Source organism: Podarcis bocagei (genome assembly GCF_964188305.1).
Source record: "Podarcis bocagei genome assembly, chromosome: 7".
Classification (NCBI taxonomy): Eukaryota; Metazoa; Chordata; class Lepidosauria; order Squamata; family Lacertidae; genus Podarcis; species Podarcis bocagei.
Window position 1 is genome coordinate 22,204,450 of NC_138132.1, and position 144,179 is coordinate 22,348,628.

At 47.3% G+C, this 144,179-nt stretch overlaps 1 protein-coding gene across 1 annotated transcript; it reads left to right on the forward strand.

Moving 5' to 3' along the window:
• Window positions 1-1,753: 1,753 nt before the first annotated feature.
• Window positions 1,754-118,831, forward strand: FOXO6 (forkhead box O6). Its single transcript, XM_081201961.1, has 2 exons — window positions 1,754-3,352; window positions 117,180-118,831. The coding sequence occupies exons 1-2, from the start codon at window positions 2,879-2,881 to the stop codon at window positions 118,632-118,634; spliced, it is 1,929 nt and encodes a 642-aa protein (XP_081058087.1). The 5' UTR covers window positions 1,754-2,878; the 3' UTR covers window positions 118,635-118,831.
• Window positions 118,832-144,179: the final 25,348 nt, after the last annotated feature.

Genomic DNA, 144,179 nt, shown 5'->3' on the forward strand with positions numbered 1-144,179 from the left:
GAAATGAGAATAGGATCTGGAATTTCTGCTGAGCGAGGAGCGCAAACCGGGATCAGGGTCGGAGAAGATGAATAGGGGCTCGAGGAAGAGACATATTTTAGAGGGTGCGACTTGGGGGAGTGGGCGTAGCCTCAGCCTAGGTGCCTTATTGTTCTTTGGAAGTTTGCAAGGGGGCTGGACGAGGATCCTGTAGCAAAGGGGGCGGGGCGTTGCGCGAAAGCGAATGGGCGTGGCCTAGCTGGAGGCTGCCCGGCCTGTGAGCTTCGTTGCCCCGGGTTACCCGCGGGTAAATCAAGAAGCGCCGTACGTCACGCGAGGGAGGGTCCCTCCGCCCGCCAAACCCGCCTTTCCCTGCCCCTTTTAGAACGCCGGCTGGGAACGAGCCAATGGGGAGAGCTCTGGGGTTTGGGCTTGTGCCGCGTCCCTTCCAATCAGGAGGCGGCACTCGGGTCAGGTCAGTGTAACAATCTGGAATGAGAGGAAAAAAGCACACAACCCAAAACACCCGACTAACCAACCACAGGAGGGGGAGGAAGGCGGGCGGGAGGGAAGGAGCTGGGCTGGGGCTTCCCCTGAACTTGCGGGGGGCGGGGGAGGAAGCACCGCTGGGTACGTGCGCCGCGCGAAGGGTTTAATCGCCTTGCTGCGGTGGGGCGCGTGGAAGATAAGGGTTCCACAGCGCCTGGTGCTTCTGAAAAAACGCGGAAAGTGCTTGGAGAGGCGTAGAAGCGCCGAAAGGGGTTAATGAACCCTTTTGAATAAGTGGGGCGAACTAGCATGCGGAGGGGCAGCCCAGCGCTGCAAAGGTGTCTGCGAAGTCCGGGAGAGGAAAGGTGCGGACAGGCTGCCCGTGCCCAGGTAGCGAAGCGCTGAGCAGGGCCGGCCCTACTGTTAGACGAATTGAAGTGACAGCCTCAGCCAGCTGATAGGTTAGGGCAACCTAAAACAAACAACAACAACAGTACATGTACTGCCAAGGTAGTGGCAGGGAAAGAAGGCGGCAGCCCCACCTGTCTTAGGGTGATCTGATAGGGCAGCAAATAATAATAGTAATAATAATAAGTAAATAAATAATTGTAAATGTATCGCCAGGGTGGTGGGGAACGGAGAGGTGCTTGTGGGACTTTCTACCTCGGGGACCAAACTCACCCGACCAGCCATGATTGCTCTAATTTGGTTGGGGAGGATGGGGATGGGGATGGGGATGGGGAGACACCATTTGTGCCTCTGGCGGTAAAATGCCGTGAGGAGGCCCCGAGCAGGGGAAGGGAAGCCCGGAGGAGGTTCAGAAATGCCAGCACTCCTACTTGTGAGAAGTGTGGCGCGCCCGAGAGAGAGACCTTCGGCGGGACGTGCTGCGGTGGCGGGGCAGGAGCGGGCAAGGCGAAGTCCTGAGCGGGCCTGAGCGCTGCCAAGGTGCCGTCGGTCGGTGGCGTCGCCCCCCGCCCTGCAGCTCGCGCGACGGCAGCGAAGGGGGAAGCCCGGCGCCCGCTCGTGTTGTGATCATGTGGTTTGGCTGGAGCGTCCAGACTTGTGCAGCCGGGCAGAGAGCCGACGAGACTCTGCGTGCAGCCAGCCAGGCGGGAAGGCAAGGCAAGCCCGGCTGGCGCGCTCCTCCTCCTCCTCTCGTGTAAGGTGCTGCCCGAGGCCCCGCCCTCTTCCCCCCTCCGCTCGCCGGCCCGGCCCCTCCTCCTCCTCCTCCCTCCCCGCCCACCCCCTCCCTGAGGTGCAGCCGGCTCGCCTGGCGGGCTCTCCCTCTCTCTCTCACTGTGTGTGGGTCTGTGTGCGAGCGCGCGCGTGTGTGTCAGTCGCTCTTCGCTCGCGGGGCTGGGTGACGAGAGGGCAGCGAGGCAGAGAGTGGCGGCCGCCGCTGCCGCCGCCGTTTCCTCCTCCTCCTCCTCAGCATGTTGCCATCCCGCCGGGTCCCCAGAGAGAGGCGGCGCCCGCTCGGGGCGGCACGAGCGCAGCAGGAGAAGGAGAAGCAGCAGAAGCAGCGGCAGGAGGACGAGGTGACCGACAAGGCGGAGACGGCGGCGAGCAGAGGGGGCTGCCGCGCCGAGGGCAGCAGCAGCAGGTGCTAGGTGTGTGGAAGAGCGCGAGAGAAGCGCGCGTGCGCTACCTGCCTGGCCGCCGGGTGAGCAGCCCAGCCTCTGCCTCAGGTGCGTGCCGGCGGCGTGGAGAGCGCGAGAAGAGAGGAGGGCGATCATGCCAGCGCCAGCCGCGCGTCTCCATCGCCACCTCCGGGCCCTTTAGCGCCGGGTTCCCGCTGCGCCTGGACGCTCTTCCTGGGATTAATTCGCTCCTCGCTGGAGCCCGGAGGAACTGAACTCGCCTGGACTCAAGCGAGGGGCCTTGGAGGCTCCGCATCGCCCGAGGAAGCCCTTCTCCCTCGAAAGCGCACGCCGCTCCTCCTGCGCCCGGCGCGCTCCTCCTGCTCATCTGTTGCTTGAACGGGCGGCCCCCTCCCTGCTCTGTCTCTCGCTCGCCGGGCTTGATGGAGGAAGCAGCCGCCTTCGCCGCTCCTTGCCCTTCCAGCTGAACCTCCCTTGCGCTGGACTCGAGCCTCTCTCTCTCGCCTTCCTCCCCCCCTTCCCCGCCACCGCTCCCCCGACGCACCTTCCTCCCCAAACCCTGCGAGGCAGCGTCTCCATATCCCGCCCCCCTCGCTCGTTCTCCCCCCCCTTCTCTCGCTCGTTCTCCCCGACCCACTTTGGTGCGATGCTGCTGCCTTGGACCTTCGCTTCCTAAAAGCGCCGTTTGCTGTTGCGATCCTTCTGTTGGAAATTTACAAAGGAGACTCTCCCCCCCCCACCGGGATAAAGGAAAAAAGGGGGGGAAGGAAAGAAAAGGCGGCTTCTGGGGGGGGAGGGGGAGGAACATGGATGAGAAGCTGCAAGCGCATCAGGTTGACATCGACCCGGATTTTGAACCCCAGAGCCGGCCTCGCTCCTGCACCTGGCCGCTGCCTCACCCCGACTTCCCGGGAGAAGAGGACGATGGAGCCGCGGCTGCCGGCGCTGGTGGTGGTGGTGGCGGCGGTGGAGGAGGCGGCGGCTCCAAGCACCCCTTGGCCGGCGGAACGGAAGGCGCCGAGAACGCCGGAGTGGCGTCGGAGCGCGGCAAAGCCGCCCCGGCGCTGCCTTCGCTGGGCGCGGACGTTGGACAGCTCCGCAAGGCGAAGACCTCGCGGCGCAACGCCTGGGGCAACCTCTCTTACGCGGATCTCATCACCAAAGCGATCGAGAGCTCCCCGGAGAAGCGGCTCACCCTCTCGCAGATCTACGACTGGATGGTCAGATACGTCCCTTATTTTAAGGATAAAGGAGACAGCAACAGTTCGGCTGGTTGGAAGGTACCCGAGCGATTCTCCACCTCCTTCACCCTGCGCCTCTCGCTTCCCTCGGCAGAAACTAGAGCCCTAGTTTTCAAGAGGCGCTGGTGGAAGTTTCACTAGTGCTGAGCCTACTTGGGTTGATGTAGTAGACTCTTAATGGGGGTCTAGTTGCCCGGTAGCAGCCTTAAACCACCCCTGTGTTGCAGGGAAGGTTAATTAAAGGGTGTTAAAATGGTGGTGTATTTTCCACCACCATCACCCACGTTTTTTGTTTGTTTTTAAACTCAGCACATTCTTACCTGGAAAGTGGTGGTTTTAACCAGAGTTAGTGATTAGGGAAGGAGTGGTGGTGAAGACTTGGGAGTGAAAGTCTGTGTAGCTTTGTTTGCAGGCGCACGAAATCCTGTAGCAAGAGGGGCAGAGCTGGAAGGGGAAGGAGCCGGCCAAGTTTCCTGAGGGTCTACCCGAGGCCACTCCAGCCTTTTGCAGCTTTGATCAGGAGAGCAGCTCTGGTGTCTTCTAGAATTGAGGGAAGAGAAGTTGCTCTTGCAGCCTTCTCAGAGCTAGCTTGGAGAAGAGGAGCTCTTCTCTGTTGATTATATTAGTGGAGTGGACCTGAGATATTTCCCTCTCTTTTTGCATTGGTGCTTGGAGAGATTATCATGCACTAGCTGCCTGGTCCACCTACCATATTTCCTTCACACCCCCTGACCCCAAGCCCCAGAAGCATCAACAAAGGGGCCAGGTGAACACCCTTCCTCCCCCTCCTCTTAAGTTGCAGTTAAGTTGCAGCTGCCTGTCTGGTAGTAAGACTTTGGAGGGCGGGGGCAAGGTAGAAATAGAGCTGAGGTTGGTAAAAGTGGCTTTGTACTTTACATCTGATGGCATTGATTGAGATGCCAGTTGGGGAAAGGACATGCCAGTCTTTCTCCTCCAGTTTGGGTGCTGGGGTATGTGGGGTTAGCTGCTTGTGATTTTTGTAAGGTCTCTCTCCCCCCTCCCCACTCCCATGGAATGCAGTGTAGATTGCAGGAGCAGTTTATAATACAAAAAAAGGCCTGGAGAACTGATTTCCTCGGCTAATTTGCCACATGCGATGCCATTGGTGGGCAGGGCCATTGGGCAAGTGTTACTGAACTCTGGATGTGTGACCATTTTGAGGTCTTGGGCTTCGTAAAACTGGAAGTGCGATCAAACTGTCTACATGTGTTAGCTGTAAACTCTGCCTGTCTTTGGCGCTCCATACATTGCCCACGTCTCCTTATTGAGTCAAAGTAAGATTTGGTGTATTTGTGTGTGTTTTTTAAAGCTTTTGTTTGCTTTTGAGGTCTTGGATGAAATGGCAAATTTTGCAGAATGTGCTGCATCGTTTGTGTGTGTGCTTTTTTGAGAATCCTAAACATCTGGTAGGCTGTCTGCCCACAAGCAAGTGTTCCCTTGAAGGAGGGCTTGAAAAGGCTCTCCTGCACATGTGGACTAACAAGCAATTAACCCTTGTGGCACTGAGTTGGTGGGGCAGAGTGGTTTTCCATTCTCATATATCTGTTGGTCTCTCAACAGACACACGCCCCTCTGGCATTGGCTGTACTGGCTAAGCTCCCAGGCTGTTGCCTTTGGATTGTTAAATATTTCTGTCAGGAGTAATCGATTCCCCTCTTATTGTGATTTAGTGTAGAGGTGTGTTGCACTCCCTGAGCTTACAAGGAAAGTGTCTCTCTCTGTGTATGGTGTGAGAAGTCTACTTTTTCACTTCAGTGTGAGAGCCATCCTGCTATAGCCCAGCAGAAAATGGGGTGCATCCAAAGTGATGTTGCTTGCACACACCTTGCACCCATGTTGGTGACCACACCTGGAAGGGACAGAAAAGCGTAGGTAATGTGGGAACCAGAAGGGGCCGATTTAAAAGAGAGGCAGTTCCAATTGATTTTCTTTCCGCTTTCCAGCCACCCTATAATAAACAATGTGTTAATTCAGGAAAGGTCCACTCCATCATTTGGGCTGGTGTTATGAGCATTATTGAAGCTCTGTGCATCTGCACCACACCTGGATTTGACCTCCTCTGTGTTCCGTTTACTTGTGAGTAGCTGAAGAGAAGACTTGTTTTAGGCGCTCAAGCACCTTGAGACATCAGACCATAAGGAAAGCCCTGCTGGATCAGACCAAGGGTCCACCAAGTCACAGGAACATATACCAGGTGGAGGTTATTTGTTCGTGGGCGATGAAATGGCTCTCCTTCTATCCACCTCCTCTCCCTTGGGGCTATTTTAGTACTGACTCTTTTATGATGCATAGGTAACCAGGTCTCATGAATAGATTGGTACTTGCAAGAGAAGCATATGGGGAAGCCTTGGTAATTTGGGCTGTACAGCTGGATGGAGTCTGGTTGGGCGTACTTATACTAACCCTGGTGTCCTGGTGCAGGATGGATGTATATGGTAGCAGATGGGACAAAGTTCCACCCAAACTGACAGGAAGAGAGAACTGCATCCAAGGAACAGTCCAAGACACTTGTCTGTGGTCTCTTCCAACTCTATGATTCTATGATTCTTGTTCTGCTTCATTTAGTTATTTAAACAAGGGAGAATAAATCTGATGTGTGAAGAGTAGTAGCTACATCAGCCAAAGGTCATAGCTCTAGAAAGCTGAGAAAGGCGAAGGGCCATAGCTCAGTGGTGGGGCACATACTTTGAATGCTAAAGGTCCCTGTGTCAATCCGCTGGCACCTCCAGATAGGGCTGGGAAGGACTCCTTGTATGAAATCCTGGCTACCTACTCCCAGTTAGCATTGACAATACTGAGCTAGATCAGTGTGGATGGTCCTGACTTAGACAGACCAATGATCTTACTTGGTATAAGGCAGCTTCGTTTGTTCCTATGAAAGTACTCCATTTTTGGAGAAGTGTTCGAAAGTGCCCTGGTTGGGGTGCCAATTTCTTTGAGTTAAATGTTTTGTTTTGCTCTAGTCACAATGGTGCCAAGGTTATTGGGAAAGAGCTGTGGTTTCATAGTAAGGACTGAATGCTGAAGTTCCAAGGACCTTTTCCTGGAACCTCCAGGTAACAATGGGGGGGAAATCCCTTTCTGAAACACTGGAGAGCTGCTGCCAGTTAGTGTAGGCAGACCAGCTTTCAGCCTCCAAACATTGCCTATCTCTTAACTCCTGTCAGCCCCAGCCATCATGACAAGTGGCCAGGGATGCTGGGAGCTGCAGTCCAAAATGTTTGAAGGCATCTGCTCAGGTAAGGTTGGTGTAGAGAGTACTGTGAGGGAGGCTCTATGAATAGGCTTCGTTTATCGCAGCTTCCCATGTTCCACATGATACTGCATGGGAGAAGACTTTGTGATGCTTGTGCCATCATAGCTTTCCAGAGCTTTCCAGATGTATACCTTGAATTCATTCCTGAAGAAGTGTATTAGACTCTGAGAAATCAAGACATGAATACTCTGTGGGTAGAGAGATTTTCCATCCACATCAATACTATGATTCTTCTTCCAACATAGCTTCTCCCCTCTCCACCGCTGGCCTCCTGGGGAAACTGAAGCAAAGGTATGCCTGCCAACAAAAAATCAGACTGGCTGGCTGATTAGATGGTTGACAGAAGCTTGCTCATGTTTGAAGGGCAGGGAGTTAGGGGATACAGTAGAGGCTGGTCCATTAGGCCAAATGGGGTGCTGCCCCACCAACTTCAGCCTATCCTCAGTCAGCCCCCAACTGCCTTCTTAGTTCCATCCATTCCAGCGGGTGGCACTGGCTGTCACCTTCACCTTTTTTTTGTCTCCACATTGCCCTTGTAGAATGCAGCAGAGAGGAGGATGGGGGCAAAGCTAGGATTAGTTGACTGTGGCCCCACCTTCTTTTGGCCTCTCTTCCTCCTGCCCCATCAGTTTCAAAGGTTACCAGACAATGGACCAGCTTGTTCAGAAAACCCTGGATGTTCTAGAGCAGGAATGGGGAGGGAACTCATGGTTCTCCACACTTCACTGGGCTCCATTAGCCTCGGCCAGCATGCCTAATGGTCAGGGAATCCTAATGATGGGATTTGTAGTCTATCAACATATGGAGGACCAGAGACTCTCCACCCCTAGAGCAATATTGATAAAAATGGGAATATGCTGATCGTTGAGAGACCTCTATGGGCTGTGGAAGCAGCATACTGGCCATTTAAAGGATTGATAGGACTTCATTTTCCCATTAGGTATCCCATGCTAGTTCTGCTCAAAACAGACCCATTGAAAATAATGGATGTGGCTAACTTAGATATGTTAAATTAAATTTGTCTACGCTTGAATGTAACTGAGTAGGATACAACCCAATGGCATGAAACATCTCCTTTGTAGGAGATGAAAGTGTAGATATATCAAATGAATAAAAATGACCAGCAAAGAAGGAAACTAATGCAACCTAGTTTGGTGTTAGCAGTTGGCAATGTTGGGCGTCTGCCAAGGCTCATACCCCAGCAGCAGGGCTGGCCCCTTCTGCCGCTGCCTTTGCCATTACCAGTGGGATGCCCCCCTCTTTCTTTCCCTTCCTCACTCTCTGCCTTCACAGTATTGGCTGGTGCTGAGAGTATGAGCTGATGCCACCTCATTTGCTCCTTCCTAGCCAGTGCTGGGTGCAGGAGTTGCCACTGGCCACTATATTCTGATTGGCCCTGGCTGGAAGGGGCAGGGGTGCAACTGGCTGTGGGAGGCAGTAGCTTGCATGCTTAGCACTCATTGATGGTGGGAAGGGAGGAGAGAGAAGCTGCAGCAATCCAGGAGGAGAAGGAGATGGCAGGAGCTGCACATAGGGTGCAGGGCACAGGGGACTTGCTACCAGCCTCTTGCTTGGTGCGGGTGCTGGTACGGTGATAAGTCAGACCTGGAATAATCTGTACAAATACACCAGTGTGGAGTTGTGGCTAGAGTTGTGGACCAGAACCTGAAATACCAGGGTTCAAATCTCCACTAGTTCAAGGGGATTGATATTGCGCCAGTCACAGTCTCTTAGACTAACCTACCTCACAGGGTTGTTGTGAGGATAAAATGGGGAGGGGGAGAAACAGGTGTGCCACTTTTCAGAGGTGCAATAATAAATTAATCTGAAAGCGAAAGATTTCTTGCAGCTCTGTGCGTTAAAGATGGCTTCTCCTTGTAATCAGTGAATGGCACTTGTTTTCTTGTTAGTTCTTAAGTTATCTCACTGAAAGAGAAACAATCCCCTTCCCTTTAAGGAATCTCAGAAAGGCACCTTCCTTCAATGTTAGCAAGATAATTAAGGGGATAATTAATTAGCTGGTGGGTCCTGCTCTACAGTATAAGGCAGTGAGGTTGCACTTAAGGCTGCTGAACTGTGGATACAATAACTCCTAAAGACACTCTTTGCCAGCCTGGTGCCCTCCAGATATTTTGGTCTACACTGACTGTGCTCGCGGGGGCTGATGGGAGTTGTAGTTTGAAAACAACTGGAGGGTACCAGGTTGGCGGACACCACTGAAAGAGCTGGAAGTCCTTGAGGGGTATTGGAGCATCTTTCCGATTTTTTTTTTTTAAATGCTAGTTCTGTTTCGTTTGTTGCTGTGTGGGATTACAGTGGTACCTCGGGTTAAGTACTTAATTTGTTCTGGAGGTCCGTTCTTAACCTGAAACTGTTCTTAACCTGAAGCACCACTTTAGCTAGTGGGGCCTCCTGCTGCCGCTGCACCTCCGCCACACTATTTCTGTTCTCATCCTGAAGCAAAGTTCTTAACCTGAGGTACTATTTCTGGGTTAGTGGAGTCTGTAACCTAAAGCGTATGTAACCTGAAGCGTCTGTAACCCGAGGTACTACTGTATTAGTCTTGGCTACTGAAAGGAAAGTTCAGCCCTGGCTGACTGTTAGTTTTTTGTTTTGTATGTCGTGCTCACATAGAAAATACTCCATCCCTGGTTTTCAGTTCATAATATGAAGCCCCAGATTGGAGCCTTGCACCTGCAGCCCTGGTCCCTGAACTCTGTCGTGTCCGTCTCTGTAATTTTTAATTTTTTTTTGTTCCCAATCTACATCTCTGCAACCTGCCACTCCCTTCTGTTAGAGCCACTTTCCTTGGATTAAATTTCTCTTCCCTTGCTGTGCATTGCCAGAGTTGCAGAGAGAGGCGTTCCTCATCCCTGTGGAGAACCTGATACAGGGGGCACCGCTCATCAGTCTTGCGTTCACAATACTATTTCGCTTTCTTAAAAGGCCCGTACGTAGGAGAGGGAGTTGTTCATAGTCTTTATGTCTGAGGTTCAGAAGCATTGCAACTGTAGACAGTTTCAACTCTCTCCTCTTTCTCTCTGCTGGGATGGTGGGGGTGTTTCTGGCAGCGGGTCTTCATCTTTAATTGCCTCCTCCTTAGCCTAGTCTGTCACCCACAGAGAGGGCTCAGTAGCTGAGAATTCCAGATCATTTCCCCATGTTGTGGAGAGGGAAGGGAAGGGGAGTTGCTCCCCTACCCCATGAGTCAGTCCTTTTTTAAAAGGTGGGATTAGACGCTTAGATTTAAAACTTCCAGCTGGCCTCTCCATCCTCTCTCCTAAAGTGAACAGAGAACTTCAGCTCCTGTGCACCATTTAACAAACGCCCTAGCACAGGCATAGGCAAACTCGGTCCTCCAGATGTTTTTGGATTGGAACTCCCATCATCCCTGACCACTGGTCCTGTTAGCTAGGGATGATGGGAGTAGCAGTCCCGAAACATCTGGAGGCCTATAGCATCTCCCCGTTCCACACCTTGCAGTTAACACAGATTTATTGGCCACTGGGGTATATTGTCTATGCTTTTGAAATGAATTGTTGGCAGGAAAGGGAGCTCTACCCAAAGCTTGGAAAGGGCCAAAAGGGGAGCATAGAGCATGAGACTCTTAATCTCAGGGTTGTGGGTTTGAGCCCCACATTGGGCAAAAGATTCCTGCATTGCAGAGGGTTGGATTAGATGATCGTGGTGGTCCCTTCCAACTCTACCATTTTGTGATTCCACTTTTAAGTCATGGCATTACTGCAAAGAATCTTGCAGACAGTCGTTTGTTAAGAGTGCCGAGAGTTGTTAGGAGACGCCTATTCTCCTCGCAGAGCTACAGTTCCCAGAGTTCCCAAGGAACAAGGATTAACTGTTAAACCACTCTGAGAATTGTAGCTCTGGGAGAGGAATAGGGGGTCTCCTAATGAGACCTTTAACAAACTACAGCCCCCAGAATTCTTTGGGAGAAGCTGTGGCATGGTACTGCTTTAAATGTGCAGCGCAGATGGGGCCCTTGGTGTGCTGACCTGTTTTCGTTATAGCCTGGTTGCAACCCAGCATTGCGTCATAATTAGGTTTGAAACAAGGGCTGCTTGCAGCCCTTACACCTGTCCCTGCGTGGGAAGAGTTGCTTTGTGGCTTCTGTGGGGGAGGGGGAAAAAACTGGTTAGTACAAAGTCCTGCCATAAGTGAACCAAGATGGACCCCAGTGGCGTAGCGTGGGTTGTCAGCACCCGGGGCAAGGCAAGTAATTCGCGCCCCCTAACCCGTGGATTTGCGCCCCCTAACCCTAACCCCCAGATGTTGCGGCCGGCCCCCCCTGCACCCCCCACGCTACGCCACTGATGGACCCGTAGTGTCAGCTGCAGGCCCGATGGGGTAGGAGATGGTAGAAGGAACATGTACCGAAGCAGCCACAGGATTTGTAAAGCGACCATTGGGTTTGTCCAACCCCCGTCCCCAATTTCCTATAGAGCCTTTATCCCATACCTGAAGGGTTGGGTTTGCTTATTAGTTTGATATGGACTTCCGCAGGGAACCAGTATGGCAGGCATCCCCAAACTCAGTCCTCCATCTGTTTTGGGACTACAATTCCCATCATCCCTGACCACTGGCCCTGTTAGCTAGGGATGATGGGAGTCGTAGTCCCAAAACAGCTGGAGGGCCGAGTTTGGGGGTGCCTGCAGTATGGTGTAATGGTTATAGCATGGGACTAAGACTGGGAAGATGCCCTGTTCAAATCCATGCCCATGCGCAGCCATGTAGCAGAATGTGGGACTTTGATCTGTTTTTATCTCGTAGAGTTGTTGTGAGAATGAGGTGGTGGTGGGGATGCATGCTGCTATACACTTCTTGAAGAAAAGGTGATACCAATCAGTAATAAATCTCTGAAGCTATGCAGGTCTGGTCCTGACCAGTAGCCCCCTCCCCTTCCTCCAAATGCCATTCTGAGCTTAATGGATAGGATAAAACATCACAAACACAAACTCCAAAGCATAGGTGAATTTATTGTTTCTGTCTACTGGGCAGTGCAGGGTGCTTCCAGACCGTCACTGTTATCGGGATACACTGATAAATTCAGGTTATCCAGTAAGTGTTGATTTGACACCCTCACTCAACACACCTACTCCCTTTCCACCACTTACCAAAATAGGACTTTTCTAAATAAGGAAAGTGAGGAGGAAAATGCACTGGTAAGTGTGATAGAACAATTGCTTTACAGAACATTGTCTCACCTTCTTGCAAACAAATGGACAATAAGCACCTGGTGTGGTGTAGCCAACCCACAAACTTTGCGCACACAAATGCTCAATCAAGTGGTCACCAGAAGGGACCAAAGGCTCTGGCAGTTTTTTTTAAAAAAGTGCCATCTCTTTCTTAATCAGAGCAATCTTGCTGAAGCAGTGAGTTTGTGGGTTGCAGCCTACACGATTAGTCCAGAGCTTGTAGACCTTGGCGTCAGCAGTCCTCCTCCTTCAGCTTTTGGCCTTCTTCTTTTGTGACTGTAAAGCTTTACTAGCAGGAAGTCCTCTCCGGTTTGCAGTTCTGGGTCGCAGGCAGCCTGAGGTTTTCCGCACGCCACTGTCCCCTGCTGTGGGTCTTGGCGCTGCTATGCTGCACACGTGTGCCAGTAGTGCTTGCTGTTTACCAATGCTGCACGGAAGGCCCCATTGACTGACAGTTCTGCTTAATTAGGGAGTTGTTATTTTATCAATTCCAAAGCGCTTGAAGTTTTATGCTCCAGCTCACACGTTCCACTTGTTAATGGGAAACCAACACCCTCTGTCAAAGAAGCAGCGGCTCTGATGCATTTTAAGGTGCTGTTTGTGCCACTTTGACATCCAAAGTATAACAATAAAGCTATCAGCTGGTGGATGTCTGCTTGATGTAGGTCTGACAGTGCCAAAAACCTTAATCTCCAAGCCTTCCCACTTTTCTTTCTTTCTGTACTTCTTAGGGCTGCTCCTTTGTGGCATGGATATAAACTAGCTGGGTGGCCTTGGTGCTTTAAGCTGGGGAGTGTCCTGTCTAGGGCTGGGGGAGGACCCATTACTCACCTACGGTTGTGCCCAGCCTATCTCTTTACCATGGCTTATAATTATTGCTGCAACATCCTTGACTAACCAGCAGTACTTCCTCTTGCTATTGAGCAAGACCAGGCATAGGCAAACTCGGTCCTCCAGATTTTTGGGACTACAATTCCCATCATCCCCGACCACTGGTCCTGTTAGCTAGGGATCATGGGAGTTGTAGTCCCAAAACAGCTGGAGGGCCGAGTTTGCCTATGCCTGAGCAAGACCATATGGAGGGACTGTAGCTCAGCAGTAGAGCACCTGCCTTGCATGCAGAAGCTACTAGGTTTGATTCCTGGCACCTCCAATTAAAAGGCTCTGGTACCAGTTATTGAGAAGGACTCTCCGCATGTGACTGCTAGTCTAGTGTAGACAATACTGGGCAAGACGGACAATAGTCCAACCTGATGTAAATTAACTTCTGGTGTTCATGTGACCCTGTAATAGGAACATTCACAAGAAGCGAGTTGGCTACTTCTATACTGTTGGGCACCAGGTTGAAATGGGCTGTCTTTTTATCTCCTTCGTTCCTTTTGTCCCTTGCATCAGAGCAAAGGAGCATGGGCAGCCGGTAATCTGTTGCTTTCAGAAAGAAAATAAGCACACAAAACCATGAATCATGGGGAACATTATGCATCGTGTGGACAAAAAGAGCAGTAGCTGCTGGTGGTGCAATTCAGGGGCAATTTACTTGTGGGGAAGAAACGTACCTATGGACTGTACAAGCAACTGGGCAGCAATGCCCCCCCATGCTAGGTAGGGATGCCACAAGATAAATAACAGCTTTTGCAGAATAGAAAACTGCCCCATGACAGTTTAAAAGACACACAGTTTGGCTGTGGGTTAAGCTTTTGTGGGTTAGGCCAGCTTTCACCAATGTATACTTCTTCAAGGTTTGCAAGTATTGGGACTAATTCCTGTGCCTACAGCGTGTGGAGCACTACAGGAATGCCCCACCCCCCGCCAAGCCTTCTCTTGCAGTAGTCATGATTGCAATGCTACTGCAGTGTGTTGAAAGTGGACAAGCTTCTGGAAGCGCTTTTGTATGGGGCTTAAAGCTGTTCTTGCTTCATTCACTTTGTCATTTGGCCAGAAGGATAAATTCACATTACAAATACCCTTTCTCCACTTTCTCGTCTGTGTGAATAACGATCCGATGGTCACTTAAATGGTGTAAAGGAGGCTCAGCAGCGCAACCTTATTCATGTTTATTGGAAACAAGCCTTGCTGTTTCCAGTGGGGATTGCTCCTAGGTAAGTGTGCATTGGATTGCAGCCCACAGCCAATCTAGATGCCTCACTGGTGCAATCGGATCTCAGCAGTCGGTCCTTCTGTGGGGTTTACTCTGGAGTAAAAATGCATAGAATTGCAGAGAAGGAAGGGAGGCTAGTGACTCATCCTGCTAGCCATTTCCTCCTCTCTGTTCCCACCACTGTTCCTTAAGAGAATAAGCAAGCTTAGAAATACCACATTGCCCATCACATAAGTAGACCAAAGACCCATCTAGTCCAGCATCTTGTTCTTACCATGGCCAACCAGGTGCCCGTGGGAATCCTGCAAGCAGAACCTTTGCACAACAGCGCTCTCCCCACTTGTGATTTTCAGCAACTTGTATTCAGAGATATGCTTCCTCCAAGAGTGGAGGTAGACCGTAGTCTTTTCCTCTATGAATTTGTTAATTCTCCTTTAAAGCCATCCAGGTTGGTAGTCATAACTAAATCTTGTGGGGGAGAATTCCACAGTTTACACCCCTAGTTCTACAAAGAAGTTCTTTTGGGTGCTTGTCTTTTTAAACTTATCTCCCATATGTACTGCTGTGGTCCTGGCTCTCCTAACCTCCATTAGAGGAAATATCACACAGGCATCAGAAGGGAAGGCGGATGTTCTCCTCTTTGCATTCTTGAAAGCAGCGTAAGGGCCTTTGTCCTCTGTCTGCTTCATCTCTCAAAAGTGTATGTAGGCTGTGTACAAAAAATCAAAGCGCATGACTTTCCCCAAGGAATCCTGGGAATTGCAGTTAAAGGGTGCTAGAATTTTAGCTCAGTGAGGTGTAAACTGCACTTCCCAGTATTCTTTGTAGGGTGGGAGGGAGAATCATGTGCTTAAAATGTACAGTGTACCTGAATATATATGTTGAGTTTCATTGAGTGCCAGATCTCGGAGCTGTACCAGCACTTGCATCTCCTCTAAGCTCCTCTTAAGATAAGCCAGTTACTGCCATTCTTCTTAAAAGTATAGACTGTTCCAAAGCCAAAGCTCTCAATGCAGTTAACAAACATGAAGCAGTATTGTTATGAAACAGGAACATAGGCAGCTGCCTTATGTGGAATCAGACCATCTAGCTAAGTACTGTCTACTACACTAACTGGAAGCAGCTCTCCAGAGTTTGAGGCAGGCGCCTTTCCCAGCCTTGTGTGGAGACACCTGGGATTGAACCTGGAACCTTTTGCATTCAGTGAAGATGCTGTATCACTGAGCTATGGCTTTCCCCCAGTCCTATCAAACCAGAGTTGGGCGAGTGCTAAAGATTCACCAGGCAATAGCACCCAAGCCTAGCTCGTGTAAATTGCTTTGAAAAGGAGTTCTGTATGCCAGCTGCTAAATCTATACATAAAGAGAGGCAGGCAGGCAGATCTGGTTTTCCCTGGGCAGGGAAAGTAAGGTTTCTTATCTACCAGTTGAAAGTCTCAGTAAGATTGCTTTCATAGCTGTTTCTCCAAGGTACAGAAGTTCAAGCTTCTGTTGATGCATATGAACTCAGTGTGCTATCAGCAGGTTTCCTATTCTTAACCTAGATCAAGGTCAACGGCACTTTGCATTGTGCCAGGAAAGTAAGTGGTAGCCAGTGCAGATCTCTAAGCACAGGTTTGTACAGCCAGCTGCAATCATGAGTCTAGCCACCTCTGGACCAGGAGATTCTTAATCTCGGGGTTGTGTGGGTTCAAAACCCACCTTGGGCAAATAGATTCCTGCCTTGCAGAGGGTGGGGCTTGATGACCCTCGTGTTCCCTTCCAACTCTACAATGCTATGATGCTATGCTATGCTGTGATTCTATGAACCTGTAATTCCTGAACAGTCTTTCAGAGCATCCCCACATAGGATGTGTTACAGTAGTCTAATCTACTTGTGTTGGTGTGTATCACAGATGCAAGGACTGTCCCCAAGTTTGAAAGTGACAATTGGACTGTGTGAAGAAGGAGACTGTGGCACTCAGTGGGCTAAGACTTTGTTCACACATGCAATTGCCTTTACTTCCACAGTCGTTAGTTACTTGCACGAACCAGTGTGTCACCCAAGGCTGAAAAAAATCTTAGATGGAATTTCCATTTCTGTTAATATCACCAGAAGGGATGCTTTCAGTGGAGCCCGTTCACACATTCAGCTGAGAATCGTTAAGGAATCTGTGAAGCGACTGAATTACCGTATTTTTCGCTCTATAAGACGCACCAGACCACAAGACGCACCTAGTTTTTGGAGGAGGAAAACAAGAAAAAAAATATTCTGAATCTCAGAAGCCAGAACAGCAAGAGGGATCGCTGCGCAGTGAAAGCAGCAGTCCCTCTTGCTGTTCTGGCTTCTGTGATAGCTGCGCAGCCTGCATTCGCTCCATAAGACGCACATTTCCCCTTACTTTTTAGGAGGGAAAAAGTGAGTCTTATAGAGCAAAAAATACGGTATATTCATGTGGGAACTGGGCTTATAGGGTTCAGAGGCCTCAGAAGAGAGGGCTGCTTGTATCAGCAACTCACTCACACATCGAAAGGATGTTCCTTTGCCTTCCGGCATGAGCTTGAAATATGCATGCATATGGATAATAAATTTGTCTTTTTGCAGTGCTTGTTCCTTGCTGATAAGCCAGGGCTTCCTTGCAGCTCTTGCACACCTTGGCTGGACCTTGTTTATCAGAGAAACCCAGTATTTGCTACCACTCAGTGGGATGATGGAGTGAATTCTTTCATGCACGGTGGTAGAACTCGGCAGGGAGGAAGATGGAGACAAAACTAGAATTAGTTAGCTTTCCCTGCCATTGGCTCTGGCTTTACTTACTGTTTGGGCTCCCTGCCTTTTGCCCTTCCAGTCCAAATGTGCCTCAGCCACCACTGATTCTACTCCCCTCCTTTTATCCTCATGTGTGGCTGGTCCGGCTGAGGGATTAGTGACTGGCTGAAGATCATCTGGTAAGTTTTGTGTCTGAGCGGAGGTTTGAACCTGAGTCTCCCCAGCAATAGCCCTAACCACTAGGCCATACTAGTTCTCAGCATGTAAATACATTGGGGAAAGGTTTTGACCACTGGCACTCATCCTAGAATGCAATCATTGGAGCAGGGCAATCGGGAATGTTTGGAGGCAGACAGAAAGCAGAGGAAGGGCATGAAGGATTTCAGAGCATCCATTTGCACCAGAAGTGCCTTGCTTGCATCATTTTTTTTAATTCCACTCTTCCCCATTTTGGACTGCAACTCCCATCAGCCCCAGCTAGCAGGGGGGAGGCAGTTTTACTGTACTGTGCATTGCATGCTGTACTATACATTGTACAGAGCACGGTGCTGATAACACCAAGGTCATGGGCTCGATCCCCGTACAGGACAGCTGCACATTCCTGCATTGCAGGGGGTTGGACTGGATGATCCTCAGGGGTCCCTTCCAACTCTAGAACTCTATGATACCATTATGAGAAAAAGCAAGGTAAAAACCTTCTAAATAAACTGAAGGGAGGGAGGAACTATCAGCACACCTGTCTTTTTGGGGGGGAGGGGGCATGGTGAATTGTAATAGAAACTGTATTTTTTTTGTTTTTGTTCAGGGGTCTCCTCTGCAACAGCATTTTGGGCAGGAATATTTGGCTCAACTGGGGGGGGGAATGGCATTCTTCTTTCTTCCTCTCCTCCGTTAGGTTCTCATCCTCTTACCTCCCCCCCCCTTTTCACCTTTCTGGAATTGCTTTTCATGCAGTGCTAACTGCTGAAGTAACACAAACCTGCTAAATGGTCCAGCTTTATGATAGCATAAAAATGATACTACAGCAGTGAGTAGAGTTTTATTAAACCCCAGGGACCGGCTGCAAATGAACAGCTTGCTCTGCTCTTCACTTTATTTATTTATTTAATAACTGCTGGAATATAAACTACATCTGAGATGTTGTGGACTAGGAGCACTCTCAAGTCACAGCGCTATCTGTCCCACCCCCCAAATGCTCTCTCTCTCTTTCTTTCTCTTTGGCTTGTTCTTTCCACAGAAGCTCAGCACGGGTGTCGGGTCCTTAGACTGGAGAATGGCGTTCTTGGCATTTGGGATACTACTTGGAACTATTTCACACTGTCTCACAGACACACCTAAGTCAGATTTCATTCAGTGACAAATCTGGGCAGGTAGAGGTGAGAAGATGCCAAGTCCTGCCTGGTTTGAACATCGGGCAGTTTCTCTTCACTCTGGTGGTGGTAGTCTTTTTTCCTTTCCTCTTGTTGGCCCTTGTGAGCCTTTTACTGACAGTAAAGGTAAAGGGACCCCTGACCATTAGGTCCAGTTGCAGGCGACTCTGGGGTTGCAGCGCTCATCTCGCTTTACTGGCCGAGGGAGCCGGCGTACAGCTTTCCGGGTCGTGTGGCCAGCATGGCAAACCAGAGCAGCACAGGGAAATGCCGTTTACCTTCCCGCCAGAGCAGTACCTATTTATCTACTTGCACTTTGACGTGCTTTCGAACTGCTAGGTTGGCAGGAGCAAGGGCTGAACAACAGGAGCTCACCCTGTCGTGGGATTCGAACCGCCGACCTTCTGATTGGCAAGCCCTAGGCTCTGTGGTTTAACCCACAGCGCCTCCCGCATCCCATTTACTGACATTAGGCTCTGCTAATGATTTATAGTGAGTCTCCATTGCTTAGTGCCAGCAGGGGAGAGTGAAGAAATGCTCACACAGGGCATGGATGATAGGGAGTGCTCAACTCCTTCACGTGTCATAAATTCCAGGAAACAAGAAGTCAGATGTCATGAAACTGGAATTGGGCTATCCCCCCTTTTCCAACTGGAAAAGATCTCACAAATTGTGACTGCTGAAGCTTATGCTCAGTTGGCTTCTGAGGTGGAGTTGTTTTAATTTTTGTTTTATTTTAAAAGGGTGATTTCTCCCCAGTTTATGCATTAACCAGGGAGCTGTGTCTCACAGGACTGCATGACTCCAGAAATCAGAGTTGGAAGAAAGGCATGAAATAGGCATCAATAATCTCATGCTGATTGGAATACAGGAAGCTCTTTATACCAAGTCAGAGCATTGGTCCATTTACACCCAGTAACGTAGATGTTGACTGGCAGTGATTCTCTGGGGGTTTCACCAGGATGGCCATGTGCCCTACTTAGGGTTGGGGAAGAAATTTGTGTCAGTTTGCATTTAAAGGAGAACTTACCGGTACCTCATCCACACGTTCCGAATCTAGATGTGAACCGAAACATAGCCCCCCATTTGAAATTTGCACTTCTCAGAAAATTCTCCAGCCATGTGTTTTTTATATGTAATGTAAATATAATATTTGTGTAAAGGGTGCATGCAAATAACAATAAAAATGCCATATATTGTGCAAAATTGCTTGCAGACATGTACATTAGGGGGGAAATTTCCTGATGAATTTTCCTGAGAACCTTTATTTTATTTTATTAAATGCAAACTGATGTGGAAATGTGGAGAGCTGAATTTAGGATTAGAAAAAGGAGAAACAGAGTGTCAGGGGTTTAGGTGCAGAGGCACGGGCAAGGGAGGAAACAGAGAGCGAAGGGGAGGAGACAGAGGAAAGGATGAGTGATGACGACGACCCGAGATCTCCCAGTCTTTCCAGTGAATCAGAGGATTCACAGAAAGGAGCACCAGTGGCCAGGGCAAGGGGGGAATCTAGAGAGGCACCCCAGGAAGATAGAGCCAGAGGAGACTCAGGGGGGAGCAGCTGGAAATCGGGACCAGCGTCACCGCCAGGAAGCAGGGAAGAGGAAAGGAGCCAGGGGGGAAGCGCTGGCAGCTCACCACAGGAGGGAGGGCAGGAGTCAGGAGTGGCCACACCTCCATCGGGGAGCGAAGAAACGGTTAAGAGGAAAGTGGAAGGTTGGGCGCGCGCGCCAAGTTCAAATGCAGAGGAAGGCGGCGCAGTGAGCAGCCCCGAAAGGGAACCAGGTCCTAAAGCCCGGCGCAAGGAGGCAGAAGGGTCCGGGTCAGCGTCAGAAGAATCCCGGAAGGAAGAAGCCCCGGGGGGTAGAGGGACCCAGAGGAGGACAGTCAGGAGGAAAAGGTGGAGCAAGGCTAGGATATTAAGTTGGTGCGCACGGGGCGGAGACTCAGACGGAGCCTCGCCGATCTAGCTAGTAGACGTAGAGTTGCAGACAGCAGCGTGAGAATGGAAACTGTAATTCAATAAAGACTTTTACTTAATGACCGCTGGCTAGCGTGATCCTCTGTGAGCTAGGATCTTGAAGCAGCTCTGACACAGAGACAAACAAAAATGGACAGATTTGCTCATCTCTGGTCCTATTTTCAGAGTCAAGTCCCCTATTGGAAGGGCTTTCTGGAGACAAATCTTTTCTTTAAGGGCTGTCAGCCCAAGTCTGGTTTAAAGATAAAGAACTATAAGGAGGAAGAGCAGCAGGAGCCTTGAAGTCATTGCCCAGGTTATTGGTTGCAACCTTTCGCACAGTGGTGAGATGCAGGCAGTCACTTATACATTGTCTCCCCCCCCCCAAAAAAAGAGGATGCAGATCTGCATGTTTCTTTAAAAAAATATGTTGACTTATATTTATTATTTATTTAAACAATTTTTACACATCCTCACTACAATAATCTCTAAGTGGTTTACAAAGGTACATTATAGCAGAAATAAAAATTGGTTAAAATTCTAACATTGGCCATCAAATAAAATGCCTGCTGGAATAAAAAGAAGTCTTCAGCAGGGAGAGGGAGCCTGCCTGATCTCAACAAGAAAAGAGTTCCATAAAAATTGGGCCCACGACACTAAACATATGGCTCCTGGTGGATTTGACCCGTGCATCTGAGTCATGGGGGAACCACTCACAGCACAGACTTTTGAGCACTGGAGTTATGTGCCGGCAATAGCCTGTTCCCACCAACAGTCTAGCCACAGTGTTATATGTGCAGATTTATTTATGATTTATTTCATAAAATTTAAATACCGCTTGGTTGTAAGAGTTTCCTGCTTGGCAGGGGGTTGGACTCGATGGCCCTTGTGGTCTCTTCCAACTCTATGATTCTATGATTCTAAGAGAACGTCAAAGAGATTTGCAAATTTAGACAATGTTTACTGTAAGTAGAACTGCAATTGCATCTCACCATTGTAGAGAAGTGTAAGCCCTGGTGCTTGCTTAGCCAGCTGCTGTCTAGGCGCTCCCTGCTGATGGGCAACTTCAAGGCCTCTCTCATTACCCCTTCATATATATATATGTATTTAATCATTAAAACTGGACTTGGACCAGGCAGCCCTAAGAGCATTCCTGCTATTGTTCACCCCTTGCAAGCAGTTAGTTTTCACTGTCATCCTGTCTCTGAGCATCTTAATACAATCCATCTTCAAATGTGTGGTCCACCTCATCATTTCCTTCTCACAACAATGCTGTGATTGCTTACGCTGAGTTTGTGTGTATGTGTGCATGTGATTGGACCAAGGCCACCCAGTGAAGTTCCTGTCCAAGTGAGGATTTGAACCCAGATCTCACCAGCTTAAAAGTGTCTAGCTGTTAAATTTCGCTGGGAGGAGCGGCTTGCTGGGTGGAGTGGAGATGCTTTGCTAGATTCCTAGTAGCTGGGTTGCTGTTGCTTGCATTCACACCATGCTACCTTGTCCCATCTTCTCCTGGTAACAACAACAACAACAACAACAACAACAACAACAACAACAACAACAACAACAACAACAACAACAATGCCACCAATCTGGCTGGGTTTCCCCAGCAACTCAGTGCAGGCTTCCAGCAAAATATAAAAACACAATAAAACATCAAACATTGCAGCTTTGTGGGCTGCACACCACTTGACTGCCATTGCATTTAAGATGCAAAAGCTGTCCCCCATGGAGGGCTTTCTGGACTTCCTTGCCAAACCTGTCACTCATCTGCAGTGAAACAGATGTCCATCTTGCTCAGTATTGTCTACACTGACTGGCAGCAGCCCTCAAGGGTTTCAGGCAAGATTCTCTCCCAGGCCGACCTGGAGATGCCGGGATTTGAACCTGGGACCTTCTGCACGCAAGGCATATTCTCTGCCACTGAGCCATGGTCCTTCCCCTCTCACTTGTGGGCCCCATCCCTTTTTATTAGCCAGTTGGTTTATGTCCCCTCTCCCTATATACCCTGAACTTTTCTTCTGCCGTGGAAGTTACCTGCATGCTACAGCTGAGGTGAAAGGCAGTTTAGGTTATGGAAGGACACTTGGAGCCGTTTTGCCCATGTGCCGCTGAAGCTCATTTTGGACAGCATCTGTTCATTATTACGTGCAGCCTTGGCAGCTCGCCAGCAAGGAGAACTGAAAGCAAGGCACAAAGATTGCTTTCACCCACTGGAGGGGAAATGGCTGAGGGGAGGAGGGTGAGGAAGACCGAGGGTAGTGGGATTGGAAGTGGAGTGAGAGGCAAGTGGTGGGAGGGAGGGGGGAAAGACCAGCATTCAATATTTATAGCTCAGCGAGGCTGTGAGTCCCCCGCCAGGATCAGAGGGACGCATTTGCCAGGTGCTCCCCAGGCACAACAGAGGCATTTATCAATCCCCCGAGAAGGGAAAACCCGGATTTCTAGAACAGTGTGTGTACATTTCTATGAAAAAGGGAGAGGCTGCAACCGATGCCTCACCTACAGAAAAAAAAGGAGAGGGGGAAAGCCTTTTGCTTCTTCTGCAAATGGGGTCTGTTGCTCACAAACAGCCAAGTGATGGGTAGTATTTTCACCAGAACAACTCTTACTCCCCACCCCATAGCTTGCAGCCCCCTGTGATTCCCCCCATCTTTTTTGCCAGTCATCTTTTCCATTCCACAACCCACCCTGACACACTTGTGACGGATACAGGAAGACTTCATCTGTATCGGATCTGCAAATTGCACAGGGTGGGTTATCCCTTCAGGCTACCAGCCCACCCCCTGGATCAGTGTGGGAGCAGCCTTCCCCACCAGCCTTGGCTCTGAGCAGTCAAGGGGGTGTCCTATGAGGGTGAGCAGCGGCCTTTCTTAAGTCAGCTCCAGAGCTGCTTTGAGTGGGGATCCCGGCTCAGTGGTGGATAAACCCCATGCTTTGCATGCAGACAACCTCAAATCCAATCTCCAGGAGCAGGTGATGGGAAAGGCTTCTCCTGCCAGAGAACTGCTGCCAGTCAGAGTGGATGGTACTGGGCTGGCTGAACAACTAGTCTGATTAGATAAAAGGCAGCTTCCTGCATTGTGGGGGAATAATGTGTTTCCCAGTGGAGGCTGTTCCATTAGAGCAAAGGGGCACTCTGCTGCCAGCTTCAGTCTGCTCTCACCCAGCCAACAAATGCCTGCCTTCTTAACTTCCATACAGTCCAAGGGGTGGCACAGTCTTTAGAGATTTCACGTCCTCCTCTTTGCTTTCTGTGTGATCATTGTAAAACTCAGCAGGGAGAGGAATGGGGACAAAAGTAGAATTTGTTGGCTCTGCCTGTCACTGGCTGTGGCTCTACTCACTGTTGGGCTCCCTGCCTTCTGCCCTGCCAGTTCCAACGGGCACCAGCTACCCCTTGTGCCGCCACTCCTTCCCCCTCCTGTCTCTCTCCCGACAACTAGGAACCAGGTTTGGAGAGGATGGAATGGTGCTGAGCATTGACTCCTTCTTCACCCCAAGCACAGCACAATGGGTGGGGTGCATTCATTCTGTGTCCTCGGTGCCTGTGCTCAGTTTGAGGAAAGGCAGGTAAGTACAGCCAGGTTTAGGGCAGGAGGCCCTGGTCAGGACTTGCGCTCTTAACTGAGATAATGCCTCTGTAAGAGGTGGGTAGAATGAGATGTTTAATATGCAAAGCAGGGGATTAACCCATTTCCCCCATTGTGAATGCAACTGTCGTTGGAAAATAGGGAATCCCGACTCTGGATGTGAATACTATGCTGTTGACACAAAGAACAGGGTTTGTCCATATTTCCTGCTTTTGCACATCTCATAAATGTCCGAAGCAGATCTGTGCGCACACAGTGCTTTGTACATTAAGAATTGGTGTGAATACAGGAATTACGACTTGCTCACTGGCTCCTCAGTTGGTGCATACTGTTAATGTATGCAAGCGAAGTAGATAATGCTTATGGGGCAGTAGCTAACCAGGGTTAATTATACCAGGTGAGGTTTAAGGCAGAGCTTTCCAAACTTTTCATGTTGGTGGTGACACTTTGTAGACATGCATCATTTCCCGACACAGTAAATCAGTTTTATTAGCAAACCGGAGGTTAAACTAAACCCTTTTCAGCCCTAGGAGGAGTGCGGGGAGCATTCGCACAACACACCTACACACTGCAGCTGACGCACCAGGGTGTCGCGACACACAGTTTGGAAAGCTCTGGTTTAAGGGTATGATGCTTTGTACGTAGAACTTTCCTGTTTCCCAGTCTTCAGTATATTCCCCCACCCACCCAGCCTTGTATGGCTTGGAGTTCCCTAGAATGCCCACTTTTCCTTTTCCTCTTCCTGGGCTAGTGATTCCTATTTCATTCTGTATTAGCAACCTGAAACATTTCCAGCACAATTCTGTATGTGTTTACTTGGAAGCAGTGGAGGCTGGTCCATTAGGGCAAATGGCTAGAGCTCCATTGACTGGGAATTCCAAAGTGTAGGTGCTGCCACACTAAAATATCAATTTCGTGCAAGCACATTATGGGTATTACATGGAACATGTGACAGTGCCAATTCCACAGTTGCCAGCGGTTGAGTGGGCATACATGGGGTATGGCAATCTCACAGGTAAAATGGCCCCAAGTTGTTCAGTTCCTTATATACTAATAGCAACACCTTCAACTTGGCAACCACTGCAGATCTCCGAGCACAGGTATTATTTACTGAAATGGTCTCGCTCCCATAAGAAATGACAGAGATATGTGACCCAAACAAAAACTGTTGCATGAGGATAACATCCTAGCTCTTCCCAAGTGGGTTTGGGATAAATGAAGAGAACTGGACAACATATGGAGAACATACCACCCCATTTTAAGGGAATTTGTGTCCTGTATTCCAGAAGCAGACATTCTGTAGACCGTAATGGTGGATGTTTATTTTGGAACACCTAGCTGCATCTCATCTGTTTGTGCAGGTATTCATCTTGGCAAAGTGTGTGCCTTGCTATATTTGAAATTTTGATTTTTGCCACATTAGTTTCCAAGCAGATTAGAGCCTGCCTGACTCAGGAAAGGACTGAGAGCCATGAGTAGCTCAGCTATTCTCCTGCCTCAGGAGCTCCTGTTAGTCAGTCCCTGAGGGTTGAAGTGCCGTTGTCTGTTTTTACCTGGCTGTCTTCACAGCACAGGGGGGAAGCAGCAGAGGTGGGCAGATGGATGGGTAAGGGGATTTGCCGGAGACAGCCTGGCTCCTGCTCAGAACCCTCCATTGCACAGTGGGGAAACCTCCTGAGGAATCCCCAAGCTGGCTAGCTAGCTTCTGGTTGCACCCTTGAGCATTATTGACGGCGGGGGGGGGGATTACACCGCAATACGGCAGTAAGGAGCTTTCTTGGGACGTTAACCTCAGATTTTGTTACATGCTGCCTACGGCAGGAGCACAGAGCCATTGTAGGCAAAACTGAGCAGAAGCACGGAAGCTGCTTTTTCATGGTTAGGGTGGCAGTGAACACCATATATATGTGACCAACGTTTTGGAGGAGAGACAGCTTAACTTTGTCAGGGCTTCTTCACCATATTGATGGCATTTGGTCATACCGATGAGCCAAGGCTGTTGGCTTAATAAACCATAACGTGCTTGGGCTGCAGCATGCAACCCACTTCTCCTCTCGCCTCCTAGTGCAAGCAGGCAAGCAAATCAGGAAGGAGATAGCTGAATGCTGCACCTGCTGCTCATGTGATGAAATCTGGGGTGGTATCCTGGCACATAGTGCTTTCCCGCTGTTTGAAATGTAGTGCAACATTGTTATTTATTACATTTACATACCAGGTTTTTGTTGTGGTTGCTGCACCACACTGTTGACTCAGGTTAAGATTGTGGCCTACTAAGACCCCAAGATCCTTTTCAAATGCACTATGGGCAATCCAGGTGTCCCCCATCTTATACCTGTGCTGCTGGTTCTTCTTGCCTGAGTTCAGAACCTTACATTTGTCCCTGTTGAAATTCGCTTTGTTATTTTTTGGCCCAGTTCTTCAATCTATTAAGGTCATCTTGAATCCCGATTCTGTCTTCCGCTACCCCTCCCAGTTTGGTGTCATCTGCAAATTTGATGAGCATCCCTTCAATTCCTCCATGCATTTATAAAGTCTTTGAACAACAAGCCCAGGACAGAACCCCACGGCACCCCACTTGTCACTCTACCCCCCCAGGATGACAAGGAAGTGAGCACTCTTTGGGTTTGGCCAGTCAGCCAGCTGCAGCTTCCTGCGTTGCTATGACAACATTAAGCAAGATGGACCAATAGTCTGATCTGGCATCAGGCAGCTTCTTACGCACCTTAGAAGGGAGTGGATGTATGGAGTGGGGGAAATGCCCCAGCTGCTTCCTTGGTCAGCCCCACAGGAGCAAGGACAGAAATGATTTCTCTGCTTCCAATGATCTGAGCTGAAAACGGGAAGGTCAGCAGGGTGGGAGGGGCGGGGCACAGATATGGTGGTGGGGAGAGATGGAGTGGTGGGGGGAGGGCAGTGAACTTCTGAACCTAAAGTCTGGAGATCAGTTCATTACCTTAACACGAGTTAAAAATAAATGTCTCATCTCTTTAAATGAGCCTGTCTGCAATTACGGCTTGGCATGTCTGCTTCAGAGCGTCCTGAGTGCTGGCATCGCTCCAGGTGGCAGGCGGCTTCTAAGAACCCTCTCTCTCTCTATTTTTGAAAAACAAAACAAAACAAATCAAAGGTGTCTGCTCAGCTTCTCTGTCTCCATCTCCCTCTGCTTTGCAAGCTTCCCGAGACACTGAGAGTTCTTCAAACGGTGCCTTGAGATCACCACAACCCGTCTAATACCACTGCACAACACAAAAACGTTCCTTTTTTTCCTCCTTAGACCCCTGGAGTGGCTCAGATTACTGCATCCCTCCAAGGGGAAAGGACTAAGGGTAGAGCACTGGCAGCCATCTTTAGCACTATTAAGACTATTCCCCTAGGGTTCCTCCAGACTGGTGAGTCCCCCCTGCCGCCCCTGGTGCAATTCTGCAACATCATTGACACAATAACTGTGCATCTGTGATGGATTGATACTGGTCTGTCCACACACCATTCTGCTTTATTGTTTTTTCTGTGGTACTTCCCCAGTGTTGAGGCATTATTTTTATTTTGTTTTATTCGTTTGTTAAATTTACATGCCGCCCTTCATCACAATATCTCAGGGTGGTTCACAGAATAAAAATGCAAGATAAAAACACATGTAAATTATTGCCATCTGGAGGGGCTTTCTTGCTCTAAGGGAGACGGTGAAGCAAAACAAAACCTTGGAATATTTGCAGCATAAAAAGTTACGGGATTTCAGCAAGAAGTTACAGGGCGTGCACTGATTGGATGTCCACCCCAAAACTTCTGCAGATGCTAAATACTGATATGGAAATGGAATCTAGTATAACCACCTCAATGCCATCATGAATGTACCATGAAAAGGATATAGGCCACTGTCTTTTACTCTGAGTAGACCTGTTGGAATGAATGGCCATAACTAGGCAAGGCACGTTGATTTTAGTGGATCTGCTCTTGAGCGAAAGTTACCTGAATACAATTCAGTGTCTGGAGAGGGCCCTCTAGTTTAAAGCAGCGGAGAAAATGTTCTGGCATATCCAATCCACTTGAGAACAAGTGGATTACATTAAATAGTAATACCATGCAGGTTTGTGTTTGAACGTAGCCAGGTTGGGGTTGTTTTTTTTGTGGTGGTGGTGGGGCTTACCACCCCAGCAGTACTGTAACATGACAAGCTGCACCTGCTGAAAATTTATCTTCTGTACAGTTACTATAAGAATGCCATAAGGGCCCTGCTGGTTCAGGGAAGAGGTCCATCTGGTCCAGCATTCTGTTCTTAACAGTGGCCAAGCTGATGCCTATGGGAACCCAAGCACCTTTTACCCATTGCATCTGGTCACATGAAAGGACAAGGGTAAGATGGAGAAGGCATTGCAGGTTGTTGTCCACCAGGGTCAACTTTAGAGAGTGGCAAGGTTGGGCATTGGCTGAGTCAAGCAGAAGGACCATTGCCCTAACAGTTCTACCATGAAATATCTGAGAAGATCAAATGCAGCCAAAGCATATTGTCACATGCATGTTTCGCCTTGTTCATGATGCAGGGTGGGTGGGCGGGCTCTGATGGTGCTGTACATGAGGACCCCAACATCCTGGAGACAGCAGTTTTGCCCATGCATGCTGGTGGTATGTAGGCATGGGTTTAGATCTGTCTACTTTTCAGTCATAATACTCAGGGTGGCCTCTGATAACTCTGATGGCCACTAACTTAGGTTGCCTCTAAATGAATCATATATCAAGCAATTGTCCTCTTCTTGTGCGCATGTGTTTTACAGTAATTTGGCTAGAGGTTATGCAGTAAAGCAGCTGGAGGAAGAGAGGTGTACAGAGATCAGAGAATGAACTGTAAGTGGAGGGCTGTCCTCTTTGCCACCCTTTGGACCTCCTAGGAAACTCATTAAACCAAGCATGGTGTAGCTTGGAACTGCATGTGTGAGAAGCGGCTGAATGAGACACGGTTGTAGGCAGGCAGAGGAAGCTCCAGCGACCTTGGTGTCTGTCCATACAAGCAAGCCTAGCGTGAGACGCTGTTGTGATACCAGCAGGTTCCAGGAACTGCCTTTGTTGTCAGAATTTGGGGGTGATCTGTGGGTTTGTTTGGTCCTTGGGTGAGAGCCAGGGTCAATGCAGAGAGTCCTGGGCAAGAGCCAGGAGGCTAAGAGATGTTACGTGGGGAGTTGTGTCGAAAGGGGATGGACATGCTATCTGTATATATTTATCAGTAATTTGTAGCAATGGTTTCATTGTGTATTTTTGTGACTTTAGTTTTTCATTTTCTGCACACAGCTTAGAGATATCTTTGTGTACGGAGCAGTATAGACAGTGTTGTTACCCTGCACTATCCACTGTTCTTGCTGCAAAAACTCCATTTTTTGGAGTGTTGCACAGGAATGAAATTTAGCTGTTGCTAGTTAGCAGAATGCACTCACTTTCTTTGCAGTGGGTTATGGAGGTGCACTCCTACTGCACGGAATACATGTACAGGCATCTAAAAGTGCCCTTAGATGGGTTTGCAGCATTACATGGACGATAAGTTTCGATGGCTACACATCATGACGGCTAAATTCTACCTCCAGGATCAAAGCCAGCATACCTCTGGGGCTTATGAGTGGGGGACTGCTGTTGTGCTCATGCCACACTTGTGGGTTTTTCAGAGGCATCTGGCTGGGAAGCAGAAAGCTGGAGTAGGTACACCTTTGGCCCAATCTTGAAATATGTCAGGCTCTAGGCAGACCGCTTAATGATTTTTCTGCTGGTTGTAGCAATTGCAATGCACTGTGTAGGATGCTGTATGACCTTTAATAATAATAATAATAATAATAATAATAATAATAATAATAATAATAATAATAATAATAGTAATAATAATAATAATAATAATAATAATAATAATAATAATAATAATATCTTTATTGTCATTGCCCCCTCTCGGGGACAACGAAATTACTTGGCTGCTCCATCCACCCAGGTAGGGCACTCCACACAAAATCAAAACAACTATAAAAACACTAATTAAAACAATACAGTATAATACAGCAAGGAAGATTAGAAGATTAATTGCATTTTTATTGTTTCTTTTATTTCTTATGTTGTATTACAATTTCAATTCCATAGCATTCAAATTGTAAGTGTTCTTCATGGACATGCCACAGGCCTCTGGTGTTCTGTGGACCAGGTTTGGAAACCCCTGGCCTAATCCAGCAAGGCTGTTGATCAATTACCGTATTTTTTGCACCATAACACTCACTTTTTTCCTCCTAGAAAGTAAGGGGAAATGTCTGTGCGTGTTATGGAGGAAATGCCTACGGGTGGCATGCCTACAGATTTTCCTCCTCTAAAAACTACATGCGTGTTACGGTCGGGTGTATGTTATAGAGCGAAAAATATTATCTGAAGAAGTGTGCATGCACACGAAAGCTCATACCAAGAACTAACTTAGTTGGTCTTTAAGGTGCTACTGGAAGGATTTTTTTTATTTTGACTATGGCAGACCAACACGGCTACCTATCTACTAGCGAAAAATACGGTAATTTTTTTTTTTGGAAAGGTGACCCAAGTGAACCCTGAAGATCCAGAAGCCAAAACAATTATTTCCAAACAATCATCAGGAATCCCTTATTTTTTAAAGAAGGGGTGACTCGTGGTTTTCGAGTACATGAAGGCACTTAACGCCACCATGAATCATCCTGGCATTTGGTACTTTAGTAGGGTTCTTGCGCTGCCAGTGCGATTAGCGTGAGGTTGGCGCAGTGGATATGAACTGATAAGTCTGACAGATTTACCAAAGTGAGTCACTTTTGAATTGTGGGCCATTATCTTTTGCAAACGTCTTTGGAATCCTGTAGGGAACAAGCTGGAGGGGGGTGTCATTAAGATGATTATCAGTGTGGTAGCACCCAAAAGGCGTTGGGCACATCGCAGCTTGACAGGAAGCTCTGGTCTCTGCCCCCAGGAGTGGAGCGATTATCTACTTACTTGGCAAGTTTGGCAATAGGTCCCAGTGGAATGAAATGAATAAGGCTTTTCAAATCTACGAATCAAAAGTAAGCATTTTGTTGACGGAGATTATAACCTATAATGCTGCTCTTAAGAACTTTGGCAATTTTTATTTTAAATCTAGCTTCGGAATGATTCACAGGCTGTGGTTTTTACAATTTTCAGCATTAACAATGTCTTGAAAGGTCTGTTTCTGGGTTAGATATTAAAGAATCAATTCAGGGAAAATGGAATTGCCACCGTGCTGTGGATTCTGAAGCTTTTCACTTAATGTTTGTGAAATCACTGGGGTTCATTGACTCCCTTCCCCTCTCGTGAACCTGGCCCCCATGAGATCATTTAGTAAACTAGATTAAGTGGGTGCAGTTGCTCCAGCTATACAGCTGGGATTAAATTCACCCCCAAACACATCCACACACAAAGCCAGCATCTGCTAGCAAAGTTGGCCCTACCATTTGGCAAGGTGACACAGCTGCCTCAGGTGGCAGGTGCTGTGGTAGTGGGAGTAGCCACCAGTCCCCCGCCCCGCCCAGGCAGTCAGCTGTGCTGCAAGACAAACCTGTGTGTTCCCCATACCTCTGATACTAGGTTACTGCCCTCAGGGGGCTCCTTCTTGTTGCAACCTCTCTTAAGTGTGCAATTGTGAGATTCAGAAGAAGGAGCAAACAACTTTCTTTGTCATCCATCCGCCTTCTGGGCACTGGAGTAGGCTAGAGTCAAGAGTGCAGCCAGATTGGCAGTGGTGGTAACAGCAAGAGGGTAGATTCATTTGGGAGTAGGGGAATCCACTGAGGGGATCTTGCCCCGCCCCCTGAAAAAAGCTGGAGCTCATATTGTTATAGCAGCAACAAGGAAGGAAGGGAGGGAGGGAGGGAGGGATGTGGCTTAGTGGTAGAACATCTGCTTTGCATGCAGAAGGTTCCAGGTTCAACTGCCTGCATCTCCTGGTAGGGCTGGGAATGTCCCTGGTCTGAAACACTGGAGAGCAGTAAACCCCATGTAGATACATTAAAACCTAGATCAAGCATTAAAAACATCCCACCCACTTCTAAAAAGGTCTTCCAACAGTGGTGCTTCTAAGGTGTGCTCTCACACACATACCGTATTTTTCCGTGTATAAGGCGCCCCCTATTTTTGGGGACTAAATTTAAAGAAAATTAGGGGAGATGGCCCAAAGTTGTTGAGCTTTTTAAAGAGGGAATTGCACTGGCACCATCACCCCAGCAGGGCCATTGCTGGGGGTCAGCAAAGTGGGCAGCCACTCCCCCCACGCCACTGCGGGAAACGCTCCCTAGAGCGCACACCTTCCACAGTGGCATGGGGGGGGGGAGTTGCGTGCCCACCAACCAGCTGGCTGGCAGCATGCAGCTTCCCCCTCCCCACGCCACTATCCGTGTAAAGGACAACCCCAGTTTTTGGACATGATTTTTGAGTCAAAAAACCTAACCTAATACACAGAAAAACACAGTATTTTCCACTCAGTGACTGCAGCGTCAAGGGAACGTTTGCATGTGTGGAGCAGCCAAAACACCCTAGTTGGAGGTACGATGTCGCCTGACACCGCACTGTTTTTCAAAGGGGGGCGGTTCATCTGTTCAGCTGCCTGCTGTTCATTTGGGGATAAGCCACCGAGTGATGTACTTCCATGTGTGACTCAGACCTGGCCATTGTTCTATAGAATTGACTCTTATTTGGCCCGGGCACTTAATCTATAGCATGCTTAGCACAGAGGTTAATCCTGCCCTAATCCTGATACCTCATACATTAAGTTTGAACTGGCGATCAAAGGCTGCTTTGACACAGGGCTTCTTCCAGATGTCACTGCTCTGAATTAAACCATATTGTGGGAGAGATGAAGGCATGCAAATATCTCGAAGACCTCCGAGTGGTTACAGCAGCCCTGCTCTTTCCCTTACTAGCCAAGCATGCTCACCCTTCATATATGTTTTAAGACAAAGAATCTGTTTGCAGATCACTTGGATGCTCGTTAATCTCTCTGTTTGAAAAAAGCACGACCTTTTGGAATGCTTTGTGTATTATATGCTAAAAATTGGCTGAGAGAAGGGGGAAATGCCAAAATGTGGGAGGCACCTGTTTTTCTACCGCAAGCTAACTGCTCATGGATGACGGTAGCTGTAGTCCTGTAGCATATGGAAGGTCACAGGTTCCCTGCCCCGATGTAATATTGTCTGCATGCGCACACTCCAGCCATCTTCTTTGATTCTTTGACCCCACAGTGGCATTATGTGATTGCAAGACTGCTGAAACTAGTTTGGCAAGGACCGTGTGCATGTGTGTGAATGTGGCTAGTTCTGAGGCTGTGTGAATTCAAGGATTTGGGCTGCCTTGTCTCCTTTCCTCGGACAAAGAATGTGTGCAGAGACTCTGAGGATTAGCAAGCTTGTTAGGGTATGACAGCGTCATAAATTCCTCCCTCCCACCCCCCCCGCCTCCTTTTGAGACTGTCAAACCTACTTGAGTCCCAGAGATGTTAGCTGCTGTTTTATTGCTGCCGTTCTGGAAGCTGCTCCCTCTTCTGCTGCTTTGATTTATCTCTGCACTTTGTACTGATTGGATTAGAAGTTTAAATGCTTAAGAGTGCATAACAATATATTTTTCTTATTAATATTAAAAAATCATTATTGGGTTTTTTTTTTTATTTTTATAGTTCTGCTTCGAACTGAATCCCCCAGTTTGATTTATTCTCTCTCTCAGAGTGGAATTTAATGCTAATAGGAGCAATCATTGCTTTGTTTTGAATCTTTGACTGGTTAGAAAACTTTCGCTGCAAAGGGAAATTACAGCATTATTAAGAGTCCATTAAAAGAGGGTTTGCCTGGCGTTGCCAGTGATTACCTGCAAGGCAGAGACAGAGCCAAAAAGCAAAGACAAAGAACTTGTTTTTCAGGGGCCTCTTTCCACATCCTTCATTGGCTGTAATGTAATTATCACAGCAGTTATTATAATCAAGTCTATTATATTACAGGTATTAATTGCAGGTCCCATTGGCAAAATTTCTTGTGGGACACCAGGCTAATAATGAGTGTAAATCACTGTGGAGCATGATTCTTTTGTGTTAACCTACAGATCAGGTGTCTGTGTAGCTCCTTCTGATTAAGTGAGGGCCAATAACAAGAGTCTAGTTAAAACACCCTCCCTTTCCCACGTCAACAGCCCTAAGCTCCAAACCTGATGCCTTTGCAGCATTCCAGTGGGGCGTCTGGTGCAGGCTCTGGCTGATAGCTCTCCTGCGAATTGAAATGGCGAGATAGTTTATGCACACCTGTCACCATTACGGCAGTCTACACAGGCATATTTCCTTTATATTTTCAAATTTCATTTGGGGGGGAAATCAAGGCATGTCCCCCTCAACAATTGTTTGGTCTTTGGGAATTCTTCTTCTTTGGCAATCACTCGTAGCCGAGTAAGACTGTCTTCCATAAACACGGTTTTAACAATGAGTCTGTAAGTGACTGTGGAGGCCAATTCTGGAACCACACGTCCTTCCACAGTGGGGACATTGGCTGATCACGGTGTGGATTTGCCAAGTGTGCCTTCCTCTAAGCACGTTTCTCCCTTGAGTCCTGAGTTTGAGTGTCTTCAAAGCCCATGACGCCTTTGGTAAATACCTACAACTTTGGGGATACCTACAACTTCACCTCTGTGTGAGCCTTTCATTGGACAACAACTAGAACTTCAAACAGGGGTGTGTTCTGCTGGTTATAGGTTTGGAAGTCCCTTGAGCAAGGCATGATAAGTGGCAGTGATGCTAGCAGGATTCTGGACAGATGTTGTTGAGCTCTACCCATCAGAGAAAGCAGAAGGGCCCTGGAACCCAACTGGGCTGGCTCACCCACCTTTTGAAGTCAGTGAAGTAATTCCCATTACTCTCTGTAAAATCATTGTCCAGAGTCTACAGTCATCTGACGCCAACCACTGGTCTGGTGTCTTCACTAAGTCATTGGCATTCTCAATGAATTTCTCTTCAGTTCACATTTAAAGTCGAACATACCTTCTCCAAAACAATATGCAAACTGAAACACAGACCATCTTTCAAAATCCTGGCTTCGCCAATGCAGTTCTCTGGACAGGGGAATAATGTGTGCGTAAAAATGCCTATAGTGTGAAAATCATACGACACATTGTATTTGGGACATTTGGTTTGCAAAAATGGGTACCTTTGGCAAAATTGCAGAGGAAATAATATGTTATATTAGGGAGAAACACACACTAAAATGCTAATGAATTTTCATGAGAACCTTTTCTCTCTCCAAAAAATGGCAATCTTATGTGGAAATGTGGGGAACTGAACTTTAATTTGGAATATTGATAAATGGAGAAGAACCTGAAATTGACTGATTCACCCATCCTTATGCAAGTTGCTATCTAAAGAGTAAGACCCAGAGTCTAAAATCTAAGTGCACCACCGATCTGTGTGCCTATCTCCCACAGCATGGGGCTGCTTCCTGCAGAGGGTGGGCCCATTTTCTCCTTGCTCCCAGCTCCTCCTCCTCCTCTCATTTGCCAGGGAACATGCTGGTGTGCAATTGAGCGAGGAGAAGGTATTTTTTCCTTAATGCTGTCCTTTTCTTACTTGCTGCCTCTAGGCAGAAGGGGAAGGATGGGCAAGCAAGCAAGTAGCAACAGGGAGGAGGAGGAGGAGGAGGAGGAGGAGGAGGAGGAGAAACAGCAGCAAAGGGTTATGGGCAACTTGGCACCCACAGAGGTCACTTTTGGAATGTGAGCAGGTGCCTGACCATGCCAGTTATGGCTGGATAAACTACATTTCCAATCTTTTATCACTATTGGCTCATCAGGTGTCGGAATGTGAATTACTCTCATGGCTAGTGCCTACCAGGTCACCTAGCAAGGTAGGGATGAAGGAATCTTGTCAGTTTCATTCAGTTTTCTCATTTGTTCCAAACTTAAATTCTGTTCACCACATTTCTGCATCAGTTTGCATAAAAAAAATAATGAAAATTTGCCAGCGTTTTAGTATGCATTGGTCCTGATATACACATTTCCTCCCCAAGAGATTTCCTCCCCCCCATATGCTGCGATTTTTGGTGTTATTTCCACTAAAACACACATTTTAATGCACTTCCCCCTCCCTCTAACATATGCATTTTGTACGTTTTCCCTTTTTGATTGGAAAATTGCAGCATACAAGTTAGAGAAGTGCAAATTTCAAAGGACAGCTGTTCATGTATCATATGGGGAAGTGTGAATTTGGTAGGTTAGCAATCCAAACCAATTTTGCCCCCCACCACTAACAGATGTAGCAGTATGGCATGGTCATTGCTCAGGATGCCATCCGCTCCATTCCCTCTCTCCTAGGTTTTCCAACCTTTCTCCACTCCCCAAAGTCAGCCAGCACTTCATGCCCACTGAACGTTCTCAGTCCTCATTGAGAGATTATCCCCCAATAACTTTTGTGCTTCTGCAAACCGTAGGGTTCCCCTGAGACTGCTGATGATTCCGCCTGGTGCATGGATGGTGCTGTTTTGGCTACATAAGAACTTGCATTTGGAAAATTCAGGCTGCTGTGAATATACGATGATAACGAAGGATGTGCAGCATTTCACTGCTCCTTCTGTTATATTTGCACATTTATCAATACGCTTTTGTTGGGAAAGTATTTATTTATTTACAGTACTAAGACGCGAGTCCCTGTCCTCAGGCTCACAAAGACATAGCACGTGAGGAAAAGGAAATGGGAGGGAGAAGGGGGAAAGCAAACTCAAGCACATATTCAGCGGTGGTTTTGGCTTCTTGCCCTTGAAAAAGAGCACTTTCCCTCTGAGATCCGATCCAGGTGACAATGTCCAAGTCAGGAAGACAGGTCAGAGCTCCCATAGAGCTCATCTGGTCATTTCTCATCCCACCACTAATAACCAAAGTTGTTCCTGTTGTTCTCCAGAACTGATAGTGAGCTTTCATTTCACCATTTGGGCTGTTAGGAGCCTTCTTTGGCATTTCACACACTTTGGCTAATGAGAAGTGACCACCTTGCCTTGTGGATCTCCCAGCTTTGAATCCACAGCCCAGCAGCTCAGCGGGGCCATTTTCAGGTCAGGCACGACTCCTGTCTTTATTGCTTGATTGTTTGAAAGCAGACATGAAGACATTTCTGCCCAGGGTAAAAGCATTGTGATTGTTTAAAATGAATTGAGCAAATCTCATAAACTGGAGCTTAACCCCCCCACCCCCAGCCTGCTGAGTTCTTGCCTTTTCAAAAGTGAGTAGTCATTTAGAGAAACCATAAGCTTCTGTGGATTCATAAGGAGACCCCCATGTTCATCAGGGAAGAGTAATCCAAGGCCTCTTCATATGTTAACATTAAAAATAATAATAAAATGTCAGATTATAGAACTTACTTCAGGGACCGGAAACCTTAGAACTGGGGGTCAAATGCATACCTCCAAACTTCTCTAGCTGACCTCTGTGACACCCTGCCAAGCCACCCACTGTTCTGAGCCACACCCCTCACCTCACCTCCTTGCTTTGCACCCTCCTTAAAAATTTTTTTTTGCTTGGTTGGAACACATCCTTGAACTCTGATAATGCTTTTTGATTGTGTGGATGGCAAATAGAGAGGGGCAGACGCAGGTGGTGCTGTGGTCTAAACCACTGAGCCTCTTGGGCTTGCCAATCGGAAAGTTGGCGGTTTGAATCCCTGTGATAGAATGAGCTCCTTTGCCCTCTCCCAGCTCCTGCCAACCTAGCACTCTGAAAGCACTCCAGTGCAAGTAGATAAATAGGTACCACTGCGACGGGAAGGTAAATGGCATTTCTGTGCGCTCTGGTTTCCATCACGGTGTCCCGTTGTGCCAGAAGTGGTTTGATCATGCTGGCCATATGACTTGGAAAGTTGTCTTTGGACAAATGTCAGCTCCCTTGGCCTGAAAGAGAGATGAACGCTTCAACCCCATAGTCGCCTTTGACTGTTCTTAACCGTCAGGGGTCCTTTACCTTATACCTTAGAGAGGGGTGCACAAGTGTGAGTAGAAACTATTGTTCATAGGTAAAATTCAGATTTTTTTGCTCTACCCATTTTTGCCTCTGGCCCCACTCATCCCTGGCATGTGGCCCGTGGAACATTGCCCAGAAGTGAATGTGGCCTTTCTGACCAAAGGCCAATTCTGAACTCTTTTTAGCAGGCGAGTGAGAATTTTCTTGCACAGATAGTTTTTCAAGGGCATTATATATCATAGAATCATGGACTTGTAGAGTTGGAAGGGACTACAAGCCTCATCTAGTCCAATGCCCTGCAATGCAGAAATCTTTTTGCCCAACCCACAAACCTGAGATTAAGAGTCTCATGCTCTATGGTCTGAGCTATCCCCTTAATTTTATAATGTGTGGTTGTTTCTTGCTGGCATTTTGCTGCTGTTTTCATTCTTATTCTTATTTGCATTATTATTATTAATAATATTGCTGCTGCTGTCGCATTGAGATCTTTCTGGATTTAGTTAACTGTGTGAAGCCTCTACACATAGAAGAAAGGCAGGATATCCCTCTGTGTAGGAAACTCTCTTTTTTATTTTATTTATAAAAGTTGCATCACACCCTTCATTCTGAAAAGGATCATAGGACAGATCACATCACGTTATGCAATACCCATAAAACTAATCCATTAAGTTAAGTTCACAGAATCACAATTCAGCTTAAAAACATCAGTGACCTCCTTACCATTGATCTGTCCCTGTTCATGAACTAGGCCCATCCTGCTGACTCAAAAAGGCTTGGCAGAAGAGGAATGTTTTCAGCTTGCACTGAAAATCGCAAGTATATTGTAATGCATGAACTGTAGCATGGTATGCACCAGTGGTTTTAGTATCTGTAAGCCCACACAGATGAGAAGCACAGCCTCTTCATATGTGAAGGGATGCCTTCTTCTTCCATGCAGGGATGTCAAAAGAATTCCAATGGAAACTGCAATGGGAGTGGAAATGGCCAATGTTCGCTTCTTCGGCCCATGCCCAGAAATGGACATCAAACCAGCGAATGCAATTGGTATTCATGCTTGTTTTTGTCAGTCCAAAATTATACATAGCTGATAATGATCCACCTCCCCCATTTGCATTGAAGTGAATGGTGTGGAATAACACGATGATAGTGTTGTTAATTGTGCAAAATTTCACCATGACAGACAGTGAGATTAATAATGCCATTTTTGTTGGAAGCTGAACTGCAGCGGGTGGAAACGGTGCTGTATGTGAGATATGTTGATTGGGACAGAAATTGATGTCTTCTTACATCCCCACTCCTGTGTGACATTGCCCCTTGCTTAAGACCATTGCTCCGGTTCTCCCCGCCTTTGTAGGAGTGTCTGTCAGAAAGAGAGCACCCAGACTTTAGAATGCCCTCCCCAGAGATACTTGTCTGGCACCTAGGCTCATATCTTTTCAGCGCCAACTAAAAGCTATGTTGTTCTCTGACAAGCAGTTGGTGAGTCATAGCAGAGCCAGTGTTGCATTGCAGTGAATGGGTTGGGCTAGGGCTAGCTAGATTTGGGTGCTGTAAATCATTCGGCTATGGAAGCATAGAGTGACTTTGGATTGGTTACTGTCTCTCAGCCTAACAGGATTGTTGGGAGGATGAACCAAGAAAACAGGGAAAAAAGGTGCAATGTGGCCTCTTGGCCACTTGTTACTAGCCTGTTTTGCTGCTGTTGGCTCAATCACTCACTGTTGGGGATGAAATATATAATTATTATTTTTAAAAAAATTGTCCTGTAGCACCTTAGAGACCAACTAAATTTGTTCTTGGTATGAGCTTTCGTGTGCATGTACACTTCTTCAGATACACTGAAACATAAGTCACCAGACCCTTATACAGTGGTACCTCGGGTTATGAACTTAATTCGTCCCGGAGGTCCGTTCTTAACCTGAAACCGTTTTTAACCTGAGGTACCACTTTAGCTAATGGGGCCTCCCATGCCGCCTCCCGCGATTTCTGTTCTCATCCTGGGGCAAAGTTCTCAACCTGAGGGACTACTTCCGGGTTAGCAGAGTTTGAAACCAGAAGTGTTTGTAACCTGAAGCATCTGTAACCCGAGGTACCACTGTATGTAGTGGGAGGGTGGGGTGGGTTTTTTCTCAGGAGGGTAGTAGGAGATGGGTGATTGACTCAATGGGTATGGTAAACCTGCTGACGACTGTTAACGACTGCAATTAGTCCTACAGGGAAAAGCAAGAGATATGCAGATGATTATAATATTTAATGTCAGGGATGGTGTAAGTTGTGGCCCAACAACATCTGAGTCCAGAGGAAGGCTGGCAGATCAAGTCCTATAAGGAAAGTTTGAAGGAATTGGATATGTTTAGCCTGAAGGAGATATGGTTGAGCAGAAGCAGCTCACACAGCGGGGTTATTGTGTGTCTGCACTGTGTTGACCTCCTCGTTTTCTTGCCTTTCGGAGATGTTTGAAAGAGGATTAGACAAATTAATGGAGGATGGGGCTGTCAGTGCCTACTGTGGTCAGAGGTAGTATCTGTCTGAATGCCCATTGCTGGGAATGACAAATGTGGGCTTCCTACGAGTGTCTGGCTGGTCACTGTGAGAGTTGGGTGCTGGGTTAAATGGGCCATTGACCTGACCCAGCAGCCCGTTCTTATGTTATTCAGTTAAGGTTGCCACCTTTCCAAGTTCTACAGCATCTTGAGGCAGAGATGATAATAATCCCTTGATGCAGAGATGATAACAATCCTCCCTTCCCTGCAATGATGGATGGAAAACAAGCTGCGCTTGCTGATTTCTGCAGACCAAACTTGTTTTAATGGCACGGGGCATTTCCTCGTTCTTCGGTCAACCGCAGGAAACTTTGTGCAATGCTTTTGCATGGCAAACCTGCTGCTGAGGATGGCAGAGGAGCAGAGCCATTGAAAAAAAACAACACCCCATCACACGGCAACCTTCGCACTCTCTCCATGCTTCTTTCAAATCCCTTGCTTGTGAGCAACAGCTGTGCCCCTTTGGGGAGGCAGGGTCTTTGGGGAGACGTTTGCACCTGACTCTCTCCTCCTGAAGCAGCACCTGCCTGCTCTGTAGAAAAGGGTTGGGAGACCAGCAACGTTGCCACCTGCTCCATCTCTCCAAAGGCTACCCCTGAGAGGCACAGCGCAGCCTCCTCCTCCTCCTCCTCCTCCTCCTCCTCCTCTCTCCTTTCACCAGTAAGCCTTGGCTGGCAATCATATGACCCAAGTACGGCTGTGGCGTCTTTGAACTCTGCTAATTTGCTCTCCTAATCCTCCCAGTCTCAGTAGATCTGACAGGCGCTGGGCCTTCCAGCACAGCAGGGAAGGAGAACCACAGTGTGGGGTGTTTGGATGAGGGAGGGGGGAGAAGGTGGTGGCGGGGGGGGGGGAAGGGAGACAGACTTTGCAAGACTGTGATTTGCAAACCTTTCTTCTCTCCCTTGTGTGTGTGTGTGTGGATTCCTCCGGTCCCCCCTGGCCTACTCACGACCTCGTTCCTGTGCCGCTAGCAGCCAAGCCTTCCTTCGCACGCAAGGCTGCCCCAGATAGCTGGCTGGCTGGCTGGGGCTGGCGGACGGCTTGCAGTTGCAGACATGCTGCCTGGCTGCTCTTTGGCAGCTCCCTGCCTGCTTCGCCTGCCCCGGGTGTGCGAAGGAACTCTCTGGGCCCAGCTGCTGCCAAGACGGAAACGAGGCTTATGTGCTCTGTTAAAAGAGAAAGAGCGGAGGGGGGCGGTGGCAGCAGCGGCGGCGGCCCAAAGGCCTGGGAACACACGTAACAGAGCATGCATGGGAGTAAGATGTGTGGAGTGCATGGAGTAGGCACATGAAGCTGGGGAATGCTTGGATCTGAGTTTTCTAACGCCGCAAAAGTTGGTCTCCCTAGCAGCTCAGTTTGCGCCTGGTCAGAGTCAGGCCTCTGTGTGTGTGTGTGTGTGTGTGTGTGTGTGTGTCTGCTGCCACTTGCAAGTGGAGAACTCCAGGGTGGGGTGAATTCATGTGCATCAGGGGTGTGGTGCAGGATGTGAGTGTGGCTTGGGGTTTCGCATTTGCTGGATCTATAGAACTAGGAAAGGATTAGATAAATGCTTCTGTGGAGAATCACACCGCTGTTGTAGTCTGATGACAAACCACTAGGCGACATAGGCTTGATTCCTTCACTCTTTCCCAGGGGTGGGTGGGGTGGTGGGTACAGGGTTGTACCCAGAGTAGTGCTAATTAACTTGTTCCATCAGCGCAAGGATTTAAGTTTGCACCATGGGACACCCCCCTTATCCATGTGCCCCCCTTCCCTTCCTGCCCCCGTTCTGCCCTGTTAGGGACGTTTTCAGGTGACTTCCAGGTTTGGCACCGTGCGAGTGGTAGCTCGTCAGTCGGAGGCGTGTCAACCAGCCGTTGCCTGTAATATGGAGTTCTGTGTGTATGTGAAGAGCAACATTTCCATAGATGAGTATCAGGTCATGCTTGTGACCTCTGCATTCTTATATTAAATATCACTATCAGAGCAACACCTCCACAGTGGGTATTGCAGAAGCCTCTTTGGAACCTTCTATGTTCAATGTGATGATTTGTACACACGATGGTTTCAGGGCTGTTATACATAACTCTAAAGGGGTACCATTCGTACCTGCAGATGCTTTGGGGCGTACATACCACTTCCTGCTTACTTCCTGTATCTTTATACCACAAATGGTATAGGGACACAGAAGAATAGAGTGTACCAGATCACGTGATTCACCACTGCTGTCTATGCTGGCAGGGAGCTGCTTTCCAGATAATATAAGCATTTATATGCACACTTCCCACTAGTGTGTGCATTTTGGCTGGAGAAGCTATATTGCAAAATTCAGAAAAGTGCAGTTTTGTTTGTTTGTGCCTTGTTTCAGAAAGTGTGAATTAGTTAGGTTCACTTTTAAATGCCAAGTGAGAAGGATATTCACAAGCTGGATTGTGTTCAGAGGAGGGTGGCCAAGATAAGGAAGGGTCTAGGAACCAAGCCTTATGAGGAACAGTTGAGGGAGCTGAGTATGTTTAGCCTGGAGAAGAGAAGACTGAGAAAGGCATCTTCAAATATCTGAAGGGCTGTCACATGGAGGATGGAGCTGTTGTTTTCTGTTGCTCCAGAGGGTGGGACCCGGACCAATGGATTAAAGTTACAAGAAAGGAAATTTTGACTGAACACCAGGAAGGACTTTTTGATAGTAAGAGCTGTTCAACAGTGGAACAGGCTACCTTCATTGGAGGTTTTAAAGCAGAGGTCAGATGGCCATCTGGCAGGGATTCTTTAGCTGTGATCCCTGCATTGCACAGGGTTGGACGAGATGACTCTTGGTGTCCCTTCCATCCCCACAATTCTATGCTTCTAAACCTCTCCCTCATCCCTACATACGAGTGAGTGACCTGTGGCCTTCCAAATGTTGCCTGACTCCAACTCCCATCATCCCCAGCCGATGGTCAGCGGTGACTGGGGTTGTACCTTGGTGACATCTGGAGGGCCATAGCTTCCCCAAACCGGCCCTCCATCCTCTCCCTGTGCACTCTCCCATATAGCCTTGCTGTCAGGAAGCAGCTTTTGGTGATGCCTCTTGGGAGAGGAACAATAACAGCCAAGCAACTCCTCTCCAGCAGGGAGTTGGGGGGGTGTGCGCATCATCATCAATGGCTTCCCCTAACTGCTCTCATCCATTGTTGTGCCTCCTGCAAAGTAGCTGCTCTCCACGAGTCCCCGGTGTGTGTGTGTGCTTTTTTGTTGTCTTCGTTGTCTCGCTCAGTCTCAAGTACCAGTACTTGGAGACCCTGTTAAACCCATCTCGGCTGCTTGCTGGAGCTTTTCAGTCTAGCTCAGTTCCAGCTGCTCTATGGTGGTGGCGGGGGAGGCATCGCTCCCTCTGTTCCCTCCTTCCTCCCAGCCTGCCGTAGCTCAGCTGTTGGGGAAAAGAGGCGGGTGGCCCCTTGAAGGCGACCCTGACTCACATCCCTCTTTTCATGCCTCATTCTGCAGACTTTTCGGGATTTGGCTCCTCTGTTGATCTAGCTCTGTGCTAATGTTGGTTTTCTTATCCTCTCTATGCTAAGAGCAAACTCATTGTGCATGGATGGGATTTTTTACACACACACACACACACACACACACACACACACACACACACAGCACGAATTGCCTGGGACAGGTACCTTGGTACAAATAAATAGAAATTTCCATTTATTGATAAAATATTTATACCCCATCTTTTGCCCCTAAAAGCTCCCGCCCAGATCAGTCTGAAGCCAAGGACTTATCTGTTGATAATTAAGTAGAGAGAATAAAATACAAAAACAGAGGCCCCCATCTGTGCAATATATTAAATGCAGAATCATGCCAGTCTATGCTGTCATGGCTTACTTCAAAGAAGAGGCACTGGCTGTTAAAACACTCTGGGAATTGTAGCTCTGTGAAGGGAATAGGGGTGTTCTAACAGCATCTTAGCAAACTACAGTTCCCAGGATTATCTGGGGAGACTATGATGGTTTAAAGTGGCATGGTACTGCTTTAAAGGTACAGTGTAGATGTGGCCAGAGAATCAGCAACTTATCGTAAAATCACGGGGTTGGGACGAGAGCAAAATTAAACCAAACATATTCAAGAGTGAAAAGGGGTTTATATGCTGGAATATCAACAAAAAAAGGTGGCCAGCTTCATCTCCTGGGGAAGGACGCTCCATGGCCTGGATGCCATGATGTCAGCGTGTTGTGGATAATTGAAACAAGGGACGGCTTGTAGTTCTCCCCCTCCCACAACAACCTTGTGAAGTAGGATAGGCTGAGTGACAGTGTGTGGCTAAAGATCACACAGGGAGATTCATGGCTTGGTACGGGTTCAAACCCTGTTCTCCCAGGTCCTAGTCCAACACGCTAACCATTATATTACTGTAGGTTCTTCTTCACATGCAAATTTAATCCACTGATCAACGAAGTACGGTTCATACAATTGATGAGCCAATATATAATAACAGGAATAATAGCAACGTCAGATACTGGGCCTAGGAAGATATCAGCTCTCCAGCAGGCTACCAGGACCACATTCACGCTATGCATTTAAAGCACCATGATAAGACTTTAAGCAACCAAGGCTTCCCCCAAAGAGTTCTGGGAGCTATAATTTGTTAAGGGTGCTGAGAGTTGTTAGGGGACCCCATTCCCCTCCCAGAGCTCCTATTCCCAGAGTTCCCTGTGAAGTGGGATTGGTTGTTAACCACTCTGCAAAGTGTAGCTCTGGGAGGGGAATGGTGTGTGTGTGTGTGTGTGTGTGTGTGTGTGTGTCTAAGCAACACTCAGTGCCCTTAACAAATGACAGCTCCCAAAATCCTTTGGGTGAAGCTGTTTAAAGTGGTATCATAGCACTTTAAGTGTGTGGTGTGACCAAGAAAACCTCTCTGTCTTCCCCATCTCTCCAGAAACTTGCACGGGAGCAGAAGCGAAATGCAGGCAAGGCAAGGCATGATCTTAAGCGATCATCAGCTCAGTGTGCCGCAGGAGAGCCAGCCAGCTCCAGGCGCAGTTGCTCCCTCTTCTCAGTAAGGAACCCGTTCATTGTTCAGCCATCGTGTCCTCTGATTATTAATCAGCGCACACGCTGCATGCAATATGGTGGCAGCTGCCAGCCCACAGACTCCTAGCACAAAAGAGGGTGTGATTGCAAATAGCACCTAAGGCAAAGGGAGGCGATGGCAATGGCTTGGCAGCGGGGGCGCTGCAGCGGGGAGGGAGAGAGATGAGAGAGATTTCCAGGCAAAACTTGGGTAAGGAAAGTGCAAGGATGCCAAGGGAGCGACTTGGGAGCATCCCTTGCTCTCTGCCTTCCTAAGGAGACGGAGGAAGGCAGATGGAGAGGGGAAAAGGCTTGCGGGAACCCAATGCCAGGGCTGCCCAGAAAGCTAAAGGCAGCCTGTCCAAAGTGTTGGTTTGGTAGCGCAGCAACAGGGAAGAGGACTATTAACGTAAGGCGGTTATTTTGTCTTAAGCCCTCCATTATCTTATTGGTTTCTGAGATGATGCTGGGAGAAATTGCTAGATAATGAGGCTGAGATGAGCTGGAATGAGGGATGTTGCCTCACATACAAGGACACAGGCTCATGATCACTGGCTGCCTTTGGCAAGGGCTTTCAGCAGCTCTCGGGCAGCATTTGAGGGGGTTTGTGCTGATGGTTTTTTGTTTTGTTTTTAAAGAAAACACCCATCATTAACAGAGGCCCAATTCCTGGCCAAGGCTTTGCAAGCAGGCTGATGGACCGATGCTTGCACAAGCAGATCAGTCCTAGGTATTGCTCCTTTGTGGTGCCAGACAGAAGCAGTTTCTTCTTCTTAACAAGAGTGCTTTTGCAGCTCTCCTGTTCAGGGTTTCTGTACCATTTGGGTTTCTCTAAACAGAACGGATATGGCTGAAGTTTTTTGTGCAGGGGAGGGAATATGTTTTCGTACCACTAGGAGATCATCCCTTGACATATACCTTGGGGCAACCTTTCAAAAACAACATCCAATTCTTCAGACTTCATCTAGAGTTGTAATGCTTCAGACGGAGACTGGGCCTTCTTGTGCGTTGGAGAACCCAACTGCTTGAGTCAAGCTTTGCAGACTAGAGCACTACTTTGTATTGAAATCAGTGGTGGTTTGTGGGCTTCCCAAATACATCTGATTGTGCACTGTTGGAATAACAGGATAGTGGACTAAATGGATCCTCAGTCTGATGTTTAGGGCCCTCTTTTGTTCGTTGGGCTTGTTGTGATGTGGCTTCTCATTGTGAATTATACTAGTTAAGTATACTATATTAGTTGGATATAACCCTGTATTTATAGCTTGCTGTCCTGGCGGAAGTTCCTAAAGCAGCATACATCATAAATCACAGAACCATAATATGAACAGTAAAAGAAATCATAATCAGTAAAACTACACTCTGGGAAATGGGATACTGGACTAGATCAGTATTCTTCAACCTTGAGTCTCCAAATGTTTCTATTCTACAACTTCCATCAGCCCCAGGCAGCTTAGCCAATGGTTGTGGGTGATGGGAGTTGTAGTCCAACCACATCTGGGGACCCAAGGTTGAAGAACACATAGGGATGGGTGCTTTTAAAGGTGAAGCTACCAGATTTGCACTTCCCAAATCAATATGCGAACTGGAACTTGTATATATATTTTTTTGAATTTTGCAGTGCCGTTTTCCAGTCGAGTAACATGTACAAAAATGCATATGTTAGGGCAAAGAGTGCATAGAAATGTATATATTGGTGAAAAATAGCATGTTTAAAAGCACTGCCATAAGGGAAATTGCTTTGCAAAAATATGAACCTTTTTATTAACATTTTATTAAATATTTATAAAATAAAGTGATGAAAAAACAAATAAAAAAGAGGGAGAAAAAAGTGGTGAAAAAATACAATAAGAAAGAAAGATACAGTATAATATAGTAAACACGTACCTTAAGGCAAAATTGCATAGGGGAAAAAAGGGTTTGTCTGTAGAAATTTGCAGTGAAATGCTGATGAATTTTCGCAAGGAGTTTATTTTTCGGGGGGGGGGGATGCAAATCACTTCAGAAATGCAGAAGAATGAATCTGGGGGGGGGGGGAGAGTTGAAACAATGACAACAGAAATGGACGGATCCCCCCGCCCGTGACCTGCACATTGCTTTACCTCTGAAAATTGGCCTGCCTTTCACTCGGGCAGGCCTGGCTTTAAGCAAATTAGTGTGCTGTCCTCACTTTTGGCCTCAAGGGCCGGAGCCAGGCACGGAGGATGCAAGCAAGCCCCATTCTCCGGCCTCTGTGTGCTCAGCAACTTGTCCTCAGAACACCCCTTGCGATGAGCAGCCATATGGCTGAGTTTCCCACCACCCTCTTCACAGCCAGCCAGGCAGCTCTGGAATTCCAGCAATAGGATCTGCTCAGCCTTGCTCTTGGCTCCACTAATCTTTTTCCTTTTCCCCCCTTGAAAATGAAAAAAAAAAAAAATCCATCCTGTAGTCTGAGTGTACGAGCCAAGGAAGAGGTTGTATGGGAGGCTGCATGCCAAGCCCTGAGCCAGCTGTTAAGAGTTTCAGATTTATGTCAGGCAGAGGGGCTGCCGGTGGTGGCAGCAGGTTAATTTTGAACACGAGGTCACCGCTCGTGCTTGCATGTGCAGATTCCTCTTTCCTGACTCTGGGAAATACCAGCGCGAGCTGGAGAGTCCCATCCTGATTTAGCAACAGACCTCTGCTCCTTCTTGGCACTCTCTGCGCCCCTGACGGCTCAAAGCATTTTGCAGGCTTTAATAGGATGATGCCGAACAGCCATGCGTGTTTCGGCTGCCTGTTCTACGGATGGGAAACAGAGGCTCGGCGAGATGGGAGGTCCTGGTTGTTAAACAAGTTAGGCCAGTACCTGCACGTGCCTCGATACATGCACAACAGCTGCGGCCGTGATATATGTGCATGCAATTTCCCGTAAGCTCATGCGCGCCAGCAGCATGCAGAGATTGTCTCGTGGGTGCAATGAGTTTTCAATTGCCTGGAGGGAGGGGAGGGAGGAAGAGGCTGGAGAGGAGGAGGAGGTGCAGGTGCAATTTTGAGCCATTTTTTGTCTTGCCTGCTTTAAAGGAGAGATGCGAGTGCCTCTCTTACTGGCTGGACAAAGCAGCAACAGCAGCAGGGAGAAGTGCATACTTGGGTATAAATAAAAATTCAGCATCAATAAATGCAAATTATGGGATCAGTCTAATTTAGCCATAGTTGGGGAAGTTATGGTGATTCAGCAGGCTGAATTTCTGATACAGGGAGGTTATCCTGAACTGAACCCACTTCTGATCGTTTCTGCTCAATTTACTTTCCCTTCCAGAATGAAAGAGCCAATGTGATACAATGTTTAAGGTGTTGAACTATGGCCTGGGTGACTTTGAACCACTCACCCTCCCTCAGCCTAACCTACCTCACAGGGCTGTTGTGAGCATGAAATGGGGAGGAGAGTCATGCACATCACTTTGGGCTCCTGGGAAGAAAAGGTCCTATATAAATGCAATAAATAAAAATGATTTGACGCAATAGAAATCATTAGCACCATTGTTTTGCGCAACCTAGTGAGGGTTTAATTGGGATGCACAATCTTTAATGGATTTTAATGGGAAATGCCACAATGTGATGAACATCCAAAGATGCATAAGAGAGAACATTCAGTTTTGCAAACCTGGCTCTTGCACCCACTATCACTGTTTGGGACTTTTGCCCTGCAATAAAGGAGCCACAAATTCAAACCCAGGTGTGCTCTGTAAGTCTCTCTCTGAGTAAAGTTAATGGTCCCTAACAAACTGCTTGCAAAGGGATCGCTTTGGATCCAGACTCATCTTTGCAGGAGGAAGGCTGTGGCTGTCGGCTCTTGCGATTGCTGGGAGGAACTGAATAATTGATGCAGTCATTACTCCGGCAAAATGTCCTTCCCCTCTTCTGTCTGCAAAAAAAAGAACAAAAACACAACAACAACAACGAAAAACCTCGCCTGAGTTTTGTCAGAGCTCCAGAACTGAAGGACAGGATAGATCCAGAGTTGGCCTATGGTGCTTTTGTCAACCCAAGTAGGAAGTGGGTGAGAATAGTCCAGATCTGCCTTTTGTGCACATTTTAAATCTTGGAGTGTATATTCTGGGGTTGATGTTTAAACAAGCAATATTCTGTGCAATAGGATCCAGGCACATTTTATGTGACCTGCATAAATTAGAGACATCATATATTTATTTAAAGGTAAAGGGACACGGGTGGTGCTGTGGGTTAAACCACAGAGCCTAGGACTTGCCAATCAGAAGGTCGGCGGTTCGAATCCCCGCGATGGGGTGAGCTCCCGTTGCTCGGTCCCTGCTCCTGCCAACCTAGCAGTTTGAAAGCATGTCAAAGTGCAAGTAGATAAATAGGTACCACTCCGGCGGGAAGGGAAACAGCATTTCCGTGTGCTGTTCTGGTTCGCCAGAAGCGGCTTAGTCATGCTGGCCAATTGACCCGGACGTTGTACGCCAGCTCTCTTGGCCAATAAAGTGAGATGAGTGCCGCAACCCCAGAGTCGGTCATGACTGGACCTAATGGTCAGGGGTCCCTTTACCTTATATTTATTTAATCTGCATAATGCATTCTAGTTTCTGGGGAAAGGACTATAGCTCAGTGGTAGAGCAGGAGTCTTCTTCTTCTTCTTTGGCAATCACTCATAGCTGAGTAAGACTGTCTTCCATGAACACGGTTTTGAACAGTGAATCTGTAAGTGACTGTGGAGGCCAATTCTGGATCCACACGTCCTTCCACAGTGGGTACATTGGTTTCTGGGCGGGAGTAGATCACAGTGAGTGTTTGCCAAGCATGCCTTCCTCTTAGCGTGTTTCTCCCTTTCGTCCTGAGTTTGAGCATCTCCAAAGCCCATGACACCTTTGGTAAAGGCTGTTCTCCAGTTGGAGCTCTCGCAGGCCAGTCCTTCCCTGTTGTCGGTGTTTATACTACATTAGAACAGGAGTACTTAATCCCTGGCATCTCCAGGTAGGGTTGGGACAGACTCCTGCCTGAAACCTTGGAGAGCTGCTGGCAGTCAGTGTAGACAATACTGAGCTACTGTAAGTGGACCTATGATATGACTCAGTATAAAGCAGCTTCCTCAGTTAATACCCTCCAACATTTCTCCAATGAAAATAGGGATGTCCTAAGGAAAAGTGGGGCATTCCAGGATCAAATCAGAAACCGGGATGGCTTCTGTAAATCTGGGGCTGTCTCTGGAAAATGGGGACACCTGGAAGGTCTGTATATTCCTAGTTAAAGGAAGCAGCATTGGTTATAGGGAGTTACATCCTTTAATTGCGGGGATTGCTGCTCAGCCTCTCTCTTTCCAGCTTGTGAGATTACCCACAGAGTTATCATTTTATAGGCTAGTAACTTGCTTTCTTTTTCTTTTTTCTTAAAAATATGATAGGATCATGATTTCTGAATCTAGTACCCAAGATTATGAATGCTGCAGCAGCTGCACAAAACAAATTGGCCACATTTAAATCTCAGAATTGCAAAAGTTTAATCACTAAAGTACCCCGCTCCCCCCCAAAAAAAGCATTTAAGATTTCTATGTAGCATATACTTAAGCTTGCTTTATCAAAAGCACTTCTCCCTGAGTTCAGTGGGATTCACTCCCAGGTGCACTACCTTTTTTTTTGTTATCTAGCAGGCAAATATCTCAGTCTTTACTCTCTAGCATAATTCAAACCATTTTTCTGCCAATGATGTAATGCTGGGTCTTTTGGCCAACTGTGGCATAAGCTTAGAAGAACAGCCCTACACTTGGAAGAGTAAGGATGGCATTCAACTAACTTTTACTCAGAGTAGATAAACTGAAGATAATGAAAGGACTATGCTAGGTCCATTCATTTCAGTAGGTCTACTCAGAGTAAAAATTAGTTAAATTTCACCCAGTGTGCCTTGCATGCAAAGCATAGCAGGTGACAGGAAAGCCTCTTTAGGGATGGGCAAATCTGTCAGATTCGGTTTCTTTCCATTTCTCATTTTTTGAAACTCACATTTCCACATCAGTTTGCATTTTTATAAATAAATAAATAATTCTGAAAATACATCCACATTTTGGTGCGAATTTCTCCCAATGTACACGTGTTGTATGCAATTTTGCCAAATACTTTTGCAAAGCAATTTCTCCTAAAATAATGCATTTTCACAAGTATATGCATTTTTTAAATAACAAAAATAATGAACATGAAACTCCCATTGTTCTAGGCGCATTTTTGACAGGGAATTTTATTGTCACAAGCATTTACTGAGTTCTGGGTGCAGTACTGTGCCGAAGAGTTCAGATTAAAACTGCAGAATGGAAGGAAACGATGACCCTTTTCTGCCTCTCCATTTCCAGCTACTCTCTGAAGACTAGAGAAGAGACCCCCTTGAGAATATTAGGAGTGTGTGTAGGGGAAGGACTAGACCATGTGAAAAATGAACATAATATTTGAGCTGCAGTTCATTCATTTTCAGCTCCGTATTCTTCTTATGAGAAAGCACGCCTAGCCATTCCTTTGTTGCACCCATAACCTAGGCTTAAGGTGCCATTTAGCTCCTTAGCTTTCACATCTCAGTTTCAAACACTGTTTACTCCCACTATATGCATTTTTGTACTCGTTTCTTGGGTGGAGAACTGCATTGCAGAATCTGGAGAAGTGTGGGTGGCTGTGTTCTAGTTCTTGTGTGTTTCGTCTTTAAATGTGAACCAACAGTTGCCTTGTTTTTTTAATGGAAAGAGATGTCACCGAATGGCAAAGAACATCACGGGGCACCCTCCAGCATCTCCTAGGCAGGGCTGGAAAGTAGTCCTGCCTGAGACTTTGGAGAGGTCCTGTCTGTCAAAGTAGACAACAGTGAGCCAGATGAACCAACAACCAGACTCAGGATAAGGGAGCTTCTTATTGGGAAGGGCTACATCTCAATGGTCGAACATGTGCATTGCAAGCAAAAAGTCCTGAGTTCAATCCCCAGCATTTCCACATAGGGCTGGGAAAAGGTCTACCTGAAATGAATAAGAATAAGAATACGAATAATAAATTTATACTCCACCATTTTCCCTGATAGGACTCAAGGCAGCTTACAGATAAAAGCAAGAACCGCTGAAAACATAGAATAATCCATCATTACAATACAATTCCACAGGATGCGGGTGGCGCTGTGAGTTAAACCACAGAGCCTAGGGCTTGTCGATCAGAAGGTCGGAGCTTCGAATCCCTGCGACAGGGAGCTGCGACAGGGTGAGCTCCCGTTGCTCGGTCCCAGCTCCTGCCAACCTAGCAGTTTGAAAGCACGTCAAAGTGCAAGTAGATAAATAGGTACCACTCCAGCGGGAAGGTAAACGGCGTTTCCGTGCGCTGCTCTGGTTCGCCAGAAGCGGCTTAGTCATGCTGGCCACATGACCCAGAAGCTGTACGCCAGCTCCCTCAGCCAATAAAGCGAGATGAGCGCTGCAACCGACAGGACCTAATGGTCAGGGGTCCCTTTACCTTTACCTACAATACAATTAAACATAGTTAGAACTGAAACTATATGCATATTAAAAATCTGTTTAAAACATACCAATAATTGCAATAAGAACAGCACACCACCAGCCCTTTAATTGAAAGCAGTCAATTCCCAGAAGCCTGTTGGAACAAGAAAGCCTTCACTTGCCAGCAGAAAGGCAGCAAGGAGGGAGCCAGTCTAGCATCTCTAGTGGTCTTCAGACCTGAGACCCAACCTTAACCCAGTTGTGCATTTTGGGGACCCATTCATTGTTTTCTTTACCATCTTTTCATATGGTGGCAGTGCTGCTGTTGCGAGCTACCTTGATCTGTCGTTGGGTCCCAGCAGTAAAGTTGAAGACCTAGACCATACTGAGCTAGTTGGACCAATGGCCTGACTCAGGAAATTTCCTTCCATGTCCCCAGCCATCTCTCCCCAAAGAAATAGCAGGATTTTAATTAATGTTTGATTTTATAGTTTTAACTGAACTATATATATCTTTGTAAACTGCTTTGGGACTATTGTAGTTAAGCGGTGCCTAAATTCTTTAAATAAAAAATGAGTAAAACATTTAACTAAAAAAAAACCACTGCTGACTTTGTTTCTCAGTTGCATAGATTTTATAGAACCAGATTTGTTTCTAAGGCCCGTGGTCCAATATCCTCTTACCTGGGAGCTAGTCCTTCTTATCTAAATGGGACTTAGTTCTGGGTGTGATATAACAGATTGCACCATATATGGTACAATGGGATGTTTGGAGAGATTAAATATAATAGCAACAGTATGAACTTTTCTGTGGAGTCGTCTCTCACTTCTGCTTGGATGCCAGTGTAGGACAGCTGATTCCTGAGCAAATAAACATAGCCCAGAGGAGACACAGGAACCCCTTCAGCAAAGGATGGGACTGAATGGATGCTGAACAGATGCACAGAAATAAGTGTGTGGGTTGTATCCAGTGTTAGCAATTCTCAGAACAGACCCATTGCAATTAATCTTATATGGCTAACCTGGGTCTATTTATTTCATCGGGTCAACTCTGAGTAAAACTTACTTCCAACAATCCTGCGGCACAAATTATCACGTGTCTCTCTTTCCATCTGTGAAATGTTGGAGGCTGTTCTGAAGCAACAACAGCAATGACAATTTGTGTGCATATGTATTAAGTGCCTGCTCTCTATCTGTGTATGTGTGTTGCACATCAGAAGGTGGGAGTGAGGCACAGTTGCTGTTGTCTCTTAGCCTCCCCTTCCCACACACCCCTGTGCGCAGGAACTTTAGGGCCGCCTGCTCCGCGCGAGGGGTTAACAGGAATAAAGCCCCTGCAAAATTTTGACTTCAGAGCTGCAGGCCAAAAGTACATTTGTAACCTCAAGTGGCCGCCTTGAAGACGCTCCAGATCCGTCTAGGAGCCGTCTGCAGCTAAAAACCCTTTGATCCACTCATTCTCCTCTGGGGAGCAGGCTGCAGTAATGGTGCTAATGCCCCATGGCGACAGGGGTTTAGCTGCTAGACGGATGTAGGCAAGAACCTTCCCCTCCCTCACTCCAGGAAAGAGGAAAAAAGAAAAAGAAGGCACAGTGAACAGGAGGGGGCCTTTGTGACAAAGAAATGATGCCTCGGGCCTTAACTCTTGAAGTGCTGGATGCTTGGCTTAGAATAAATCTCTGGAGTGCTACTGGATCTGGAGAAATGGAAAGTGATGAATTATTTCCGGACTCTTAAAAACTAAAGGGGTGGGTGGGTGGGAAAGAGTGTCATTCCTTCTACAGGAGGAAAACTGCTTCCTAGTTTGTATTCTACTGGGTCACTGCAAAATGGAAATATTCTGGGTTGGCGGAGTTAAGAGAGTCCTCGACACAATCATGATTGGAAGGGGTGCAGGAATCACAATGTGAATTAATGTTGGGGGCCTCAATGGCTGGGAAGGGCAAAGATTCATCTGTGTGGGCAGTGTGTGTGTGTGTGTGTGTGTGTGCGCGCACACACGCATGCATATCCATGCAATGTACCCCAGTTCTGGAACTGTGATATGGGGGTATTCTAGGGTTAGGGTGGCACCTGACCAGTTATACCTTCTCTATGCTTTCCTCCCTTTCTGCATTTGTTTCTGAATACAGCTGTCCACAAAGCTCCATTTCAATTGATGGGTAATGCAATAACTTCTGGATTTGCATAGTGCGGCCAGGGCTTCTCAAATGCAGCCGCAGAGGACTTTGTGATGCAGTCATGGAGGCAGAAATGGTAGGACTCTGGCAGCAGAGAGGTGGAGCAAAGAGGGGAGAGATATCCCACCCCTGCAATATTTGAAACCGCAGATGTGTGCTTTGGTTGCAACGTGTGTGTGAGAGAGTCTTCTCTATGACCAGACCAAGGCTCTGGAATACCCTCACTTTGGGTACCACTTGGTCCCCTCTGCTAATACTCTTCCATCGCTGCTTGTGGGCAGTGGGCATGGAATCTTGCTTCCTATTTGGGGCATTCAGAGATACACAAGGTGAACTTGTTAGGGAGATGTTTCCTAGAAAGTAACAGATGCTTCCCCCAGGCAGCAAGCTGTTGCCGCATGCATCCCTGAGCTCCAGCAGCTCCTCTTGCCTCATGCTGACGGCCAAGGCAACTGGGTTTTGGGGGGGAGAGGGGGTTGAGGGAGAGGCAGAAGCCACGGGCTGCAGCTAATGTTCGGAAAAGGGGGTGGTGGGGTTCAAAGTCTTCCTGCATCCTCTCAACGATGTCTGCATGTTTCCAGAGAGTGGATGTGCAGCTATGACTTTTCAAGTAGCAGCGAGGGAAATGCACTCTGCTTATAGGCTCGGAGGCATTTTCGTTTAGTGCCAAGATCTGAAAGGGCGCCAGCTCAAATGAAAGCTTTAGAAACAGAGAGGAGTCCAAGTAGGGCTGGGAAAAGACCTCTCGTCTAAAACCCTGGAGAGCTACTACCAATAGGGGATGGAGGACAAATTCTATTCAGTTTGCATTTAAAGGGCTAATTCACACTTTCTGCAACAGCCCTCGAACCTCCGAAATTCACACTTCTCTGAATTTTCCAGAGCAGTTCAGTTTAGCCAAATAACATGAACAGAGATGCAGATGCCAGGGTGAAGTGTGCATTGAACGGGTATACTAATGGAAATATCATAGATAAATAAATGCATTACATTAGGGAAAGGGTTTTGTGTGTGTTTTTGCAAAATTGTGTACATTGGGTAAAATGGCATACAAAAAGGTGCATATTAGGAGATTATCTGCTCTTGGATCCCAAAGCTAATTCTCCCCTGGTCTCCTCGCTGGGCCAAATAGGACTAATTTAGCCAGCTAGCCCTGGTGATCATCTAATGTTTATTGGATGGATTTCCCCCCTAAATTGATTTTTGAATTATGAATTTATTGATATTCACGTTTTATACTGTATTTTATGCTGTTTTTTGTTGCATCAATTAAGTGTTTTAAATTTGTTGTTAGCCACCCTGAGCCCAGTTTTATGAACTGGGAAGGGCAGGGTACAAATAAAAATTTATTATTATTATTATTATTAATTAGGACAAAAACACTGATGAATTTTCACGAGGGCTTTTTTTAAAATAAATAAATAAATAAATAAATCACAAATTCATATGGAAATGTGGAGCTTTAAACTTAAGACTGGAAAAATGAGAAGTGCAGCAAGCAAAATTTGCAAGACGGACTAGCTTTGCCCGGTAATCTAGCAGGTGGTGGGAACGACTCTCTGCCTGAGACCCTGGAGAGCCCTTAGTGTCAACTAGGGCAGAGAGCACACTGTGCTTGATGGACAGGCAGCCTGACCTGACACCAGGCAGCTTCCTGAGCTCTGAGTGACAGCTTTGGCTGCTCTCCCTGTACGCAAGGAGGAGAGAGAGGCCAGTCCTGCTGGGTGCAGCAGCAGCAGCACACTGGGAGTGGAGTTTAGCACATTGTGTCCTGGCCTGGATTGGGAGCTGCTTCTGTTTGGAACATTCCGCCGCAGAGCCTGGAGAAAGCTGGCTCCTTGGTAGACCGGCTCTGACCCCGGCTGGGAGAGGCTCCTCGGCCCCCGGGGGGAGGGGCGTGGGCTCCGCTCGCTTGCCATGCCTAATCGTCTGCATAATGAGCTCCATTCAAGCTGGTCAGGCCCCCCCTGAGGCTGGAGGAGGCCAAGGGTTTTGTCAGTTCTAGGTCAGCATAGAGGAGGAGGCGGCGGTGGCGGCAGGCGTTAGGTCAGATTGCAGGCAGCGAGCCCGGTGTTGTTGCCCGGGCATCAGTGGATGTCCAACTGTAGGCGACTCTTGTCTGGGCCAGAGTGGCTTTTAATTAAAATGAGAAAGAATAATAGTCAGGTGTCACTAAGGTGTCCACGACATACCTAGCTTGGTGCAGAAAATGGAATTGCATTTTTCTTTTTCTTTTTGCAAGGTGGGGAACCTGCCCTTTTTATTTATTTATCTTTTTATTTTCCTTGCTTTGTTAACAAAAAAAAAATCAAATCATTTTTTAAAAATAAAAAGATAACGAAAAGCAAGCAAGCAAGCAACAAATCAAAAATTTAAACAATCAAGCATTACAATCTCGAAGAACAAAGAGGACTGCTGTATAGCTCAGTTGGTTAGAGCATGGTGCTGATAACGCCAAGGTTGCAGGTTTGATCCCTGTGTGGGACTGCTGCATTACTGGGGGTTGGACTAGATGATCCTCAGGGTCTCTCCCAACTCTATAATTTTATCATTTTATGATACAACACAGCTCCAAAGGGGATAATATAGTATTAACTCATACAAAGATTCCCTTTACAAATAATAAACATTTGCAAAAATACAAGTGTCCCCCCACCTTGAATTCCATTACACTGGTACCGCGGGTTAAGAACTTAATTCATTCTGGAGGTCCGTTCTTAACCTGAAACTGTTCTTAACCTGAGGTACCACTTTAGCTAATGGGGCCTCCCACTGCTGCCGCGCCGCTAGAGCACGATTTCTGTTCTCATCCTGAAGCAAAGTTCTTAACCCGAGGTACTATTTCTGGGTTCGCAGAGTCTGTAACTTGAAGCGTCTGTAACCTGAAGTGTCTGTAACCCGAGGTACCACTGTATTATGAAGAATAAAGATTCCATATAGTCTTAAATGAGCCAGACATTTGCAGATACGTCTTCAGCAGAATTAACTCTGAAGTTCCTTCCAGATTTGGTTGGTAGTTTGTATGCAAGAACTGGAAGTTTCTTCTTGGAAATGGGGTGTTATCTATTTCACTTATTTCACACACAGACAAAAAACTTCTGGCTACTGAACAACAATTTAAGGAGGTTGCTGATGATACTAAATAGTTCAGGCTCATTAAACAAAAGGACATATCCAAACTGAGTGAATGGATGGTAAAAGGTCAAATGCAATGCAATGTAAGCTAATGGAAAGTGATACCTGTTGGAGTTCCTGCTTGCAGGTTTCCCAACATCTGGTTGGCCACTGTGATAATGTGCTGGGCGAGATGGGCCATTGGTCTGATCCAGAAGGCTGTTCCTATGAGAAATAGAGAGCTTTTGACTTCCTCCTTCAGACCTTGTATATAGCAGGGAGACATTCAACAAAACACGCAGGAATGCCTGCTTACATGCAATGCATTGCAGGCAACTTGGACTTGGGATTCCTCCAGACTCTACCATTCTATGATTCTATTCCTGGTCCAACCAGAATGAAAACCTTAATGCTCAAGCCTTTTCTTTTCTATGCAATTCGCCATTGCTCGCCTATTTTCTACCTGTCTTCACCTTTTCTACCTCCAATGCATGTGAGTGCTGCAAAATAGGAATTCTCACAACTGGATCACCTGCGAGTCCATGTGTTGCTAATCCTATGGATGGGCTCTTCCACATCTGCAGCCTGTGGATGAGTAGACGGGCTGTTGCCACAGCCGAGCACCCCAGTTTTTCAGCGCCGCATAACCAGCCAGCGACTCAGAAAGCACTCCAGATGATGTAACTTTTGCCATTACCACTAAGCTTCTGAGCCTTTGCTGCTCGGCTCCTCTGGGGCCCTGTTAGATTGTGCCTCCGATAAGACAATCTCAGTGGGGCTGCCTCTGGAGGAAGCAACTGCAGCAGCAGCAGCAGTTACAGGTCCGCCTCCTTTACCTTGCAGGACCTTCCTACAGGCGCTCTCTTGCTAACCCAGCCCAAAGGGACCATTTTAGCAGCTGCTTTTGGAATGCCAGAGGCTGCTCCAATGTCACGTGGGCTTGAATCTGAGTTGTCGTTCCCCGGGGATCCGTTTCTGTGATGTTACTCAGCTGGTTCCGGAGCTGCCCACAGCAACGCCAGCTCCATGTGACCCAATTGTCAGGCTGCCATCTCACCACTCCTGGCTTTAGCCGTGCTTTTCTCTGTACCCAGTTTGGAAACCTCCCTGTCGAGGTTGCTTAGCTGCGGCATCTGCAGGCGGAAGCCAGTCCCACCATTTAACACCCACAGACACAGCTGGTTGGCCACACTGGCAGTTGTGGACAGTGTGTGTGTGTGTGATGCTCAAGCCCATGTTGTCGTATTTCTGGGCACAAGCTCCACATCCCCTCCCAGCTGGTGCTGCTGAAGGAAACGAAAAAGGAATCTGCCCTTCTTCCATGGAGCTGCAAGCTCTGTCTCACAGAAGCGTAGGAAGCTGCCCTTTCCTGAGTCAGACCCTTGGCCCATTCAGCTCAGTACTGTCCACACTGACTGGCAGTGTCTCTCCAGAGTTCCAGACAGGGAACCTTCTGAGCCCTCCCTGAGATGCCTGTGATTTGTGCTGGGGCCTTTTTCACACAAAGTAGATGCTCTACCCCTGAGCTAAAACCCTACTTCCCTTTGGGACCCAAGGAGACATGGATCTTGGAATTGGAAGGTGCCAGCCAAAAAGTGCCATACAGTGGTGGTTTGGTGTAGTGGTTAGAGTGTCAGGCTAGGACCTGGGAGACCCGGGTTCAAATATCCACTAGGCCATGAAGCTCACTGGGCAACCTTGGGCCAGTTACAACCTCTCAGCCTAACCTACCTCGCAGGGTGGTTCTGAGGATATAAAAGGGGGAGGAAGACAACTATGTATGTCACCTTGAGCTCCTTGGAGGAAAGACAGGAGAAAAATGCAATAAATGTGTGAATAAATAAGTAAGTAGAGAAGGGGCTTTCTGCTTTCACAGTCATAGTTGCCAAGTATCTTGGGTGAGGGTCAGGTCTGAGATGGTTGCAAAGGAGCGTACAGCTTAGAAGTTGAGCCGTGCTTTTCCTTCAGCAATGGCTGGATGTTCTTTTTTGCCTTCAAAGCCAATAGTCCCCTGATCCCACTGTGTCTGAAAGACCAGCGAGCCCCTGTAGACTGCAGAAGTGCTGCTGTGTGATGTTGAGCTCTCTCCCCCAACCCAGTACTACAAACCCATGCTATAATGCATATGCCCCTTTAATGTCACCTGAGTCAACTTTGAACCACTGTGCAACCCTAGCATCTCCCAGTGATGGATAAGTTGTCCGGGTCATAAGTTGTGTGTAGGAAACAGGATGAGGAGGCATCAACCCGCTCTCCCCGCTACGAGGAATCCTTATGAGCTGCAGTCTGGCTGCCATTGCTTTCCCCAGAAGAAGATGGCTCATGCAAGGTTAAAAACAAAGAGAGACAATATCACGTTGAACATCAGCTCTTCCCTAACCTGCCAGGACCTTATCTCAGGGTTCTGTGTTTCCCTGGCAACAGTAGAAGGCATCCCTAACACCTAAAGCAGAGAATTTCCCTGCTTGGTTTTAAGGTGGTTGCAATGTCACCAGCCGTTTCCTGGGTAACGCAGAATCCGGAAGCCGAGTCCTGGCAGGTAGGGAGGGTGGGGAGGAGCTGGATTTGGCACCCCATTATATGCATATGTATGGTTTGCTTTGTACAAGGAAAAGGTGCCACTGTATGATTTAATAATTATATGAATTGATTGTGCAGTCACCCTGCTAAGGTCACTGCCTGTCTCTCTCCATCATACCATCCCACAGCACACAGTCAAGGCTGCAGCAGTTGGAAGTTTCCAGGGCTAGGGGTGTGTGTGTGTGTGTGTGTAGAAAGGTGTGGGCCCCTGTGGCAATGTGAGCTGTAAGCAGGTGGAGCATAATCAGGGAACTTTTATCATTTCCGTCTTGAAACCAAAGACCTCAGAAGACCTCAGATGACACCATCAGCCTAACAGGCTGGAGAAAACTGGTTGGCTAGCTCCTCCCTATAGTGTATCTTCCCATAAGTTAGGTCAGTTGCAAACCAGTGTGGTGTTGGGTGGTTGGAGTGTTGTTGCTATATTATTATTAATTATTAATTATTATTATTATTATTATTATTATTATTATTATTATTATTATTATTATTATTATTATTATTATAATATTCAGTTTCTTATCCAACCTTCACCAAGAGGCCCCAGGCATATATATTTTTTTGCAGCAATTTAAAAATAAAATATTTTAAAAAGTTTAAAACACACCAAAATATATACATCTCAGGTGTCAAATGCCAGGGTAAAGAGGTCTGTCTTCAGCATATGACGGAAACTACATAATGAAGGTTCCAAGTGCAGCTATTTGGGGAGGGAATTCCACCACATAGGACCAAAACCAAGGATATATTGCATGCATGTATGGAATTTTTTTTAATGCAAATTACATATTATACAATATTGCTTATCAAATGGTTAGAGAAGTATTTTTAAAGTATAAATTGCATAGTGAAAACAATACAATTCAATGTAAATCATTAGTGGTTGCCAATATTCACATACATTTATTTTATTTTATTTTATTTTTATTTATTTATTTATTTCAATTGATTGATTGATTGCATTTATAGCCCACCATTTCCTCTAAGGAGCTCAAAGTGGTGTACATGGTTCTCCCCCTCCTAATTAAATCCCCACAACATCCTTGTGAGGTGGGTTTTGGTGAGACGCTACCCATTGAGCTTCATGGCCGAGTGAGGATTTGAACCCTGGTCTCCAAGGTCCTAGTCAGACACTCTAACCACCACACTAGCTTTTTTCCTTTTCCATTTAATACAGATAAAATATGAAATATTATTAAGAAATATTAAAGCCAAATGATATTTCAGAGCAGGGGAAACTGCTTTTATACTCTTTCTCTTCCTCCACTTCTTATTTAAATACATAGACCGCTTCCTGAGACTTCAGTGCATGTGTGCATTTACTATATCTGATTTTGAACTGTGTTTTTTAAATAGCAGCTGTGGTAGGGGTTGGCCATGGTGGTAGTGAGATTGGGAATGTTGCTGCAAAAGTCATAATGCCACTATACAAATCTATGGTGAAACTAAACTTGAAAAGCTGTGTATGGTTCTGTTGCCTATTGTAGAGTTGGAAAGGGTTCAGAAAAGATCATCCGAACTGATCAAGGGGATGGAACAATTTCCCACTATGTGGAAAGGTTACTCTAGTTGAAGTTTTTCTTAGTTTAGAGAAGAGGCAAGTAAGAGGTGACATGATAGAGGTGTGAAAAATTTTGCATGGTGTGCAGAAAGTGGAGGCTTTTCTCCCTTTCTCCTAATGCTAGAATTCGAGCCCATCCAATGAATCTAAACATTCAGGACAGACAAAAAAAAAAAAAAAAAAAGGCTTCTTCATGCAGCGCGTAGCCAAACTACAGAACTTGCTCCTGCAATATGTACTGATGGACACACCACCTTAAATGGCTTTAAAAAGAGGGAAGATGGGCTGAAGGGAAGGACCCAAACCATATTCATATTGGAAGTTGTTTGCTGTTGATTTCCATGCCTGTGTAGTCTTAGTAGCATTGGAAGGTCAGCAGGAGGGTTTGTAATGTAATGGCTAATTCTGTTAGGGTCAGCCAAGGCGGGTGGGGTGGAAGTAAGTGTTGCTTAGCAAACAGGCAAAGCAACGTGACGTTTGCTGAGGCAACACTTGCTCTGCTTGACTGTGTAGTTTTGAGGGAATTTGCCCTCTGTGTGTTTGGTGGAATGTCTTCCTTCTGTAAGTACAAGGCCTGGAGAAAAGGCCCCCCTCTCTCTCCTCCTCCTCCTCCTCCTCCTCTAAATACTCACTATTTTTCTTCCGTTTTCTCAATGAAATGTGATTAGGATTTCTCTTCGTTCTGGACTCTCTCTGCGTTACTTAAGTGACTTTGCTAACAATTAGGAACCACGGAAATGATCACAGCAGTGTCCCCCGATTCTGCTTTCTTTTTAGCCCTGCAATGTGTGCCCAGCTATATAACCCAGCAGCCACTACACTTGCATAACAAGTGAGGCCCTGTTGCTTAATACCTGGGCTGCATATGTCTTGTCTCCAACAAAAGATCTGGAAATAATTCCTCCTGCTTTGACGGAAGCCCCTTTCCCTCCTTCCTTTGGCTTTGATGCTCCATAGGCAAGAAGAGAAGCGCCCTGCTGGTTAGCAGCGTTTATGCCTATTTTGTTGCGTAAGTAGATTTGCTGGTCATTTTGAAGAGTTTAGCCTATGCCCTAGCTAGGTCTGAGTCACGATTATGACTTCTCCTAATACAGTCTTTCTCTCTCATACGCGCCTGGTGCACACACACACACACACACACACACACACACAAACACACATGCAGAGCTGAAATCCTTCTTATCCAGTCTGATGGGGATGGAAAATTCCTTGCCACGGGGCAAGCAAGCCACTCAAATGCAGGTCAAGGAGCTTGAAATCCAGCCTGTGATCAGGCTAGGGGAAATTAATTCCTCAGACAGCTGTATTTAGTTGCTCCAGCTTTGCACAGCTGCCTGGCTGCTGGGGACGGAGGCGAGACTGAAGCGCAGCTTTGGGGGAATGTCTGGTGATGGCTCATCGCCGTCCATGCTTTGCTGTGCTACAAGGGGCTTTCCTGAATTCCACCCCTAAGAAAGGCAGCTAGTCATTCGCCATGCTCCAGACTCCTTTCGGCTTAGTCTAGACCAGCCTGGACTTCCCTCTCTCCACAGGCAGCGTCGGATGCAGGCAATACACAGACAGTGGGGATGTAGGTGGCAGCAAAGGAGACGGCAGTCATCACACCCGTAACTCATTTTTTTGCGGTGTTGATTTACCAACCTGGGCTAGACAGAGGTGGTTAGGCTCCTGAGGTGGCTGGGAAGACCGTACTGTTCCAGACTCCAGGTGTGGGTGTCATATTTTCCAGTCCTCCCCTGCGTCAAATTTCTCTGCAAGTGAAAACAAACGAAACAAAACTAGCTCATCAGGAAGGAAAGTTCTATCTTCTATGCAGGCTAGCTTTCAACTTGCATGGAGGCTGGGTTTCTTTTCTTCCTATTTTTTTTTTTTTAATATAGCAGGGGCTTTTAAAAATGGCTTCTCCAACCTGAAGTCTGAAGTGATGCAATTTATTCACGACTCTACCACCACTTTCCCATCCCACCTCATTCTGCTGTGAGTTCCTGCAGAATCTTATACTGGAAGTGCCCAAATGATGGTGAGTGTGATTCTAAGCTCCCCCCCTATCTTTTAGTCTTCTCTATCTGTGAACCACTTCCCTCCTGTTCATCCTAGTTCTACAGTACTGTAGTCCCCGCCCCCCATCTCTCTGCCCTTTCCTGGGCAGGCCCTACCATGAGGCAGAGTGAGGCAGCTGCCTTAGGCTGCAGATGCTGAGGACAGGGAGTAGACAGAGCTGTGTGCCACGTGGCCTGTTGTGCATTCCTTAACCCAGCCTGTGCCTTCAGGGGCAGCAGAGGACCCTGTCCTACCCTCAAAGTAAGATTCAGAGACAAAATGGCCCACCTTCCCATTCCAGTCTGTTCGGCTTTTGCACGAGTGTCATTTTGTTTTTTGCCCCAGACAGTAAAATATATTGGCCTGGCCCTGTCATTCATATCCAAACATTCTGCATATTAAGTCTTGACAAGAGTGTTTGCAAAGTGATTGGCATTCTTAGAAGATCCCTTGTGTCTTCACAGTTCTAGGAGGAGTATCCTTATGATTCGTACCATAGGCTCCTGATAAGAAGCAGCCTGGTAATTTTATCATTACTGCAGTGTAAGTCTTGGCCTTTTTTGGGGGGGGTGGTGATGAGAATCCACTCACTACACAATTGCCTTATATTGAGTCAGGCTATTGTAGGGCCAGCTCTACCTTGAGGCAGGTGGATGCTTCAGGCGGCAAACCTTGAGGAGCAGGCCATGGGCAGTTTGCTGATCTCAGGTGCAATGGAGGGGGGCTGTCTTGTCGCCAGTATCAAAATAAGATTCTGCTGCCAGCCTGGTTGGCTTCTGTGCATGGGATGGAGTAGGCACCATTTTGTACTTTACCACAGGCAGCGACATGTCTTCTTGCCTCATAAGAAGAGCTTGCTGGATCAGGCCAGTGGCCTATCCAGTCCAGCACCCTGTTTTTTCAGTGACCAATGGGAAACCCACCAGCAGGACCTGAGCAGAAGAGTGCTCTCCCCTCCTGCCATCTCCAGCAACTGGGATTCAGAAGCACTCCTGCCTTCAACTGTGGAGGCATCGCGGTTCGAAGCCACGCATAGCCTTACCCTCCATGAATTTGTCTAATCCTCTTTCACAGCCATCCATGTTAGTGGCCATCACTGTTCCCTGTGGGGGTTCATTCCATAGTTTAACTGTGCACTGTGTGAAATAGTATTGTCCTCTGCCCGTCTCAAATATCCCAACGCTCAGCTTGGCTGGATGTCTCTTGAGTTCTAGTCTAAGAAGAAGTGGCCTGCCCATGGGTCATGTGCTGGGCCTGGGGGTAAACCCGAGCAACACGGTCCAGGTCTGGTCCAAGGGTTCCACAAAGGGTCAGTCCGACAGGGTCAAGGCAGGAAACCAGGCTAGGTCAGGCACAGGGTCACAGGCAGGTTCTAGCAAGCAGCAATGTTGCTGCCACAACCTGGGGCGGGGTCCGACAGCCTTTTATCTCTGCCGGGGTAATGGCTGGTCCTGATCCCCCGGTTACTCATCTCCCTGTCTCGCCCGAAGGTGAGCACTCCTCCTGCGAGTACTCAGGTCTCTCCTTCTCTCAGACCTGAGTCTCTGCAGCTCGGGAGATATCGGTGGGTTACTAGACCCAGAGGCTGCCTCAGCCTCTCCTGACCCAACTGGTAGTGGAGTAGCTGTGAGTGATTGCCCAGCTGAAGGTAATCCCCGCATCTGGAGCCAGGGCAGGCTCAGCCCCTGACTCGGCCCAGCTGATGCTTCTTGCAGGGGAACCTGTGCAGACTGGGGCTCTTCAGAATCAGACCCCAGACTTGGTTCCGATGCTACCAGAAGCAGAGGATCCGGTGCGGACTGAGACTCCTCTGGTTCTGAGTCCGAGCCCGAGTCCCAGGCCATCACAGGTCACTTTGTTCTCCTTTCCACCTATTTGTTCAATCCCCAAGCACACTTTGGGCAGAGGCTCTCATGGATACCTCTCCTTTATACTCTCCACTGCCCCACTGAAGAGCTGCCTTCAGAGGGCGTGAGCTTGCGAGATGTCTCTTCAGGCTAGCAGGAAATAGTGGGGGGGGGGGGAGAGAGCCTCTCCCCGCTCCCCCCCTCTCTCTTGGAATGTACCAGGATATTTGCCAGGCTGTGGGCTGAGCCTGTGACTCAGAGTGTGCTGCCCTCCCTTGTTTGTGCCTCGATTTCCCAGGAAAGCCAGGACGGGTGTGTGTATGACAGAACAGATCTCACAGCCAAGGATGTGGCAGGCCTCCCTCGCTTAGCTCATGTGGCAGCTACTTACACTTAGAGCACTCTGAGGGCACATACGTAGAAATTACTGCCCCTTCCCGACAAAGAAGGAAAGAAAGGGGGCGGCAGCGGCAGGAGGGAACAGTGGCGTAACACTGCTTGTGAGTGTATACAACTGTTCCTATTGATTTGCAAAAAAGCAATGTTTGAAGGGCCCAGCTGCAGAGCCCACAGTCTCAGGCCTGATGTTGGCATTCAGCCTGTGGCATACTCTGGTAGTTGGCAGGACCCGAGTGCCCTGGATACTGGCTACGGGTGTCCTGCAGTTCTGGCTGAGCTGGGAGCTGCCACCAGGGAAAGGCTGCAACTTAAATGCAAACTGAACTGAACTTCTCCTCCATCCCTACATGTGTTTATAAGCAGAGAACTGGAGCAATTTCAGAAAACTAAGGGGGGGGGAGAGAGAGAGAGAGAGAGAGAGAGAGAGAGAGAGAGAGAGAGAGAGAGAGAGACTTTATGTGGATAAGTGCTAACAATGACATTGTGTGGCTCATGCGTCTTTGGCCTGTGGGGCTACATGCCTTCGGAATGCAGTGTTCTCAAGAGGGCACAATGCCACCACACGTCTGTGCTCATCACAGCTCTATGCTTGGCTCCTTCTTCCTTTGTCTTGGCAGCCTGGAGAAGAGCCTGTCAGTGGGTCAGCCCCGAACAGCCCAGGAAGTGATGACAAGGCAGCCTTAAAGGGACGGCAGCCTAAGTGCCAGACAGGGAGAGCAGTTACTATCAACCATGGTGACAAGTCCCTGCATGCACACTCTCCCAACTGGGGATGGGCAAACTCAGCCATGGCTTCACTTGGCACAGGAACAAGGCTGTAACCACGGGGGATCTATGGAGTTATTCCAGACTCCCGCCTTCATGGATTTTCAGGCTTTTTATTTTAAAAAAAGTTATCATTCTACTTATATTCTACTTACTGTATAAGGAAAAATGTGTAGAGTGTTCTGCTCAGCTACTCACCAAGAAGACTTTCAGTTCATTTTGGCTACCTGTACATTGGTACTTTGGGTTAAGAACTTAATTCGTTCTGGAGGTCCATTCTTAACCTGAAACTGTTCTTAACCTGGGATACCGCTTTAGCTAATGGGGCCTCCTGCTGCCGCTGCACGATTTCTGTTCTCATCCTGAAGCAAAGTTCTTAACCCAAGGTACTATTTCTGGGTTAGCGGAGTCTGTAACCTGAAGTGTCTGTAACCCAAGGTACCACTGTATATGTACAGGCTGCCACCTTCACCCCATCCCCACAACTTTCCTCGCTATGGGCTTCCCATACACAGCCTGGGATGTCTCAGATACCCACCGTGAGTTGCTTGCTGGACACCTGAGGTACCACTGTAGTGAGGTAGATGCAACAGCTGAAACAGTCCCAGGTGAGGTTTCCAATGCCCTATCAAGTCTTGTTTGGTGGGATCAGTTTCAGTATTAATGTATTAACAGCCAGTTGACACTGACAAGAGTGCTTGTGAGCATGTCTTCAGCAGCTTTCCCTCTGGATTCTTGCCCTTAATGATTGATTAAAGCTAGCTGGGGGTGGGTGGGCGTGACTGGATGCATTCAGGGCATGGTCAATGTGTCTTTGTGTGATGGGGTGGTGCTGGCCACCTTGAAGGAGTAATAGTGCAGGCCCTCCTGACCCCTCCCCCCACCTTAGACACACTGGTACATTACAACTACCACCCTGTTGCAAATGCCTTCTTTGGGGGCAGGGTACTTGAGTGGGTCATGCAGCTGTAGGCATTCTTGGAGCAAAGTGGTTTTCTAGATCTAGTCCAATCTAGGTTCAGACCTGGGCTGGGGACTGAATCCACCTTGGCTGCCCTGATGGATTACCTCTATCAGGAAAGCGACACGGGGAATGCAGCCCTGTTGCTCTTACTAGATCTCTCATCAGCTTTTGTTACAATTGACCGTGGTCTCCTTCTGGACTGGGAGGAAGGGTATGGAGGGTACTGTTCTGCCGTGGTCCCAGTCCTATCTCCAAGGACAGTTCCAGGAAGTAGCATTGAATAAGTGCTTCTTGGCTTCCTGGAGCTTGAGATTCAGGGTGCTGCCTCTGATGCTATTTAACATCCCCATGAAATTCTTAGGAGCAGTCATTAAGAGTTCTGGAGCAAGCGTTGTCCACCCACTATTATGCAACTACAAATGGAAGTCTGTGAATGAGTGCTGTCACATTGAAAGGGGGACTTGCAAGCATTCAGGGTGTGTGTGTGTGTGTGTTTTTTTTTAACAAAAAGGAAGGAAAGAAAAAATATGCCAGAGGGCAAAGTCTCTGATTGCAATAGCCCAGAGAAGATAATATTTCTGGTTTTCCAGGGAAGCTCCAACTTGGGGCAGCTCCTACCATTCAGAAGAAGTGTAGAAATGAAATGGGAAAATTGCATAGCTGCTGCTTCCAGCCTTGTGTGCTGGATTCTGTAATGAACCCAATACCCTTTTAAGTAACTGAATTGTTGCTGGAAAAGTCACATCTATGGCACATTCTGTTGTAAGGTTTCCAAACATGTAACAGCACCACCTGTTGGTGCATTTTCTGTGCTCTCTCTCTCTCTTTCCAGATTTAAGGGCCAGATTTAAGAAGAGGTATGACCCAGGCAACCATATAGGGTGCCGGACTTTGTGGGGGGAGGAGAGGCTCAACTGCCGAGTCAGATATTCACTCAGCAGTGGAAAGAAATAGCACAAATTGTTCATCTTCCCTTAGAAAGCTCACAATAGTAGCCTCTGTGGCCAGATTTGCATAAAGGTTCAGAGAACGAGGTTCCTATTTTCATGTTTGGTGGGAGTCTACCATAGTCCATGCCTTTTGGCGAAAAGTTTTTAATCTGACCTCCAAAACAATCTATCCCTCCTAATTCAGCACTTGCCTTATTATCGTTAGATTTGACTCCACCCTTAAATCTAAAGAATTAATTTCCTTCCTGTTAACTGCAGTTAGACTAGTTGTAGTCGAACGATGGAAGGAAACATCTATATACCAATAGAGGCTTGAGTTAATAACATCTGGGGCTAACAGAATGCCTCACATACAATTGGCGTCTAATCAAAGGCATCCCGAAAAGGATACCTTTGCCATGATCTGGTCTCCCTTTTTCTCTTTTATTGAAGAAGAACAGGATATTTTTGCCTCTGGCCACAACTGGCATGCAGCCCTTGGGCTGAAAAAGAATCCCCCCCCCCAACCTGGTGTGTTTACTTAATCAATTTTTAAAAAGTTGAAAAGGACTGTCAAATATACCTTTGTGTAGGGCTGGCTAGAACACCAAGCTAGGGTTCTCATCCTTCGCAGGAGGTGTAGATGCACACCACAATATTTTGTCAAAGCTACCACCTTTTTAAAAAATGCATTGGTTTCCCACTCTGCGCTGACCCAAAGGAACGCAATAGGCAGTCAAGATAGATGTGCTTTGCTGCTCTGTGTGCTTGAGCTTTGCATGCCATCGTAGTATCGGAGGGCTTGGCGCACGTGCAGAGCGGAGGACCCATGCCATGTGTGCAGGCAGCGGCATCTCTGCAGGCCCTCAGGAGACGTTCATGACCTTCTGTGTGGCCTAGTGCCTGGTTTCCGGGGGTGGAGTGGGGTGGGGGGCTGGAAACGCTCCAGCTGCGCTGAAGATCACAGAATGGAAAATAAAAGCTGGCCCACCCTCAAAAGGATTTGGTCCGCGTTAGCGTCCAATGACTGGCTGCTCCCCAAAGTTCCTTTGGACCGGAATTCTGCTGGAACAGACTCCCGGGGGAATGGCTGTGAACCTTCTCTTTGTGAGCAAATAGCTTTCTCTGCAGGACTGTGGTATTTCTGTCTCTGCCTCCAGCACGCTTAGAGGAAGAAGGAGTGGAGAAGAGAATGTATTTAGAGATGCAAGGGTTTTTGTTTTTTTTTTAAAAAAATAAAATAAAATAAAAAAGCATTATTTTTTTAAAGCCAACCCTTCAGATCTCTGTTTACCATTATGGAGGCCAATGTAACAGTACAAGTTGAGGCCGTTTGTTCCCAAGTGGGCAGACGGAGTCAGTTTGAACAGCTTCACAGGATGTCTAACGGTCAAAAGCTCCTAGAAAAATATACCTCCGTATTAAATATCTATTATCATGACTTAACTAAGGGCAGGGTCCTCCCCTCCCCTCCTTTCCTTTTTTATCCTTGTCCAATCTGCAAATATTCTGGACTGCTGTTGTCTTAATGCAGCGTTCCCCAACTTGGCACACCCTCCGGAAATTTTGGCCAGCAACTCCATTCGCCCCCTGCCAGCCCAGCCATGTTGGCTTTAGATGTGGTTAAACTACAGCTCCCATAATCCCTGGGCATTGGCCATGCTGCGTCAGGGCTGATGGAAGTTGTAGTCCAAAACACCTGGAGGACACCAGATTGGGGAAAGCTGTCTTAATGGGCATTCTGATTTTGAGTCCTAGAAACCAGGGAACAGGAAACCTTTCAGAGTCTGATCTAACCCATCTGCATGGGCAAGACTTGTTCCCACTGAATATTTGTCCTGTAGGTTAATGCATTCCAGAGCATTTTTTTTGGACCAGTTTCTTGCAACCTGCCATTATGTTAAATTTCACAGCTTTTGAGAAGCTGCTACATGCTATAGATTCTCAGCTTTAGAAAGAAAAAAAAGCTCTGTTGTCCTCTTGTGGTCAAGCCACAATGAGAGAAAAAGCAATGGTGAAAAACTGAGGGCAGACTGAACCCTCCTTGAATCCTGTGTTCCTCCTTTTGCATTGGAGGGAGATACCCACACATAATCTCTTTGAGCCCTGATTTGTACCATAATCTGAATTTCAAAAAGAGAGGGCTCAAGGGACTTTCCAAAATGTTACATTTCCATGCAAGTGAGGTTTTTTTTTAAGTACAATGTATGGATTTTTTTGAAAAGCAGTTCATTTTTCTGCGCAGTTGTTGCACTTTTGCAATTTTGAAATACTACCATTGAATATAATGCACATTGTGTGTTTCTGTTTGTGTGTAATCATTCCTCTGTTTTTCTGAGAATGCTCCCCTCCCCTCAAATGTTTGGAGTTTCCGAAGGTGAAATTCCTCTAACATTTAGGAACTTTAAAATCTTGGAGATATTATATGGTGGAACTTATGCTCTGCGTGGCCACATGTGGCTTGAGAAGAAATCTGTTAAAAACCAATTATCTCCACAAAATTGGAGGCCTGCACACTCTGAGTTTCTGGAACATTATAAATAATTCCATGGATCTGTTTGCCCTGCTCATCCTGGCATTTTGAATTTCACCGAATATTAACTGCAGAAGATCTTTTAAGTGTGCCAGATTTCGTCTTCCTGTATGATGATGAGATATAATGTGGCCTATATAGGGACAAGGAACTGGCCGGCAAATTCTGTGGAGCAAGTTTCTTGAACCAGAAAGTCAGGTGAGCAGGAGGAGCCAATCAAGCTCTATTTCCTGCTAGATAGCCACCAGATTGTGCTGCAGTCTCTTGCATCAGGTGGAGTTATTAAGATTCCACACAAAGACATATCTGACAGTCCATTTTTAAAAATTAATAATTAAAAATTGATTGATTAATTCATTGATTAAGCCTTTCAGCCCTATTTAAAATGCCTCATCCTAGCCACCAAGGATCAATGTCTGAACACCACCCGTTTACACACAGTTGAAGGCTTTCTTCTCTGTAGGTTTGCCAGTCTTCCAAGAGTGCCAACAATGAGGATGATAGGTTGTTGCATATAGCTTGCAAGCTTCAGCCCAGCAGGAGCTGGCTGCAAATTATAGCACAAACACTCGGGGGCAGGAGTGTTGCCCACCTCCTCTCCCCTCTTCCAACTGACCTCCATCTCCAGGGCCTGCTCCTGTGACATTACCGGGGGCCACCTCTAGGTGTCAGGTTTGAGCCCTGAAATATAGTTTGGGATGCTCCTGACATTGTAACGCTACTTCTCTGCTTCAGTTCTACTTTAAATGGATGCTTCCTTCTTCCCAAAAGGGACTTAATCTGCAAATGGGTCATTCACAAATGTGTCAATGGCAACAGGTTTTTTAAATTTTCACTTACTGAACCTCCTCTCTAAAGGGTAAATACGGATTAAATGGGGAAGAATTACAGGCTGGTATTTTGATGCCAGGGACATTGTGTGGATGCTGCAAAAACAAAAACTAACTTTTTATTTACTAGCAAATTTATATGCAGCTTCTTTCACGTATGATGCAATTCCATTTTTTTTTTTTGCAATCCTCAAGAGGCCACTTTAGACACAACAGTGACTGAGTGATTTGACAGGGATAGCTATTTATTTATTTATTCATTTGCTTATTATTTTCTTAACATTTATACCTCACCTTTCATCCAAGGAGCTCAAGGTGGCGTACATAGTTCCCCCTCCCTATTTTATCCTCACAACAACCCTGTGAGTTTAGTTTAGACTGACAGGTAGCTGCTGGCCCAAGGCCGCCCAGTGAGCTGAGTGGAGGTTCGAACCCTTGTGCCACACAGTCCCTATTCTCTACAACAGGAGCCTAAGGCTGCTTTAGACATTCCACATTTTGTGTGGAAGGCATTTGGTAGCTTACCTACAGTGCTGTTCACGCCAGCCTCTCCTTAGCAAGAGAACTACTTTCTACCCACTGTTTTGTGTCAAGGGACCTACAACTCCCCTTCCAGGCTGTGTGGCTTTGTCGCTCCTGCACCTATATGTTCAACTTCCTAGCCACCAAGGATTGCGGAAAAGGGGGCGTGCCAGAGAGGGAGGGCCCGAGCCCCTCATGGGAAAGGGTGCATGGCTGAGTTAATGAAGGGATGCTGTAAGGACTCTAGGTGGAGGAAATTGAGCCCTGGGGAGAGAATACTGTAATTTCATGCAAAAATTACACGTTAGCTCGGTGAGATGTTCTGCACCGCTTCTGGTGACCAGCACAGGGGGGTAATTAGAACTCTGCCTATTAGAGAGCCGAGGGCTTCTCCGACTCCTCTGGGGGAAATTCAGCCCCCAAAGGAAACGGTTTCGACTCAAGAGTGATCATGTGGCACTGGTGGTAATTGCTATTCTGGAATGAGGACTTCAGCATGATCCAAAACAGGGCAGCTCGCTGCAGGATCTTGTAGGCCTGCTACAGCTGTGTTTCATTGCACTGATATTTGAATTCTTCCCTTTTGCTCCAGTAAGCTCCAGGAGGCAGTGTAGCATCCATGGAGTTTTGAGGAGTTTCTCATCCAGGCGCCAGCTAGATCTAGAATGGCTTTGCTTCAGTAAGGGTGCTTCATCAGGTGCCTTCAAAATGTAGCCTGAGCTAAGCAAAAAGCAAAACAACAACAAACAAACATACTGCCAATGGGAGGCCTTCAGAACATATATACAACATGTAAAACACTTGAGAGACCTGCTGTTATTTTTGGTCTTATTTTGATGCTGGTTTTATTATTGTCCTGTCTATGTCTGCTTTAAGGGACGTGGGTGGCGCTGTGGGTTAAACCAAAGAGCCTAGGACTTGCCGATCAGAAGGTTGGTGGTTCAAATCCCCACGACAGGGTGAGCTCCCGTTGCTTGGTCCCTGCTCCTGCCAACCTAGTAGTTTGAAACCACGTCAAAGTGCAAGTAGATAAATAGGTACCGCTCCGGGGGGAAGGTAAACGGCATTTCCGTGCACTGCTCTGGTTTGCCAGAAGTGGCTTAGTCATGCTGGCCACATGACCCGGAAGCTGTACGCCGGCTCCCTCGGCCAATAAAGCGAAATGAGCGCTGCAACCCCAGAGTTGTCCACAACTGGACCTAATGGTCAGGGGTCCCTTTACCTTATGTCTGCTTTAAATGGCCAGTCAGATGCACTGCATCTCTGTTTCAATAACTGAAATTTTATTTCTAAATTTACAGCTATCCAGAAAAACCTGCAGTTACCCATGCACATGCATATTTTATGCATACATCTGACCTTTTCATGTCTATCACATTTATATCCCACTTTTCCTCCAAGGAGCTCAAGGCAGCATCTAGGCTTCCTCTTCTTTGCCATATTATCCTCCCAGCAGCCCTGTGAGGCAGGCTAGGCCAAGAGACCATGACTGGCCCAAGATCACATCCTCAGATTTATGGCTGATCAGGAATTTGAACCCTGGTCTCCTAGGTCCTACCACTGCACCACAATGGCTCTCTTTGGCAATGCACAGGCGACCAAAGTTGCAGGGTCAAAGTCCATCCTATAGTGGCATGGGTTGAAGGACCCACTGGGAGGTTTAGGATGCAGTTTAAGAGCGGGGCAGTTGTGAACAAGAGAGCCGTCTCTCAAAACTGACACCAACTCTGTGACTGCTTTGGTTTCTCTCTTTGCAATAATTAAAAAACAAACACTTTGTTTTATGATGTATCATTTGGAAGATAGGAAACTGTTTTATCTGACTATGTAGCCATCTCATCCAGTTCTGCTTGCTTTGATGCATCGTGGTCTCTCCAAGATCTTGGGTTGAGGCAGGTCCATCCTATCACCTGCTACCCGTTCTTTTTCCAGCGGGAGATAGAAGCCGGGACCTTTTGCCTGCGCATCATGTACTCAGCCACTGAGCTAAGCGCTCCTTGTGCTAACTCGTGAGTCTTGCTTATTTCGCCCTCTCTGCAAAAACATATTTAATTCCTATGCTCCTTCTGATTGTGGGACTCTTCTGTGCACTTATTTTGCAGCCGTCTTTTTTTAACCATGCTAAATTTGTGCACAGCTAGACATCTGCCTTTCTCAGACACTACTAACTTTGCTGGGGTGTGCAAAACTGAAAAGAAGAAGGAGAAGAAGAAGGGGGGGGACTTGAAAAGATAGCTCTGTGGGATCGCAAAATAGGCGGGTGCTAGCAGAACAGAAGATAACAAAGTCAAGAAGACTGGAGAGAGGGTGGGCGTACGCAAATCAGATTTAAACGATTAAAAAAGCACTTGCAAATGTGGGGGAGGAAGGGTGGGACAGTGTCCAGAATGACGGGAGTTGTGAAATGTTTTGCAACAGCTAAGGGACTCTGCAGGAAAAAGAGAGAGAAAAGTAACTATATTAGGAGGCACTTGGTTTAGCTCTGAAAAAAGCCCTCAAGAAAAACACAAAGAAACCAGGACAAGTTACAGTTATCGGGAGGGGAGTCATACAAGTTACTAGAAATACTTAGAGCTTGATTTATTCCTGAACAAAATTTGGGGAAAATACTGTGCAGAGCTTTTCTAGATCCAGGAAAGCTTGAGCTGCCTCCCCCAAAATACATTCATGGAATCCACAAAGAAGAGCTATCTCACTTTCATAGAAAGCGGCCTTACACACAGGCCTATCTAGCTTAGTGTTGCCCACACTGACTGGCAGTGGCTCTCCAGAGTCCCAGGTAGAGGTGTTTCCAAGCCCTGCCTGGAAATGATGGGGATTTAACGCAGTAGATTCTTCATGCAGAGCATGTGCTCTGCCACTGAGCTATAGCACTTTTCTAACTGGCCATATATAAGAACCAATCTTTTAGTGTTGTCTTGGAAGAAGGACATGAGGCATCTCAGGCTTAAATGTCTTCCACAGGGACAGGCACAACGTAGATTGGGCTCTACCAGCCCTGTTCAGGGAAGTTTTTAATATGTAACGCTGTACTGTTTTTAACACTGATTGGGAGCCGCCCAGAGTGGCTAGGGAAACTCAGCCAGATGGGCGGGGTATAAATAATAAATTATTATTATTATTATTATTATTATTATTATTATTATTATTATTATTATTATATAAGTAGATCAGCAAAGGTTTCTAACTACCAACTGTTTACCTATACCAGTACAGTGGTACCTTAGGTTAAGTACTTAATTCGTTCTGGAGGTCCGTACTTAACCTGAAATTGTTCTTAACCTGAAGCACCACTTTAGCTAATGGGCCCTCCTCCTGCTGCTGTGCCGCCAGAGCACAATTTCTGTTCTCATCCTGAAGCAAAGTTCTTAACCTGAAGCACTATTTCTGGGTTAGCGGAGTCTGTAACCTGAAGTGTATGTAACCTGAAGCATATGTAACCCGAGGTACCACTGTACCAGCAAAAGAGCTTCTCCTTCACCCTAAATCGGGCTATTAGATTCCTTCATCTGTAGCAACTTGAATGTAGATGTGTGTTTATATGTGTAGCTCATCTCTATACATGGTTCACGGGGCACAGTAGGACGTTTGCTCCACCCCCTGAACCCCACTTTGCACTGGGCTCCCCTTTCCATAAGAAACTATTTTGCACTTGGCTCTGGTCAGTAGACCTCATCCTGCTACCGAAACAACAACAGCAAAGTAAATCCTGCTAGACCGAAATCTGCCCACACTTGGTCAAAGCCATTGTTCTAAAGCTGGTAACTCGAATATTGTGTCCTGTGGACACAACCACCCTTTTCTTCTTAGAGTTTCCTTAGAAGAGAAAGGATAAGGACAGAGGTGACATATCTCTAAACAGAAGTTGCTGGGAATCACAAGTGGGAGATAGCTGTGGCACTCAGAAGAAGAAGAGTTTAGATTTGATATCCCGCTTTATCACTACCCTAAGGAGTCTCAAAGCGGCTAACATTCTCCTTTCCCTTCCTCCCCCACAACAAACACTCTGTGAGGTGAGTGAGGCTGAGAGACTTCAGAGAAGTGTGACTGGCGCATGGTCACCCAGCAACTGCATGTGGAGGAGCGGAGACGCGAACCCAGTTCCCCAGATTACGAGACTACCGCTCTTAACCACTACACCACACTGGCTCTCAGGTCCTGCTTGCACTGTGAGGACCCATTGCTGGGCTGCATGGGCCTTTGGGCTAATGTAGCAGGGCTGTAATGTTCTTAATGCAGGACGTTGGGGAGTATGGAAAGAGGTGAGGTGAAAATAGGTCACCAAAGAGAGGCAGAAGCAGCAAAGTGCCTATAGCAAAATGTGGCAGCTGGGGGAGAGGGGCGAGTCCTTGCCTGAAAGTTACTGCTTCATGAAACTGGAAAAGCTGCTGGATTATTTTTTAGTCCCCTCCCTCCAAAATGTAGGGTGCCCTGAAAACTTTGGGCAGATCATGGGGCCTCCTTCCTCAGGTTTTGCTGTCTGTTACATTACTGCCAACCATTCATCTGCTGGTGAGGGCTTGGAGCGCGGAGGTCCGTTGCCATGGTGCTAATGCACTGTCCACAGGGAAACACCTGGCCTTCCTCCCTGCCCCCCCTCCCCACGGGTGTTGCTGTTAACTCCTTCGCCGCAGCGCTCTGGGAGACTTCATCCTTGTCATGGTGACTGCCGGGAGGATTTCTCTGCCTCTCACTGCTCCCGTTGCCCAAAGAGCCCAGGGGGAAAAACAGAGGCAGAGCATGTTTCCCAATTAAAATACTGCAGCCTCACAGAAGTCGGCCGCCGAGGCCCCTTGAATGTCGGAGCTCCTGCGAGACGAGAGAGGAAAGTGGAGCACTTTCCAGAGGAGTGGATGAAGCCATCAGTTCTGATGCTTTCCAGCAGCTCAAGGGAGGCAGGCCAGGATGTCCTCGGTGCTGTTTCCTGGACCTCAACACCTCCAGGGATGAGTCTGCTGCATCAGGCCAGTGGTCCATCTAGTCCACCATCCTGCTCTTGCAGTGGCCAACCAGATGCCTTTGGGAAACCTGCAAGCAGGACCTGAGCTCAAGAGCCCTCTTTCCTCCTGTGGCTTCCAGCAACTGGTATTCAGAAGTATCACTGCCTCAGAGTCATTGTGGCTAGTTGTTGTTCTTTAGTCGTTTAGTCGTGTCCGACTCTTCATGACCCCATGGACCAGAGCACGCCAGGCACTCCTGTCTTCCACTGCCTCCCGCAGTTTCCTCAAACTCATGCTGGTAGCTTCGAGAACACTGTCCAACCATCTCATCCTCTGTCGTCCCCTTCTCCTTGTGCCCTCCATCTTTCCCAACATCAGGGTCTATTCCAGGGAGTCTTCTCTTCTCACGAGGTGGCCAAAGTATTGGAGCCTCAGCTTCACGACCTGTCCTTCCAGTGAGCACTCAGGGCTGATTTCCTTAAGATTGTGGCTAGTAGCCATTGGTAAATAAATAATAAGTAAGTAAATTTTTATTTATACCCCGCCCTTCCCAGTTCAGAAAACCGGGCTCAGGGCAGTTAGCAACAAATTTAAAACACTTAATTGATGCAACAAAAAACAGCATAAAATGCAGTATAAAATGTGAATAACAGAATAACAATAAATTCCGAATTCAACAATCAATTTAGGGGGGAAATCCATCCAATAAACATTAGATGATCACCAGGGCTGGCTGGCTAAATTAGTCCTCTTTGGACCAACGAGGAGACCAGGGGAGAATTAGCTGTGGGATCCCAGAGCGGGTAATCTTCATAAAAGGGGAGGGGGAGGGAAGGAAGGAAGGGGAATAAAAGATCAGGCTAAGTTCAAATTGAAAGCCAGGTGGAATAGCTCTGTCTTACAGGCCCTGCGGAAGGAAGTTAAATCCTGCAGGGCCCTGGTCTCATGGGACAGAGCATCCCACCAGGTCGGAGCCATCACTGAGAAGGCCCTGGCCCTGATGGTAGGCTTACCCTGCATGAATTTCTGCAGTCCTCTTTGAGACCATCTAAGCTTCTGCCTCTTGTGAGAGCAGGTTCCATCGTTTAACTAGGTCCTGAATGAAGCACTTCCTTTCGTCTGGCCTGAGTCTCCCAACATTCAACTTCGTAGGATGTCCACGAGTTCTAGCGTTCCGAGAGACGGAGAAAAGCTTTTCTCTAGCCGCTTTCTTCACGCGGTGCATAATTGTTCACGCACTTCTGTAGTGTCACCTCTTTACCTTTTCTCTCGGCTACAAATTCCCAAATATGACAGCCTTTCCTCACAGCACTTACTTGCTGCTGTGCAGTGAAAACCTGGATGCAGATGTGACTGTAAGGAGGATGGGTAATCATAATGGGCTCTACCGAAAGACAGCCTTCAACCAAAGGGACCCTCTTGGTTTGTGGGCGGCATGAACATGGGATATTCAGCTGGGTTGTGCATTATACTCTGTGTCAAACAGAATAATAGTAATAATAATAATAATAATAATAATAATAATAATAATAATAATAATAATGACATATACTGTGCAATTAAAAAAACAGCAATCCAGATAAACTAAGCAGGTTGATGCCTTTTGCACACATTACAGTGGTACCTCGGGTTACATACGCTTCAGGTTACAGACTCCGCTAACCCAGAAATAGTGCTTCAGGTTAAGAACTTTGCTTCAGGTTAAGAACAGACATCGGGCTCCGGTGACACGGCAGCAGTGGGAGGCCCCATTAGCTAAAGTGGTGCTTCAGGTTAAGAACAGTTTCAGGTTAAGTACGGACCTCTGGAACGAATTAAGTACTTAACCCGAGGTACCACTGTATTTATTTTTTCACATTTTCCCCTTTTGCAGTTGGGGCAAAGAATGAGGCAGAACTTTGAACTTCCATCCAAGGCTGTTGTGAGCACTGGGTGTGCTTGGCCCATTGCCTGCACCGCAAAGGGATACACTACAACTGCTGAGTGTGTGTTGTGTGGGTTGCACACACATGACTCCAAGATGAGCTGCGCCAGTGGCCCTTGAAGTCTGAGCAGCTAAGGCTGAGCTGAAACCTCTCAAGCTATTCCCCCCCCCCCAGCTGCCGCGACTGAAAATGCCCACTTCTTCTCTGTTATGCAGCATGACCCGCAAACGTTTCTGCTGCTTTTTGCCCATGCTGTGTAGGTCCCTGCACTGGGAAGCCCCAGCCTTCTTCTGGGGCACATTAACTACTGACACTGTTGGCCAATTTGCATTTCACTTGGTCTGCAGCCAAAAGAATTGGCTGTTCATTTCAGATCCGTATGGCTCGCTGGTTCGTGGACCTCATTGGCCCCTTGGAAATTGCCGTGTCGCCATTCTGCGATGACAGCAGCAGCCGTGGGTGGCAAAACTCTTTTCAGGGTCTAAGCTAGGGCTGGGGAACCTTTTCCAGCTCTGTAGTCCTTATAGCCATCTGGCTTTTCTGATGGAAGGGACCTTTGTAGCAAGAAGGTCTCAGGTTCGAAACCTGGCATCTCCAGGTAAAAGGATCAGGTAAGGTGGTGATTGTTAAGACTCTTTCCCACATAAGACCCTGGTGAACCACTTGCCAGGCAGAGCAGACCAAGGATCCTGAACCGTTTTTATCTTTGGAGAGGTGGGGGGGGGTGTTATGTACTGAGTTAAATAGGATCCAAACTGAAGCAGTCTGATTGGTCCTAGAACAATAGGATCCAAATTGCAGCAGTCTGATTGGTCCTAGAACAATAGGATTCAGAATGCAGTAGTCTGATTGGTCCAAGAACAATGCAGCAGTATGATTGGTTGGCAGGAACCACCCAATCATGCTCCAGATATAAGTGAATCCACAACCTGAATGGCTTACAGTAGAATTCCAGAATTAACCAATCATGTGCAGCCCATTGTGTAAATAATGTATATAAAGCAGATACTTTGAGGGAACTTTCATTCATTCCTCCTCACCACTATGAGCTGAATAAAGAGCATGAAATCACTTTGCGACTCTGAGTATATTTCAGGGGGGCATTCGGAAGTCCGTGAAACAGCAGCAGATAGCACAAAATACCCATTTCACAGGAGGAAAAACTAGCGGTGCTCAAACCCCAAACTTCACAACCTTACAAACAAACAGCACCAAAAAAAGAGGGGTCTTATTTTTAGAAGGGGAGGAGCCCACAGGGCCTTGATGGGTTCTAAAGGGGTTGGGTGTCTAAGAACGCCATGATGCCCCCGAATGCCGTATTGGGCTAGATGGATTATGGGTCTGACTCAGGGCAAGGCAGCTTCCTGTCTTCCTATGACTCAACTGCAGTGGTGTTCACCACAGAAGGAAGGCTGAGAGAACTCCCACTTAGGGCTGAAATAGCCAAGGCACTGTCATGTAATTAGGAACTGGGCAAATGGCTTTCAAAAACTAAATTGCAGGCATCGCTTCCTGGGTCTCAACTGAGGGTCTTGAATGCAAGGAGGGGGGGACGTTTTCAGGGAGCTTTAACCCTTTGCCTCCCGCTGCAGTCCTAAACCTGATCCGGCCTCCTGTTCCATCCTCCCCCCCAGCTGCATGAAAATAGTAGGATGGGCATGGAGAATCCACATCAGGACTGCAGTGGGGTGGCAAAGAGATAAAACCTCTATGCTGCACCAGGGTCTTAATCCTCATGCCCCCCCCCATGCCTGCTACTTACATTTTGAAAAGCCATTCATGCAGTTATGGATTGGGTGGGTTCTGTTGCATATGCTTTGGTCCTTACTAAGTTTGAGAGGGTTAGCCATGCGAGCCTGTTAGAGGCTCTGGAGTAAGGACTGGATCCACAATCGGTCATATTTAGAGTCAAACTATTGAAATCAGAGGAACTTAATGACTATGGCAGCTTCCTACATTCCTAAAATACACAATTAAAATGTTTTATTTGAAAGAACAACGGACCACCTCTGAGATTAATCCACTTCGGGCAACCAGGCAGCCTCCAGATGTTCTGGACTGCACAATTCCCATCAGCCTCAGCCAGTACAGTCATATCTCAGGTTACAGATGCTCCAGGTTGCGGTTTTTGGGGTTACAGACCGCCGAAACCCGGAAGTACTGGAATGGGTTACTTCTGGGTTTCGGCGGTCGTGCATGCGCAGATGCGCCGAATTGTAACCCGCGCATGTGCAGACACACTGCTGCGGGTTGCAAACACTGCGGCTTGCGAACATGCATCCCGCATGGATCATGTTCGCAACCCGAGTTTCCACTGTATAGTCCAAAACATCTGGAGGGTGACAGGTTGCCGAAGGCTGAGATGAATATCCTTAGAAGGCCAGCTCTGCTCTCTTCTAGTGAGTCCACCCGCAAGTCTCAGCATCAGTGGGACCACCAGAGCCTCTTATTGGGTGGGATTCCCCCCTGCTTTGCCCACCGCCTGCCCCCTCTGCCCCATCTTCCCACTGGGGCTTTTAAGCCCTCGCGCCCTGGAAGCCCCCCTTTCCAGAGTTGCATTCTGCATCTCGGCTGGGAGAGCCCTGCCGGCAGCCAAGTTAAAAATAGCTACAAGGAGGCTGCACTCAAGCATCTAATCAGCCGCCAGTCAATTGCCTGCCCGTCTGAAGAGCAGCTCATCAGAGGCAGCACCGGCGGCAGCGGCAGCAGTTGCTAATCAACAGTTAACCCAGGGTTGCTCACAAGATCCCAGCACAACTGGATGGCCGAGGGGGCCCTGGCTGGGAGGATCAAGCTGCAAAGCACACCCAAGGAGATGGGACCAGGCCTGATTCAATCTATGTCCAGCTGGGGTGGGGTAGGGGTGCAGCTTTTGGTTTGCATTGCAGTGAGAAGCCACCTGGTTTGCACTCTTGCAAACCGAAGCACAGCTAACCTTCAAAATTCACCCTTCTCCGAATTTTCCGATGCAGTTCTCCAACCAACAAATGTGCAAAAGAAAAGAAAAAAGCATATGTTCGTGTGGATAAAAATGGATGTGTTAGTGAAAAGAAGACCCTGAAACACTTTCTGTTGCTTCCATAAACGTGTGTGAGAATCAGCACTGCGTACAGGTTATTAGGAGAAAATTGCACTAAAATGCTGGCGAATGTTCAATAGGATTATTATTATTTTTAAATGGCAAATTGCTCAAGAAATGTGGAGAGCTGAATTTAACATTGGATAAAAAACGATGTGAAATTGAGAGGAACTGAAATTGACAGATTTGTCCATCCCTGGCGTAGGAGGATTCCAGTTTGGCCTGTGGGAATGGACTGTAGCTTAGTGAAAACACATCTACCATACAGGAACAAGGTCTTAAATTTGAACTCAACCCACTCACCAAGGAAAGGGACTACTGTTAACAGCAACATAAGCTCAAGCCCAGAGCAATAGAGAGAGGTTTCTGTGCCAAGGGAGCCTGCTGGTGGCATTACTCTGAATTGGCACTTCCTCATCACAGGGACTGGGGCCAAACCAGCTTTCCCCAGGCTCAGTCACTGGTAGAATGCAACAAATCCTTGCCCACATACTCCCCTCCCCACCAAAGGCATCATCCTTGTAACACATGCATATTGTCACAGAGCCAACCTTTCTCTCTTCCCCTATTGCATTCATGCACACATATGCACACACAAAATGCTCAAAACAGCCCTTTCTGGCAACCCTCTTTGCTTGCAGTGCTGTATTTCAAAGCTATTGTCATCCTATAAGTACCCCCAGGTTCCACACATACATCCACCTTCCCCGCAGGTTGTCTTCTCTTAGGGTGGCTGTATTTGGGTTCTCATATGAATATCAGTCAATCCAACAAATGCTCGTGTTGCTGTTTCCCCCTTCACTTATGTTGGAAGCCGCAATCAGGAACCAAGCAAGCCTTGCTTCTGTGCATCTAAAAGGGGAGAAATACAAGTAATGGATATACAGGCATATTGCATACCGTATTTTTCGCTCTATAGGGCGCACCCGACCACAGGACGCACCTTGTTTTAGGGGGGAGAACAAGAAAAAAAACCCCCCCTCTCTGCTCAGCGCCCCTTCAGCCAAGCGGCAGGAGAAATGGAGCTGCACTGCTCTCCCTCTCTGCTGAAGCCAGGAGAGTCTTGCTCTCCCGGCTTCAGCAAAAGGAACCTGAAGCCTGTGGAGCGCAGCGGGATCTCGCACTGCGCTCCGAAGGCTTCAGGCGGCTATCCCGACCCCTCTCGCTCTCCAGGCTTCAGCGAAAGCAACATGAAGCCTCCGAAGTGCAGAGGGTGTACTCCCTCCGCGCTCCGGAGGCTTCGCATTGCTATTGCTGAAGCCAAAGAGCCTGCATTCGCTCCATAGGACGCACACACATTTCCCCTTAATTTTTGGAGGGGAAAAAGTGCGTTCTATAGAGCGAAAAATACGGTAATTGACACAGTGTGTGTGTGTGATTGTGTGTGTGTGTGTGTTCCTTCCACTCAAGTGTCGTAGTTGGTACGGGGAGATGGGAAAGCTGTGCCCCTGCAGACACTGTCAAACTACAACTCCCATCATCACTGATCATTGGGCCCTGCTAACTGGGACTGATGGAAGTTGGAATCCAGCAGCTTCCCGACACCCAGATTTGAGTGTCAACTGTGGAGACCTGGGTTCAAATCTCTACTGAACCATAAAGCTCACTGGGTGACCATACTGTCTGGGGCTGAGCTGAGTTTTCCAAAACATCTAGAAGGGACCACGTTGCCAAAGGCTGATTTAACACATTTATGTCTCTTTAAAACAAACAAACAGATTTTAATGGAGTGTTTTAGGAACATAGGAAGCTACCGTAGACATGACTAAATGAAGTTCCAATGATTTCAGTAGTTCTGCTCTAGGAATGACTGATCCAGCCTGTTGTTTTGATTTGGTCTAATGTGACTAAGTCTCTGGAGTTAAGTGAAAGTAAGGGGCAAAATATATGCAGTGGCATTCCTGTGTCTGAGTGGCTTTTTAAAAGTAAGTAGCAGGCATAGGGGGCCATGAATATTAAGACCCTGGTGCATATATATGTATGTGTAAGGTAGGGGCCTCAACTCTTTGCCACTTTCCCTCAGCTGAAACTACCTCACAGGGTTCTCATGAAAGGAAGAAAAAAGAGGAACCATGTACAGTGGTATCTCGGGTTACATACGCTTCAGGTTACATACGCTTCAGGTTACAGACTCCGCTAACCCAGAAATAGTGCTTCAGGTTAGGAATTTTGCTTCAGGATGAGAACAGAAATCATGCTCTGGCGGCGCAGTGGCAGCGGGAGGCCCCCTTAGCTAAAGTGGTGCTTCAGGTTAAGAACAGTTTCAGGTTAAGAACAGACCTCCGGAACGAATTAAGTACTTAACCCGAGGTACCACTGTATGCTCCTTAGAGGAGGGTTGGATGCAAATGTAATAAGTAATAAAATAAATGCAGCTTGAGATGTTGGAATTGCAAGGGCGAAGCCTCCCCAACCAAAGCCTCTTCTGGGGTTCAGGTTTCATTTTATGATATTACAAATACACTTGTGTGTCTTTTTATGGCAGGCTCTGATGACCTCGGGGGAAAGAGTTTGGCCTCTTCTGAAAATCCCCAAAGAGGAATACTGCTATCCCCCCCCCCCCCCGTCCAAGCTATCTGTGCTGGCAAGGTGAGGCAATGGGGGCTGAAACAACAGAGAAATCATCAGATCAAATCAGGAAATCTCCCAGAGTGAATTGGCACTGGGCCCGCTTTGAACAAAGGAATGTGGGTTCCTGATTGAATAGTAATATTCTGGACGCTTCATTCAGGCTTTTGGCAATCAGGTTCAAACCACACAGACACCCCGCCCCTAGTAATGTGTATTTCAGTTGCTATGAAGGTAGCCCAGATTTGTCAAGTAGCTGGCTGCTGTTAAGAACCCCTGAAAGGGGAGTACCTCTTCTCTTCCATCTTGGCTGCAGGATTTGTTTTAGCCAACCAGGAATTCACTTGGCATCATGTGGCAGTTCACCAAAGCTGAATATGCAGAGGCTGCTAGGATTTGTTGTTGTTGTTGTTGTTGTTTGGTCGTTTAGTCGTGTCCGACTCTTCGTGACTCCATGGACCAGAGCACGCCAGGCACTCCTGTCTTCCACTGCCTCCCGCAGTTTGGTCAAACTCATGCTGGTAGCTTCGAGAACACCGTCCAACCATCTCGTTCTCTGTCATCCCCTTCTCCTTGTGCCCTCCATCTTTCCCAACATCAGGGTCTTTTCCAGGGAGTCTTCTCTTCTCACGAGGTGGCCAAAGTATTGGAGCCTCAGCTTCACGATCTGTCCTTTCAGTGAGCACTCAGGGCTGATTTCCTTAAGAATGGATAGGTTTGTTCTTCTTGCAGTCCATGGGACTCTCAAGAGTCTCCTCCAGCACCATAATTCAAAAGCATCTATTCTTCGGTGATCAACCTTCTTTATGGTCCAGCTCTCACTTCCATACATCACTACAGTGGTACCTTGGGTTACATACACTTCAGGTTACATACACTTCAGGTTACAGACTCCGCTAACCCAGAAATAGTGCTTCAGGTTAAGAGCTTTGCTTCAGGATAAGAACAGAAATCGTGCTCCAGCAGCGCGGCAGCAGCGGGAGGCCCCATTAGCTAAAGTGGTGCTTCAGGTTAGGAACAGTTTCAGGTTAAGAACGAACACTGTCCAACACTGTCCACTGCTAGGATAAGGTGGAAAATTCACACCCATATTGCTTGTCATAAGAAGAGTCCTGCCAAATCAGACCAACGTGCCATGTAGTCCTGCCTCCCATAGAATCATCAGATGGTAGAGTTGGAAGGGATCCCAAGGGTCATCTAGTCCAACCCCCGGCAAGGCAGGAATCTCAGCTAAAGCATCCATGACAGATGGCCATCCAACCTCTCCTTAAAAATCTCAGAGGAAGGAGATATCTCTGAGAAGCCTAACAGCAGGGCATAAAGAAAACAGCCTCTCCACTCACCGGTACTGGAATCCAGCGGCATGTTCTTTCTGAATATCGAGGTTCTAATCAAACATCATGGCTGATAGCCACTGAAATACCTACCCTCCATGGGCTTGCCATTCCCCGTTTAAACCCGTGGCTGCCGGCACATAGAATCATAGAATCATAGAATCATAGAGTTGGAAGAGACCACAAGGGCCATCGAGTCCAACCCCCTGCCAAGCAGGAAACACCATCAGAGCACTCCTGACATATGGTTGTCAAGCCTCTGCTTAAAGACCTCCAAAGTAGGAGACTCCACCACACTCCTTGGCAGCAAATTCCACTGTCGAACAGCTCTTACTGTCATCTTGTGGCAGTGAGTTCCATAGATGCATTTTTGTTCTTGCCCTGGAACTACTGACAATAAGTTCCATTGGGCCGACCATGAGTCCCTACGCCATGGGAAAGCACCACCACATTTTCTCGAGATAGTGGTATAACAGTCAGAAGGTTTTTAAAAGGGGACTACATTGACTTCAAGAACTCGAGGGCTGTCTCCCCCCCTTCCCTCCTCCTGCCCTATTCTTTCATCAGGACACATTGCCTACCCAAAGCGATTTGCCACTCAAGTTGTTTTAAATTACCATCCCCTTGTTGCAAGCTGGATTTCCAAAGCTGTGCCCTGACAGTGGGGAAGGGAATGTGCTGGACAGGGGTAGGCAGCTTGTGCGGTCAACTTTGCGTCAGCTGCTTATCCCGTCAGCTTGAAAATAGCTTTCATGGCTTGTGGTCAGGAGGAGGAGGAGGAGGAAGAAGCAGCAGGTTTGGATGGGAAACAACCCACTACAGTGCTAAGTCTGAAGGAGAGGGAGCAAGGAAGGGGGGTGCTCCTTTCACAGATAAATGTCTCACGCTTGCCCCAAAGACTAGAATCAGGGGTTCAGCTGATACAGGCCACCAGAGCATGCAGTCGTGTGGAGGGGACAGAAAATGGCCTGGCAGAAAGCAGGAGGAGCTTGACTCTATTTGTTTATTAAAAGTATGCATGTTCCGCTTTTCTGCCTCAATAAGAGGTAGCTCGCAACACAAAAACAGTCATACACACACACACACACACACACACACACACACATTCACAAACAAAAAAGGCTCAGAGAAAGCAAAAGGCTGCGTAGATAATAGAAGCACAACAATACCAAGGGTGTAAATAATAATGAGTGCGCAGGCAGCAAGCAAAACAAAAATTAAAAATAGAACTCAAACATCTGATGGGCCGAAGGACCGTTGGAACAAAAAGAAAAGGGGGAGGGGGAGTATTCAGCCTAGATCAAAATGTTGCCAGGGAGCCTGCCAGACAAGATTGTCTGTGGCAGCATGTTCCAATCCTTGGGCATGGCACCCCTACCAAATGCGTTTCGGAGCTTACTTGCCCCCTCCCACTCACCCTGGTTCGCTGTGACCATGAGCGAGCAATGCTTTGATCTTAAGTTCTTGCGCCTAAAAAACGGATGTACGCCATCTTTGTGGTTTGCATGTCTGTCCCATTCACAAGTTAAGAGGTGTGTTGGTACGTAGGGGTGGTTCTTGATCTTTTAACCAGATGGAAGGGACAGCTCATCAAACTGAAGAGGGCTGATAGAATTGCAGAATTGTAGTGCTGGAAGGTCCCCCAAAGGCCATCTAGTCCAACCCCCTGAAACGCAGGAATCCTGCCCGCAGCTGTCCCTGGGTGAGCTTGAACCACCAACCTTCTAGTTAACAGCCAGATGCACTGACCCATCGTGCCACAGGAGTTTCAGATAGAGGATTTATGAAGTAGGAGACATGGCCCTCCTAAACTGAGCTAGATAAATGTAGGAAGGGCTGTGGCTCAAATCCCTGGCATTTCCGGGTAAGGATAGGAATGTCCCCTGCCTGAAATCCTGGAGAGCTGCTGCCAGTCAGTGTAGACCAGCCTTTCTCAAGATATTGTTGAACTACAACTCCCATCACCCCTAGCTAGCAAGGCCAGAGCTCAGGGATGATGGGAGTTGTAGTCCAACAACATCTGGGGACCCACAGGTTGAGAACCACTGGTGTAGACAGTCCTGAGCTAGATGGACCCAATGGTTTGACTCCATATAAGGCAGGTTCCCAAACGACAATCTGAGTTTGATATAGGGTGGCTTCTTATGTTCCTATAAGTCCATCTTCCCTGCAAGCCGCATCCTGGGCTGGGGAGAAGGTGAGAGAGAGAGAAGCAAATTGGTGGCATCCTTGATCCACCCTCTCCTACCTTCATCCAAGCTGGATGCTTTTTAGCCCCTTCTAGGCAAAGGTTGCCTGTCATGCGCTGGCAGTCTCCTGCTCATTAAGCGCGCTAATGAGATGCGGGCCAAGTTCCCGACTGGCAGGGGCGGGGGGGGAGGGGTTGAAGCACACAGCGGGCCCAGAAATGCATGACAAGCTGAAAGGAGCTCTGGCCAAGCTGCCACTGACACACACACTGGACTGCTTGCAGGGGAGACGCCAGGCTGTGTGCATGTCAGCCACCTGCAATAGAGAACTCGGTGACTGATGCGCTCTGTCATGCCCCTAATGGGCATTTGGTTCAATTATCAACCCGTCAGGTTGCTTCTGAATCAGGCGAGGCACTGACCCGGATGCGCCAGCTTCCACCAAACAGCTACAAAGAGAGAAGGAGAAGGGGGGGGGGAATCCTCCTGGTGTGCAGGTGCTAATGCATGACTTGGGAAGGTGTGTTTAAAGTATTCGAGCATCTGGTGGGGAGCGCCGCTTCAGAAAATGGCTGGGTCAGAGGAAGTTGCTGCCACTTAGCACCGCTTGGGACTGTCTAGCACAAGACGTGCTCCATTATGTGTTTCCTCTTAGGGGCCGAGTTGAAACACGAATGTGCGAAACGTTTGTTCAGAATATTTGCCAAGTAATGGAACACGGGCTCCTCGTTTCAGCAAAAACGTGTGGAGTCAATGGTGTGAAAATGGACGCCCATTCAGAGTGAAGGTTAGAAGTGTTGGCTCTGATTTGGCTTTGGGGTGTGTAGGGCTGGGATCAAACAGAGCGTGTGTTTTGTGAAAATATCCACACACCGCCACAGCTGTATTTGGGGGGCTGCTGCTACTGTATGGGATAGAATAAAGCTGTTCTCCCATTCATTGAAGGGAAGAAGCATTCCCTCGCTCTCAGCTGGCTTTGTGATGCTACCATGCAGCCAAATCGAACTGGCTACGTGGGGGTTGTGATATCATCGTGCTGGCTGCGGGAACGATCATGTTGCAAACAGAAAGAGCCTGGAAGTATCTATTTCCCACCCTGTGCCAAAACAGCTGCCAAGTCAGGCAGTGAAGAGGAGTAAAACAGTACAAAAAAGGGGGGGGGGTGTTGGATAAGGGTGAAATGGCTGCGTTACTATTTAAAAGAAGATTTTGGGGGACTACTGAGTCACCCTTGATTTTCTTCTTTTTTTGCATGGAAAATGCTTGCTCTCTCTCCCCCTCCCCCCGAAAAAATCAGTTTAGCCCTCCTTGCTGTCAGACTCGGCAGGAGATGCAGGGAGAGCAGCAATGGAACAGCAGGTGTGCAATGGGCAGGAGGTGCAGCGCAGGGGTATGGAAAGGAGGCGTCCAAGTCTCTGGCCCCTTCTCCCTCCCTGATGCTTCTGCTGTAATGGATTACGCAGGAACGCTTGGCCCAGGCTGTGCCGCTGTGAGCAAAGATTATCACAGCAAGAGCAGCATTTCTGGGGAGTTAGAGAATTAATTAAGGATGAAAGGACAGATTTATCAGCCCAGGACTGAATAGCTTAAATGCTGCAGCTCTCCTCTGGCTCCATTCCGCCCCCCCCCCCACTCTCTGGCTGCTCTTTGGCACAGAGATAGATATATACCTTTCGGGCAGTGCAAGGATGCAGGCCTAAAGCTAACAGTTCAGATCCCCACTTTTCCCAGGGTAGCAGTTAAGGTGGCCTCTTATGCATTGCTGCCCCACAAAAGGGAATGCAAACCCGCCGGGGGGGGGGGGGGAGGAAGACACCGATTTGCATTGAATTTGCATATGTTAATGTATACATATAGATGCAAATTCAGAAATAATTACTATAATTTGAATAGAAATGCAATGCATCTCGTCATAGTGAGGAAGTCTGTCACTGTGGAATTGATTGGCAGTCTAGCCAGCACAGATAAAAGGGAATAATTCCACTCAGCACACCATGAATGTGTAGAATTTGCCTCCTCAAAAAGGCAGCGGTGGTGACTGGTTTCAAGAGACGATTGTTACGGAAGAAAGGTTTATCAGTGGTTATTAGACATGATAGCTAAACAGAACCTTCATGTTCAGAAAATCCCAATAGCTCAGTCGGTAGAGCATGAGGCTCTTAATCTCAGGGACGTGGGTTCAAGCCCCACGTTGGGCGAAAGATTCCTGCATTGCTGGGCGTTGGACTAGATGACCCTCATGGTCCCTTCCAACTCTATAGTTCTATGATTCTATATAAGAGACAGTATACTTCTAGTTGCATGATACTGAGGACAGTGTACAGAGTCGCTTTCATCCTTCCCTGTTTTGAGTGTCTAATCAGTATAAAATTCCCATTGATACAACTAGATGGACTGCAGATGAATGTTCATTTGATTTGTCTTAAATGATTTTTATGTCTAGCGGCATGTAGCTATGGACTGAATTAGGATTGGCTGCATTTGGAAGTCACAGTAAACTGTGGTTTATCATGGTGTAATGAGTCTTAGTAAGCGTTGGGCTCACATTCTTCGTCCCACCTCTGACCTTCTCAGGCTCTTCCACCAGGATTCCAAAAGCTCCTGCTTCTGATTTCAGTTAACCACAGTTTAGTGTTACGTCCAGACCTTACACTGCGGCTAATCTGAACTATGGTTGCTGGAACAAGCCAGCTTCATAATCTATGTTTTGAAGCCAACTTGTTTCAAGCAAGCCATTGCTAAGGTTGATCACAGTTTGTCAGGCTGGGTTTAATCAAAAATGAAAACAGAAGCTTTGAAGTTTATTGGAAGCAGTTTTGCCAGACCAAGAGGGAAGGAGGGACATTGAAATAGTTAAACAAGCAAGAAGATTTTGCAGTATGCAGTTTTGCTGACATAACTTTTAAAAAAGAGAAAGTTAATGCAACTTCACTTTTGATTTGCGTGGGTTAAGATTCCGAGGGAAGTTCTAAGTTAATGTAAAATTCATGCTCATCTTCACTATCTAATACGTACTTAACTCTTAGCAATAGCTAGCCGAGTCATTCGAAGCTCTGAATTAACTGATTTGTGCATTCAAGTCAATGAAGTGTTTGCACTGACTTTCAAAATTGGCAAGTCACAAGACGCTAATTGCAAAGTCATGAATTGCAAATTATGACATCACTTATTCACAGGTTCATACATTATTCTTCAAGATTGCAAAATAAATATAAAACAAACGCCAAATTTGAAATTGGTCGAAGAGTTCTCAAAGAGTGCAAATAGAAATCTGCTGGTCAAGGAGTAGGAGGGGTGTGGCAGAGGCTGATCCTGGGGGCTAAGTCCAGCCCCCCACCAAAGAACTGTAATGGGGGCAATGGCAAACAGGCCCCGAATCAGCATTTCAGCTAGAATGAGGCTCACTGCACCACCTTTTCTTTATTCTCAAAAAATAATATGGTTGGGAAGAAGGTTGTCCAGGCATAGACATGATTAGAGATGCTCATTTTGTTGTCTTGCCTCTATCTATCTATCTATCTATCTATCTATCTATCTATCTATCTATTTTTTTTTACAACAAAACGGTGCTTATTCTCAAGTAAATGTGTTTAGCATAAAGGCAACAGAGTGAAACCCCATTTAATTCCTGTGGACAGGATGGTCCTGTATCATTTAAGGGAATTAATGCAGAAGTGCACATGTACAGTGTGTGTGTAAATGTGTGTGTGCGTGCAGTAGGTGTACATGAACCAGGGTGGCTATGTGGCCGACTTCTCAGAGGACACAGTTCTCTATTTGAAGGAACCCCTGGTCTGATCCAAGTCCCAGTTGTTACAGATCTATAAGAAGGGCCCTTGGTGTTGCCATCCAACAGTTCCTGGGCAGCAGACTGAGCAGGCACCCAGGCAACCTGTTCACAATCTATTTCCTCCACTATTGTGAGAATGTGTTGCATGTCTGTTGAAATCATAGCAATTATTTCTAAATTTGCATCAATGCAGACAAATCAACACATTTCACGCAGTTTGTCCTCTTTCGTGCGAATCATTTCCTTTTGCTGTTGTTATTGATCCACAAGTGGTCTGAACCTGTCTTCTGGCGTTGTTGATGCTCCATCTTGTTGCAGGGTACCATTTCTCCCATGCTTTTCTAGTTTCTGTCTGTCTAGAATGTCAGAGTGAGGCCCTAGCCCTCCCAGGCACATATGAATTCACCAGTCTTTACACTTTCTCTGCTTCAGGGATGGGGAACATCAGGCCTGGAATCCATATGCTGCCCTTTCTGTCTCTTTGTCTGTCCCCCAGGACTCTCTCAAGGCTACATCCCCTTGCAAAGTATTGCCCTAACCCAGTGGCGTAGCGTGGGTTGTCAGCACCCGGGGCAAGGCAAGTAATTTGCGCCCCCTAACCCGTGGATTTGCGCCCCCTAACCCGCACCGCACGCCTGGCACCCCCCCTCCACAGTGGGCGGCAACCCGGCGGCTTGGATCGGATTCGCACAGCCAGCACTGCAGTGAGAGAGAGTGAGTGAACCAGGTAGGGGCAGAGAGCTGCGAGTGCGAGTGCGCCCCCCCCGATGTTGCGCCCGGTGCGGCTGGCCCCCCCTGCACCCCCACGCTACGCCACTGCCCTAACCACCCCTGCTTTGAACCTTCCTTGAGTGCTTTTGCCTGGCTAGAATGTGTCATTGGATTCTGATAATGCTTCTTTCTTGGCTGGCTGGCTGGCTGATCCTCCAAGTGTCCCTATTTTCCAGGGACGTCCCTGATTTTGAGAAGCTGTCCCAGTTTCTGATTTGATCCTGAAATGTCCCACTTTTCCTTATGATGTCCCCATTTTCAACAGAGAAATGTTGGAGGGTATGGAGTTATCCATCCCATGAGCTGTCTGAAGGCAGTCCTGTATAGGGTAGTTTTTAAAAAATGTTTAATGTTTTATTATGTTTTTATATATGTTGCAAGCTGCCCAGAGTGGCTGGGGCAACCCAATAAGATGTGTGGGGTATAAATAGTAAAATTATCTCTATGGAATGGGACATCCCTCTTTTCATTGGATAAATGTTGGAGGGTATGGGAGGGCAGATGGGGATGTGTGAATATGTATCAAAACTGACCTACTGTACAAAGGAAGAATTCACATTATTGCTCTGTCCAGTTTTGCCGCTGGATAAGGGGTGGTCCCCAAGTGGTCCCCAGAAAGTTGCCCAGAAGGCAATGTGGCCCTCAGGGTGAACAGATTTCGCACCCCTGCTCTGCTGCCTTGGAAGTGAGCTTTAAGCCTAATGCACACCTTGAGCTGGTCTAGATGTGCATCCCTGGCTATTGTCTCCAGCATCTTCCATCCTGTGTGTGTGTGTGTGTGTGTGCCTGTGGTAAGATAAACAAACAGCAATTAACCCTGCAGCAGCACACATTATTAGCCAACCATCGAGGGCTTGACTTGGTTTTGCAACGTGGAGTCTCATTAGCAGCCTGTCACCATTTGCTCTTGTTAGCCAGCACAACGATAGTAGGATTGTCGTCAGCCACAGGCTTTGTTAAGTGAGTGGCCAGCATTCTGGACAGCGTTCTGAATTCACCCGTTGCGAGTCTGGCTGTGAGACCCAGCCCTTTGGCAACTGCTTTTGGAATCATGGGTCCCTTTGATGCCTCTCTGGGAACTGAAAGGTCTTTCTTGGTCGGAGTGAGCTGAGATCTTCATCTACCAGCCTCACAGGGTTGTGTCCAAATCAGTGCCAGCAGAGATCATCTGGTGCAGCCGTGCTTCTGTTTCCTCTCCATCCTTGCAGGCCCCCAAAATCTTCTCCAGAGGGCTTGCCAATCTTCCAGAGCTGGTTTCAAGGGAGGGGGCCTGCAGGAGAGACGAGAGAAGTGTTCCATTCTGCTAGAGCAATGTCCCTTGGGCTAGCCAAACTAGAGCATTGGCTACTACCCACAGTACTGCTGCTAGTCTCCAACAATGCTGCTCACTCAGAAGCTGGCTGGAGGTGAAGGGTTAGGTCAGAGGATGACTATTAGCCAAACCCTGTCAACTTGCAAGGGATTTCAGGTGTGCTACCAAGTTCTCCAAGCAGGCTTTGGCCAATTAGGAGAAGCAAACCAGATCTCAGGGCCAGTGTCAGCATCTGACATCCTTAGGTAGCTGGTGATGTTGTTGTTGTTTAGTCGTTTAGTCGTGTCCGACTCTTCGTGACCCCATGGACCAGAGCACGCCAGGCACTCCTGTCTTCCACTGCCTCCTGCAGTTTGGTGAAGCTCATGTTGGTAGCTTCGTGAACACTGTCCAACCATCTCATCTTCTGTCGTCCCCTTCTTCTTGTGCCCTCAATCTTTCCCAGCTGGTGATACTTGAACCGAATCACAGCTATTCTTCAAAATTGGGAGGTTTCCAAATTTTGCTGGGGTGTTCTCCAGCCACGTTGTGTACAGAAATGCACATACCGCAATTAAAAATGTGCATGGAAATGCAATAGGCCAGTAAAAGCAAAAGACAAAAATGTATTATAGTAGGGGAAATTGCTTTGCCAAATGTTTGTATTACACAGAATGGCAGACAAACATGTGTATTAGGATAAATTCACACTAAAATGATGCTAAATTATCATGAGGGCTTTTTTTTTAAAAAAAACACCCTGATGTAAAACTGATGTGGGAAGGTGGAGTAGTGAAATTAAAATTGGTGGGGAGAGGGGAGGAAGAGAAGTTAAGGGGAACCAAAATACAGTGGTACCTCAGGTTACAGACGCTTCAGGTTACAGATGTTTCAGGTTACAGACTCCACTAACCCAGAAATAGTACCTTGGGTTAAGAACTTTGCTTCAGGATGAGAACAGAAATTGCGTGGCGGCAGCAGGAGGCCCCATTAGCTAAAGTGCTACCTCAGGTTAAGAACAATTTCAGGTTAAGAACGGACCTCCAGAACGAATTAAGTTCTTAACCCGAGGTACCATTGTAGGCAGCTTCACCCACTTCTAGTCTGGGTCAGGCTAGAGCTGCCCTTGCTGGGTCTCTAGCAACAGCATGGTATGCCAGGACTAGCCCTTTGCACAGATGTTATTGTCGGACAGTTGAGAATTACAAAGCAGTTCAGCTGGCCTTTCTTAGGTCCTCCTATCCTTGCACTCTCCCTTTCGCCAAGTGAGAGAAAGTTCAGGGCAGCCCTTACATGGGCTTTGTTTTCTTTGGAGAAAAGAACACTCACTTAGCAAGGTCTTTGCAGCAATCTCTTTATGTATTAGTGTACTGATTGACTGGATAAGAGTGCACAGAATCTCCCTGTTTTTGTTTTTTTCATTCCCTTGCCAAACAGGTTTTGGATTAATTCCACCAAAATGTCTTGTGGACATCTTCTGAATGGATAGTTTGCCCGTCACTTCCCACCCCAGCATAAGGGTGTGTGGCTCCCCTTAGTTTACCAAACTGCTATGACTCCTGGTGCAAGCATACAGTAGCTTATTATTGTTCCCCACTGAAAGTGCCACATTTGCTACTGCGCATTGTGCTGGGTTATTGCATATTATTGTTCACTGCTGAAAGTGCCGCCACATTTATTTCTACGTAGTGCTTATCTCTGCTTGCCCTTGAAAGTTCTGCAACATTTGTTATTGCACATGTGCTGAGCGATTGCTCATTATTGTCGCCCCTGAAAGTGACACATTTGATATTGTACATAGTGAAACACTAGTAGCTATTGCTTATGTTCTTCTCCTCTGACAAACATGTTATTTCGCATGATGCCATTTAACAGCCCATGTGATCTTCTCTTCCCACTTCTGGAGCCTGACTCTAAGCTTTTTTAAAAAAAAAATTAAAAAAAAATTGAGTTACTCTGTTTGGTTCCAAATGTGTTCACAATAACTGGCAAGCCTGTTTTCCTACCTTGCTTGCAGTTTGTGAGATTTGGGAGAGCTTTTATAGTTGTTTATAGTTGCACTTTTTTCCCCTGTGCAATTTTTCCTGTGACTTTAGAAACTTTGTGCCAAGAGAGATCCAATATAAGGAGAGTAGAGAAGGCAGATGCTGCAAAAGGGATAAGGGAAGCAAAATGCAATGATTAAACAATAAGATAGAATAACATTTTTTATTTTATTTTTTGCACATGAAACGACTATTCCAGCATGAGATGAAATAAACTCACAACAGGAATGCCTTAAAATCAAACCTTGCTACATTTGAATGCACTTTCCATAAAGTGCAGCTTTGTTGAGATACCAACTTGGACATTAGGATGGCATATACTGTATTGAGCTATATGTGTAAACCAGGGTTCTTCAACCTCAGCCCTCCAAATGTTTCTGGCCTACAACTCCCATGATCCCTAGCTAGCAGGACCAGTGGTCAGGGATGATGGGAATTGTAGTCTCAAAACATCTGGAAGGCTGAGGTTGAGTAAGCCTGGTAAACTAAGATGGATACATTGATGATTGTTGCATTGTTAAAGTGAGGTAGTGGGCTTTTCTTTTTTCTTCCTTTTTTCCTTTATCTACCCCCCCCTAAAAATAAATTTGCAATGGAAATATATATATATATAGAGAGAGAGAGGCCTCGAGCCTTGCAGATTCACATTGGGCACATTTATGCCTCTGTGACATGCACAGGCAAACTCGCCCGGGCATCCCTGACAACTCCCCAGCGCTCTCTCCCCTCCCAGCAGGAAAAGAAAACCTAGAGAGTTAAACTTCCACTATCGTGGCTGGCGGAGAGAAAGGCGTGCTGTTCCAGCCTGGGGGCCCCTCAGTCTAGACCAACAGCTGCTTCCCACCAGTTCATCTCGGGACAAGCACGTGATGCTGAAGAGCCGCAAGCCTCTTGTGTGCGGCCGCCAGACTCACGCAGTGTGTGTGTGTGTGTGTGTGTGTGTGTGTGTGTGTGTGTAGCATGGGATAGAGGAGCTGTCTGCTTGGGGTGGCTTCTTCTCCTGCTTGGAAGATGCAGGAAACGGGGAGAGGAAGAGTCTCCTGCACTGGAGAGACCAGCTTGCTCTCTCGCCTCCTTTTCCTCCCTTGTTTGCTCTGCACCTCTCCAGCTGCAGTGATTGACAGGGGTGGGTGTCAACATCTTCTGCAGCCAGCTAGACCTAGGTGCAAGTTGGGGGCAGATTTGTTGTGGTTCTTCCGCAGCGGACTCCATTTATCGGAGCCTTACCGGTAGACAGGATCTGAGCATAATAGAAGCCCACATGGCTGCTGTTGCCCTATGGGGCGGAGTCAGCTCAGAGGTGTCAAAGTTGTGCGGCACAGAATCATTCTAGCAGTGAATGTGCTGAATGTTGCACCTTTTTCAGGCCAAGGGCCACATTCGCTTGAGGACAGCATTCCAGGGGCCACATGCTAGTGGTAGCAATAAGTCTTCGTGCAATAGGCTACATTCCACCAGTGCAAAATTCAGAGACACCCCCCTCTCCCCCTGCAGGCGAACATCGTCCCATCAAAGTGCACATTCCAGCCAGGCAAAAGCATGGAGCAGGGCCCAGGGAGGGGTGCGGCCTGGGGATGGGGGTGTGGCCAAGCGAGAGTCCCAGGGGGCAGGTTGCGAGACCTTGGGGGCCGCATGGGTCTCCTAGGCCTGAAGTTCATCACCTCCGCCTTAGGGCTATTACCTTTGAGAGTTGCACAGAAGGGAGCCTCACGCCAGCAATTGGCTGTGCTCACCACCAAGCTGCAGTGACAGAAAAAGAGGCACACCGGTTTGGGGGAGGTGGTGCCTTTTAAAAAGCGTATGGAGTATTCTCAGGTTCTGGACGCAGCAGATCCGATTTGTGCAGCCTACACGGCTGGGTCCTTGCTTGGAATGTTGCATGTTGAGTGGTGTGTGTGTGTGTGTTGAGGACACCTCCCACGCTCCTGGCTGGGTGCTTATACTATACCACATTGCCAGAAGCATGAAGCTGCCGCAGAGATGCACGAGCATCTCCTCCTCTCCGCCCCCCCCCCCACTGCCTCCTTCTCCCATCTTGTGCCAATCCTGCCTGCAGAGCCTGCTGACCTGATTGCTTTGCCTACCAGTGGTCAAAAGGACACCGGGAAAAGCGGCATCAAGGGCAGGCTGTTCCAGATGCAAATTGATAGTCAAGTCACTCATCAGAACAATGCCTCCTCCCCTCCTCCGCTTAATCCTTTTACAATGGGACTAATTGCTAATCAGACTGATTTCACACTGGCTGTTTTCCCTCGACAGTGAGCCTCCTTGGAGGAAAGCTCTTGGAGAGGGAGGGGAAGGGGGAGGGTGGGCTGCAGTCACCCTGGCACGCAGCTCCCCTGGCGACAACGGGCACAGCAGCATCCTGCACGTCTGGAGAGATTACTCTCTCTTCAGCCTGTGCCTGTATGTGGCTGGCAGGGGAGCTGCAATTGCCCTGGACCCAGGGATCAGCAGCCTCCTTGCCTTGCTGCAAGGGGAGCGGCTGTCATCATAGGGCATGTGACACATGGCGTATCCTGCCGACATTGAAAACGGGCATGCCCAGGCAAATCCAGGCCCCACCACCTCCACTGCTGCCCATTTTTACAAAGGCAGCCTTCTGGCTCCATGCAAATATTATTATTATTTTGCACATGCAAATTTGCTCAGCGAAGAATTGTTATGTCTCATGGAGAGCCTTGGCAGTGTCATGTCAGTTGTTACAAGGGAGTACATCAGCTTGGCAGAGCTGCTGTCAAAGGGGTGAGCCAAGTGGGCGGCAGGTGCCATCTCTCTCCCTGGTGACTCCCTCCTCCTTGGGAGGTGAGGGTGGCAGAGAGAGCTTATCGCCTGCAAGGGCACAACTGTTCCTCCACTGCTCACCTTCCTCTCCATTGCAGAGCCCTGTGTGTTACATGGGGGCACACTCATTGGCATACAGATGTAGAGGACTCTGTACTTGAGAGCACACACACTTCTGTGTGCAGGGCTTTTTGTGGCACATTGGGACACACATACACCTATTAATGCATGTGCACAAGGCTATGTCACACACACACACACATCAATGTGCTTCTTTATGTCGTACCTCAAATCTCTCTCTTTCACACTCACTCACTCATGCAGAGCTTTCACTCTGGTCCTTTTTTTATCCTTTATTATCTACCTTACTGAAAGGGTGATATTCATGCTCTCCTTTTGTCCGTCAGGCATTGAAACGGTCAAGCCACATACTACTATACTGCTGCTATTATAAAGATATTCGTTCCTCATATATTATAACTGTTTTGACTAAATTCCTAGGCAGATCTGATATTTTTTACACTTCCTTTAGTCAGATCCCACTAACAAAATCACCACTGAAGTGGCAAAAACCAGTGCATCGGTATGCAGTACTAGGAACCAGAGCATCCTAAGTGTGATTGTGCGACGCCACACACACACATACACACACCCAGCTCTTTGCCATGCTGCTCATCTATGCTGCTAATCCCAAATCGTCCTTTGCTGGCCTGTACGCTGCAAAGTTGTATCTGTTGAATTGTAATTTCGTGGCTGATCTGTGGCTGCAACAATAAAGACGGATTGATTGATTGACACACAATCATCAGGGTGGCTTCTCGCAGACTTTGGGACTCTCTTCCCAGAGCGGCTAAACTAGCTCCCTCTTTGTTGTCCTTACACTGGCAGGGGAAGACTGTTTTATTCTGGCAGGCTTTGGGGAACTGACTGTTTTTAAGGAAGTTTTTAATAGTGTTACACTTTTCCTTTTTCTTACTAGATTTGTTTACCAGATTTTATAGATTTGTTTTATAACGTTTTAATTCTATTAGAGTTCAGTTAATTTTTTACCATTTTCCAATCATCAAACTGCAGTGTTTGGCCACTAAGAACCTATCTTCTACATGTTTTTAGCTTTTGGTGTTTTATCCATGTTTGTTTAAATTTTTCATTAGCCACCTTGAGTCCCAGTTTTAGGGGACAGGCTGTATATAAATAATAATAGATAATAATAATCAGTGTACATGTGCCGGGCTCTGTGTTGTGCACTGGAACACACAACCACACCCATCAATGTGTGTGCATGTTTGCACCAGCTGCACTTAAAGTCCAATTTGGAGACAATTTTTTTTTTCCAAACTGGGGAAATGCATGATACGGAATGGTAGAGGGATATGCCCCGATCAAAAGCACATCATTTTCTTCTCAAGGGTGGTGGCTGCACGGAAGAAAAAGCTTTGCAAAAGGGGAAGGCATAGTTGCAGCCTTGTCCTTATGCATTGTTGTTTGTCTTAATAGGTTAGCGGATCACTCCCACATTTGAGTGGTCCTGCGGAAGTGCATTTTGCCTCTGGAGCATTAAAAAGAGTTAGAAACACACCCGTGACAGTGGCGAAATAAAGGTCGCGAGATGGTGTGGAGATGCTGAGAGGGAGAACTGAGTCACTAGCCACCTGTCATGCCGCAGGTGGTTGCCCATTCATATTCTACATAAGCACTCAAGCTGCAAGTGGCTTTGCAATCTGGTGAGCTCCCAGGTTCTTAATGGCCAAACACGGCAGTTTGATGATTGTAAAATATACTATCTCTCTCCCAAGGAAGCATTGCCTTGAGGTTGGGATGGGAGAGAACATTGATATAGTTCATACTTACAGGTGAACCTGGGTGTCCATCCACACTTCCTTTTGTCCTTCTGGCTGCTTTGCCCTGGGAAAAAACTCTCCTTAGCACTCAATTGGAGCAAACAGCAATTTGGGTTTTCTCTGAATTGACGTTTGCTCCAATTTAGCACTAAAGAGTGGTTTTTCCCTGGGAAAGGAGTGGGGCAAGGGAAAAACCACTCAGAACTGTGCTTTCTAGGCAAGTGGAAGTGTAGATGAGCCCCTACTTAATTCGCACTTCACAAAACAAGCTCAGTTGCATAGACATACCCTCCAACATTTCTCCAATGAAAATAGGGACGTCCCTTTCCATAATGATAATTTCACTATTTATACCTCACACATCTAACTGGGTTGACCCAGCCACTCTGGGCAGCTTCCAACATATATAAAAACATAATAAAACATTAAACATTTAAAAAACTTCCCTATACAGGATTTCCTTCAAATGGCTCAGGGGTCGGATAACTCCATACCAGGGGTCATCAACCTTTTTCAGCTGTGGGCCAGTCCACCGTCCCTCAGACCATGTGGTGGGCCAGACTATACTTTTTTTGGGGGGGGAATGAATAAATTCCTATCCCCCACAAAATAACCCAGAAATGCATTTGAAATAAAAGCACACATTCTACTCATGTAAAAACATGCTGATTCCCAGACCGTCTGTGGGCTGGATTGAGAAGGTGATTGGGCCGCATCCAGCCCATGGGCCTTAGGTTGCCTACCCCTGCTCCATACCCTCCAAAATTTCTCTATCACAAACTAAAAATAGTGGGGAAATGAGAAGGCAAGAGTCCGGCCATTCCTCTGACCAAATTGCATGCAACCATCGCTTCTGCATCTCCTGGCTGGCTAGCTAGCTGCTTCTAATGGAGAAGGACACTCAAAGCAAGAAAAGACGGGAACCATCAAACCATTTTGTGTTGCCTCACTAGTGGTTGACAGTTCTCCCTATGGTTGTTTAGCCCTCCCTCCCTCCCATGGTTACCAGACATTGTTGAACTCCAACACCCATCAGCCTCAGGCAGCATGTCAATGGCAGATGGGGTCAGCTGAGGGCAGACTGGGGCTAGTGGAGACCATGCCCCTCCTGCCCTAATGGACCAGTCTTGCCAGGACCGCATCCTGGTGCCACTGCCAAGAAAAGAGGCCACCACTTCCAGAGCAGGCCTTTTTACCCTTGCAAGAGCAATTCTTTGAGAGCGAAGTCTTGCTTTGATCCTGACTTCTTCCTGTTTGCTTTTAGCTGCATTTCAGTTTTGGCTCCTTTTATTCAAAGTGCTTGTTTGGCTCCAGAGATCGTGTGTCCCGGAGAAGTGGTGATAGATACGTTGGGTTTGCGTATTTGCCTTTCTGTTTAGCATTATTGGCTACAGTATGAGCATGGCTGTGAGGGGATCTTTGGCTTATGGTTGCTCTTTCTTTCCTCAACAGAGCTGGATTTTGACCAGTTATGCTGCAGGGTCCTTTTCAGGCATGAAGGGCTTCTTTGCAAACATGCAGAACACCAATCCAAGGCTACATGAAGTTCCAAAACAGAGCCGAAATGAATTTTATTTAAAACTCAAGCAAATTCTGAATGCTAACACTGTAATAACTTGAATTTATATCCTTCCATGTGGTTTTTTTTGCCAATCTCAGTTGTACATGCTGCTATGTTATGATTGTTTAAAACGACCGCAGCAGCAACAAAAAGTAAAGCGCTTAATTTAACAAGACCCTTAAATTTATGAAAGTGTTTTTTTTTAAAGCATCTCTTCAATTTCAAATGTCAAAAGCCCAGCCTGCAAACGCCCAACATTTTAAAAAGTCAAAATTCAATTATTTTGCTGCTTAAAAAAAACACGCACATCATATATAATATCATCTACGCTCCAGCACAGAGGTGCTGGACCATGTCCGCTGCAAGCTTGCCATTTAAGTGTGTGTCCTAATTTGACTTTATCCAGTTTCCCTCCTGCTCCATTTTCTTCTCTGCATGGGAACAGAGGAAGCTGCTTTCTACCGAGACAGGGCTCTTCCACACTTAACTTTTGCCCCATGCTTTCTAGGCACAGGTTTGCACTTTATAGCACTGTGTCTGAGTGCTCCCTCCACCCCTTGCCGGCGATTTCCCCATGAAAACCCACTCTTTAAAGCTGAATCAGAACAAATAGCAATTTGGATTTCATGCAGATTTCTGCTTGCTCCAATTCAGCTGGAAAGAGTGGGTTTTCACAGAGAAAGCACGGGGTGGTGGGCAGGGCAGGTGGAATTCAGTCTGGATGAGCCTTCAGACTATTGGTCCATCTAGCATAGTCTGCGCTGACTGGCAGCTGCTGTCCAGCATTTCAAGCAGGGAACATACTCAGCCCTACCCGGAGACTCCAGGGATTGAACCAATGCTCTACCACTGAGCTACGACCCTTCCCCATGTTCTTTCTCACACAGCTGCCCTCTTCTATGGCTAAGTAGCATCACAGAGCAATGAACTATTCAGAGGAGAAGGTCACATTGCCTCCTGGTGCGTGATTGAAAAGCTCTGAGCGGTTTCTCGGGAATTGGAAGTAGTCCGCACCGAACTTGAAAACCGCAGGAGATTTCCTTTTCATTGCTCCGTGCACGGCTGCTGCTTCGCATCCCGCAAAGATCATGGGAGTGAGGCTGGTCATTGGTCCCTGTGCCTGTCTGCGTGGCAGCTAACAGCAAGCGGCAAACTGCTAGAGGGTGCTGTGGGAGCTAAGTGTGGGTGTTTATTCTGAAAGAGAATCTCTCTCTCTATCTTCCCAGAGTCACTATATGGCTCCCAAGCAGGAGCCCGCCAACAAAACCCACACAAATAAAAAATAATTGTGTCACGGCACTGGGAATGCAAAGTCCCCAGGGGGTAAGTGCATCTCCAAGTGCTGCCTTTAAGGGCCGGAACATCGGGTCTCTTGGTACCAGGGATGCAGTGCAAAGCGCAAATTAGCTCCTTCCCTTCCACTAATTAAGCCTGCTGTCCTAGTCACTCCCACCTCTGCATTCGCTCTTCTGGTCCAGCCACCAGTGCCTACGCAGTCCTTCATGGAGCCGGCACTGGCTCCTCAGCTCTGCTGAGCCGAGCCTTAATTACTGCTGCCGCCTTGTTTTAATGAAGCTCCTTCGCAGAGCAAGACTGCAGCCTCCATCCCATTCGGCGCTGATGAATGCAGGGCAGGAATCTTCCCTCGCCCACAGAAGCATCATCCGTGGAATTGGGGGCAGGAGGTGTTGGAGATGTGTGTGTGTGTGTGTGTGTGTGCAGTTCTCCTTTCCTGCATCTCTCCCAGGTGCCTGGGCAGCTGTTCTCCACGCCTGCCGGTGCCAAAGTAAGCAGGGCGAATTTTTGCGTGTGTGCGGAACCTTTTGAAAGGGTGAAATGTCTAATATACAAGGCTTGTCTAAAAAAGGCAAAAATATGTGGGCTTAGGAGCTTGAGCCAGGCCAGGGGAGGCATTTTGATTGACGGCTCCCTCCTGACTCTGGCGGTGAGGGGATTTCAGGGCAGGGAAGATTCCAGGTGGCCTCACCGTTACCTTTCCATGTCTGCACTCCTGTCCTTACTTGCCCCTCTCCCCCGGCACTGGCCTCTTGCCTCACCTGCTCAGACAGGCCCCCAAGGCAGGAGCTAAAAATCGTGTTCACATGACTAAAAGCAATAAAATGAAACAGAACCCAGAGTTTCTGTAACTGGCGAAAGTAGGCAGGGACAGAAAAGTACAGAGCATCACATGAACGTGGTGAAGCACATGCAGAATATTTCTCACACAAACATGATCCACAAAGCATTGAGGACCCGTTCCACATTATGAGCTGGTTCAGTTTATAATATTTTGGTTTATTAAGCCAAGATATGCACTGGGCATTTGTTTGAACATTAAGACCCTTCCCATCATTCCTTACGTTGCATAAGTCACAATTAAACTACGAAGCCTCTAATTAACCATAGTTTATTGATTAATCCGAACCATGAAATTGTAGTTACCCGTTTTGGATCAAGCCTGGGCACTATACCAACTTCAAACCAATGTTTAAAAATCCTGGCTTGTTTTAAAGATATTAACCATAGTTTCTCTGGATTGGATCCAATGCTAGTCCTAAAGAGAGTTGGGCCATTGGAATTAAAGGACATGCCTAATTTAGGTCCATTAATTTTAGTGGGTCTACTCTGAGCATAATTTAGTTGGATGCAACACGGATTATTCTGCTCTGGTGGACCTTTTGGGAGAAGCAATAAACTGAGCCTCTTCCAGAGAGGGGGGAGCAGGGCTCCACTTGCTGAACTATGGAAGATGTTGTTTCAGCAAAGAGCGGGAGCCATCTGAGGCTTTACGTAGGCTGGCAAGGCCTATACTATAGCTGGCCCCACCTACCTGAGGAGTTGGCTGTGCTAACTTAAAAGACCCTTTTCTGGGTGTTTCAGGCACAAACGTCTGCTCTGTGGAGTAAATGAGGATGCTATCTGTGGCCTGGCCTTCACGTCTGAGGAAGGTGGAAGACCTACATCCATATGCCAGCAGGGCACAGGGGGTGAGGAGCTGAGTCCCCTCCCCCTGTGTGGAACAGCCTGTTCTTCCTGCTCCCTTACATCGTCTTCAGGGTAGTGCAAGAGCCTGGCTTTGGGGACCTGACACACGGGTGTGGACAGAACAGCAAGTGTTTAATTAGACGCTTCCTGGTTTAACTGCTGCTTGGAGCAAAAGGAGGAGAGAACGAGGTTTCATGTATGAACAAAAGGTTTGTGTATATCTCAGCATAATAAGCCAATATATGGTTGTCTGAATGCAGGCTATGCAAGTACCAGTAAAATACACACACAATGTGATCCATTTTCCTGAGTAGTTTCTACAGCCTCTGTGCTGTCCAAATCTTTATTTCCCAGGGTACAACCTACAGCGCCCCAGGTGACCAATCTTATTTAAAAAGTATAGTCCTAGAGTTTTCTTCCCCCATAGGCAGTCCCAGCGACAATCCTCCCCTAGAAAACCTACCCCACCCTCAATTCCTGGCCTAGCCCCCGGGGACTACATGCTGGAAAGCCACTTTCCACGTGCAGATTGTGACAGAATCATAAACTGGAACAGGCTTACTTGAAAGTCTGCTCCATCAAAATCAATAGGACTTGCTTTACAGAGACAATATGATTAGGGTGGGTGCTCAGGCACAATCCTGGGAAGACCTGGGGAGAGACTTAAGGCTCGTCCAGACTTCTGCTTGTCCTGTGCCTATAAGGCATGGGTCTGAGTGGTTTTCTGCTTGACTCATGCTTCCTAGGATCGGATTTGAGTGGGTTCCCCACTTGCCCTGCTCCTTTCCCATAGACATTTGCACATGATAGGTCAGGAAGTACTGCAAGATCACAGCCTGCTTGGGTTGAAGGTGGGTCCTGGATCAGGAAAGGGCAAAGGCTACTGCTTTAGCACATGCAGATCTGATGCAAATCTCCTGTCCCTTTTTTGTGATGTGTAAGTGGCCACCTCAAATGAAACAGCAGCTAACGTTATGTCAGACTGAAGAACTCATTTGTACAGATTTGGCCACCTTGGCTATTGCCGTGTGCTGTTTCAGCCAGCTGCTGACAACGCTTGAACTTCCTCCAGCTGTGGAACTGTGGGTTGGTACCCTGCGATGCTGAGAAGTATGGCTCATGTTACAGACACAGGGAGACCCACCCATTAAGCTATGTTTCCCCCTCTCCCGTAAGTTCTTGTGATGAACACTGTTAACATGAGGGGGATACACGGGCGGCTATTTTTATTTTATTTTATTTCTGGCTCACATGTATGCGCATGAAATGATTCAGAGTGGCTTATGGCTAGTACGAAACATAATAATGCAAAATATTCAATCAATAAAACAGGCAAGAAAAACCACCAAGCTAAAACAATAAAATATTAATTGATAATAATGGAGTGATTAGTAGAAGCCAGCACAGATTTGTGGAGAATAAATCCTGCCAGACTAATCTTATCTTTCTTTCTCACTCTCACTCTTCCCCCCACCCCTTTTCTAAATTGGGTTACTAGCTTAGGGGTTGTGAAAATGCTGTGGATGTAATTTATCTTGATTTCAGCAAAGCATCTGACAAAGTTCTCCATGATATTTTGCTTCATGGACTGGTTTAACATAAGCTAGATGGTGATGTCTTCAGGTGGCTGGGCAACTGGGTCGAATGGGTTGCTGTGAGTTTCTTTCGTGGGTCCAGTACTTTTATCATGACCTAAATGAAAAAGTAGAAGGAATTCTTAGCAAATCTGCAGCTGACATCCAGTTGGGAGGGTAGCTAGCACCACAACAGGAATACAGTTCAAAGTGGCCTCAATATAATGGAAAACTGGTTGGGGCAAAATGCATTTCAACAGAGACAAATGCAAAGTTGGCAGAAAAATATGCATATGTTCAGGATAAAAAAAAATCTCTAGATGCTAGTCAATCACAAAGTGAACATAAGTCAGCAGCATGCTCCTGCTGCAAAGGAAACTAAGGCAATTTTAAGCTGCTCTTTAAAAAGGATATAGCGCTTTCAAGGCATGGGTCCAAGCGGTTTTCTGTGTGCCCTGCTGCTTTCTCTGGGAAAACTCGGTCTTTAGCGCTGAATCGGAGCAAACTTCAACCTGCGGAAAACCTGGATGATGCTTGCTCTGATTCAGCGCTGAAGAGCAGGTTTTCCTGGGGGAAAGCGGAGGAACGAGCAAAAGTCTGGATGAGCCCATAGTCAAACAAGAATGTGTCCAGAGGCAGGAAACAAAGATGGGTGAGGGCATTTGAAAGGTTGAAGGAACTGGGCATTTTTAGGCAAAAGAAGAAGAGATCAAGGTAGTTTCCAGTCAACCTGTTCCTTGAGCGTTCATCCCGATTTGTTTGCAGGGAGAGTAGAGGACGTGGCATCAAAGCAAGTGTTATTCTGTACTGCATTTCCCTGCCACTTTCCTTGTTGCAAAAAGTCTCATCTGATGTGTCTGCTTTCGTCTGCCTGTGTAAAGGGGACCTGTTGTGATATGTCTTTTTCTGCATCTGAACTGCACCTAATTTTGCTGCCTCACACTCCATTCCAGGGAATGAACAATCCCATCTCCCTCCACAACACATAAAACATGCCGGTTGTGATGTTGAAGCCCACTGCCTCCTCCTTTCTTCTTTCCCAAGGCATACCCCACCCAAAGCATCTCAACTAGGAACAGAGGAGAAGGCAGAATGTTCTCCCATAAATATATATAGTGTGTGTGTGCATCTCCCTTCATAAAATGTTATCCCAAGGCAGTTTACAGCACAATTTTAAAAAACACGCAAACAACAATTACAACAATCAAACCTTTCATTTATTTACATTATTAAAACGCCACCCATAACATGTTTCCTGAACAGCATGTAATAATAAAAAATACAGTATACCCAGTCCTTTTTTTCTAAAAAATAATAATGTTGAGGGGTACTCTCATTTTCCTATTGATATTGAAATGCTGCCCCTCAATGAGGCCAAAGTGAGATTCACAAAATGTTTAGGGGTATGCGTCCCCCTGTATCCCCCCCCCCCAGATAAAAGCACTGAATATATCTTTCTTAAAATAAATAAATAAATCAGCAAACGAATAACATGGCCAAGTGGAAAATTTTCCTAGCAAACTGTTGCTTAAAACATGAAGCTTTAAAATGCCACATGGGGATAAGCATTTAACTTGGTGCCTAAAGGATCCCAAAAAGAGGGCAGCAGGTGTGAGCTTTTGGGGGGTAGGGAAGGTGTCCTACAAAAAACAACAACGTCTCTTCATTGCTGCCCCCCAACCTTCTGATCTCTGATAGGAGATTCTCTCCAAGGAGGCCCTCCGTAGGAGATTTCATCATCAGAACTCAATGGAACTCAATGGAGTGGAGGCAGAACTCTGATTTCATCATCAGAACTTAAGAAGATTTCTGCTGGATCAGGCCAGTGGCCCATCTGGTCCATTCTTATTCAGTGCCAGATTTAGGTATAAGCTAAACAAGCTATAGCTTAGGGCCCCAGGCCCCCCAAAAAAATTTAAAGGGGAAAAATGGATGTACATTTCCAAAATATAAGATAAAAAACAAATAAAATAAAACCTACATACAGCAACAGTGTGTTGTGTTGGCTCCTATGATGTAAGTAATGGCCTGTTCCCTAAAATATCACTGGTTAGCTCATTTTTATATATAGGGTGCCTACATTGTGCATGGACTGGTTGCATGGCAGCATGGGCAAATGGATTTAGATACCTATTAGGTCCATAAATTACCATATAACATATATTCAACACAAAAAACAGTGACTCTTTGTTGTTGACAAAGGACAGCTGGGCATATAAAGGGCCCCATTACCTTCAGTAGCTTAGGGCCTCACCTAAATCCAGCCCTGCTTATAGTGGCCAACTGGATGCATATGGAAAGCCTCAAAGCAGGACCTGGGTGCAAGATCAACTCTGCCCATTCGTGATCCTCAGCAACTGGTATTCAGAGTAGAGGCAGAGCACAGCCATCACGGTTTGCAGCTGTCAAAAGCCCTCACTTCCATGCAGGCAATGTGATGCAGGAGCAGGCAGCCCTTAATGCACCCATGTCCCAAGCATCCCAAGCAAGGGCTTCACCTTTTCTTGCTTGGAATAAGAGTAGACTACAAGTCTCAGGCACCCTGGTGGGAAAAGATGCTCTGCACACCAGTTCCTGCTGCCCTTGGGGTCTCTCCTCTGTGGCAAATGGCGTCTTTCCCCAATGGGGTTCCTGAGATTTGCAGTTACAGCCTGAGTCCCCAGTGGGGGAAAAAAGATTCTCTCCACTGCTTTTCCCTTAGCCCCCCCTAAGGTAAATAGTTTTGCCTTAGGGGAGGTGAAGGGAGAGGAAGCAGGGATAGTGATCATGGACACTCACAGATTTTCCAAGGGTTTGACTGGAACTCTAGCAAAGCCCCATTTGGGGGGCAGGTGGGATGATGGTTGCTCCCCAGAAGCAGTCCTAGCTTGGGTGCTTGTTCTCCCTGAAGGTGTGTTCTCCCTGATGAGGATTTGTGTGGGGGGTCTAGACAGTGTTTCCCAACTTGGTGCCCTCCAGATGTTCCAGACTGCATTCCCTCCAGATGTTCCAGACTGTATTCCCTCCTCCCGTGACCAGCAACCATGCTGGCTGAGGCTCATGCAAGTGGTAGTCCGAGAACATCTAGAAGGCACCAGGCTGATGTAGTGCAGAGATGGGGAGCCTCCTGCTGTTTCTGGACTACAACTTCTCTTATCCCTGGCTATTGGCCATTCTGGCTGGGGCTGATGGGAATTGTAGTTCATCAACATCACAAAGATTACAAGTTCCCCATCCCTGGTCCTAGTGGAAGCTAAATTTGATATAGAAGCCTTTTGGTGGTGTCAGCAGGAAAGTGGGAAGTAGCTGGTCCCCCCCCCCCAAAAAAAAACCCCCTTTTCATCTTGCCTTTCCATTCATCACATCATGTAGGGTGGCTCGGAGCAATTAAGTTCTGCAATATTGTTATGAAACAATAGTGTCGAGATTGAATGCAAGGGAGATAGGCAGGGCAGATGAAACATGAAAGGAAATGGGGTCAGATTGGTACTAAAGTGTGCAAAAAAACCAAATCATCTGTTCACTTTAGGATTAATCAGAAACAGAAAGGTAGGCTGTGTTCTGCAGTATGGCTTGCAGAGTCAGTGAAGGGAGGGGCACGTAGCTCCCTCCTCTGCTTAATCTGAGCACTTCCTCTGTGTTGAAGGCAAAGGCAAAAACTGCCCAGATTGATGAGGGCACCAAGCACGACTTGTCTGGCAAGTCATCCCGCACCTCCTCCTAAACTTTCCCTAGGCACCCCTCGGAAGGGCTGGCTCACTGTCAGATCCAGCCGCAGTTCTGAGTCCCTGTACAGCTCCCCTGTCTGCTGTCTGGGTGCACTGTCACAGCCATAATGCTTCCGTGTAGGGTTCTCGGCGTCTCACATTCCTTTCCAAAGAGGCAGTGGAGGTGCAGTGGGAGGGAAGAGGGTGATTTTTTGTGCAACTAACTGCCTCTGGCAGGTCCCCTCATGCATGAATCGCAGAGACATGGCAGCCTCTTCTGGCTGGGGGAAAGAGTAGCTGTAGCAATGTTTTTAGGTGGGTTTTTTTTTTAAGGGGCATTTTGTGCAGCTATGGGAGTGCCTGTTCCAAGCATTGGTGGAGAACAAGCACTCAGTGTGACCTGTCTGGGCTGGCACAGTCACCAGCCTCTTTCTCAATCTATCTCACACTGCTAGTGTTGCCAATTCTCCAGGTCTGACTTTAAGTTTCCAAGTTTGCCTGGTCCCTAACAGGCGGCAGACAGAGGGTCTGAAGCTCCAGGTGGGCAAAAGTGCCTAACAACAGCAGCAGCAGCAGCAACAACAACAACAGTGCATGCAGCTTGCAAGCTTCAGCCTGGCAAGAGCTGGCTGCAACTTATAACATTGACACTTGTGGGAGGGGTCTGCTCTCCTCCTCTCCTCTCTCCCAATTAACCTCCATCTCCATGGACCCCCTAGGTTTCATGTTTGGGCCCTGAAATTTCAGGGTCTGGGATGCTCCTGACCTGGCAACCATACTAACAGCAGGTTCCTTAGTTAAGAAGATGGGACAGGGCAGCATTTTGAGCTTGAAAACATGCTGGAGAGGAGTGGTGAGTGGTCGTTGAAGGAGAAAGCAAGCACAAATTCTGAGCAGCCATCTGCTGGCAACGTTTTGCTACCTCTCTGCATTGTGGTCCATTTTTCTCTCCCTGCTGCTGCTTTGGCATTCCCATGTTTCTTATGCTGTTGCACTTAGGGGTTAAAGAAAGTAAGTTGTATGCTTATGCCACGATAAATCACTTGGCTTTTAAGGTGCCACAAGTGTTCGTGTTTGCTGAAAAAGGCTTAACACTAAGATAGTTACCCCTCTGGAAATTGTAAAAGGAGTATTTCACACAACCTGTTACCTTATTTTATCATCTTCAATTAGTGAGAAAGTGTTTAAGGTTCCGGGATTGTTGCTGATGTTGTTTTCTTTAAAGGCTTCCCCTTAAAGCTGAATTTTCACAGTGAAAACTGAATTCTGCAATTTTGAGATTCTAATTTTCAGCTCAGGGGCTGCTTCAGTTTGGAACCCTGGAGCACCTCTGTCTAGTGCATTACCCTCCAATGACATACCTGGGAGTTAGGGCAGTGCGGCAGTGGGAATGGGGTGGGCCAGATTCTTTGGTGGTGATTTCTTTTCCAGTATCAGGGATCACATCTAACACAGCACAACCTCTAATAAAGCCACCCAGCCCTTTCTTAGTGATTGCAGTGGGGTTGGAAATGAGCTTCTGCAAACTTCATTGTTCCCACTAGGGAATAACAAAAGCGGTTCTGGTTAAAGTATGGCGTTTCGGAGCAGCTTTTGAACCCAAGATAGCACATTCTAGAAAGTGAAGCAAACATGGCATGCGAATATAGCTATTGGACTCCCATCCTCCCTGAGTAACCATTGGCCATGCTGGCAGGGGCTGGTGGGAGTTGGAGTCCAAAGACTTCGGCAGGACCACAGGTTTTCCCCAATCCTGCAATAAGAGAATTGCAACCTAGGGATCTAATCCTGGTTGGCTGGAGCCAGAGGCTGTATGCATGCAGCAAGGTGGCAAATGGCATCAGGAAAAGACTATAGGCCAGTGTTAGGCCATGCAGAAGAAAAAACCACCTCTCCCGGCCTGAGATTCTGCAGTCCCGGCCAGTCATTTTTGCACTAAGATGGACCAATACTCAGACCTGATTAAAAACAACTTCCTCTGTATGATGCAGTGCTCTTCCTGGGTGCCCCAAAAGGAACATGATGTACCTTTGTTGCTGGCAAGAGCACCCAGGTGAGGACATTTGAGGATGTGCAGGGGGAATCAGTGCCTGAAAGAAACCCTTCGATTCCCTAGCCGGGATTCTGTATTTTTCCTTCCCTCTGTCTCTTTCCAGGTGAGCCTGCTGGTTCTGAGCTGCAGGATGGAAGGGGTTAACAGCCAGACCCTACCTGCCACTGCATTTTAAAGATGCTGAGATGAAAGCCCATAATTTATTCTCCCCACACACGAAGGAGCAATTAGTTCTAAACACGGCTTAATCAGTCAGCGCGAGATTGATTTCTGTAGACTTGGATTTGGTGGCTGCTGGCAAGGTGCCAGCCTGCGAGCAATCTCCAAATAAATGAAGTGCAGAGAAGTAAGCCATTACATAATATGATATATGGGGCCTGTAACTTGCTTGCCTGCTCATTAGTATGCCTCTGGACAGAGGCATGGCACCAACTCTCTGCAGACTCCTCAGCCGTCCTGTCATCAGGCAATATTGGAAATGTGCTCCCATCCCCATGTCTGATGCAGGTGCTTGTGTGACAGATTCAGCCCTGGCCCCAGCAGATCACCTCCTCAGCTCCAGACTAAAGGAGCAGTCAGCTCACCTCTCCTTACAGAACCAGCCTCTGCTGAGGCTGGAATCCGTCAGCCTGGGAGTTCCACAGAGAGCTAAATCAGGCACCAGTTACGCTCATTTCTCCAATTCCAGTTGTCAGCCTACTTTGGCCTCTGGATGATTTCCCTCTGCATATTCTCCAGCTGCACTACATGAGCACATGATTTGGCATGCAGAGAAGCCCAGTTTTTGTTTGGAAGCATGCATGTTTCTAGTCCTTAAGGAGGTAAAGATGAAAGTGTGCGAGGAGGAACAACTGCTGCAATCGCAGAATCCAGGGCGAGGCTGAACGGGAAGTTATTTCAGGAGTCAGGGACCGAGGCTCCAAAATTGTTCATAGTTCCTTGCCTGCCGCTGCAATTAGGGGAAAATGAATAAATTATGCAAACTAAGCAGATGCATGTAAATTATTTTGCATAATTCATAAAGGCTCCAGATTTGGAATGTATGTTTAAAGTACAGGGTATACACAGTGTTTCCTATCTCTTATTTGACGTGAAGCATTCCCATTTTGCAGATTTAGGAAACTGAGACAAGAGGTGTGCTTCATACCAAAGACACCTGATAAGTTGGGGGTGTAGCTACTCATATTTGTGCCCCACCTTTTCTAAAAGAAGGGCAGGGCAGGAAATAAGGACTATTTAATTTTATCTTCATATGGACCCTTTGAGATTGATTAGTCTGAGAGACAGAGATGGATTATTTCACCATAAGGGTCTGCCTGGACAGATTTGGGGAGCTAGCTGTAGTTTATTGAGGTTGCTACGAGATGTTAGGACTCACGACCCCTATTCCCCTCCCACTCTGAGAACTATAAGCCACTCTGAGAACTATAGCTTGTGTGTGTGTAGGATAATAACTCTCAGCACCCTTAACAAACTACACTTCCCAGAATTCTTTGGCAGAAGCTGTGACTGCTTAAAGCGGCTTCATAGTGCTTTAAATGTATGGCATGAATGTGGCCTAAGTTGGACACAATCCAAAATATACAATAATTCAACAATTGTTTTTATTTTTAGTGGAACCGAGGTGTTTGTGTATGTTTGCTTCTCTTTGAGGTCAAGGAGCAAGATAAGGAATTAGACAAAATCCATGAGGATAAGCTTGATGGTCAAGATTTTCAGGGGGGAAAACCCTCCTGGTCCTTCCCCCCCTCTCATCTTGTTGCCCAGTTGCTTGAAGAAGGCAAGTGAACTGGTGGCAGGGAGCAAGGAGCACCAGCCATGGGGCTAGGATGTTCCAGGAATTGGCAGCGGGCCTCCTACTGGTCACCAGCCTCAGCAGGTGCCAATATTTGATGCTGGCACCATCCACTGCCCTATGCACGACGGAGGTCTCTCCCATCTCCTTGCTGCTTGCACCAGCAGCTGGGCATGAGAGGCTGAATCCAATTGCCACCCATGCCCTTTGGACCACAACGGGCATGCAGTCTGCGGCAGCGGCGCTTTGCCTCTCGCTATTGTCTGCCAGGCTAATCAGCTGTGCAGAGCCCCACTGAGAATTCCATGGGAAAATTCCTTTGGATGGAAGCAGAGGAATAATCCACAGGTCACAGGCGAGAGTTGCCATGGATCAAATTCCCTGCTGTCTCTCTTTGCCCGCCAGGCATTAGAATCAAAGGCATCGCTGGGAGCTGAAAGAGCAGAGAGAGCCACCTCCCTCCCGCCCACCCCCCCCTCCCGCCGCAACTCCATTTGCCGTGTTTAAGCTTGCTTTTTTGGATGGTGTTGAAAAAATAAAAGGGGGGGGGATGAATCCAATGGCAAAGAGCCCTTGGCATAGCTGCAGCTCCAGCTGCTGCAAGGGTCTTTGTCTGCCATGGGAATGGGGGACCTGGAGAGGCCTTTCCGTCACAGAGCCGCTGAATGGGGCACTCAAGGATCTCTCGGGGTGCCAACTTGCCCAAGTGTCTGGGCAGGCACGGATGTCATGTTTGAGTGAAGCAGAAAAGTGGTCGTTTCTCCAGGAGAAGCAGAACTGGGAAAGGGTAGCCGGGCTGTTTCCAGCAATCTCCAGTCTTCAGGGACTGTTAAATAATGATGCCCGACTCCTACCTGGAGCGGGAAGTTCCTTGCACTTAGGGCACATCTAGAGTTGCCACCTTTGTTATGGCAAAATTCAGGACAGGGTGGGGCAGGGCAGTTGGGGGACGATCCCCCCCCCATCTGAATTTCTACATCTGTCTGTGCTTGGCTACGCAAAGCTTAAATACATGACCTTTCACACACCCTTTCAAACACATTCATTTGTAGAGGATCCCTAACTTGGCAGAGAGAAGACCTGAAATACAGGCCAAAACTGTATCAATACAGGATGTAGCATTTTACATTGAAATACGGGACAATCCTGTATTTTACAGAACAGGTGGCAAGCCTATCATCCATACCATACATTTAAAGCACTATGGTACCACTTCGAACAGTCGTGGCTTCCCCGCCCCTCAAGAATTTTAGGAACTGTAGTTTGTTAAAGGTGTTGAGAGTTGCTGGGAGACCCCTGGTTTCTTCACAGAACTACAGTTCCCATAATTCCCTGGGAAGAGGGATTGGTTGTTAAACCAACCTTGAATTTTGTAGCCCTGGGCAGGGAACGGTGTGTGTGTGTGTGTGTGTGTGTGTGTGTGTGTGTGTGTGTCTTGGTACCCTTAACAAACTACAGCTCCCAGGATTCTTTGGGAAGGGAAGCTCTGTCTTTTTAAAGTGCTATCATAGGGCTTTAAATGCATGGCATGAATCTTGCCTTAGGCTTGTTCACACATGGCACTGAACAAGCGGTGCTTAGTCATGTGCAAGTGAAAGGGTGCACACTTGCTAGTTTGCACAGCCGGCCTGAAACGCTCGTCCTGAAAGCGAGATGAGCGCCACAACCCCATAGTTGCCTTTGATTGGACTTAACTGTCCAGGGGTCCTATACCTTTTTTCTTTTACCTTTACTACACACATTCACGTGCACACCCAGACGTGGTTCACAAACATTTTCCAGCCAGGCAAAAATGTTGTTGTGCAAACCAGGGCCAGTGGAGAGTATGGCCTGGAGAGAGGGGGGAATTACTGGGGAGAGTTCCATGGGTCAGACAGAGAGGTCCAGAGAGTCCCTTGGCTTAAGGTCTTAAGACTACAAAGATGCTGCTTATGAGCATCCTGTAGGCATCTGACTGGCCACTGTGAAAACCAGATGCTGGACTAAATGGGCCACTGGCCTGATTCAGCAGGCTTTTCTGATGTTCTTCTGATAACTTTGAAAGTTTGGAGGCATTGGCTGCTGGCACTGGTGGCCTTGTGTGAGGGTACAGTGGGCTTGGGCTGCTTCTCTGGCTGGTATTGATGGGGGTCTTCTTCTTTTGTCTCCCACTCTGTCTGCAGAACTCGATCCGGCACAACCTGTCTCTGCACACCCGCTTCATCCGCGTGCAGAACGAGGGCACGGGCAAGAGCTCCTGGTGGATGCTGAACCCCGAAGGGGGCAAAACCGGCAAGACGCCCCGTAGGCGAGCCGTCTCCATGGACAACAACAGCAAGTTCCTGCGGATCAAGGGCAAAGCCAGCAAGAAAAAGCAGCTGCAGGCAGCCCAGGAGCGTGGAGAGGAGAGCCCGGCCAGCCAGCAGGCCAAGTGGTCAGAGAGCCCTAACTCCCATGCGAGCGAGGAGTACGACGCTTGGGCCGACTTCCGGACGCGGGCCAACTCCTCGGCCAGCACCTTGAGCGGGCGCCTCTCCCCCATCATGGCCAACCACGAGCCGGACGAGCTGGAAGAGGACGACGGGACTCCGTCCTCCCCGCTGATGTACCCCAGCCCGTCCAGCACCATGTCCCCCTCCTTGAACGCCCGCTGCTCCGTGGAGATGCCCCGGCTGACCGATCTCACTGGCACCATCAACCTGAACGAGAGCCTTGGTGAGAGCCTCCTGGAAGACCTGCAGGACAACTACAGCATGAGCCCTGCCCAGCCGCTGCCCGCCGGGGGCCTCCGGCAGAGGAACTCCAGCTTCAGCTTCAACTCCAAGTGCTCTGCTGTGGGCGCTGGGGGCGGAGGAGGTGGCAGTGGAGGAGGAGGAGGGAGCACCTACTGCGGGACCATCTACAGCCAGCCGGCCATGAGCCTTATGCGTCGCCTGCCCATGCAGACCATCCAGGAGAACAAGCAGGCCACCTTTGCTCCCATGAACTCCTACCGCAATGCCTCCTTGCAGGACCTGCTCTCCTCCATCTCCTACGCCCACAAAGAGGGCGAGGCGCACATGCCGCAAGCCAGCAGCATGGGGCCACCCCGCGGCCACAGACAAAACCCCCTTGTGTGTGGCGGCGGGGGTGGCGGCGGCGGCGGAGAGATAGGTCTTGTCCCCTACCCTCCCCACTCGTCGTCCCTCATGAAGAGCAACGCGTTGTACCACCCGTCACCAGCCAGCCACCACCACCACCACCCGATCAGCAACAGTGCCTTACCCTCTCCTATCAGCCTTATGAGCCTGCCCAATGACTCTTGCAGCATGGTGGCCATGCCCCATCACGGGCACATCCATTCCTACATCAACAACCAAGGGGCACACATGAGTCTGCTAGACTCCTTGCAGGGACCCTACCCAGAAGCCATGCACACCCCTGTTTTGGGCCAGGACAGATTCCCAGCAGACTTGGACTTGGACATGTTCAACGGTAGCTTGGAGTGCGACGTGGAGTCCATCATCCTCAACGACTTTATGGACAGCGACGAGATGGACTTCAACTTTGACTCAGCTCTTCCGCCGCAAAACGGCCTCAACATGGCCACTTTGCCCAGCGCCCCGCAGCCCACCAATCAGAGTTGGGTGCCTGGGTGAGACCTGCTTCAGACAACTCTGACCCACCAGTCAGCAGGATGAGAGGGTGGGGTGTGTGTGGAAACAAACTTTCTCCCCCGCCCTACTCCGCCTTTCTTATTTTCTTTGCCTTCATTTGTTCAGCCAGGCTAGAGCCATCTGTTTAAACTTGACGACAACACTAAACACACACACACACACACTCACACAAATACACAATGTAGGGTAAAATGTTTTGAAAGGTACCGGCGACTACTCGCTTTGTGCCAGGTGTATCGTGCAGTAAGTCAGATCTGTCTTTGATGTGTGCAATAGGCACAAGTTAGCCATGGCATTGCAGAGCTGCTGCCCGCCCACCCCCTTCCCTCCCCCCTTCCCTCCCCCCTCCCTTCCTGGGCACCTGCACTATTGCACAGAAAGAGGGAACTAGTGATTTGTGGCTAGAAGACTCATCTGGGTCTCCACGGTGGCCTAGGTAGCCTCAGTGAATTGACAGCTCTGGCTTTTCATTCACCCCTTTCCTAATTGTTTTCAGTATCGCTCAAATCTAATTTCCTTAGCTCCATTTCCTGGCCCTTGCCCATCTGTGACACTCCTTTGGCAAAGGCCAGTAGCTTAGGATCCCCTTACTTTTATTATGGTGGGGGATGGGGCTCTGCGCGGTCTTGACAGATAGCAGCACCAAGAGCTGCAGGGGAGAAGCTTGCAGCACTAAAGGCAGTTGTAACATCATTTTGCTCTGCTACCATCCCTGCCCAGCTGTTCCCACCTGAAATCACACTCATGGCATGGCTGGTGCAGAAGGGAGGGGCTCCCCCCAACCGTTGTAGATCCAGCAACTGACATTGTGGTTTCCATAGCCCACTGTGCAAAGGGAAGCTGATCTGAGCAACGCCAGCTTTTTCACACACACCCCAACCCCATGCTTGCAACAAGAAACAACAGGCAGTTGGGGGCATGAAATGTGTGTGCGTACAGCACAAGCAGAGGCATGTGTGCCAGCATGGGTCTGATTCGGTGCGCAAGCACTGCACAACTTTTTGCACACATGAGTGGCACTTACTGCTACGTTAAGAGCCAGCCCCAGGTTTGGCATGGTGACTGCTGTTGCTGCTGGCCTGGGAAACGGCCAGGGTAAGCAGAGAGGCAGGGATGGGGAACAGTGGCAACTATTTATTCTGGCGGTATGCACCCTCTGGCCTGCGAAGGCTCACCATCGCCAATGCAACCCTTGCTAGGTTTGCGTGGGAACTTGTAGCCTGTAAAGCGAGGAGGGCAGCTATAGCAGGTTAAGATTCAGGAAGTGGGGAGGAAGGTGCAATAAACTGAGATACACACAGACACAGGGGTGGAGAAGGAGGGCTATTGGCGAAAATCTGGAATTTGACCAGCCCAAGATCATCTAGGCTAGGAGAGGTGATGTGGCTTCCCATGAAAGCCACATCGAGGGACTGAGGCCCTCATTTTGGTAGTTCGAAGGCTGAAAATGGAGGAGCCCAAGACACCTCAAAGTAACTAGTTTTCTACTTAGATAGCCCATAGCAGGTTAATGGTGGACGGATGTTAGTGATGATTAGGGGAAACAGGTGCTGTGTGAAACTAGGGGTTCTCCCCAGTGTGGAGCTCTTAAAAGTACTGGAGCGCCATACAAAGTCCTGCTGGACAGCCATAGGTTCTGTCTATATCAGCATACTTTTTTGCAAAAAGTCAGGACCTGTCAATTGGGCCATCTGAAACGTTCACCCTGTAACAATAAGGATAGGTGTCAGTAGCCTGCAGAGTTTGGAAATGTGATCAGTTTCTGATAGCACCTCTAGTTGTAGCTAGGCAGGGCTTCCCTCCTCTGGGTCACCGAATGCCCACATTATTTGAGGGCTTCCTGTTCTCTGTGATATGAAACATATCAAATTGCCTTATACAGAGTGTTGGGTCCATCGAACTCCATGTTCTCTACACTGGCTGGCAGAGGCTCTTGTGGGTTTCATTGAGAGGTCTTCCTATCTGAAGATGCCTGGGGTAGAACCTAGGACCTTCTGCACAAAAAACATGGGCCTGGATACAGAGCTCTAGTGAGATTTTTGCCTCTCTCTCTCTCTCTCTCTCTCTCTCTCTCTCTCTCTCTCTCTCTCTCTCATGGGACCGCTTGATGAGATGTGTGTGTTTTGGGAGCAGGGAAGTGTGGGGCACGTACTTCCTCACTTCCTCTCCCACCACCCTGACACCCTGTCTTTATGATGTCACTTCCAAAGCTGCTCCTTGACACCCCCTTGCTTGTTTATTAAAAGGAGGCTGGGCCTGTCCAGGGATGCCAAAACTCCATGAACAAGAGAGTCAATGTCAGCTTGTCTGAACATGGCAAATTAAGAAAACTAGCACAGCTATGCTTATTTTGAACCACTTGTTCCTCTTCTTGGAATCATGGAAGGAAGACAATGAGCAGTGCTTCCCCCCACCCCCCGAAATATGGGTGATGGAAGTCAACATGAAGTTGTTACAGTAAGTCACCGGCCCATGAGCTAAGCCCCCTAGAAACATCTCCTTTGCATCAGCCAGAGCTGGGCTCCAAAATCCATATTAAGCCTGGCTACTAACAGGAAAGGAGGAGAGGGAGGAAAGTGAAAGACAAGGGAAGGTCCCATACTCCTTGCCAGGACACCCCGTGCAGGAGTACAGGGGAGCTTCTTTGTTCTACTAGATCAGATGCTTTGTCCATCAAACCTCGTTCGTCTAGTCTGACTGTCAGGGTCTCACTCAGATAGTAGTCTTCCCAGTGACCTGCTGTGTTATAACTAGGGATCCTGGGGATTGGAACCAGGAACTGCAAAACATATGCTCTGCCACTGAGCTATCAGCCACACTGGAATCATAAAGCACAGGAAGCAGCCCTTCCTCATTGCCTGCTCCTTGATCTTTTGAATTGGGAGATTCCAGGGGATCTTCTGCAGGCAAAAAGCTGTGTGCTGCTGCTAAGGGACGATTCCCTCCTCTTGTGCTCACCAAATCAGCTCCCTGCCCATCTTCCAATGTGATTGGAGCACACCTGGATTAAAACGCACAGTGATCATGTAGTCTTTTCAGCCATTGTCCCCTTAGGTGTGCTTAGATGCCTCCCTTAAAAACCAGAGGGACCTTAAGACTGTTTCAGTGGTGCCTGGGTCTTCCCCACCACATCCATTCAACCAGTAATTACAAATCTACTTTTATGTTTGAGATTGTGAATCATGGCTTCGTCCCGTGGAATCTAAACAAAACTTGAGAAATGAAAACCATCAGCACTGTGATTAAAAAGGGGGAAAGTTTATGATTTGGTCACTCTGAAGGAGCAGGGGAGTGTCATGTGCAGAAAAGAGCTTTCTGGGTACATAGATCAGGTGGAGTCTTTAAAAGTGCATCTATCTGTTCTGGCTGCATACGAAGGGCTGGGTTTTGTTTTTAAGCAACAAGGAAGCCTTGCCACTGCTTCAGGCTGCAGCTCAGTGTCCCTGGCCATGCTCCTGGAACATGCGCCTCAGTGTGATGCTATGTGACGAGGTGGCTTCATTCTCAGGGGGATCTCCTGGCTACCCCCCCTTTTGCGGGGCCATGCATGATAGTCCCTAGGGACATTCCTTTCCAGGGCCATAACCGGAGCTGCCAAGCCACTGTTTCTTAGGGGAGAAATTTGACTCAGCCCGCATTTAAAGATGAATCCACCCAATTTGTACTTTCCAAAACAATACACAAACTTAAAAACAGCCATCTTTCAAAATCTGCACATGCCTGAATTTTGAAAGGCAGTTCTCCAGCCAAATAATGCGTACAAAAAAAAAAGAACATACAAGAGTAGAGGGTACATTGAAGTGCATATGTTAAAGTAACACTCAAAAAGGCACGTGTATATTAGGCAAAAATGCATACAAACATGGGTATATTAGGAGAAATTTGCACTAAAATGTTGATGTATTTTCAGGAGGACTTTTTTTAAAAAAGTGAAACAATATGAATACCTGGAGAATTTAAGGTTGGGTAAATTAGAAACTGGGAGAAACCAAAAGTGTCAGATTCTTCTATCCTGACTGCTTCTTTTCCGTTGTGCAAAAGAAGAAAAAAACCCTCAGCTTCCTTGAATTTAAGCTGGAGATGAGATGATCTTTAAAAGAAATTTGTCCACCTCCAAAAATAATTGAATACCTCCCTCCCTGCTACTTCCACAGATGGTGGGAATAATATTCAGCTTCTGGCGGTGGGGGGGGGCACATTTAGCCCAGCTCTGCTTTTGAGCTGGCTGCTTGCACACTCTGGTGTGCAGGAGGAAGCAGATCTGTATCTGGGACCACCAGATGCAACTGCACAGCCCGTTGCCCGTGACTTGAACTAGAGGGGAGGGAGCAGTATGCTACGTAGACCATCATATTACCATGCAGAAAGAAACATGTTTCTAACGGAAATTTTTTCAGAGGCTGAATTCCCTCTAATGAAAATGACGTGATTTCACAGAGCGTGTGGAAAGAGATCTTTTATTTCATAGTGCTCCCGTGCCATAGTGCTCCTCCCTCAGTTGTTTTGCACGGGGCGTGACCTTCCCACCCAGATTTCCCCTGTGGCCCTCCGTCTTCATAAGCAGGAATGGGCATAACTTAAGTGTCTCTTTAGTATGGAACGGAAGGGTGCTCTCTGCCAAGGTAAACATTATGAATAGAGAAGTGAGGGTGGCCTCCAGGCAGATTATCTTAAGGATAGCCTCGGCTCTTGCTTTCCGTTCATGTCACAGCACGGTTTCTGGACAACGAGAGAGAGAGAGAAAAAAGTGCATCCACTCTCCTCTCCCCCTTCCTCGGCTTGCCACCACACCACAGCTATTTATTTTACCCCACCATTATTCTGCGTCTCCCCTACCCCACACCCCTGTGATTTGCACCTGGACCAGGTCCCAAAAGCCTATCAGGATTTGGGCAACATGTCTTGCTACAGCCCATAAGAAGGGGAGGGTTTCCCTCCCATTTTTGCCCATGAGACTGGCAAGATATGTGTTGGAGTAGCCTGCGTTCCTCTTTGCTCTGGGTTTCTATCAGCTCCAGGCTAATAATAATAATAATAATAATAATAATAATAATAATAATAATAATAATAATAATTAAATAACTTCAGATGGGCTCACAGGCTATAAATGTTTACATTGCTGGATCATGTACTGAATTTAATATATTTTGATTCTTTTTGTTTGTTTGTAACCATTATTGCAATGATGCTCTTTTTTTTCTTTTTTTTTACTACTATAATTATTTTGGTCCAGCTCCTGAGATCATTTTAATAATTTCAGCCTCAGTTTCCCAAATGGATTGGACGAGAGCACTAATCATAATCGGAGCGGCGAGTCCGGTGCCAGCAGTCTGGCGTACACAGAAGTGGCAGGCTGTCAAGTATTTGTTGCTTGTGGAGCAAGGGTGTGTGTGTGAGTGAGTCTGTTCCCTGAGGATTAGGAACCCAACTGCCTCCATTTAATCTTCTGTGAATGCGCATGTGCACACACCCACACCCTTGATCTTGAAGTGATGGAGAGAAAGGAAGGAGAACCTGGAAGGAGGATAGAAGTGGGGAAAATGCCTGCTCTCACTCTGGACAGACCAAAACCTGTACAGTACAAATCAAATCATGTCCCCCAGTGTTAATGCAAGGAGACTGAGAGATGAAAAAGGCCCCTCTCCCAGTGCACCCCAAGCTGTGACCCCAATTTTGTGGAGGGCAGGAGGAGAGGCTAGCCCCCCTCATATGCTACCTGGCCACACAGCAGGCTCAACCAGAGAGACCCCTCCCCTAGCAGCAGGAAGCGCCCCTCTTTGCTCAGCGATCTTTGTGGTGTGTTAACCGTGAGGTCATCGTGTGTGCAATGGAGTCATATTTGCTAAGCGTCGTGTTTTACCGTCTTTTTTTGTGGAAGTGCAGTGCAGCGCTGAGGGGCTGGGGAGTCGAGCGAGGGCTGGGCAGGGGCGGGCCGAGGAGCTGATCGCAGCCGCTTAGGAAGGCAGTGGCCTTGGAGGGATGGTGGCGATGAGCAGGGAGATGAAGGAGAGCAACTGAGGTGGCAGAAAACAAAACTTAAATCATGGGCGTGTGTGGGATAGTTCACTGGTTGCCTTGGAAATTGAGATTTATTTATTTACTGCCACCCACCCACCTGGGCTTCTATGGAGATACTCAGCCTGTAGCCCTGACTTGAGGGTCAGCGGCCAAGCTTGCCAACAGAAGCAGCTTTGACCATCCCGATGGTCCATCAGTTGATCTGGCCTCTGCAGGCTTTCCTTGTCCCCTTCCCATTAAGTCATGGAAACCTGTGAATGCGGCTGACAATCCTGAGACCACCCACGTCTCGCCTGCCTGCCTTGGAATAGCTTCATGAAGCAAGTGCCAAGCAGAGGAGACGTCTTGTGTGCTACATGGCTGAGAATGCACGTGGCGTGGGCCATGTCCTTGTAGCTTCAGGCACTGTGGCACCCATCAGCCATAACAGGGAAGCAAGGCGTGCCCTCACTTTTCCATTAACACTTGGCGCTTCAGAGACTTAGGATTTCTGGTCATCCCCAGAGTGAGCACACTGGCGTTGATGCACGTGACTAAGTTAGGTCCGTTGACTTTGGTAGCTCTACTCTGAGCAGGGCTTGGTTGGACACAATCCTCAGCTAAAACGTCAAACAATTCTGCTGGAAACAATTCATTAAACCGAGCCTACATTTGGGGGTGCTCCTCCCTCTGTTTTCTTTTAATTCGCCTTCTTTTTGGGTGGGAGGAAGGACAAATTGTGCTCAAAACCGAAAGATGATTATGCTTTCCACTGTTGTACTTGTGTCACCCAGTGGCGTAGCGTGGGTTGTCAGCACCCGGGGCAAGGCAAGTAATTTGCGCCCCCTAACCCGTGGACTTGCTAACCCTAACCCCCAGATGTTGCGCCCGGTGCAGCCGGCCCCCTGCACCCCCCACGCTACGCCACTGGTGTCACCAATCCGATGCTGATTCAGAAGGGCCAAAATGCCATTGGCCTGCATGGGTGGCATTCCATCTCCCCAGGGAAGACAAGCTTCTGCGCTGATGTGAGTAAGGAGCGTTCCGTGATGACTCTTACTCCCTTTCCAACTTCCTGAAAACTCTTTGCCCAACTCCTTGTGTAATACAGCCAGTGCTTAGCCAAGGTTCAGCTAAGGAACTTATGAAGTAATTTTTTTTTTTTAAAAAAAAGAAAAGGGTGCTACAGGGCATGTGCAAAATCCTTCTCCCTCACATAACCCAGTATCATGGAATAGGAGCAGAACTTCCAAGCCAAGCAAGGCCAGCTGGATCCTCAGAAAACCCTCTGTTTTTTAGACTGAATGCAGAGCTGCTTTATGTGAATGGACAAGAGTGGACCTTGCTATACGGTTGTGTAGTCACGGTGTTTTGTGGATCCTGAGATCAGGTTGTGTGACTCCAATATATCCAAGTACAAAGCTGCCCTTGGCTCAGCCCACCATATCAGGGTCTGTGGGATGCTTGTATTTTAAAAAATAAACAATTACACTGTAAGCAGCAATTGGCTGCAGGCAGGGGGTTCCTTCCAGCGGCTCCCCAGTTTCAGCAATGCTGAGTCATGACAGTGCATACAGCAGGCAGGTGAGACATGCAGATCTCTGAACCAAGCGCAGTTGTACTGCATCAGCAACGCCCTGTGCTTTGCAACTGTGCCCTCATTTCCAGACCTGCACAGGAGAGCTGATTCACATGATGTGGCGGAAGGTCGCGCAGGGTGAGGCTGCACACCAGGTCTGCGGTGTTCAGGTCTCATTGAAACACTAGCTCCACAGAAAGGGCCGGTGCGGGGGGTGGCACTATGCCAGGAAGTTCTGCATAAAGGTTGGGCCAAACCAAACATCTCAATGAAAAAGGAAAAAAGAAAAATGGTGTCTTTCCCCCCCTCCTCGTATTTATAACTGTACAGATTCAAGGGGGGCTTAGGGTTTTCAACAGGCTGTTTATCTCTCACCACACATATATTGTACGCAATGTAACCTTCTTGATTGTGCTATTCTAGTTTTTGTGTATGTGGCAATGTAAAGAACTGTGTATAGTGCATTGTACAGCATATTTTCATGAATAAAATTGTTTTAAATATGAGAAAATGGGGCGTGTGTTGTGTTAATGTGGGTCGCAGGAGCCATAAAAACCCAGACAAGACAGAAATGTGGGCATTTCTAAAAATAGAAAAATACAGCTGAGGTTTAGGGTTGGATCTAGACTGGGGGTGTGGAGCAGGGCTGGGAAGTTGTGACCTGGGGATGGGGGTCGTTTAGGAAGAATCATAAGGGCCAGATAAAGAGGCTTGCAGACCCTCCAAATGTTCCTATTTTCCAGGGATGTCCTTGATTTAGAGAAGCCATCCCAGTTTCTGAATGTCCCACTTTTCCTTAGGATGTCCCTATTTTCATTGGAGAAATGTTGGAGTGTATGGAGTTAACTGGCCCCCGAGCCATCTGAAGGCAATCTTGTATAGGGAAGGTTTTTTTTTTAAAAAAACCCTTTAATGTTTTATTGTGTCTTTATATACAGTCGTACCTTGGCTTTCGAACAGAATGCGTTCTGGAAGTCCGTTTGACTTCCGAAATGTTCAGAAACCAAGGTGTGGCTTCCGATTGGCTGCAGGCTTCCGGGTTTGTGGCATTCGAGTTCCAAGTTGTTCATGAACTAAGCTGTTCAAAAACTGAGGTATGACTGTATGTTGGAAGCCGCCCAGAGTGGCTGGGGCAACCCAGCAAGATGTGCAAAATTATGACTATGGAATGGGTCGTCCCTATTTTCATCAGAGAAATGTTTGAGAGTATGGGCTTGGAGAACTGCATTTGGCCCCCGGGCAATGGTGGCTGGTCCCTACCAACCCATCTAAGGCCTAAGGTCCCCCACTCTTGCACATAATGAAGTTGCTGTTACTACATTTTGCTCCGATAAGTACATCTGCTCTCTCACTGCAATGTTCTCTCAGCCCAATATATTTTTGCACAAGAGATGTTTGCAGCCAGCCTGCAGGGGCTTCCTGAATAGTGAGCTGGGATCCCTCCTCCTGCCCACTTCCCTGATCAGTTGGCAACTTTAGCAACCTCAGCTCCTTGCCTTCTGGTAGAAGAAAACCCAGGCGTTATCTAATAAGCAAATACTCTAGAAAACTAATTTCAAGGTGTGAGTACAGAATAGGCACGACACAGTCTTATCCAGCCACAGTGCTGCGGCTCGTTTTGAGCATTTAAATTAAAAAGAAAAAGAAGGAGGAAAAGTAAGAAACAGAACCAGAGCAAATGACTCATTGTAGATCTGGATGTCTGTACCTGAAAATTCAGTAGGAGAGTAATAATGAAAACAGGGAAACAAAAATAGACAAAAAAGTTCTATATATAGGCAAATGAATGCAGCAAAGGCAAAAGCTAACAGTGATCAGTTTACAGATTAAGGGAAATGAAAAATGAAAGCAAAGGGAGAACAGGCAAAAGTGCATATGCAAAGCACAGCAAGATTATTATTATTATTTAAAAAAAACCACACAAATGTTGCAAAAGGAACAAAGGTATTACAGACAAAGGGGGAAAACACACACACCATGAAAATAAACTCTAAATATATAGAGAACATCCTCCTCGACATTACCATTGATGGGATACAGGCTGAGGGGTTAGTGTGCATCTGTGCGCACATGCGCAGCTGGGGTGATGCTCTTTCTACTCTGAACCCTCTTTCAAGTTTCCATTTCCCACTCTGCTTCCCCTAGGCAGTTTTTTAGGAGGGTATAATGTAAATGCTTCTTACACTGCTTCTTTTTGTGGGATGTCCCCTGAGGGGAAGAGAGCTTAGCCCAGAAGAGAAAACCCCTTCAGCTCTGCCTCGTACCCTAGAAGAGGCATGTTTGTGTGGACGTGTCTTTTTTGCTCCTAAGGCAGAGTCAAGAAGCTGAGTTCATGAGAATGAGAGGGGACACATCCGCACCGTACATTTAAAACACTCTTGTACCACTTTTAACAGCCAAGGAGAATCCTGGAAACTGTGGTGTGTTAAGGGTGCTGGGAAATGTAGGTATGTGAGGTCAGCACCCCTAAACAACCACAGTTCTGAGGATTCTCCATGAATGTTTCAGTTGTGTGAGAGTGTTTAAAACATAGGGGAGGGAAGGACAATGGGTCCTGCCTTGAGCTTATTGGAGGAAGGACAGGAGAAAAAATATAATTCTCTCTCTCTCTCTCTCTCTCTCTCTCTCTCTCTCTCTCTCTCTCTCTCTCTCTCACACACACACACACACACACACACACACACACACACGAGTTCCTGGCCTGACTGAATGACAGAGGGGATGGATTTGACAGCGTTTCAAGCAACACCTTCCAGGAACCTCATGGGGAGGGAGTTCAGAAGGCTTGGAGGCCAACTTTTGCTGTGTCCTGAGCCTTGAAACTGCTCGAAAAAGCTCTCGGCCAAAGAGGAGGCGGAGGCCGAGTTGCAGGGCCTGTTGCGTTGACTCGGAAGACCTTAACGGGGCATGTTTCTGTCATAAAATCTTCCATTTGCAGGAATCTTGGAAGCCTTTGAAAGCGTTTTCCCTCAATGTTATTAATTAAGGCAAAAGAATCCCCATATGGAAAGAGAAACAGTCAAGTTATATTTTTGCTAAATACGCAGCACCATATGGTAACATACAGAAAATTGGCCACATCGGCGGCTCTGGCTATATTTTACCATATGGTCCTGTGCGCTTTATAATTTCTTTGTTGTTTTTTTTCTTCTCCCCAAAGAGGGCATTGTCTTATGGGGTTGGAAATGAACAGCTTGCCCCAGGGGAGGAGAGGGAAGTGGCAGGGCCCGGCTCGTGCTTCAAAACGAGGCTGGGAGGGGATCCAATCTCTGCTTCTCCGAGGGATTGGCAGCGCTTGGGTGGAAACGCCAGGCGCAGGGGCCCTTTCTTTGACAGCGCAGAGACACGAGTGCCATGGGGCACCCAGCTAGAGGGGTGTAGAATGGACTCCCTCTTTTAAACAGGAGGTGCCAGGCAAGACATTTTGCCGCCCGAGTCAAAGGACAAAACGGCATGCGCGCGTGCACACACACACACACACTTATTCCACATAGAGTGGCAAATCCCGCTTCAGTCCTACCAATGAGGCACTGCCTTGCTCCTGATGGAGGTCAACAGGGTGGTTACAAAGGTGGAGGTCAAGGTGAGGGGCACGCAGCTCTCTTCTCCAACAGGGAAATCAGGAGAAATTGCTGAGGGGCCACCGCCTCTTAGCAAACGCCACCTGAGGCAGTCGCCTCACTCTGCCTAATGGTAGGACCGGCTCTCATCCCGGCAGGGAAAACGTGCTTTCTGGGAACTGGCCCTACCCAGGGCCTGTCCCTACTTCAGCTTAATGTGGATTGTCAACCCCTTGTGCCCCATTTAATCCACCATTGCCCATAGAACAACATCAACTGCATAGGGAGTCTCCAAATTTAGGGGAAATTAAAGGAGGCACAAGGAGTTCATAATCCAAATTTAGTCAAGGTATGAACAGGCTCACAGATACTTGCAGAGCAAAGAGGGCAAGCGTTTCCATGAGCCTCTCAGATCCCATACATTAAAAACAACAACTACCACACCACTTTAATCAGTCGTGGCTCCCTACCCTGAATCCTGGGAACTATAATTTGTTCAGGGTGCTGGGAATGGTTAGGGGATTCCCTTCACAGAGCAACAGTGGTTTAACAGTCAGTCCCTCTTCCCAGGGAACTCTGGGAATTGTAGCTTGGTGAGGGGAATAAGGGTCTCCTAACAACCCACAGCGACTTGGGTGGCACTGTGGGTTAAGCCACAGAACCTAGGGCTTGCCGATCAGAAGGTCAGCTGTTCGAATCCCCACGACGTGGTGAGCTCCCGTTGCTCGGTCCCTGCTCCTGCTAACCTAGCAGTTCGAAAGCACATCAAAGTGCAAGTAGATAAATAGGTACCGCTCCGGCGGGAAGGTAAACAGTGTTTTCGTGCGCTACTCTGGTTTCGCTAGAAGTGGCTTAGTCATGCCACATGACCCGGAAGCTGTACGCCGGCTCCCTCGGCCAGTAAAGCAAGGTGAGTGCCGCAACTCCAGAGTCTTCCGCGACTGGACCTAATGGTCAGGGGTCCCTTTACCTTTAACAACCCACAGCAGTCTTAACAAATTACGCTTCCTAGGATTATTAAATTTTTAATTTCAGGTAGCCCTGACTGCTTAAAGCAATATGATATTGAGAGACTGCACCTGCTGGCTCCCAAGAAGAGCATCCGAGCAAGGGGTGACTCCCCTCAACCAGAAAACTCTATGACCTAAGAACTAGGCATGGGGTTGGACTAGATGTCCCTCATGGGCCCTTCCAACACTACCAGTCTATGTATTTTAGATGGCACGCCTTGAGGCCAGAGACCTATTACTAGTTGTAGGAAGCTACTCTGGGAGTCTTTTTCATCTGAAGAGCAGGGTGCAAATTATGATGCTGGGCCCATTATAACAGCGCAGGCCCCGGAACTTGTGTATCAGTAGTATTATTGTTGTTACTCTTGTTATTATTAATAATAGTCTGCCTTTCAAGAAATGTGAAGGCAGTTCACAAACAATTAAAAGCCAACAGCAAAAAATAAAAATAAAAATAACAAGACCAATGATAAATAAATAGCTACCTGTAACCAACTAAAGTACATAGTAAAACAGCCACAGTAAAACACCCATCATTGAAATATAAAATAAACCAATTAAAACAATGTGGAGGAGACATCTCTAAAAATGCAAGAGTAGCCCTACCGCTGGATCAGAGCAACTATCCATTTATTTGTTCATAAATAATATTTATATACTTCTAGCTCGTATAGAAAACATCTAAGTGTTGTGCAGAAATTAAGAAATCACGATAAATGTGAGAAAAATTGGTAAGCTGAAAATGTTGTAAGGGACAGGCCAGTGCTTCAGCAGATCTCAGTAATCAAGCTGAGATATATACGGTTCAGCTAGTGCTTAAGTTATTCAGGAGCCGAGTTGTTAAGATGAAATACAGAGACTTTGAACCAAGCCCGGTAGCCTGTGGGCAGCTGGTGTAAAGGCTTCTATAACTGTGTTCCATGCTGTCAGCCATTGGCCAGTGGGGTGTAGTGGTTAGAGTGTTGGACTAGAACCTGGGAGACCAGGGTTCAAATCCCCACTTGGCCAAGAAGCTCACTGGGTGACCTTGGGCGACTCACGACCCCTCAGCCTAGCCTACCTCGCGGGGTCGTAGTGGGGATTAATTGAGGAGGGGGAGAACCATGGATGCCAACCTTGAGTCCTTGGAGGAAAAGGTGAGATATAAATGCAATAAATAAGGGAATTTGCCTTCTGTCCACTGCATCTGATCCAGTGTTCTGTCTTCACAGTGGCTCACCAGATGCTCACAAACAGGACATGAGTGAAATGGCTTCTTCCTCTTCCTTCTCCTCCTCAGTAGATGAGCCAGGCAGCTTATGTCCCACCCTGTACTAATTGTCAGACTTTTTAGCAAATTCTAAAACCCTCCAGCAACTTCTCCTTCTGATTATTTTGCCAATGATCTCCTGTTCTGAAATGGTATCTCTCCCCCCCCCCTTCGCCCCCACCTCAGTTTTCAGCAGCTGAAATCTCAATTCCAGATGGCGGAACATGTTAAAAATAACAAATCTCCAAGAGCCACAAAACCTGCTGAAATTAACGAACCTCCTTGTGTTAAGCACTGAACAGTTTCCAGATAAAGAAGGGCAAATTCTCAAGTCGCTTTCCCCACCCGCATTGCCTCTCTCCACCTTCGTGGAAAAGACACAGCAGAAGAACATATGAAAAGGCAGGCTGGATCAGGCCAATGGTCCATCTAGTCCGCCATCTTGTTTTCACAATGGCTGACCAGGTGCCTCTGGAAGGCCAGCAAGCAGGATTGAAGCACAAGAAGACTTTCCTGTGGTTTCCAGCAATTCAGAAGCACGACTGCCTCCGAGCATAGCCATCATGACTAGAAGCCATTGATGTTCCTCTCGTCCATGAATCTGTCCAATCCAGTGTTAGAAATGGAGATATGAAAGCTAGGTTCTAAATGGCACCTTGAGCCTAGGTTATGGGCACAACAACAAAGAATGTCTAGGTGCGCTGTTTTATAACAAAAATGCAAAGCTGAAAATGAAGGAACTGCAGCTCAAATATTATGTTCATTTTTCACATGGTCTAATCCTTCCCCTCCCCCCCCCCATATTCTTAAGAGGGTCTCTTCTCCAGTCTTCAGTGAGTAGCTGGAAGTGGGGAGGCAGAAAAAGGTCCTCCTTTCCTTCCACTTTGCAGTTTTAATCTGAAATCTTAGGCGCAGTACTGCGCCCAGAGCTCAGAAACTGCTCGCACTAATGAAATTCCCCATCGCAAAATGCGCCTAGAACAATGGGAGTTTGAACACTGGTCCAATCCTCTTTTAAAACCATCCAAGTTGGTGTTCTAGTATTATGAGAGAGAGTGAACAACTCTTCTCTGCCCCCTTTCTCCACGGCAGATATGATTTCACAAACTTGCATCCCATCACCTCTGACTCCCCCTTTCTCTCATCTCTGAAGTCACAAATGCTGCCACCTTTCCTCATAAAGGGAGTTGCTAGATCCCAGCCGGGCTGTTTTTCAACATGGCATCTGGGTCCCGATCCATAAAATGGCTTTGGGTGTGCCCCCACTTGAGCCTTGTGCCCCTTGCTACTTTGATCAGCAGGTGCCCTTGGGGACCCCATGAATGGTATGGATGCATCTAAGGATGGTCAAATTTCCCCCCACTTTCTCCCCATTTTAAGTCCAGTTCTCCACATTTCCACATCAGTTTGCTTCTTCTTTTTTTAAAGAGACCATAAGAAATTTCATCCATGTTTACATTTGTCAGCAGGTTCAGTGGATGATGATCAGGATGGTGGCAGAGTGGTGCCTGGTGGAAGGTAGGAGGCCAACAGTAGGGGGAGCCAGAGCCAATGACAGGCAGAGCAAACTAATTCCCATTTTGTCACCATCCTCCTTGCTACAGAGTTCTACAAAGGCAAGCCTATGAATGCCACTTGCTGGGATCCACAGGTGGGAAAAGTGCTGAAGCATTCAGGTTCTGCTCAGTGGCTTCCTTCCAATGTGGATGGCCTCTGTGAGGTGGAATACTGGACTAGACAGCTATTGTGTTCTTAAGGGACAGTGTCTTGTTGAAGATGGCCATCTGTCATGGATGCTTTCGTGGGAATGTTCAGGGAGGCAGGAGAAGATATATTGTTTATTAATATCCTTCCTAACTTGCACTAGCAACTTCCTTTACTTAGCAGAGTTTCACATTCCCCTTTTAAACACATAGCGGATAGCTGGTTGCAGGCTTGTGTAAACCTTTTACTATTAAGTTCCTGGTAAGTTCCCTTATACCCCTCTTAAAAGAATAAACATACCACGATCTTGTATAAAGTATAGAAAAGAAGTTTACTCACATTCAGTTCACAGTTGGATCCCTGAAGGCAGACTTAGTTACGAAGTATATACATGTGGAGCTATCCCATATGGGGATAATCTCAGTGTCCTCTGTTGACTGAGAGCCAACAGAGCATCTCTAGCTAGAAAGCTGCTCCAATGACAGAGGAAGTCAAAGAGAGTATGTGGGCAGCATGCCTTGTCCTTTGGTTACCTGGACAGGTAAGGTCACGCCCACCTCTAGTCACATGCAAAGGAAGTATGTCCCAGCCTAGGAGGAAACAGGAAGTTCCAACTGGCTGGACCAAACATCCCCTTGCACGTTCTGTCTAGGAAAACAAGGAATGTTGTACTTGACTGCTACTTATGCATCACATCCCACAGCTTGAGTTGAGTTTCCTGCATTTCAGAGGCTTGGACTAGAGGACCCTCGGGGTCCCTTCCAACTCTAGGATTCCATGAAGCACATAGGAAGTTGCTTTATACTGAGTTGGACCCATTGGCCCATCTAGCTCCGTCTATGCTGATTGGCAACATCTCTCCAGGGTTTCAGGAAGGGGACATACCCATCCCTATCTGGAGATACTGGGGATTGAACCTGCGGCCTCCTGCATTCAGGGCAGAGGCTTTCCCGCTGAGCCACAACCCTTCCCTTGCTGAAGTGCACACAACTCACAGGTCTTTGGCGCTGGGGTCCACTGTTCCCCTGGGACTGAGAGAACCCGCCTTGTCCCTGCCCAGGTAGCGGAGGCACTGCTGATCTTCCGCCTCCTCCTGCCCTTTGCTTCTTCCAGAGAGAGGCAAGTCATCCCTGAGCTGAAGAGCTGTCATTAAAGCTGGAGAGCCATGGAGGCAAGAGGCAGCACTTAGAAGTCGCTGGCAGCCTTGAGTTATGAGGCTTTGCTTTATTTGCGGGGCAGGGGGAAATGCTTATCTCCCTAACAGTCCATTATGTTTCATTTGGAGATTCGGTGCAATCAAGGCTTTGGCAATGGGGAATGCATCCTTCTCTCGCTCTCTCTCCCTACCCCACCCCTCCTCTCCTTATCCAAGTTTATCTCCCTATTTCATTACTGCAAGTTGAACTTGCCTGGGTACATCAGCCATGATGAAGTGGATTGCTCGAGTTCTCTGCTGTCCTAGCAGAAAAGAAAAAAGTGGCTGGGTGTGGGGGGGGGGGGAGAGAAAGGAGAGAGAGGCAGCTGGAGGTTCCTGCTATTTTCAGAGACCTTGGCTGCATGATTTATTCATAAAAAGGCCATTATTTATGCCAAAGAAAGAAGACAGAATGGGTTAGCTTTTTAAGTGCTTATAATGCATTATATGGTACCGTCGTCTGCCAGACATCATTTATAATTGTAGAATCCCTTCACCTCCTTTTCTCTCCCCCCCCCCAATAACCCGCCAACTCCTGATTTCTTTTTCTTTTTTTTTCTGGTGTGCTTCTCCTTCATATCAGCATGGAAGGTGATAGCAAACTCAGTTAATTAGCAGAAGTTGACAGATGTAGCAAGGAGAGGTAAGGTGAAATATCATTGAAGGAGCTGCTGTGCAGGCACCTAAGTGTGGAGAAAGGCTTCTTCCTTTCCTGCCCGCCTTGATCTCTCCGGTGCACTGAACTGAAGAAGGAGGAGGAGGAGGAGGAGGGGGTGACAGGGGAAGGCTCAGGAAGGCATTAGCATCATTTGACACACGTCTCCATCCAGAGCTGTGATGGAATTTCTGAAGTCTAGCCTCTCCCTCCTCATCCGTCTCCAAGTGGTCTCCCAAGTTTTTCGGATAATGAGAGCCAGTGGGATGGGGTGGTTAAGAGAGTTGGAGTAGGACCTCGAAGGCAGGGGTTCAGCTTCCTACTTGACCATTGGGATCACGGGGTCACCTTGGGGAAACCCACTGCATCTCAGCCTAGCAGGATTGTTGTGAGGGTGAAAAGAGGAAGGGGAAACCTGCCTTCAGCTCATTGTACCTTATTGTCCCTTTCGCGCCTCTCTCTCTCTCTCTCTCTCTCTCTCTCTCTCTCTCTCTCTCTCTGTATATGTGTGTGTGTACATACATACATACAGTACATACATACATACACAGTGCTTTTTCTGGTGGTCCTCAGGGGTCTGCATACCCCTAAACATTTTGTGAATCTATCAATTCCGTTGCTACCCCGATGGTGGCCTCATTTCCTGTCACAGTGTTCCTGTCAATGGTGATTTTCTTGAGTCAAAATGAGAGTACCCCTAATTTTTTTTTAAAGAAAAAACCACTACACAGACACAAACACTTTAAACTGATTTTAATATTTTTTAGTATTTGTATGTTACAGTGACCTGCCCTGGGACCGTATGATGACGGGTGGGCAAGAAATGCAATAACCAGCAATACAATAAGAAATAAATATCTTGCTTTAACTCTAGTTTAATTGCTTTTAAACTCTTGTATTTTGTATGTTTTTAGCTGCTTGTATTTCCACTGTGCTTTAATTTATGGTAGCTGCCTTTGAGTCCCATTCTGGGACAAAGGTGAGATATAAATAAAAAGAAGAAGGAAAAAGCAATAAGTAAGAACACAAGTGCTCTGCCTGATCAGATCATGAGGACTGTTTCCAACCAGATGTCCAAAAACTTCAATGATAGGACTTTTAAGGACCTGACTAACACATAAGTTCCTTCATTTTAATGGGTTGGTTGGTTGATCAATTTAATTTACATGCTGCTTTCCCACACTGAGCTGTGCCCAAAACAGCTTACAGCAAACATCCAAAACGTCAAAATAGAGAACATTGGATATACAAACATACAGAATTTACAGAGTGTGTCAGTAAATTCAAAATAGCAAAAATCGAAAATCTAATTTAGCAAACAGAGAGAAAATTCAAGATGGCAAAAAAGAACCTCAGTCTAGGCTTAAGTACATAAATACCAAGGCAAAACCAAAAGTTAACCAGCAAAACTGCTGCACTCCAAAGATCCTGGCTTAAATGCAGTTCAGAGGAGAGAGGTAGGTGACATGCAGCTGGCTCCCATATCCTTACTCCAGAGGAGGCTGACAACACCTAATGGTGACAGAGAGAGAGCAATGATGGTAAGTCTCTTCCCCAGCTTCCTGGAAGTACCAAAAGCTGCGGCATTTTTGCTCTGAGTAGCAGAACTTCACCGGAGACCAATCTGTAGAGTCAATTCAGCATGCTATTCTAACTGTGGGGAATCAGATATTCCTGGAGAATTGCGAATACATCGTGAGGTTAATTGATTCCTGGCCTCAAATGCACTGGTCTGATCCCCTTTTAAAAATCACCTAAGCCACTGGCTGCCACCACATCACGTGACAGAGAGCTCTGGAAGTTAATTCTGCATTGTGTGAGAAGGTAAGTTTCTTTGGCCTTAATCTATTGCCAATCAGTTTCATTGGGTGACACTAAGACTCTAAGACAGAAGAAAAAATCCTAGAACTTTCTCAGAACTATTCATCATTTTGAACATCTGTCGTGTTTCACCACTTAACCTTTTCTTAAATTTTTATTTTATTTTATTCATTTTCACGTCTAACATTTGTCACCATACACAAATCACAATCATTTTACAAACAGGATTCTCAGAATTCCCAAACTTCCCTCCACCCCTCCGTGGTTTCCCCAGATATTCTTTTCAAACTGCATTGTATCATAATCTCCATATTTTCTTAATTTTTATCACAATTTAATCTTTATTTTTATCACAATTCTCGCTTCATTGCAAGAGTTTTTAAAATCCTGCCAACGTTTTCAATTGTTTGCAGTGTTCTTTCAAGTGACTTAAATTTTCCCATTCTTTATTAAATTTATTGTCCTCTTGATCTCTGATTTTCCTGGTCATTTTTGCCAATTCTGCATAGTCCATCATCTTTATCAGCCATTCTCCTTTTGTAGGTAAATTGTCCTCCTTCCATCTTTGGGCAAGTAGCATCCGTGCAGCTGTTGTAGCCACTTTACTTATCCTTTACTCAGTTGACAAGCTCCAGATACTTTAGCCCAGAAGCAGATCTACTGGTCAGGAGAAGGACCAAAGCTTGGGGGCAGAGAGCTTGGTTTGCATGACAAAGGTCCCCAGGTGGATCCCCAACCTCTCTGGGGAAGTCTGGGAAAGACTCCTGCCTGAAGCCCTGGAGAGCCACTGGTAGCCAGTGTAGATCAGGGAAGAGGAACCTAGAACAAATGAGAAATGGAGAGAAACTGAAATGGAGAGATTCATTAACCCCTTTCCCAGAGCAGCAGTGCTTATTCACCTGTTGTTGTTTTTTAATTGCACCAAAAATGCTCCTACTCTTAGCAGAAATGACCTGCCATTTTCATGAACATGTTGCTTTTTGCAATGTCTTCAACTGCCATCCTACGCTCATTTTCCTCGGAGTAAAAGTAAAGGTAAAGCGACCCCTGACCATTAGGTCCAGTTACGACCGACTCTGGGGTTGCGGCACTCATCTCACTTTATTGGCCGAGGGAGCCTGTGTACAGCTTCCGGGTCATGTGGCCAGCATGACTAAGCCGCTTCTGGTGAACCAGAGCAGGGCATGGAAACACCGTTTACCGTCCCACCAGAGTGGTACCTATTTATCTACTTGCACTTTGAGGTGCTTTCGAACTGCTAGGTTGGCAGGAGCAGGGACCGAGTAACGGGAGCTCACCCCGTCACGGAGATTTGAACCGCTGACCTTCTGATCGGCAAGTCCTAGGCTCTGTGGTTTAACCCACAGCGCCACCCGCGTTCCTCGGAGTAAGCCCCATCAAAAAGAATGGAACTTGCTTCTGAATAGAGATGGGAAAACCTGTCAAATTCACTTTCTCTCAGCTGCTCATTTCCCAATCTTAAGTTCAGTCCTCCACATTCACATCCGTTCACAATTTTTTAAAAATTAAGTCATTAAAATGCATTAGAACATTAGTGCAAATTTCTCCCAATATACACATCTTTGTATTTCTCCAATATACACAGTTTTGCAAAGCAAGTTCCCCAAATATAATGCATTTTTGTACACATGCCTTTTTAGCCACACTTTAGCGTTTTTGTACACGACTTTGCTGGAGAACCTAAATGCAAAATTCAGAGAAGTATGAATTTTGAACGATGGCTATATTTCAGTCTTCTTCTTCTTCGTGCAAATTTGGTAGGTTTGCCTTTAAATGTGAACAGAATCAAATTCCTACTTCTGAGTAAGCATACAAAGGACTGCACAGTTATTTCATTTGGTGAATACTGAGTGCGTGCAGAAATGTATTATACCCCGAATTAGGGATGCTATCTCTTTAATGGCCTTTCGCTGTATTGTCAAGGCCTTCCTTTTCAGGATGGCTTTTGGTTAAGTGTTTGAATTCCACTGGAAGCTGTTTTAATTGCTTTACTGGGCGCCTTCTGATTATTATTTTAACCTCTTGCGCACTGAATTTTGATAGTTTATTTATTTATTTAAACGTTTCTAAACAGCCCTTCATTTAATGGGTTCCCAGTTGGCGTGGAAATATATACTCCCCATACGAAATGCAAATGCAACCAAAACAACGTACTTCACAACCGAGAAGGCAACAAAAGCTTAGAGAAACTAGAATCAGATGTGAGCAGCAATCCCATAAGCATTTACCTGTGAGTAGGTCTTATGGAACTCAGTGAGGCTTACTTCTGAGTAGATGGGATTAGGATTGCACTGAGACGAAACATAGCCCTTTAAAATGTTTTCTCCCCCTCAAAAAATCTTCACTTGGGGCCCAAAAGACTGTGGACGGAATCCAGACTTAGACATAGCAGTTGAAATCAACAGGACTACAAAGCACTTCTTTGCACTTGAGCGCTCACAAATGGACACAGTGATCATGACACACACCCCTAGCAAAATACAACTGTTTCAGAACTCCGCGTATGCTTCTAGTATTGTTGGATTTTGCTCCCCAATAAAGCAGTAGACAATATTGTGTCATCCAAAGTAAGCAGAGTTGGCAAGTACCATGCCAGTATAGTGGTACCTCGGAAGTCGAACGGAATCCATTCCGGCAGTCCGTTCGACTTCCAAAACGTTCAGAAACCAAGGCGCGGCTACTGATTGGCTGCAGGAAGCTCCTACAGCCAATCAGAAGTCGTGGAAGACCCGTCAGACGTTCAGGTTCCAAAGAACGTTTGCAAACCAGAACGCTCACTTCCAGATTTGTGGTGTTTGGGAGCCAAAACGTCCCAGTACCAAGGCATTCGGGATCCAAGGCACGACTGTAATCAATATGGAATTAAGTTGTATTTTCTCTCTCTTTTTTTGAGTTATTATGTGCTTGGCCAAATATTAAGAGGGGACATTGGGGCACGCTGTGAATACAACCACAGGCAGAGTGATGTATGGGCAGGACAGAACTGGTGATGAGAAAGGGGGAATGTCAGATGGTTGGAAACTGATCTCACATCTGGTCCCTTCTTGTCATCCAAGAAGGTTCCAGTTGCCCTGTCAAGAAGGGGAGAGAGCCGGTCACTGGAGCAGCAGCGTAGTTAACTCTGTGCTTTTTTGGACATGGGTGTGTGCGTGCGTCTCCTACCCCCCAAATACAGGGGAACCAAAAGGGTTTTGCCTCCCAGAGCTGGTGCCCCTGACAGAGTTGCTTTGTGTGTGTGTGAACAGATTGAAGGAACTGAAAACTGCAGCATACTGGGCATGCAGCTTCTGTATAAAACTGTGTACAAAGCGTGCAGTGATGCGAACAAAATTTGGAAATACTAATAATAAATAAGCCTGAGCAATGAAGGATTTGTTGGAAAGGAAATGTTTAACCCCAAACATCTGGGGAGAAATTCAGGTGAGGAAAAATTATTCCTTTTTATATATATATATGATATTTATTAAGTTTTCAAAGGAAAAAAGAAAAATTTACATAAGTAAAAAGAATAGACAAAAAGACAAAAAGAAAAAGAAAAAAAAGAAAAATACAAAATACAGAAAAAAGATAAAAAACATTTAAAAAGAAAACACATCAATCTTTCCATGTCATATATTCATATCCTTGCTTCCCTGACCTTTTTTGTATTCCAATTTAGTTAGTTGATTCAGTAATTTCTTTCCCTCTTTGTTTTTATCTTAATCATTTAACTTAATATAATATAACTTTAGGTTCTCACCTGTTAATAATCCATTTTTCATACACCTTTAAAACATTGCTGCTTAAACCACTTAACTTCATTCTGACATCATTCTAAAATTCATTAATTTTACAATATTTCTGTAAATAGTCTTTAAATTTCTTCCAATCTTCTTCCACCGACTCTTCTCCCTGGTCTCGGATTCTGCCAGTCATTTCCGCCAGTTCCATGTAGTCCATCACCTTCATCTCCCATTCTTCCAGGGTGGGTAGATCTTGCGTCTTCCAGTACTTTGCAATAAGTATTCTTGCTGCGGAAAAATTATTCCTAACCATGCAAGTGTCCCTAGAGTTTGGAGACTGCCCAGGAGAGATGTGCTCTGACACTAAGCCACCTCTCTTCCCTTTTAGTATGGCCTCTCTTCTCCCCTCTGTTCCACGAGTGCTTGTTCTTCTAAGGCATAGTGAGCATGCAAGAGATGCCATGCGGAATCCTTTGTGAGGAAATGTGGTTCCCAGGAGGTCTCTCATCTGAAAAATTGACCAGACCCAGATCTGCATGGCTTCAGCAAGGTGGTGGGCATGTTAGGGGATGCTAATATGGTGCCCTCTTCCTAGTGTGGTGTAGTGGTTAAGAGCAGTGGACTCGTAATCTGGTGAACCAGGTTTGATTCCCTGCTCCTTCACATGCAGCTGCTGGGTGACCTTGGGTTAGTCACACTTCTCTGAAGTCTCTCAGCCTCACTCACCTCACAGAGTGTTTGTTGTGGGGGAGGAAGGGAAAGGAGAATGTTAGCCGCTTTGAGACTCCTTCGGGTAGTGATAAAGCAGGATATCAAGTACAAACTCTTCTTCTTCTTGTTGTTGAAATCCAGCTCCCATCAGCCCTAGCCTACATGCCCAATGGTCAGGAGTGATGGGCATTGTGGTCCAACAATATCTGGAGGGCACCACATCAGCTACCCCTGCTTCAGGTCACACCCTGGTGATGCTGGCATTGACTAGAGGAACATCAGAATAAGCCATCACTGTACTTGATGCATAAGAGGCAACGGCAAATTGTAGGTGAGATTTTACAGAATCTTAGAGTTGGGAGGGACCCAATGGTCATCTAGCTCAATGCCCTGCAATGCGGGAATCTCAGCCAATGCATCCATGACACGTGTACACTGGCCAGCTGCTGTGTAAATCCCATCTCATATCAGCAACCCCCAAACCCCTGGGGCAAAACCAGGGCTGTCTCTAAGATCTTCCCCCATTCAACAGCTAAAGAGACGCCATCGAGGTGATCAGCTGATTCTTTGATCCTAAGATAAAGAAATAGCAGTGTTGAACATGGAAAGTGGTGTAATGCAATCAGCCAGGAGAAGAGAAATCAAAGGCACAACTTGCACGCGCGCACACACACACACACACACACAAATATAAACACACGCATGCACGTGCGCACACAGAGTGCAAACACATTTTCAAGCCAATTAAATTCCCTCTGTAGAAAGCTCTTTCACCCACACTCCCCAGGATCCTAGGGTATCTGTTTCGTTGGCACTTGGTGTATGAATAATTAAAAACTCAACATATGTTAAAAATGCAAACAGTATATGATACTGGTGGGGGGATTGCATGATTACAGAGTTTTCTTGCAAAAAAAGGAAGGAAGGAAAGGGAAACGGGGGGGGGGAGAATAATAATTTTCCAAAAAACCCCCACAAAAAGCTGTTCAGCTGAGAAATCCGTGAGCTGATGCTAACCTCAAAAGGCTGGCGTTGTGCACAGCTTCCCAAACCAGCCACACAGGAGTTAAAGCCATTTGGCAGAGACTAACCCATTAGGCCTAATAATTATGAAATTATAGAGGTACTCAGGTGACTGTTAATTTCACACATACTGTTCGGCTCGGTGGCTAATGAGGGCCTGAAGAACTCAAGTGCCTCATCTTTCTTGTTGAATGGTGACCTGCAATTAATGAGCTTCTGCAAGAAAAGGCAGTATTTTGCACTTGGGGCTAATAAGATGGCTTTTGTGAGGCAGCATTGTGATACCGGGAGCTTTAGAATGAAGATTAAGAACTTTCTCCCCTTTATTTATTTATGAGCGGCACAGAGTCCCAGGGACCGCACATGGAGAGAAGCAGCCCCGGTGTGTGTGAGTCTTCGAGCAAACTCGAGAGCTCGCTTGCTCCAAGGCAGAGGCAAGAAAGAACCTCTGTCTCCTAGGCTGAGGAGGGAGTCAGCAGGAAATCGGAGGGAAACAATCTCTCTCTCTCTCTCTCTCTCTCTCCCCGTCAGGCAGGGATCTGGGGTGAGGTGGGGAGGAAAAGAGAGAAAAGATTGAGGAGAAAAAGCAAGAGAATTGTTCATCTGTGATTAACCAGCTTCTCGTGCCCATAATGCCAGGTCTGTGCTGATGGCAATGGTGTGCATGTTGACATGTGGAGTGGACGAGCAGGATCGTGCCCGCAGGATCCCTCAAACTTTCCTTTCCATGCTTTAGGCACAGTGTGCATGATCTATACCCTCAACATGCACTACAGCACCTCCATCTGCTCCTTATAAATATTTGGGGGTACGGATCACACCAGCAGAGCCGTTGCGTGTCCAAATTGTGCCCACATTGGCTCTGTGCTGAGAAGTCAGGGCTGGCGTCAGCACCCAGCATCCATGGGCAGTTGCCAAGGCCTAAGGCTCTTGCCAGGCACCAGAGGGAGATAGGGAGTTGCCTTACAATGAACCAAAACATCCCATCTTGTAGTCAGTGTTGTCTACCCTGGATGGCAGTGGCTCTCCAGGGTTTCAGGCAGGAAACATTCTGAGATCTACCAGGAGATGCCAGGGACTGAACCTGAGAATTATGGGAATTAGAATTTTCCACAGCATCCCAGAGCATCGGCCTGAGATAGCATCACTTGGGGTGTGTGATGGGAAACCTAAAACAGCACCCATCTGGTGTCGATTGGAGAAATGCTGCCACCACAAAATAGAAGGGGGCATGTCCACAGGAGAATGGTCAAGGCCAACAGAAGCCCTGAGAATTGTTG

What these genes read in the sequence shown, in the direction of transcription:
- FOXO6 (XM_081201961.1), top strand. Translation starts at nt 2,879, where the DNA reads ATGGATGAGAAGCTGCAAGCGCATCAGGTTGACATCGACCCGGATTTT. An exon ending in ACAGTTCGGCTGGTTGGAAG is followed by an intron (nt 3,353 to 117,179) that starts GTACCCGAGCGA and finishes CTCTGTCTGCAG; the next exon opens with AACTCGATCCGGCACAACCT.